This window comes from Clytia hemisphaerica, unplaced genomic scaffold, assembly GCF_902728285.1.
Source record: "Clytia hemisphaerica strain Z4C2 unplaced genomic scaffold, Clytia hemisphaerica genome assembly, whole genome shotgun sequence".
Lineage (NCBI taxonomy): Eukaryota > Metazoa > Cnidaria > Hydrozoa > Leptothecata > Clytiidae > Clytia > Clytia hemisphaerica.
Genome location: NW_027104383.1, coordinates 1,249,466 through 1,351,344, shown reverse-complemented (window position 1 = coordinate 1,351,344; position 101,879 = coordinate 1,249,466). Strand labels below are relative to the sequence as shown.

At 35.4% G+C, this 101,879-nt stretch overlaps 8 protein-coding genes across 9 annotated transcripts; 2 read left to right on the top strand and 6 right to left on the bottom strand.

Annotated features, from left to right (window-relative positions):
• Positions 1 to 21,027: 21,027 nt before the first annotated feature.
• LOC136819238 (uncharacterized) lies at positions 21,028 to 23,293 on the bottom strand. Its single transcript, XM_067075454.1, has 5 exons — positions 23,106 to 23,293; positions 22,814 to 22,972; positions 22,465 to 22,657; positions 22,099 to 22,322; positions 21,028 to 21,129 (listed from the first exon to the last, which is right to left on the bottom strand). The coding sequence occupies exons 2-5, from the start codon at positions 22,970 to 22,972 to the stop codon at positions 21,028 to 21,030; spliced, it is 678 nt and encodes a 225-aa protein (XP_066931555.1). The 5' UTR covers positions 23,106 to 23,293.
• A 2,072-nt stretch (positions 23,294 to 25,365) lies between these two features.
• LOC136819237 (uncharacterized) lies at positions 25,366 to 27,406 on the bottom strand. The gene is made up of 4 exons (XM_067075453.1): positions 27,074 to 27,406; positions 26,005 to 26,081; positions 25,659 to 25,864; positions 25,366 to 25,524 (listed from the first exon to the last, which is right to left on the bottom strand). Exons 1-4 carry the CDS (start codon positions 27,223 to 27,225, stop codon positions 25,366 to 25,368), a joined length of 594 nt encoding a protein of 197 aa, XP_066931554.1. The 5' UTR covers positions 27,226 to 27,406.
• LOC136819236 (uncharacterized) lies at positions 27,317 to 30,587 on the bottom strand. The gene is made up of 3 exons (XM_067075452.1): positions 30,487 to 30,587; positions 27,557 to 28,419; positions 27,317 to 27,360 (listed from the first exon to the last, which is right to left on the bottom strand). The coding sequence occupies exons 1-3, from the start codon at positions 30,585 to 30,587 to the stop codon at positions 27,317 to 27,319; spliced, it is 1,008 nt and encodes a 335-aa protein (XP_066931553.1).
• Positions 30,588 to 30,966: 379 nt separating this feature from the next.
• LOC136819235 (uncharacterized) lies at positions 30,967 to 33,824 on the bottom strand. Its single transcript, XM_067075451.1, has 3 exons — positions 33,776 to 33,824; positions 32,484 to 33,124; positions 30,967 to 32,130 (listed from the first exon to the last, which is right to left on the bottom strand). Exons 1-3 carry the CDS (start codon positions 33,822 to 33,824, stop codon positions 30,967 to 30,969), a joined length of 1,854 nt encoding a protein of 617 aa, XP_066931552.1.
• Positions 33,825 to 33,834: 10 nt separating this feature from the next.
• On the top strand, positions 33,835 to 45,976 carry LOC136819212 (staphylococcal nuclease domain-containing protein 1-like). The gene is given in 17 exon segments (XM_067075429.1): positions 33,835 to 33,981; positions 38,512 to 38,652; positions 38,772 to 38,977; positions 39,101 to 39,176; positions 39,296 to 39,374; positions 39,511 to 39,602; positions 40,499 to 40,773; positions 40,961 to 41,251; positions 41,253 to 41,799; positions 42,054 to 42,323; positions 42,534 to 42,591; positions 42,724 to 42,917; positions 43,189 to 43,241; positions 43,962 to 44,016; positions 44,313 to 44,360; positions 44,560 to 44,760; positions 45,308 to 45,976. Coding segments are annotated over 17 exon segments (2,688 nt in total). The 5' UTR covers positions 33,835 to 33,939; the 3' UTR covers positions 45,368 to 45,976.
• Positions 45,977 to 46,658: 682 nt separating this feature from the next.
• LOC136819213 (adhesion G protein-coupled receptor L3-like) lies at positions 46,659 to 55,673 on the bottom strand. 2 transcript variants are annotated; one of them, XM_067075432.1, is made up of 21 exons: positions 55,625 to 55,673; positions 54,770 to 55,066; positions 54,292 to 54,495; positions 53,890 to 54,077; positions 53,553 to 53,609; positions 52,762 to 52,954; positions 52,500 to 52,595; positions 52,235 to 52,322; positions 51,907 to 52,018; positions 51,675 to 51,721; positions 51,378 to 51,501; positions 51,164 to 51,267; positions 50,823 to 50,931; positions 50,367 to 50,587; positions 50,037 to 50,103; positions 49,369 to 49,448; positions 48,964 to 49,090; positions 48,700 to 48,741; positions 48,457 to 48,573; positions 48,150 to 48,219; positions 46,659 to 47,547 (listed from the first exon to the last, which is right to left on the bottom strand). In XM_067075432.1, the coding sequence occupies exons 1-20, from the start codon at positions 55,668 to 55,670 to the stop codon at positions 48,175 to 48,177; spliced, it is 2,364 nt and encodes a 787-aa protein (XP_066931533.1). In that variant the 5' UTR covers positions 55,671 to 55,673; the 3' UTR covers positions 46,659 to 47,547; positions 48,150 to 48,174. The 2 variants fall into 2 exon arrangements, with proteins under 2 accessions (XP_066931533.1, XP_066931531.1); XM_067075430.1 differs by lacking the exon at positions 48,150 to 48,219 and having other exon boundaries at positions 47,308 to 47,547.
• A 14,146-nt stretch (positions 55,674 to 69,819) lies between these two features.
• On the bottom strand, positions 69,820 to 75,179 carry LOC136819233 (uncharacterized). The gene is made up of 8 exons (XM_067075450.1): positions 75,003 to 75,179; positions 74,408 to 74,773; positions 73,910 to 74,270; positions 71,065 to 71,637; positions 70,876 to 70,950; positions 70,561 to 70,752; positions 70,339 to 70,401; positions 69,820 to 70,199 (listed from the first exon to the last, which is right to left on the bottom strand). The coding sequence occupies exons 1-8, from the start codon at positions 75,075 to 75,077 to the stop codon at positions 69,820 to 69,822; spliced, it is 2,085 nt and encodes a 694-aa protein (XP_066931551.1). The 5' UTR covers positions 75,078 to 75,179.
• Positions 75,180 to 92,855: 17,676 nt separating this feature from the next.
• LOC136819305 (PRKC apoptosis WT1 regulator protein-like) lies at positions 92,856 to 99,357 on the top strand. Its single transcript, XM_067075550.1, has 5 exons — positions 92,856 to 93,646; positions 98,204 to 98,275; positions 98,465 to 98,481; positions 98,690 to 98,774; positions 99,148 to 99,357. Exons 1-5 carry the CDS (start codon positions 93,209 to 93,211, stop codon positions 99,241 to 99,243), a joined length of 708 nt encoding a protein of 235 aa, XP_066931651.1. The 5' UTR covers positions 92,856 to 93,208; the 3' UTR covers positions 99,244 to 99,357.
• The last annotated feature ends 2,522 nt before the right edge of the window (positions 99,358 to 101,879 follow it).

Here is a 101,879-nt window from a genome sequence, read left to right as displayed (position 1 = left end):
TTAATAGTAAAATTGTCATAAAGTTCATTTATACAAAGTCTGTTCTATTTAAGACTTTTGATTAGGCGTATCGAATTTACGAAATTAAATTCACGCAAAAATTAATGCATTTATGTTTACTTTAAACCAGAATCAACTTACATTTATTTAACCAAGTCTGAAGAGTTGGCAAGGGTGAACTCGAACTACAAGATGAACCAGACATATCTTCTTTCGATGCATCCGTTCCCTTCAAAACTAAAATAAAAATTGATTTGAATGAATTTTGACCAGCCCATACGAATAGTCTAAGGATAAACGTGAAAAGGCAAACTCTGGGGATTTTCAGGGAACCATTTCATGGGTAATAAAGATATCTTGTGTACAGGATTTTTAAAAACTTATTATAAATTATACCATTCTTCGCCCCGGTATAACGTCAAACTGGGGTAAAACAGAACAGTTACAAGGATGAACTTGTCGTTTCAGTTACGAAGATCTTTTTGAAACCTTTAAAGGTAAATTTTCGCGTGAAATAATTTTCTCGCAATTTCGTGAGATTATTACCCAAATTATGTGCAGTCAAGTAGTGAGCGAAAATTAATTCCATATTATAAAATGTTTTTGTTTTTGGAAAAAAATGGCATTTATCTTTAAAAGTTTCGTCATTTTTATTTGTTTAACTGGAAAAAAATATATAGGAGGCCTTTATTAATACCGATTATTTCAAGACAATTGACAGGTGCGCAAAGATTAGTACCTTTAAAGTTTGTCACACGATTTTCCTTGGTGAAGAATCACCATAAAAACCGGTAATACAAACCTATTAGGTATGAATTCTTTATATTATATATTTCGAAACAGACTATATTAACATCGATATTTGACCTATAAGATAAAATTAAATCAAAATCAAAATTTAAATTGTCAGGTTAAATATGCTTATTTTCTGGTGCATTAATATAATAGAAGTAAAATAAGATAAAAAATGTCAGGTTGAGAATAACACCTTTGATTTAGAACAAAATGTCTAAACGAGAAAATAGAGGTCCTATTCAGAACACAGCACGTGACTTAATTGACTCACTTTTCGTTGTTGAGGTTATCTTTAGTAGATTCGTTCGATTCAGTTGGACCATCGTTGCGTTCCACGTTTCTGCTGAGGAAGAAATTAGATGATTCAATTATTTATAACAAAGACTCAAAGCTTGAAGTTTTTCGAAAATAAAGGTCCTATCCAGAACACAGCACGTGACTTAACTTAAGTCAAAGATAAATTGACTCACTTTTCGTTGCTGAGGTTATCTTTAGTAGACTTTTCGTTCGATTCAGTTGGGTCATCGTTGCGTTCCACGTTTCTGCTGAGGAAGAAATTAGACAATTCAATTATTTATAACAAAAACTCAAATTGAAGTTTTTCGAAAATAAAGGTCCTATCCAGAACACAGCACGTGACTTAACTTAAGTCAAAGATAAATTGACTCGCTTTTCGTTGTTGAGGTTATCTTTAGTAGACTTTTCGTTCGATTCATTTGGGTCATCGTTGCGTTTCACGTTTCTGCTGAGGAAGAAATTGGATTATTCAATTATTTATAACAAAGACTCAAAGCTTGAAGTTTTTCGAAAATAAAGGTTCCTATTTTTTGGCTGGTGTAGAACCAGTGGGGGGGGTGTTTTGCACCACGCTCCGATATTTTTCGATTTACAGGCGTGCAATGATCATGAAACTTGGCAGATATATTCACTATCATGATAGCAACTTTGTGGAACAAAAAATAATTGATGACGTCATCTGAAAATTGGTGACGTCATCATAATTTTCTCACCTTTTTGCATTTTCGATCAATTAAGCAAAAAAGTATACTCTGCGATAATATCATCCCAGAGCAAACGAAGTAAGCTTTTTTAATTCTGTTTTCAGATTCTAAAAGCTAAAACGGATCTATCACATATCCGCTGGTTTTTAACATGGCTGAAATTGTTAAGTCAAAATTAAATGCTGAAGATGAGTAAAATAATTACATTATTTTTCTAATTAATGACGTCATTAATTTGGGAAAATTTTAATGATGCTTTTTGAAAGCCCTTAATAAAAGACAATCGCTGTAAAAATCTCAAGCAAGTATCATTACTCCTTAAAAAGTTATTAGCATTTCAAATTTACACAATTTTAGTTGATTTTGGTTAGTTTTTAAGACGTGGTTTCAGAATATGACCAGAAAACCTTAAGTAGGGAGTTTATAATGTTAAAATTTTACACGCTTTCGTCTTATACATGTTTTTTTTTATAAGCATAACGCTTATAAGCATATGAAGGCTCAGATTTGCAGAATTCCTAAGCGTAACATGAGCATATATGTCAGCCTAAAATATTTTTCAAGTGGTAATTTTTATCTGTTTTTGTTTCATTTTTAACTGCTTTGATAGAGGTCAAGTAAAAAATAAGACATTCCGCGGCTAGCTTCATTCGACTGCTCCCAAAATCTGAACAAATTTTTACAAAATTTCTGAAATTTCATTAAAATACTTGGCTCGGGGTGAATCATAAGCATAATTCTTAAGCATATAATAAGCATAAACTATGACTGGATGCTTTGAGAACTTAAGCATACACGAGCCTGACCAAGGGGCATACACTTGCTTATATAAAAAAAAACATGTATATTTTTACTAAAACTCAGAAAGTTCATAACGTTTATCCCGTTTCATTAATTTTTCGTTGAGTTATAAGGCAAAAACCAACGGCGTGATGCGAGAAACCTCCCACTAAGACTTTTGATTAGGCGTATTCGAATTTACGAAATTAAATTCACGCAAAAATTAATGCATTTATGTTTACTTTAACCAGAATCAACTTACATTTATTTAACCATTCTGAAGAGTTGGCAAGGGTGAACTCGAACTACAAGATGAACCAGACATATCTTCTTTCGATGCATCCGTTCCCTTGCCAAAACTAAAATAAAAATTGATTTGAATGAAATTTTGACCAGCCCATACGAATAGTCTAAGGATAAACGTGAAAAGGCAAACTCTGGGGATTTTCAGGGAACCATTTCATGGGTAATAAAGATATCTTGTGTACAGGATTTTTAAAAACTGATTATAATATTATACCATTCTTCGCCACGGTATAACGTCAGAACTGGGGTAAAACAGAACAGTTACTAAGGATGAACTTATGTCTTTTCAGTTACGAAGATCTTTTTGAAACCTTTAAAGGTACTAATTTTCGCGTGAAATAATTTTCTCGCAATTTCGTGAGATTTATTACCCAAATTATGTGCAGTCAAGTAGTGAGCGAAAATTAATTCCATATTATAAAATGTTTTTGTTTTTGGAAAAAAATGGCATTTATCTTTAAAAGTTTCGTCATTTTTATTTGTATAACTGGAAAAAAATATATAGGAGGCCTTTATGCGCGAAAATTAATACTGATTATTTCAAGACAATTGACAGGTGCGGAAAAATTAGTACCTTTAAAGTTTGTCACACGATTTTCCTTGGTGAAGAATCACCATAAAAACCGGTAATACAAACCTATTAGGTATGAATTCTTTATATTATATATTTCGAAACAGACTATATTAACATCGATATTTGACCTATAAGATAAAATTAAATCAAAATCAAAATTTAAATTGTCAGGTTAAATATGCTTATTTTCTGGTGCATTAATATAATAGAAGTAAAAATAAAATAAATAAAAATGTCAGGTTGAGATAACACCTTTGATTTAGAACAAAATGTCTAAACGAGAAAATAGAGGTCCTATTCAGAACACAGCACGTGACTTAATTGACTCACTTTTCGTTGTTGAGGTTATCTTTAGTAGATTCGTTCGATTCAGTTGGACCATCGTTGCGTTCCACGTTTCTGCTGAGGAAGAAATTAGATGATTCAATTATTTATAACAAAGACTCAAAGCTTGAAGTTTTTCGAAAATAAAGGTCCTATCCAGAACACAGCACGTGACTTAACTTAAGTCAAAGATAAATTGACTCACTTTTCGTTGCTGAGGTTATCTTTAGTAGACTTTTCGTTCGATTCAGTTGGGTCATCGTTGCGTTCCACGTTTCTGCTGAGGAAGAAATTAGACAATTCAATTATTTATAACAAAAACTCAAATTGAAGTTTTTCGAAAATAAAGGTCCTATCCAGAACACAGCACGTGACTTAACTTAAGTCAAAGATAAATTGACTCGCTTTTCGTTGTTGAGGTTATCTTTAGTAGACTTTTCGTTCGATTCATTTGGGTCATCGTTGCGTTCCACGTTTCTGCTGAGGAAGAAATTGGATTATTCAATTATTTATAACAAAGACTCAAAGCTTGAAGTTTTTCGAAAATAAAGGTTCCTATTTTTTGGCTGGTGTAGAACCAGTGGGGGGGGGGGGGTGTTTTGCACCACGCTCCGATATTTTTCGATTTACAGGCGTGCTATGATCATGAAACTTGGCAGATATATTCACTATCATGATAGCAACTTTGTGGAACAAAAAATAATTGATGACGTCATCTGAAAATTGGTGACGTCATCATAATTTTCTCACCTTTTTGCATTTTCGATCAATTAAGCAAAAAAGTATACTCTGCGATAATATCATCCCAGAGCAAACGAAGTAAGCTTTTTTAATTCTGTTTTCAGATTCTAAAAGCTAAAACGGATCTATCACATATCCGCTGGTTTTTAACGTGGCTGAAATTGTTAAGTCAAAATTAAATGCTGAAGATGAGTAAAATAATTACATTATTTTTCTAATTAATGACGTCATTAATTTGGGAAAATTTTAATGATGCTTTTTGAAAGACAATCGCTGTAAAAATCTCAAGCAAGTATCATTACTCCTTAAAAAGTTATTAGCATTTCAAATTTACACAATTTTAGTTGATTTTGGTTAGTTTTTAAGACGTGGTTTCAGAATATGACCAGAAAACCTTAAGTAGGGAGTTTATAATGTTAAAATTTTACACGCTTTCGTCTTATACATGTTTTTTTTATAAGCATAACGCTTATAAGCATATGAAGGCTCAGATTTGCAGAATTCCTAAGCGTAACATGAGCATATATGTCAGCCTAAAATATTTTTCAAGTGGTAATTTTTATCTGTTTTTGTTTCATTTTTAACTGGTTTGGTAGAGGTCAAGTAAAAAATAAGACATTCCGCGGCTAGCTTCATTCGACTGCTCCCAAAATCTGAACAAATTTTTTACAAAATTTCTGAAATTTCATTAAAATACTTGGCTCGGGTTGAATCATAAGCATAATTCTTAAGCATATAATAAGCATAAACTATGACTGGATGCTTTGAGAACTTAAGCATACACGAGCCTGACCAAGGGGCATACACTTGCTTATATAAAAAAAAACATGTATATTTTTACTAAAACTCAGAAAGTTTCATAACGTTATCCCGTTTCATTAATTTTTCGTTGAGTTATAAGGCAAAAACCAACGGCGTGATGCGAGAAACCTCCCACTAAGACTTTTGATTAGGCGTATTCGAATTTACGAAATTAAATTCACGCAAAAATTAATGCATTTATGTTACTTTAAACCAGAATCAACTTACATTTATTTAACCAATTCTGAAGAGTTGGCAAGGGTGAACTCGAACTACAAGATGAACCAGACATATCTTCTTTCGATGCATCCGTTCCCTTGCCAAAACTAAAATAAAAATTGATTTGAATGAAATTTTGACCAGCCCATACGAATAGTCTAAGGATAAACGTGAAAAGGCAAACTCTGGGGATTTTCAGGGAACCATTTCATGGGTAATAAAGATATCTTGTGTACAGGATTTTTAAAAACTGATTATAATATTATACCATTCTTCGCCACGGTATAACGTCAGAACTGGGGTAAAACAGAACAGTTACTAAGGATGAACTTATGTCTTTTCAGTTACGAAGATCTTTTTGAAACCTTTAAAGGTACTAATTTTCGCGTGAAATAATTTTCTCGCAATTTCGTGAGATTTATTACCCAAATTATGTGCAGTCAAGTAGTGAGCGAAAATTAATTCCATATTTTAACATTGTTTTTTGTTTTTGGAAAAAAATGGCATTTATCTTTAAAAGTTTCGTCATTTTTATTTGTATAACTGGAAAAAAATATATAGGAGGCCTTTATGCGCGAAAATTAATACTGATTATTTCAAGACAATTGACAGGTGCGGAAAAATTAGTACCTTTAAAGTTTGTCACACGATTTTCCTTGGTGAAGAATCACCATAAAAACCGGTAATACAAACCTATTAGGTATGAATTCTTTATCTATTTCGAAACAGACTATATCAACATCGATATTTGACCTATAAGATAAAATTAAATGAAAATCAAAATTTAAATTGTCAGGTTGAATATGCTTATTTTCTGGTGCATTAATATAATAGAAGTAAAATAAGATAAGAAATGTCAGGTTGAGAATAACACCTTTGATTTAGAACAAAATGTCTAAACGAGAAAATAGAGGTCCTATTCAGAACACAGCACGTGACTTAATTGACTCACTTTTCGTTGTTGAGGTTATCTTTAGTAGACTTTTCGTTCGATTCAGTTGGGTCATCGTTGCGTTCCACGTTTCTGCTGAGGAAGAAATTAGATGATTCAATTATTTATAACAAAGACTCAAAGCTTGAAGTTTTTGGAAAATAAAGGTCCTATTCAGAACACAGCACGTGACTTAACTTAAGTCAAAGATAAATTGACTCACTTTTCGTTGCTGAGGTTATCTTTAGTAGACTTTTCGTTCGATTCAGTTGGGTCATCGTTGCGTTCCACGTTTCTGCTGAGGAAGAAATTAGACAATTCAATTATTTATAACAAAAACTCAAAGCTTGAAGTTTTTCGAAAATAAAGGTCCTATCCAGAACACAGCACGTGACTTAACTTAAGTCAAAGATAAATTGACTCACTTTTCGTTGTTGAGGTTATCTTTAGTAGACTTTTCGTTCGATTCATTTGGGTCATCGTTGCGTTCCACGTTTCTGCTGAGGAAGAAATTGGATTATTCAATTATTTATAACAAAGACTCAAAGCTTGAAGTTTTTCGAAAATAAAGGTCCTATTCAGAACACAGCACGCGACTTAATTGACTTACTTTTCGTTGTAGAGGTTATCTTTAGTAGACTTTTAGTTCGATTCAGTTGGGTCATCGTTGCGTTCCACGTTTCTGCTGAGGTAGAAATTAGATGATTCAATTATTTATAACAAAGACTCAAAGCTTGAAGTTTTTCGAAAATAAAGGTCCTATCCAGAACACAGCACGTGACTTAACTTAAGTCAAAGATAAATTGACTCACTTTTCGTTGTTGAGGTTATCTTTAGTAGACTTTTCGTTCGATTCATTTGGGTCATCGTTGCGTTCCACGTTTCTGCTGAGGAAGAAATTGGATTATTCAATTATTTATAACAAGGACTCAAAGCTTGAAGTTTTTCGAAAATAAAGGTTCCTATCTTTTGGCTGGTATAGAACCAGTGGGGGGGGGTGTTTTGCACCACGCTCCGATATTTTTCGATTTACAGGCGTGCTATGATCATGAAACTTGGCAGATATATTCACTATCATGATAGCAACTTTGTGGAACAAAAAATAATTGATGACGTCATCTGAAAATTGGTGACGTCATCATAATTTTCTCACCTTTTTGCATTTTCGATCAATTAAGCAAAAAAGTATACTCTGCGATAATATCATCCCAGAGCGAACGAAGTAAGCTTTTTTAATTCTGTTTTCAGATTCTAAAAGCTAAAACGGATCTATCACATATCCGCTGGTTTTTAACGTGGTTGAAATTGTTAAGTCAAAATTAAATGCTGAAGATGAGTAAAATAATTACATTATTTTTCTAATTAATGACGTCATTAATTTGGGAAAATTTTAATGATGCTTTTTGAAAGCCCTTAATAAAAGACAATCGCTGTAAAAATCTCAAGCAAGTATCATTACTCCTTAAAAAGTTATTAGCATTTCAAATTTACACAATTTTAGTTGATTTTTGTTAGGTTTTAAGACGTGGTTTCAGAATATGGCCAGAAAACCTTAAGTAGGGAGTTTATAATGTTAAAATTTTACACGCTTTCGTCTTATATATGTTTTTTTTATAAGCATAACGCTTATAAGCATATGAAGGCTCAGATTTGCAGAATTCCTAAGCGTAACATGAGCATATATGTCAGCCTAAAATATTTTTCAAGTGGTAATTTTTATCTGTTTTTGTTTCATCTTTAACTGGTTTGGTAGAGGTCAAGTAAAAATAAGACATTCCGCGGCTAGCTACATTCCACTGCTCCCAAAATCTGAACAAATTTTTTACAAAATCTCTGAAATTTCATTAAAAAACTTGGCTCGGGGTGAATCATAAGCATGATTCTTAAGCATATAATAAGCATAAACTATGACTGGATGCTTTGAGAACTTAAGCATACACGAGCCTGACCAAGGGGCATACACTTGCTTATAAAAAAAAAACATGTATATTTTTACTAAAACTCAGAACGTTATCCCGTTTCATTAATTTTTCGTTGAGTTATAAGGCAAAAACCAACGGCGTGATGCAAGAAACCTCCCCCTGGGGCAAATAGGGTTATCTATTGCAAAGTAATAACGTTTGTGACTGCTTAAAAAATTCCAAGTTTAACTGATCAGACTTTTTTTTTAATTTTCGCAGAGATTTATTTTTACGGCTATTTTAAAACGGAAATGTCTTCCGACAAATGTATCGCGTATTTTGATAACAATAAAGACAAATGTAACGTTTATGTATACAGACGCTAGTCCGTTTGGCGTCTCAGCTATTGTTCTACAAAAATCACCAGGAGAAGAATCCGGAAAAATCGCGCGCACTGTCAAAAACTGAAATGAGGTATGCGCAGATCGAGCGAGAATGCCTAGCTCTAGTTTACGGCTGCGAGAGAAATAGACTTTATTTACTGGGTCGACATTTTACTGCAAACACAGATCACAAATCGTTAGTAAACATTTTAACAAATCCACGATCGAACATTCCGTTGCGAATAGAAAGACTAGCTCTACGTTTGCAACACTACGACTTCACTCTGAATTACGTCAAAAGTGAAGACAACATTTCTGACTACCCGAGTCGACACCCACACGACACACCCGACAATGAACTTGCAGACACGGTTGAAGAATACGTCAACGAAATCACCGTCCAATCATGCCCAAACGCTCTTACTCTAGAGGACATCAAAGAAGCAACCAAAGCTGACTCAACCTTACAAGAAGTGATCAAATTCGTAAACGATCGTAAATGGTACAGACTCGACGAGAAAAACGATTACGACCAGACATTATCAAATGAACTCAAAGCATTCCGAAAGTTTAAAGACGAACTTACAGTACCAGTACTGGTATTTTATTGAAAGGTAGACGAATCGTTTTACCAAAAGTATTACAGAATTTCGCTATAAACATTGCCTATGTTGGATATCAAGGAATTCACAAAACAAAAGCTCTGCTCCGAACAAAAGTGTATTTCCGAAACATGGACAAACTAGTAGAAAGCAAAATCGCCAACTGCCTCGCCTGTCAAGCCGTCGAGCGCCAAACTCGATCAACTCCACTGAAACCAACCGAAATTCCAGAAAACGTTTGGGATACTGTCAACGTCGATTACCTTGGTCCGTTACCCAATGGTAAATACTTGTTCGTCCTTATCGACCAACGCTCACGATATCCCGTAGTTGACTTTACCAAGACAACCGACGCAACAACAGCAATTTCATCACTATCTCGCACCTTCAACTTGTTCGGAAATCCGATATACATTGTATCCGATAATGGCCCTCCATTCACATCGCAAAGATTGAAAGAGTTTCTCCAATCCAGAGGAGTCAGCCATCGAAAAATCACACCGCTTTGGCCGCAAGCGAACGGAGAAGCCGAACGTTTCATGCGACCACTTAACAAAACAATCCGTACCGCTCATCTCGAAGGTAAAGACATTGAAACTGAAGTTCAAAAGTATTTGTTCGCCTACCGCAACACACCACACTCATCGACCAAAGTCTCACCTTCCGAAGTTATGTTCAATCGAAAAATAAACTTTAACCTTCCACAAATTGATAACACCGCCGAGACGAATCTCCAAGCCAACACCAACGAAAACGATAGAAAAAGTAAAAGTTATAATAAGAACTATATAGACACTAAGAAGCGAGCGCAAGACATCCTTTTTAAGCGCGGCGATAGGGTTTTAGTCCGTCAGCCTAAAGAGAATAAGCTCACACCATATTCCAATGCAACACCTTTGCGCGTCACTAACGTCAAAGGAACTATGATAACTGCACAATTCGAAAACCAAGAGAACGGTATTACAAGACATGCTACACATTTCAAACGAATAGCCCCTTCTACAGGCCTTCCTACAACACAGCGAAACAAAAATGAGCAAAACACAGAACGCAAACAATACTCCTTGAGAGAGAGAAAAGAGATAATTCAAAAACTTGTATATAAAACAACAAACTCGAGACTTGTATAAAGCGAGCAGACATATCCACAACGACATTTATTTGCATTTATCAAGACATCCTTCTGCTCGTTTCTCCCTTCCTTTCTAGTTTTAGCACACCAAACAAGACGGTACTGCTGACAACATCAAGAACAGAGATCATTGGTAGGCAACGAGCCACCAACAATTATCAGGGAATATTCGGTAGACCAATAGGGTCACCAGAGTCGAGCATAAGCCACTCCCCTGACTCATCAATATGACAAGGAGGAAGATGTAGTATTTTGAATATAAAGTCTCTACAATGGAGACCACCCTGTATATAAACGCCCTTAAGGCCATGTGATCAGTTAGTTTATGAATAGATATGAAAGAGATAACACAACATTAAAATGGCTCGTGTCTTGTGTCGTGTATGTCATTTCTGTAAAATTTCTTCTTTTGTTAATTTTTAACTAAAGTAAATTCCTTCAACCTCGTGTTTATCTAAAAATATTTCCTTTACTTTGATAGTTTCTTTATCATATACAGTTTAAAATACAAAGTGCACAACATTTTTTTTATGAATAGAAATTTTCTTAAAGTTAAAGAAGTGAACGAAAAAATTCACCTACCTAAATATGTTGTGTACAAAAACACGAAAAAATCATTTTATCCGTCTTTCTTCTTTTCTTCAAATTCTTTTTTGTTCTTGATCTTGATGATGTTTAAATTTTACGCGAAAAAAATGCTTAAATGCAATGCATAAAATTTTTATTTACCAAAACCCACGAATTTTTTTCATGGACCCACGATTTTTTTTTGTGAACCCACGATTTTTTTTTTTGGACCCACGAATTTTTTTTGTGAACCCACGAATTTTTTTTTTGGACCAACGAATTTTTTTCATGGACCCACGAATTTTTTTTGTGAACCCACGAATTTTTTTTTGGACCAACGAATTTTTTTCATGGACCCACGAATTTTTTTTGTGAACCCACGAATTTTTTTTTGGACCCACGAATCTTTTTCATGGACCCACGAATTTTTTTTGTGGACCCACGAATTTTTTTCCGACCAACGAAGGCACGCAACCCACGCAATTTATCACACTCAAAAAACGAAAAAAATCTGCTTTGATTTCGATTTTTCAACGGCGTTTTAAATGTTGTGAAACTAAAATTTCGGCTGCCGTAAGAATATATTGTTTTGATATTTTCATTTTACAAAATGGTACCTCTACATGCGTGCTATATTTCGCTATATGCACAGACCGCAAAGAGTTCATTTTCCCCGATTTTCCCGATTTCCCGGTTTTCCCGATTATCCCGATTGTCTGGGGTACTAGGAGAATGAAAGTGAAAGTGCAACTCCCGTGTCTAATAACAAGACTGCAAGACAGTAGAAGGAAAAAGCAAGCCCTTTCTTTATGTTTTTTCCTTGGTTGATGGCTAATGGCACAATAGGCAGTTGGCCTTGGCACTTAAATTGTATGTACTAGGTAGGTCACAGTTAGACAGGAGAACCGTCCTGCATTTTTTATAATCTGATGTATACATTATATTTCGCCATCAGTGTATAGCATAGACATATTAATAGAAAAAGAAATCATACCATTGATTTGATTGATTGATTTTGATGTCTTTCCTTTTTATGAACTATTTACATTCAAAAAATCCTAAACGAAAACAACCCTATGAGTCTTTCGAGTTCGAAAGGATGTACAGTAATGGAATAAAATGTACAAAGATAATTCACAACAAAATAAGAAGAAATGATATTATGATACAAGCGAATGACTACAAAAGGCTAGGATATAGTTCTCCAACATATAGATCTCCAGGCTAGGTCACAGTGTGACTGAAACGACCGCCGCCAACGCTTCACCATCTACTTACTACACGCTTTTTCTCTTTTTAATAAGAACACCAGGCTGATAAAGTTTGGCCAAAACCTAAGAACAAATTAAGAACGAAACAGTGTTTTGTGTGTATGGTGGTAACAAAAAGTAACACTTGTGAAATAAAGTTTGCCTTGTTTGACACGGTATATTGTAAATATAAATATGTATATAAAACAAAACACTAAAAACGATATTGTTCACTGATTAAACATAGTATGACTATGAAAAATGAAAAACTTTATTTAAGGGTAAAGGGCAGGTACAAAACGCCTATTATCGTCAACTACTCCAACCTGGTCTGTAAAATATCCAAACGAAGTAGGTACCAGCAATAGGTAGTAGGCGTTTTGTACCTGCCCTTAAGGTAAACGAGAGATACATCGATTCACAATTCATCATCAAGTATATTTGTTTAAGGGTTGTGTGTGTTTCAATACACTGAAAGATTCTTTTCATTTGCACCTTGACTATAAAATGTCATTGACTAGTCTTCAGTCTTACTTTCGGTTTTTTCTTTTTGTTCTTTTACAACAGATCCAATTAGCATCAGTTGTTGGTGTGTTTTTCGGCCATTTTTTTCTATGCAAGGATCATGATACCATATCAGGCATTTGTTGCACTTGGTCCATCCGACTTGATCACCAAGTAGATCTTGGTTTTCCTCTGGGTCGTAATCAATTTCATTACCTATAAAAACACACTCAGGAAGATTGATGAAAGTTGTATAACCTTGATCACCAGTGATCACAGTCACTAGTATTACATTTACACAAGTTACAAGACATATGACGAATACCAACGAATACTAACAAAGCACAAAAAAGTTGAACATGCTTATAAAGTGGAATGGAATGAGTACTTTTTTCTTATGTCATATCTTGAAAATAGATTACCTTATTGACAGACTGTGAAAACACTCTAAAATGGTAATGATGACGAATGCTTTCCCAAATAGAGTAATAAATATTATATCTTTTGAAAAATATCTGCAATGTGAAATCTGCTGGGGACGGCCAAATAAAAAAATGAGATTCAGCCCAAAGATTCCTTCCACAGTCCTTAGTAAAACCTTCAAATTTTATTGGATGTACTTATTTTATACTTGTTTTTCAAAGTCAAAATAAATATTTGCAAAAGTAATTCTAATGCAAAGAAATATATAGAAATAGAAATAGGATTGTAATTTTTAATTTCAACAAGAACTACGTGTAAGAGATTTCAAGTCATATCTTCATGGCTTCCGGATTGGTTCTTGATAATTTTTGTTGTTGTCTCAATCAGAACTATTGAAGGAATCTTTGAGTCAAGTTTTATTTTTTATCTAGTTACATTTAAAAAATAATCAACATAAAAATTATCTTACAGATATCACAAGCCAAATCATCATCTGTAACACTTTCTATTTTGTTGGAATTTTCATCATGTTTTGGGGTATCTGAATAAGCAATAATTGTTGAATGATTTAAAATTATACATCTTTTTAAGAAATAAGAATTTAAGCCTACATCCGCTGATGTCTGAATAAGGTTGTACTTGTAACAAAAATTCCTGAGTTGTTCAAATAAAATTGAGACATAGTATTTTAGTTCCCAATTATGAACTTATTTAGTCTGCAAATGAGGATTGGTCAATATATTGCATCTCATAAACTAAATATTTTTCTTACCCTCACTTTTGGATTTTTTAGTTGCACAATCTTTACAATGCCAACTTTCAGGTTTATCATCATCCAAAATTCCATTGCAGGCCCTGTGTGATTCAAGGAAAGAAGGCATGTGAAATATTTACTCAATCATATATCGTGTGTTACCACAATTTGTAAATATATCCTTGATAATGCCTCAAAATGCTTAAAAGTGCACTTTTACATTAGATTGAGAGTTTTACTTACATATGAAATACTTCCATACATTGAACACATTCAAACATTTTGATCAATTGAGGCCTTTTGCAGATAGAACACGTCAATGAAAGTTTTGTTTCGTCCACTGAAATTGAATATGATGGTTAAATAGTATCAATTATTACAATTATTTTCCAAAGTCATAATACATTAGAGAATTTAAAAAGAAGATATTTTAGAAATTTGATAAACAAGAAAATTTACCTTTTTGCCCCGCAGGGGCTTTTGTTGCTTCACGTAGCGGACCTGCTCGCCAGAAAAATATTCATATTCATATTCATGTTTCGTCCGATTCTGAGCGGGCCGCGCGCGGTTAAAAAATGTTCGCGCGCGATATCTCTTTTGCTGCTACTTGTATTGATTTCCTAGCTATGCACGGACAGAGAAGGTAGCTTCCCGTCTGCACTGCCAGTCCACACAGCTAATAAAAGCTTTCACAAACAACAAACAGCACACAAGATTTTATTTTTGCTTGGTTAATATCTTTTTAACGTAGTTGCTCAACTGGATTTACTTGAGGGACATTGTTTGCTACTGAATGAATAACTATCAAACTACTGATATTAGATCAAACCTTATACAATTGTCAGAATGGACGATGGACATCTTCAATGACAGTTTGTTACACACACACACACACACACAGACAGAGTGTTATGCGCTGCTCTAACGAAACCCTGCTGATATTATAAAGGCATAGACAAAAGGGAAATTGACCGTTAATTCATATTGTTTACCTATATAGTGATTTCATTTTGAAGGAAATTAAATTGAAATTTTTGGTGGAAAGACAAAACCCAGAGTACCCTATAATTATATGGATATTGCATGCGCCGAAAGTAATTTTTCAAAGAGTAAGCCTTGCGCCAAAACGTGCCAAAAACTGGTACCAACATCGAGTTTCTTACAAAAGGTTTAGTGAGTGAGACATGCCAATGAAAATATACTATGACTAACATGAACTGATTCATTCTCGTGGACATTTGAAGCACAGTGTTACAGCAAAGAAAATGGTTGTGCATGGGAAGCAGCGAGCAGAAAAATGTAAACAGAAGCGGAAAAAAAGCCGAAAACGATGGATTATGAAGTATTTGATGCTATTTTGTGAATAATTCTTTACGCCAATATTGAAGCTTAAAAAGCAAACTTTGAAAATGCTGTTTATGTCACTGTGTCAGAACGGTACTTCGATATGTAATGTACGCCGAAGATTTTCAGCCTCATATTATGAACAGACTCGAACACTCTCTCTACTAATACCCCCACTGCACATTGTACCGTATTGATGTTGAACGCAGGAGTATACTTTGCTCAAATCAAATCTCAACAAACTTTTTGACTTTTTAGAACCAGACGTCCAATAAAATACAAACACAATGTTGTAACTACCTGTGAAGTGAAAAGTTTTTAACCATGTTGACGGTGGTTACAACAGGACACGGTATCTGAAAATTCCCCTGGCAATTTTGAGAGCAACTATCAAATTCATATCTTTAGTAACCATGAAGAAATTTTATTCTAACTGAAAACATTTTGCAGAAACACGTTTAAAGATTGTTAAAGTTTTTCAGATAATTTTCAGTAACCTTTGATACAAATAAATTATATCTACAGTATGCCACCAGTCCAAAGTTACTTACTTTTTAAATTTCAAATGAAATGACTGAAATTATATTCAATTTCATTTTCAAATTCACCTTTTAATCTGCATTATGTATATTCTTTATGAAAGGGAAGCACTTTCAGTTTCACAGTACACATTCTTATGTTTGGGTTTTCAAAAGGGATTTTTATTAGATTTTTATCTTGTGATTGAAGAAAATCAACTTTGATATCATTCTAGTTCTTAATATGTTGCGAAAGCTGTAATGGTTTTAATTTAAGTCACTTTGCATCAGAAAGGGTAGATTAAATTTTTTTGGATTGACACTTTCGTTATGTATGGATCTTACTGGGAAAATTTTAACCGCATCGGCTCGTGCTTCTTAACTTTAAACAGCTCTAGTAACATTGAGCACTTTTTATGAAGACTCATTTCACCAATTTATAGTCTGATTATGATTCCCTTGCTCTCTTCATGACTAAGTTCCTCTGGGCTAATATCTGCTATCGGCGGGGTATTCATAGCGACAGCTACTTGCTAGTCAATAAGGATTTTCCATGCTTCATTCGTGAACAAGAATCTGAATTCATCCAAATCAATGTTCATGATATCTCCTGGAAGCTTGAGGTTTGGAGAAAGCTGATCAGAATCAATGACCTTGTTCTCATCTGACAGTTGTACATCAATCCAACCAAGTAGATTCTTAAGTTGCTCTAGATAACATATACAATGAATTATTTTGATACACTGTTAAGCCTGGGAAATGGAAAGATATGATAAGAATCAAATCGTATATAATAATTTTGTATTAAATTCAGATCAGCTATCCGTCTTTGAAACAATACTTTTGTTTGTGGTAATTTTCTTTGTCTTTGTTATCGAAAGCCTCGACTTTTCAGTTCTTTGAACATCTTTTGCTGGTCATGAAAGAATTTTTTTTTGAAATTAAAAGTTTTGATTTACTTTGATTTTATTGAAAAGTAAAGATTCAATTTTCAGCTCCATTCTAGTTTTTTTCGTTTTTCTCCTTTTCCTGTTTTTTTTAGTAGGCCAAAAGCTTTGCATTTAGGTCTTTGTACAATGTTCAAATTTAAGATAAAGAATATTGTTTATTATAACAATCAAATAATTGATTGTTGTAAATAGAAGTAAATGCGATCAGTTTCTTTGTTTGACTTACATTTCTCCAAACATTCTGGAAGTTCCATATCTTTAAAGTTGCCTTTTTCTTCAACGGAAGGCTTTGGAAACCTTGGTTTGGTTGGTTTTCTTTTCTTTTTTGTGGAAACAAAACGTGTCTGGCGTGTGGTGTTAGCATTTGGATGCTGGTTGACCACTGGAATAATTGTAGGGAGTCTATGCTCTCTCACTGACTCGAATGTGACCCTTGCAGCTTTGATCTTGGTTGTGAGCATCTTCACCGCATCTTGATCTGCTAATGTGCATTCTCTCAATGCCTGTTGCATCAATTCGAACTCGGAAGTTAGAGTTTTTTGTGCATCTTCGATAGGGTTGTTGTTGTCGTTACGCTGACACACAAGTCTCTCCAACTCTTGTATTTCATTTACTACAAGAAGAGTATAGAAATTTAATAAAAATAATTGAATGTCGACCCTCTAGATTGGCTAAAACAGCCACCTTTTTATGCCCAATGTACCATGAACCAGAGATAAAGAATTAAAATTCATTTCATTTAAACACAAAATGAAGCTGGTAAAACTAAGATAGTTTTTTGGGTTAAATTGTTTTAAGAACCAAAAAAAAGAGTGGCCTCTAAAATATGGAATAAATGAAGGAAAGAGAAAGGAGGTGTAAAAAAAATAAATAACTATCATGAATTTTTTAAAGACCTTTTTGAACTTTATATACAGAAAAAAGTGAAAAATGATAGCAAAATAATACAAAAACACACAAAAGATTATAAATTATACAAAAATCTTTATCTGATCGTGATGATAGCAATAACAATAATAATAATATTTACCAAACTGTCTAAAAATTTTTGATATAATTTTGATTCTTATTGTGTCAAATTTATTTATCTTATTGCTGCCAAAAGGTGACTTAAATAATTTCAAGGAGATTAATAATAAAAGCCTTTTGCCATTTCAAATGAAAATTTAGAGAAAAAGAGCAAAACTATTTTATTCAGACTGGTCAAGAAAAGAGTATTTCATTAGAAAATTGATTAATGTGATGCATTAAAGTATCCAAAACTAGAATTTGTACTGAAGCTGAAATCTCTATAGTTGGTTCATCTTTAAATTGTAGTCTAGCCCCATTCTTGTGTCTCGTTTGGAACTGTTTACCAAATCAAGCAGAGAATCCTGTACCAGGGGTAAAAAGCCCCAATCCGAATTGAAAACAAACCATATGTCATCAGAAACTCATTTATTCATTATGTACATAATGCAGCATGTTTTATGTTTGGTATCAAAATTCAGTTGTTGTGTTATAAATTTATCTGTATGCATCCAAATTCATTTGCATTGGCAATTACATATCAAAATCAATTCAAGATGTACTTTCCATTGCATGACAAATATTGATATCCAGTTTACAGGGAAAATTTTGAATCCAAAAACTTCCAAGAAACTAAATGTTAGGTACACATCATCATTTTGATTGAATTATTCCATTCTGTTGTTACCTTTAAGTTAAATATGGTTTCACTCATCTTATTAGCAGACTTTGTCAGTGTTTACAAAGATTTCGTACCAACCACGTGAAGGTGCAAAATAATCCATTGATCTAGGGGCTACTGGACAGTATGATGGCAACGGCAACTAACCTGAAAGTATATAATGAAGAGGGAATTAGGATCTTTGCAAGCTACACCTACATATTTAACAAACACAAAACAACAAAATTTAAGTCAAACAACAACTGGACAGCCAATGAAATTAATCTTATATAATAACCAGCTCACTGTGGGTAACCACCAACCGCAATGCTTCATGACTGAGCCAATCTACTAAACTTATTGGATGGGTTTTTTTGGTTCTGAGAATAATACTTACAATTCAGGAAAAGTTCTGCACACGTGCAAGGCATTGAAGTGTATCCATCAAAGAATTGTTGCCCACAAGATGGAGAGAAATGGAACTGTACAGGCAATTTCCATTTGGAAGAGAACTAAAACAAAATAGAGAAATCATTTTTAAGATTGTCGTGCAGTTTTTATGACCAGTACTTGACTGGCAGGTGCTGGCCCGCAAACTAAACATAGTCAAATACAATATGTTTGTGTTCCTCAAAATAGTGTGCAAAAAACCCACACAGATCTTTTTCTCTCCCCAGAAAAATTTTTTAACCGGCCAAAACATATTAAAAACATTAGGGTGTCAAGGTCAGAATCACAAAATTTTCAATGTTATTTTTTTTCTCTATTTCAAAATAAAACCACAATATAGGTTGGTTGTCCCTTTGCCTCTTAAATTGCCACAAATTCATCTCCTGTCGTCAACCTTTTCTTAGCCAGAGTGATTGGCCAAACAAACAGTAAGTACGTACCCCGATTGATCAAATATCTTATAAATATTTCATGATTGGCCACTCACTCACCACTCACTCACCACACACAACAAGTGGTTTTGTTGATTACCAAAAATTATGACAAGTCATAGGCCATAGGCAGATAAGTAGAGAAAGAGGGGGAAGGGAAGCAGTTTTTCCTGCTCTTATGCTTATCAGATTATAATTGATAACATGCAGGCATGAAAAATAATAGAAAAAAATACCACATACCTTACAGACTTGACTTTCCTTGTTGCAATGGATTTCAGAAGATAACCATAAGAAGAAAAACAAACATTGAGATGACCTTGATGGCAGCCCTCAGATGACGAATTTGGAGAAGATCGAAAATGTGCAGGCTTCAAATTCTTCAGAATTTGCGACAAAATAGATAAAATCAGGACTGTCTATTCTGTTTTTTCTTCTCCAAGCATCTAAAGCCATTTGACGAGTCTTGACTTTTAACGTTTTGACACTAACAGCCATCAAATCCCGGGCAAACCGTGCATTTTGACCTCATCCAGGTCTTTCTGCAAGGGTGCAGGCCTGCAAAACGCTTTTGTACACAAAATCTAAAATACAGACTCGAATTCACGCTTCCTGTAACGCGACTTGATAAACAGTTTTCTTATATTTACCGCGGACTTTAAGTCAGTAAAATAAATCTAATGACACTAACGAATGATCCGGAAAAAAAACTCCGGGTAGGCTAAAAACAAGCTGCGACAAAAAAGACTCCGGAGCATACCCTGCGAGTGCATGTTTTGCAGGGGTGTCGCACCGCCCCTGCAGATATGTAGTACTTTTTACGAAATTGTTTAGCCAAAATGATGTCCAAAGCTCTGTCAGACTATAATCCTTTGATGACTTTTGTTAATCTAAGACACTTTTTGTTTAATTAGGGCCAAATGGAAAGCCAATAGAACCGCGGGTGGAGGGTTACTAGGGTTACAAGCTGACAGGGGACCACCCGACTTTCGACCCTCGGACCCTTACAGGGACTAAAAATAAGAAAACGAAGAAACATTTTGTGAATTTTACGACCCTTATTGGGACAAATTTGACCAATTTTGGGGGTAAAAAATTTAAATGGTCCTATTCATCCGACCCTTCGTGGGACTGGAATTTGATTTTCTGATTTTTCAGAACCCTTAGCGGGACTTTGGAAATCCAAAAAAGGTACCCTTAAGGGCAGCACATACCGTACCCTCTATTTGCCTAAGTACACCCCCCCGGAATAGAACTCGTTAAAGCACCCTATGTTGATAGTAGAACCTACTTTTATGGTTTTGACAGACTGAGGTGAATTAAATTGGATGTGCAGTGGAGTGTGGTGACATAATCAGGATTATTTTTTGGAATATCAAATCAAGCGATGGATCTCATTATTTTCAAGCTTTGTTAGCTATTTAACAAACTTTCTATTGTCATAGATTGACATGTAGTTTTTTGAAATCATACTACAATCAGTCTCAGTGCCATAATATATTGGCACTTTTGCTTTGGCTAATTTACCATTTTTCGAAAATGAAGGACATCACTTGGAAAACGAAAAGAGAAAATATATTTTTTCCTTTTATTTTTTAATTTCTTTTTGTTTCACTTTCATTTTGCATTTCATTTCACGTTTTCAAGATTTAAAAATCTTTAAAAAACGGCTTGGCTCTAATCGGCCACCATACTTCTGGGCGTTTCACGTTTTAGTAAGTACGCTTCTTTGTTATCTGGCACCCAGATGGTGAAATTTTCTTCCAACACGCTAAAGCTCTGAAGGTCGGGAAGATTTTCAACATCTGGAAGGTTTACATTACGGTATTTTGCGGGACCACGTCAAGAATTTTGCAGCGGGTCTGGTAACCCAGCCCTTGTTTGGGGATTGGCGGGTCCAACCGAAATATTTCTAGGTTTACGGGCAAAGAAATTTGAACCCGACTGAGGGTGCGGCACATCAAAGGCCGACTATCATTCCTCTCCGATGGGAAATTGGCCGGCTCCCTTTAGAGCTTTAGCGTGGGCGGCCGCCAATACGCCATCGGAATATCAGATAAATTCCCTTTGTCACCGCCTTTTACGCTAGGAAATTAAGTCTGCGCATGCGTGCGCGATTTTTTGATTCTAACGAATTCATGATGGCGGCCGCCCACTTTCGATTTCAGATGGCGTTTTTGTGTCATGTGACCTATTTTCAGAAGCTTCTAGAAAATACCTTCCGCATTTTTAAAGCAGGGAAACTTCTCTGGTTGACCACAGTCACCTTCGAGGAATTACTTCCTGAAAAATTGACTGTTCTTGAAAAAATACTCTTGTAGAAAATGAAGTAAAGAAAGTTAATGGTATCTGGAGTTAGGATTTTGTCAAAATTTGATCCTGACAGAAACAAGGATATCAACAAGATATGAATTTTTGGTGACATAATTTTTTTTTCTCATGAAAGTACAAACAATATGGCTTCCAAAAACACCAAACTTAAATTCCTGTCAATTCTAGAGAAACAAGAAATGGAATGTTAAAGTAGGTCAACTTGTACAAATTTTCGCAAACATATCATGGGAACAGCTGGACATCTGGAACATTGTTCAGTGGAAAATACAACTTGAATCATCTCATAAACTGTTCTAATTGGATACCTCAAAACAAAGGTGAGTTTTTATTCTTCTCTTGGCACTTTAAAATTTCTTTTTTCGATTTCAGGGGCCAAGATTTTTGCTTGCGGTCGAACTTTTGTATGATGCTCACCAAAAAAACTGCGAATTCGTTCCTCGTCAGAGCAAATCTTTTTATTAGAGCATTAAATTCAGGATGTATACTTTCTGCCCCTTGCTCAGCAGACATTCCAAGCCCAATCCTCCATCTCTTGATAAAGTCCAAAACATGATGTTCCAACATGTGCAATTTTGGTGTTATTGTCTCTTCGGGAAATCCTGTACGATAGTACGTCATTAAGTCTTTGATGGCTTCATCTATGAAACACACAAACGACAAAGAGATTACATACTGATTCAAATAATGTAAGTATCTACCTAATACCTAATGTAGATTTTGTCATTCTCAGGTATATTTTCGTCCTCAAGTAGTCTTTCGTAAGTTTTGAAATATACTCACCTAGTTTACCAATCTTTTCGTCGCTAAAATAATCTGACGAGTTCATATAGTTGTGACACACAGCATACTTTTTGAAAAGTAATTTGAAATGTTCTGCAATTTCAATTGACTCTCTGTGAAGGTAGGTGCCAGCAAACCCCATTTTGTGCACGAGAATTGGAATGGAGTTGCACAATTTCACCAGGCTCTTATCCTATGTAGAGAAAATAAGTTAAGAAATGTATATATAGTACAATTTTTGTACGTATAATTGATTTTTTTATTTTTAGGTTTCAAGTATCGTAACTAAAACAATGATTATTCTTGAAAGATACATAAGTGATCAGGTTAGAATCATTCATATACCCACCTTCAAAAGAGTGTTTACATGATTTCCTACAAAGGACCTTCCATGAAAGCTACTACGGTGAACATGGAGTTGTTTGAGCGTGTCATCCAAATTTTGCACCAAGGGTCCATCGTTTTTCTTAAGTTTGTTTTCTTTCTCCAAGCTGTCAATCTCATCCATCTGGCAAATATAGTAAAATAAATTAAATCTTTAAATAATCAGGCACTTGAAAACTGAGCAAGTTTCAAGTCTTCCATTTATGTACAAGAAAATGTCTCAAGGTTAAAATTTAATTATGTCAAATGTGTTTTACCTTTTCCTTCAGTCTTTCAGTGTAGTGTTTGGCTCAAATATTTTATTTATCTCTTCCGTTTTTTCAGGATTCTTCAAAAGATAACTGTGGTATGCAAGTGTCATCTGTTCAATGGTTTCCTCACAATCTGCTAATTGCTGTTCAAGTAACTTGATTCTAGATTGAGACTCCACAAATGCATCAAATTCCTCGAGGAAATCAATGAGGTGGATTTTGCGAGTCTGTAGTTTTTTCCGTGTTTAAGTCTAAACAGAGCTTTACGCCGAAAATACATTCGAATTTTCAAATGTAAACAGCGCTTTGAAAATCGAATGTTTTTGAGTGTTCACACGAGCGCGCAAATGTTTTCGAATGTTTTGAAACAATTTATTTTAGTAAGTACGTTCAATCTGGACAGTCTGGAAAATGTTGTTTGTCACTCGATCTTTCGAAATCATTGAAATCTTTTTTTCTGAGAGGGGAAGGACTCTGATATTTTCTTTTTCTAAATGTTGCATACCGGTATTATTTTCATTTAACAGAGTCAAAATGTATTTTCTTTCAAAGAATTATGATTTATAATCAGGAAACACTTCTTAGTAATTTTAACTGTATTTTGGATGCACAAGTTTATTGGAAGGGCATTATTTTTGCCCAGAGTTATAGCTTCAGTTTTCATTTTTATTCACTTCTTTGTTGTTTACAATTCTTTATTTTATTCTCCAAAAAGCTTTAGATTTTTTTTGTTGTTGTCAATGATGATGATGTTAGTGCAATTTAAGAACGAAGAAGATGGGAAGAAGAAAAAACCGAGCTTTCTTCAGTTTTGAGATGTTTTTGAATTTGAAATGCGTGCTGGAGCTCGACTGCAATAAAACAAAGGTTAGTTAACTTTTATTAATTGTGGATTCTTGATATAAGAGAATTCTCTCACTGTCAACTGAAGAAGGAGTTGTGGTACCACCTCAAAATTGGTCGAAATTCATGGAGAATCCAGCCTGACTCAGCTCATTATTATTTGCTGGCAAATGCTAAACCCCCTTCACTCTCCTCACTTTAGATATTTAATTTCCCTACATAAGAGCTAAGGCTCTTTCATTTTCTAATATCCCTGTTCTGGCAGAATGTAGATTAAAATGCTATGTTATGCTATTATGGTCTTTATAAAGAGAATGGAAGTAAAAGATGGGTATTTTATGCTAACCATCCCTGTCTCACTGAAAGTTTTATCTCTAAGGTTATGGATTGATGACACAAATCTTGATTTATATTAGATTTATTTATATTCTTTCTTTTTCTTCAGGATGTAGAAAAAATGGATTTCAGATGGTTTTGGAGTCATTTTTTTCTGGATTTTTATGTCTGAGCTACAGAAAGTTTAAAATATATTGTGCATTGTGTATCAAAAAGTCACCTTGTCTCGTTCTTCTAAATCTGATGTCTAGTCCTTCTAGTTTAGATACATCCCCGTCCTATGAATGAGCTATAAAATATTTCACAAGAAGAATAAAATTCATTTCTTTCCTTTCAATTTTTGCAAGTTTCTTGATTTTTGAAGTTCATTTTGAGACATTTCGCCTCTTTTTCTTCCCCGCCTCCTTCTTAAAAAAAATTCACTTTTTTCTACGCCAATCAGATCTCACGTCTTTTTCCCGATCAGCCAATCACAATGGCTTGTAGAGGGCATTGCGTAATTTTTTGTCTGGTCTGTAATTTTGATGTTTTCTCGAATCCAATGAATTTTCTTTAGCAGAGTAATGGGGCCCACTAAACCTGCAAATGCAGCGATTTTATTGGCTATCAAAAAGCCATTTTAGATTTTCTTGAAAGCCAGATAAATTGCGGACCGAACCGTGGGTCGGGGCTATTTTTTCATGGTCCCTATCTCGAATAACAGGAGATCAAAGTCTGGACTTCGAAGATTCCTTTGACAAAATAACTTCCTGAAGAAAATATTTAAGCCATAAAATTAGCCCCGACCCTAGATCAGGTGCCCCTATGTGCAAGCCACCCTAAACAGTTGTTTTTGACCCTTAACTCTCGGCCGAGTCGTTGCTTTTTTTGATAAACAGCAATTTTGGGACCTTACTTCAGTGGTCGTTTACTCGCGGTTTTTGACAGTTTTAACAAAAGAGTTTGCCCTAAACTTCAGTTAAAAGGTTATATTTTCACAATAAATCAATTACACAATATTCTGAACTTGTTTATACGTTTAAATTTGAGCTCAATACTCTTCATTATGAAAATCGCAAAATTTGATAAATTTTACAGACCAGAAAATTCACCTCATTGACACACTCGAGTCTGCCCTGTTTATGGTCTTGTTTTGAAGTCCAAGCTCACCAGCCATTTTAACACCCAGAAGATGACATTTGAATTCCATAATTTTGAAAAACTTGAGGTAAGAACCGAGGGAAATGTGGAGCGATGGTATGGCCACCTGAAAGAGAATTGCAATGGTTAAATAAAACGTGAAGAAGGTATTTTGATGATGTTTATGAAAGCATATCATGTTGATTGGTTTAATTGGAATATTTATGTTATGGTACTGTAAGATCCAATATCATTTTATACCTGATCAAGTTCAACATTAAACATGGCATCGTCAATGACATTATCATACTCTTTGGCGTTCTTGATATCATTTCCACCTGCAGTTCGAAATTTGTTAAGTTTCTCTCGAAGAGTTTTTAACGAACGTGGTGTATTTGCTGCTTGGTCTTTCTTCTGAGGTTGCATGTTGGCATATGTCGTGTTGCAGTAAAGACAGCAATGACGTCCTATAGAAATAAGACAACAAAAATGATTTTTTTCAAAGATGTTCTACAATTATCAAATAAGTTATAACTGCTCATGTTTCTGTATGTTATTTGCATTTATTTGCATAAATTTACTTTTTAAAGAAAATTCAAGGACTTACCACTTGCTCCTGTAAGACCATAAATTGGACATAAAAATTCATAATCTCCAAACACAAATACTCTGATACTTCTATCTCTATAAAAAAATAAAATTATTTTGAGAAACTATCTTGTTGGGAAATGTTAGGGTACTTTTGTTGCAATTATCAGAATGGTGCATGACAAGTTGTTATTTTATGTTTATCCAGCACACTACCTTCATGATTTTGTATAATTATTTGTATAAGTATAATTTGAATTTTATATATATTATTTTGCTTAAAAATAAAAAACTTACTGCCATTTCATTGTTTGTAATACATCAATTTGAGATTTGAACCGACCAAGCCCTATTTGCAAATCGATTCGATAATCCTTTGCCTCGAAGAAACTGAAAACTACTGTGTTCTTTTTACTATTCGGGTGCAACGTATTGCAACATTGATAACTCATCTTGAAGGCTCTACCCCCATGATCTCCCCCAATCTTTACATGAATTTCTTTGTTGCTTATTGGCTTTTCTTGAAATAATGACGTTCTGAAAATATAGTTTTAGATAAAACTTTTAGAATATTCATAAAAATTATGTTTTTGGGTTATTTTTTCATATAAAAACATAATATTTTTCAGAGATGGTCATGGTTTTAGTAGAATTTAACCCATATTATCACTTACTCTTCAAGAGCATTCAGATAACCCAGTACATGATTTGTCAGATCAGCAACATATGCCCAATATATTTCTTCAAATTTTGTCTTCTTGTCAGTGTCAAAACGAAAGTTGGTCTTTTCAACCACAAGGTCTTCACCACGCCAATTCAATGCTACCGTTCTTTGCTTTTTTTCAGAGGCATGACTGATATCCCAAGAACGTAACCACCTATGAAAAAATATTATTATTTTTTTTAAGCATACTCTTAAGTTATTTTTAAAGTATCATTTTTTATTAAATGTATCATTATCTTGTTGAAACTTTCTGAAAGTTGCCACGGAATAGTTTCTTTCGAAATATTACTTCTAAAGGACAGGATTTCTTATCGGTTTCATGTTATGACTTTCAACTTGTATGGCACATATTCAGAAGTCTTACCTAGATATTCTTCTCATGGTTTCTCCTGATAAATTATTGTCAATTTTCATGGCAGTCATTGCTTCAGCCGAGATCTGTGGAACTGCAATTCTTGCTCTTTTGGAAATGACTTCTTTTTCCTCCTCATCAAAGCTGTTCACCAATTTAACCATCTGCTCAACATGATGACTTCGTGCCCCAGCTGACTGCTCCAATTGGTTTTTCAAAAATTCGTTTCTCTTCCTCTTAGTTCTTTCACATACTTTAGTCTTTGATGACGCTTGTGGCGTGTTTGTGACAACAAATGGCTATTTGAGAAAATTTCATTGAATTTTATGTATTTTTTTCTTAAGGATTCTTGGGGTACTGGGTATTCAATTTATCAGACTGTTTTTTTAAATATTATTTGAAAGATGTTAGTATAATTTTTGATTTACCCACCAAAGTATGAATTGAATCGAATCGAAAAACAATCTTCTAATTTAGATTTAATCCTTATCTTACCCTTCCTCCTGTCATTCAATGCAGCACCCTTATTTGGTAGACATGACTTGGCCATTTTTGTTTTGATGATATGAAGTGCAACATCTTCATAGACCTGTGGAATATCTTCCGAGGGTCCAAGTTCAAAAACATCTTCAATAGGGTGCATCTTTCTTTCTTTGTAGAAACAATAATCTTCGTGTTCTTCCTTTTGACAAAGCTCATTTATGCCAAATACCTGTCCACGTCCCTTTTCACATGTGACCTTAAGGCTTTCAATGATTTGCATTGTTATTATTGCTGGTACAAATGAATTCTTTCCAAGTGGTATGTCTTTCAAAAATTCCCACTCCTTGACTGTTGGACACAAGGGGCATTTTATCTCACATAGTTTTAAACCCTCTATCCTCATCAGCAAACATTTGGAGCACACCACATGTTGGCAATGAATATTTAGCACTGGCTGGTCTAAAAGTTTAAAACATAGCAAACAAATGCACAAGTTCAAGTTAGGGTTCATTTTTTCATCAAACAGTGATGGGGATGGAAGTTCGGTTGAGATCAATGATGGGGGATACATATTCAACAATTCCTTTGAAAATTCTCTTATCCACGCTGAGACAATTGACGGTTTTCCTGTAGCTTTCTTCTTCTCTGGTCTTCCAACTGGTTTGACTCTTTCCCCATTCGTATTTAGAAGACAAGTCATACATTTTGATGTGTGAATGGGCCACTCAATGAATTTATTTGGAACAGTACTGTCTCGTTTGAGCACATTGTTCAAATCAGATTTGCACTTATGACAAAGGCTTCTTGGATGGATTTCTTCAGAATCTTCAGACACATCGATACTCGAGGGAATCAATGAGGTGAATTTTGCGAGTCTGTAGTTTTTTCCGTGTTTAAGTCTAAACAGAGCTTTACGCCGAAAATACATTCGAATTTTCAAATGTAAACAGCGCTTTGAAAATCGAATGTTTTTGAGTGTTCACACGAGCGCGCAAATGTTTTTGAATGTTTTGAAACAATTTATTTCAGTAAGTACGTTCAATCTGGACAGTCTGGAAAATGTTGTTTGTCACTCGATCTTTCGAAATCATTGAAATCTTTTTTTTCTGAGAGGGGAAGGACTCTGATATTTTCTTTTTCTAAATGTTGCATACCGGTATTATTTTCATTTAACAGAGTCAAAATGTATTTTCTTTCAAAGAATTATGATTTATAATCAGGAAACACTTCTTAGTAATTTTAACTGTATCTTGGATGCACAAGTTTATTGGAAGGGCATTATTTTTGCCCAGAGTTATAGCTTCAGTTTTCATTTTTATTCACTTCTTTGTTGTTTACAATTCTTTATTTTATTCTCCAAAAAGCTTTAGATTTTTTTTGGTGTTGTCAATGATGATGATGTTAGTGCAATTTAAGAACGAAGAAGATGGGAAGAAGAAAAAACCGAGCTTTCTTCAGTTTTGAGATGTTTTTGAATTTGAAATGCGTGCTGGAGCTCAACTGCAATAAAACAAAGGTTAGTTAACTTTTATTGATTGTGGATTCTTGATATTATTCAAGTCGCAGATGACAAGAGCAAGAGAATTCTCTCACTGTCAACTGAAGAAGGAGTTGTGGTACCACCTCAAAATTGGTCGAAATTCATGGAGAATCCAGCCTGACTCAGCTCATTATTATTTGCTGGCAAATGCTAAACCCCCTTCACTCTCCTCACTTTAGATATTTAATTTCCCTACATAAGAGCTAAGGCTCTTTCATTTTCTAATATCCCTGTTCTGGCAGAATGTAGATTAAAATGCTATGTTATGCTATTATGGTCTTTATAAAGAGAATAGTAAAAGATGGGTATTTTATGCTAACCATCCCTGTCTCACTGAAAGTTTTATCTCTGAGGTTATGGATTGATGACACAAATCTTGATTTATATTAGATTTATTTATATTCTTTCTTTTTCTTCAGGATGTAGAAAAAATGGATTTCAGATGGTTTTGGAGTCATTTTTTTCTGGATTTTTTATGTCTGAGCTACAGAAAGTTTAAAATATATTGTGCATTGTGTATCAAAAAGTCACCTTGTCTCGTTCTTCTAAATCTGATGTCTAGTCCTTCTAGTTGAGATACATCCCCGTCCTATGAATGAGCTATAAAATATTTAACAAGAAGAATAAAATTCATTTCTTTCCTTTCATTTTTTGCAAGTTTCTTGATTTTTGAAGTTCATTTTGAGACATTTCGCCTCTTTTTCTTCCCCGCCTCCTTCTTAAAAAAAAATCACTTTTTTCTACGCCAATCAGATCTCACGTCTTTTTCCCGATCAGCCAATCACAATGGCTTGTAGAGGGCATTGCGTAATTTTTTGTCTGGTCTGTAATTTTGATGTTTTTTCGAATCCAATGAATTTTCTTTAGCAGAGTAATGGGGCCCACTAAACCTGCAAATGCAGCGATTGTATTGGCTATCAAAAAGCCATTTTAGATTTTCTTGAAAGCCAGATAAATTGCGGACCGAACCGTGGGTCGGGGCTATTTTTTCATGGTCCCTATCTCGAATAACAGGAGATCAAAGTCTGGACTTCGAAGATTCCTTTGACAAAATAACTTCCTGAAGAAAATATTTAAGCCATAAAATTAGCCCCGACCCTATATCAGGTGCCCCTATGCGCAGGCCACCCTAAACAGTTGTTTTTGACCCTTAACTCTCGGCCGAGTCGTTGCTTTTTTTGATAAACAGCAATTTTGGGACCTTACTTCAGTGGTCGTTTACTCGCGGTTTTTGACAGTTTTAACAAAAGAGTTTGCCTTAAACTTCAGTTAAAAGGTTATGTTTTCACAATAAATCAATTACACAATATTCTGAACTTGTTTATACGTTTAAATTTGAGCTCAATACTCTTCATTATGAAAATCGCAAAATTTGATAAATTTTACAGACCAGAAAATTTACCTCATTGACACACTCGAGTATAAAAACATTGCTTGATCGGTCAAGTGATAGCCACAAAATCTGCATAATTTTGCAAGGGACATGCGAAGATAATCGTCCATTTTCTTGTAAAAAGGTAGAAAAGTGCCCGGTGGGCTAATGTCAAGTACAATTCTCACAGAGGTGACAGGAAATTAAATGATTGGCTTTGAAAGCTCTGATGATTGTAGAAACGTGTAAAAAAAATTTGAGTTCCATAAAAATTCATATAAAAAAGTTATAAAGGGGTCCAAATACACTTTCGTTTTCCATTTCCAAGAAATTTGCTCTGCTCTGATTTCTCAAATTTATTTTTGTTTACATTCGATTATTCAGAAAAAATCTTTTGTGTACGATCTGTGGACACACTAGCTTTTTTACTATAGAAAATATTTTTGCCAGGACCCCAGTTAACTGGCTATCATGAATAAAAAAAAACAAATAATAATACAAAGTTTTTAATTAAATAATCATGTTAGATTTCATGAATACTTCAGAGAAATCATCAATTTTTGTTTCCTTTGATCCTTTGGTACGGCTTCCCCTTACACAGAGGAGTGCCGCCCTCAGGATCAAGAAAGAGAGTCTACATCTAATAACACCAATCACTTTGCTATATTGTTCTTCAGTTTTTCTTGCGATCTTGTCTGCAAGATGCTTGTAATAAATTGAACATTCTTTGGCCATCACACCCGTCACTGAAAAAATTAATGGGGTGAAAGTACCATGCTCAATGTTCATCACTCTGTGGTTGTACTGACGTTTCTTTTCTCGTTCGTGCTTTTCCAACGTTTTTTGTGTGGACACCTGAACCTGTGATTGACTGTTCGTATTTGTCACTCTCACATCAAAGTAAGCGTTTTGTCCAGGTCTCCACACCCCTCTAGCTCTCACGTCTGGTCTTGCATTGTCTCCATTCAGTCCTCCTACTCTCTCTCCATCGATGGGTTGCAGCGGAGGTTCAATCTCAACGTCTCGGTGTACTTCTGATAAAAGGCCAGCTTCGAAATCCCTTATATTGTTGTGTCTGATAATGACAAACCCTCCTTTTTTGCAGATGAGGGCGTGGTCGAGGTCGAACTTTTGACCACATGGACAGTTAGAGGGTAGTCCTTTCAGTTCTCTGTTATATCTCAGTCTGACTGCATCCCTGAATTCTCCTTTGTTTAAAGCGAAACTATATTCCTGTAATGGTAAAACTGTCAGCCATGATGATGCTCCTGGTAATCTTGTGTCGTCGACAGCTTTTCTCATGGATGGTGATAGGGTCTGGTCTATTGCTGTTGCTTTGTCCTTTATTAACTGTTCTTTCTCTCGCTTCTTTTCGTTTTTAATCCTTTTTACTGTCTCAGGGTTTGGTAGGTCAATACTCTGGTTTACAATGACTGCTTGGAGTGGGCCAGAAATGGCTCTCGAATGGTTAATGTGAAGATCGCAGGATTCAGCAAGGATAGGAATTCCTAGACCTCCATTTTTAACTGGTAACGAGAAAAGGTTTCGGTCTTGTTCCGTGATGATCGAGTCTAATAGGTTAGGAACAAACTTCTCTGCAATAATTTCGTCCAGAGGTTTGATGTATTCTGTCATTCCTGGTATTGTTCTCAAAAAGTATGTAAATTTGTGCAGCTCGACATGACATAGTGGGGGGGGGGGGTTTCAGGGGGTACCCGATTCCGTAATTCCGCCAATTTTTTCTCCAATTTCCGTCACACCGTCTTAAATTGAACCAAAATTCCGTCACCGAAAATTCCTTTGAAATTCAATATTTTTGTCGAAAATTCCGCAAATTTTGAAAATCTTTTACCAATTCCGAAATTCCGCAAATTTTTTTGCTAAATTCCGTTTTTCCGCACTAAAATTGTCAAATTTTCCGTCTCCGTCAGAGAACCCAATCTCCGTAATTCCGTCTAAATTTTCGCCAAATTCCGCCACTCCGTCCGAAAAAAGGGCCGATTCCGCTCCTCCGCCAACCATGAAACCCCCCCCCATAGTGCAGTGTATGCGGCATGCGGTTGGGTCTTAGCAAATTCACTCAGTTGTTCAAGCTCTTCACACCAACGTTTTACTTTCTCCTTTGCGTATGTTTCCCGAAACCCTTGACTTCCAAGTGCTGCTCCTAGGTGCCGCTTTCCTTCGGTTGTGTATTTGATTTCTGAGTTTTGAAATATCTCCTGGGCACTTTCCATCTTCTCTCTCTCCTTCACAATCAACCAACTTTTGCTCTCATTTACAAAGTATCCATATTTCTTGCCTTCCTCAATCAATGTCTCCCACCATACTTTTAAATCTGACAGTTTTCCAGCTCCTGTAATATCATCCGCAAGAGAAACATTTTTCACAGACTTTACTTTGTCTTTCAAAAAATCAATAATGGGAGTGATACCCAAGGCGTAAAAAGACATTGCAAGATTGTCACCTTGAGTAGTCCCCTCAACTGACAGAATATCTCTACTTCCATGCACGATCATACGAACTGGTATTCGATACATATTTGTTAATATAAATGAGAATTGGGGACACATTATCCTGATATTATGCAATGCTGCTTTCCTATTTAGTGAATTAAATGCATTACTGGCATCAACAAGGATTATAGCTTCGGTCTCATTTGAGTCGAAAACTCAGATTTGACCCCCGAGAATTCCCCACAATGCTTTGTGCGGAAAATATTTCACCGTGAACTTTTTTCCGCGCAAAGCATTGTGGGCAATATTCGGGGGTCAAATCTGAGTTTTCATGTGAAGCCGATATCGTCTATTTATGAAAAAGTCTATTGGGTTGAGGGCTATAACGTTTGCCATCGTTAGATTATCCAAAACAACTTTTGCTTTTACGAGAGGGTGAAAAAAGTGGCAAATTTGAGTTCTCTCGAGCCTTAGCAGAGGCCCCCGCCCCCCAGCGGCACCCCTAATCACGCCATCACGCAAGAAAAAAGACCCAATCACGCCATCACGCAAACCGCTGGGGGCCTCTTAGCAATATGGTTGCTTCTAAAACTATGTGTACATATGGGGTAACACCTAAAGACGCCTAAAAATCAGTTCTTGCCTGAAAAAATTGAATGAAAAGCGTTTGGCTTGAAAGCTTAAGCGTGGGCGGCCGCCAAGTCGCCATCAAAACGATTGAGCGGACGTGCGCAATAGGAATTAGAAATCAGGGAATCGTTCTTCAATCTCGAGCTCTCATAGGCTATTAATGCATTCGATCTCCTCAAAACTAAAAGCTATCGTTTAAAAACGCAAACAAATCTCGGGGAATCCTCATTTCATACTTACACGTAAACCTTTGATCTCGGCCCAGTATTCCCGGAACAGATCCATGTTTTTGCTTCTTTCTAAAACATTGTACAAGAACTGAAAGCCTGACAAGCAGCTGGCTACTTGAAATTTACTTTCTTTTCTTCCCTTTAAAGACCCCAGGACTTGATTATTGACAATGGCTCAACAACCATCAATGCAAAAAGGAATCGTTAAGCAGGTTTGTGATATTTATATAAACTTTAAAGTCTGTGATTCTTCGTGGTTTTAAAACAAAAAATCATACCGATCGTTTCGTCGTGAAAAATGATGCAACGTGTCATTTACTTTCTAGTTTGCCCTTTAGTTTTTAATACACATTTTCCATTTTTATTCTGCATTTAAGTCTCTCTAAGTTTGAGCTAAATAAACTTCTCCTTTTTATCAGCTAATTTTTAGTTAACTCTAGCTACACGGTGAAGGCTTCTTTGTAAAGACGAAAGACATGTATCTATTTTTCGGATCCGGCATGCAGGAATAGTGTCAGGACCTGCAGGCGACCTGGTAGGGTTGGGTATGGGTGTGGTTTGGGTGTGGTTACGTATCAGATAAGCTAGGAATTGGGTTATTATCAGTTAGGGTTAGGGTTGGAGCTCGAAACAAGCACTTTTTTGTGATTTTCTCTTAATACAGTCTGGTCTGCAGTTTTTACAATATAAATAGCCGTCAGAAACAGTTTCCTGGCATGAATCCGTGGCGCAGTGGATAAGGCATTGGGTTTCAATACATCGGAACTTTGCATTTAGATGGGTTCGAATCCCACCAGCGGCGATTTGTCGGTAAGTCATTCAGTAAGTTAGAAAACATAGAAGAAATTAACTCACAAAGAACCAGAAAGTCAGAAAAACTACGAACAAGAGACTGGAAAGTACGAAATAAGTCCAGATCTGTCTTTCGTCTTTACGAAGAAGCCATGACCTAGCTACACACCCTTCATAATCACAAGCAGTCTTTATTTTGTCTAAGAGTAGTGTATTTTGTTCTTTAGCAGTTCAGTTGAGTAGAGGACATGCAAGACTGTTTGTCACCCAGTTTGTACCCAACTTTTAGAGCCTCCCTCACTGAAAAGTCAAGATATGTTATATTTCTGCTTGTCAGAATTTGGCACTGATTTTTTCATTTGTTTTGTTCCCTGCTGACATTTGCCCAGTCTGGAATGAAAGAAGGGAAATGTTACGCCGGAGCTGCAGATCTCAAATCTCAAATCTACGCCGGAGATATCCGGCGCACAAGCCACAATTTCCAGACTGACTGGACATTTGCCCTGTATTGTCGGGGGGATTGGCAGGGTCGCAAATACACATTTTCCCTAAACTTCCCAAAACTATTTGGTCTTCCTTTGTTTTTTTTTGTATTACTTTTGGATTCAAGTAAGGACCCTCCTGGCGCTCCGGAGTTTTCCGGAGCAGCTAAAAAAGACACTATTTTTCTCTCCGGAAAGTTCCGAAGCTCTTCCGGAGCAAGTGATTCTTAACACAATTCCGGAGTTCCAGTGCAGACCAATCGCCGAAAATCGTGCTCCGGAATCATCCGGTGTTCCGGAGCACGAAAAAAACAGCACTTTTTGCTCCGGATGTTTCCAGAGCGCCGGGAGGGTCCTTTCAAGTAGCACTTATTGTTGCAAATGGTCAAACTTTTTAATTTTGACAAATGAGAGGCTAAAGCTTGCCTTATTGTGAGCAATTTTGATGAATCTTACGTATTTTTTTTGTAAAATGTAAAAAAAGCGAGTTTTGACCAGAACTTTAGCAAGTGAGAATCAAAATATATAATTTTAACAAGAACTAATTTTGCAAATTTTGTCAAACTCTCCAAAATTAGTTCTCGTAACTACATGTTTTTTCTTTTACAAGCATAACATTATAAGCATATGCAGGCTCAGTTTTTGGTACCTTAACAATTACTCTATTGTTTGAGAACAATAGAATGCTAAGCTTAATGCGAGCCAGATATAGGGACAGACACTTGCTTATAAAAAAAAACATGTTTATATTTTCCCTTAATTTCTACCGTAAGTTGGTCTAATATCGACATCCCTCATCTAATTCCGACATCCTTCTTTAGAGAAAAAGATAATATGAAAGCTTGAATCACTGATTGAAAAAGGATTATTCCTCTCTGAAAGAAAATCAGTTTCAACCTTTCTATAAATTTCAGCTGATAAAAAGGGTGTCGGAATTAGAGGAGGGGTGTCGACATTAGACCAAGTTAGGGTATAGGTTTAAAATATTCAATGGCAATGTCCGACCGAGGCAAATTTTAAAAATCAACCTTATGAGAGACTGAATTTTGAAAATTTTGCCCTACTTTGATGTTTTTAAAATCTTCCCTATGAAAGCCTATATTATCAATACACCTTCCCTGTAATTCCAACTTCTCAGAAATGACACACTCCACCTTTGTGTAAAAAATTGTTTTGACAAATTTTCAGGGTGGTATAATATCATAAATAGAAAGAACACATCAAAATTTGAGAAGATTCTGTTTGACAGAACTTGAGAAACGCTCAAAAAATCAACTTTCTTTTGGGAAACGCAGGCAAAAACAGGTTTGTTTACCTCTCAGAGACGAAACAGGGGAGAGCAAGAAAACATGCGCGTGCAACTAAGGGAAAGATATATTTTCCTGTCGAGATTTTCAATTTGGTCCAATACAAAAATTTACCTGCAAAACCCTGTTTTTCGGGACCCTTAGTGCTGAAAGGGGTCTGATCCCCCCTCCCTTCTTAAATGATCCCCCCAGGGGTTATGGGCTAAATTAGCTAACCCCTATAAGTGAAATATCTTTAGAGAGAAAGAGAAATAAAAAACTTCTTTCTTCTCTTTGACTCAGACTACTGAAACAATAAACTTTCTTTCATGCAGACCAAATTTCATTACAGTGCTTGAAATTAATCTACAATATACACGTGTAAGCCCCCTTCTTAAACAACCCTCCTCCACGCTAATCCCTTTTTCATGAAAATTTCTGATTGCCCCTTCGTTTTTTTGGAAGGTACCATCTCCCCCCTTAATAAGAAAGGGAGGTTCAAACTATGAGGCCGTCAGAGATTCAATTTCAATTTCAATTCTTTCAAGACCATCCCCTGGTCCAGATATTCAAACTGGGTGTCCACTGGGAAAAATAAGTTAATAGCAAATTTGTTTGTCCCAAAAAAATAAACACAGACCTAAATAAGCCTGTAGTTAAGAAATCTATTGTTTTATTTGCAATATAGCAAATAGAAAATGAAAAAAGAAAATATTTTCATTCTCCATCACTATTATTTTTTCTTCTTTCGCAAAAAGAACAACAGGTTTTTAATTCCAGACATATCTCTCGACAGGTCTGCCTGTCAACAGGTATTTGCAACAAACTAATTTCTTTCAGTGGACACCCAGCTTTCAAGAGCTTTACCCTACTTTATAGATATATTATCTAGATAGGAAATGAATACCTTAAAGGAAGAAATTTTGGCGGGAAGAAAATTCGGCGGATTTGGCGGATTTGGCGGATTTGCCCAGAATCCGCCAAATTAAGTTCCCGTCAAAATTTCTTTTTTTCGCCATCCGCCAAATTAAATTCCCGCCAAATTAAACTTTTTGAAATATGACCTCTTTAAAGGTGCTTTTGTATTTTTTTTGCTGTTTTTACGCCATTTTAAGGATATATTTTTCAGCAAACGCCAAATTAAATTCCCGCCAAATTTAGTTTCTTCGTCCATCTGCCAAATTAAATTCCCTCTAAAAAACTTTTTCTCCCATCCGCCAAATTAAATTCCCGCCAAAATTTCTTCCTTTAAGGTACACGTTTTTTTTTATATATAAGGAACACGTTTATAAGGAACTCAAGGCTGAAAATGGTCCAAAAAATAAGGAATTGTTTAGGAACTGCTCAGGCTGAGAATAAGAAAACAAGTTTTAAGGGACAGTAAGAGATGGTTATCCAAACTCGATAAGGAACTTTGAGGCTGAAATTCTCTGTAAAAATAAGGAACTCCAGGCTCAGAGCAAAGTTTTAAGGTTCCTTATAAAAAAAAACGTGTATTTTCTTTGATTCCCTTTTTGCTTGCAATTTAAGATTAAGTTCTATATTCAGGGTCTAGAAATATATGACAGAATTGTAAATTCACTTAATTAATTAAAGTAAATCAGGCAGGTTGACCTTTATTTAGTATTTACCAATTTTCTGGATGGATTTTTGGTTGAAAGGGTGCAAATCTAAATTTTGTCTGACCGACCCTACCTGGAAACCTGCCCACCCAAAAAATCCATTTTAAAGAAGTTTTTTTTTTAACTTCAAACAATGAAACCAAAACTTGTTTTTTTGTCTGTCTCAAGCATAAGAATTGTGAATTCCTTGCTAGCACTCTTTCCATTTAAAATTACCTAAATGTAAACAGACTGTTGATTTTCATTTTTAGATATAGCCTTCATAAATCGTCAAAATAAAAAAAATTTCAAACCAACCCACCCACCACCAAAATCCATGGTCGGGTGACAGCAGCCTCACCAAAAGTAAATCCAGAAATAAATCTGAAATTTAAGGAATTATAAGATCTATTGTTTTTTTTAGGCAAAGTGAAATATATTAAACAATAGGGAAAGAAAATGTTTTCATTTTTTATTGTATAGTTGATTATGCTTTGTCGCAAATAAAACAGTAGATTTTTAATTCCAGAAGGGACTGTCTTGAATTATTTGCCTCAGACTGCTTGTAATTTTCATTCTAGATCTTATCTGGTGATAATGTGATTATCAGAGGACAACCAAAAGGAGGACCACCACCAGAACGTCAACTTGCTCTTTCAAACATTGTCGCTCCAAGACTTGCAAGAAGAGCTGCTGGTGAAAGCCCTGAAACAAAAGATGAGGTACTGATTGCTTTATTCTTAGTTTGTAGATAACTTGCTTTTACAGAAACTTCATATTTTTGTTAACATTGACTAGAATATCATCTAATTGAACAGTCCCTTATTTATCTTTTTTCCAGCCATGTGCATGGGAATGCAGAGAATACTTGAGAACAAGACTCATTGGAAAGGAAGTCCAATTCTGCATTGAATACAAAGTTCCTGGATCAGGAAAAGAATATGGATGTATCTTTTACAAAAGAGATGGTGAATGGAAGAACATCACTGAAGAGCTTGTTGCAGAAGGATTGGTTGAGGTCAGACGTGGTGGAATCAAACCATCTGAGTAAGTTGAAACATTGCAGACCTGTATAGGCTACATTAACACAAATCTTGGCCAAAAAAAAACATTTCAAATTTAAAAGATTGGATACAAAGATATATGTTTTAATTTTCTTTGTTTGTTCAGTGATCAAAACAACTTGAACCAACTTGAAGATGCTGCCAAAGCTGCTAAGAAGGGAAAGTGGGCTGATGATACCAAGGTATAATCTCCTTTCATTGTTCTACACAGTGGAAAATATCACAGCCTTTTTGTTGATTTTATTCTGAGAAAAAATCTTATGATGTTTAATTATCTTTATTTACCGGGATTTCATTTTAGGACCGTGTCAGAAATGTTCAATGGACTTTTGAAAGTCCAAGAAACTTTGTCGATCAAAAGAAAGGGAAACCAATCAATGGTAATTATAATTGTAGTCATTCTTTTACTTTTTCGCCAATTAAAAAAAAAAGAACTGTGGAATTCCTAGAATTTAATGATCAATTTTGCTTTGACTTTAATAGAAAATATTTTGAATTTTAAAATCTTCATTTCAGCTATTATTGAGATGGTTAGAGATGGAAGCACAGTACGAGCATTCCTCTTGCCAAACTTTGAATACGTCACTGTCATGCTCACTGGTATTAAGGTAATCAATCATTTGGGATATTTTTTAATAATAAAGATGATTATATACTATGACATTAACTAAGGACATCTTTTGGAAATTTCACCTATTCTCAACTTCAGTTGAGCTAGAATCTGACAATGTCTGTATGTATGTATGTCTGTCTGTATATTCGTCCAAAAACTTTGGGGCAGCCTGGGAGACTTTAAAACTTGCTCGATTTGACTGAAATTTTGCACACTTGTTCCTTGGGTGAATATCTGGGGGTGCTTTTTGCATTTTTCAAAAATTTTGATTTTTGGGGCCTGATCACTTCAAAAATGGTTGGATTTTGCGCCAAAACGAGGCTGAAAATTGAATCAAATGAGTTTTTTTACAACTTTTTCATTATTTTTTATTTTTGCTGAATTCTTTGTGATTTTCTAGCGAATATTTGTGAACCCAAGAAAACTTTAATATCTTGATTAATTTTAAATCAATTTTTGTATATGATAAATTGTGGGAAATTAATTTTGCAGAGCAACGTGTAAACAAAAACCACAAAAGGTTTTCTTTTCTCTGAAGTTATTTTTTTTTAAAGGCTCATTTTTTTATATACGTTAAAATAGTGTCTTTAGAAAAGTGTCGCCTCTAAAGACACTATTTTAACGTATATAAAAAAATGAAAAAATGACCAGGTATGACCCCAGGTATTCACCCAAGGAACAAGTGTACTAAATTTCAGCCAAAACGGACAAAGTTATAATATTTGCTACCTAATACTAAATATTTGAAATGTTACAATTGGGCTTTCGAATAACAAAATATCTGAAGTTGAGCCCAGTGCGGTGTGCACGTTCGACTATTGATTAAAATAATTTTAGGAATTTTAACACAGACAGGGTATTTGAAATTATTCTTGTCTTTAAATTTTTTAGTGTCCAACATCCCGCAGAGATGAAAACAACAAAGAAACATTTGAACCGTTCGCCCAAGAAGCCAAATACTTCACTGACTGCAGATTACTCCAACGTGAAATTCAAATCATCCTTGAAGGAGTTTCTTCATCAGCAACTCAAAACTTCTTGGGATCCATCATTCACCCTGCTGGAAACATTGCTGAACTTCTTTTGAAGGAGGGGTTTGCAAAATGTGTTGACTGGAGTATGGGTGTATTGACATCAGGACATGAAAAGTATCGTCAATCTGAAAGGTAAATCCATTTATCATGCCTTAAATTTATTTCGAAAAAGCCATGTACTTAAATTATTGAAAAGCCTTATTTTCAAAAAGAGCAATTTGTGCATTTTGACAATGTTGGTAGGTTGAGGTCTGTTGGTATAGAGCAAATGCCAATCGACTTCATACAATGCAAATGGTTCTCTCATTGTCTATTTCAGATCAGCCAAAGAAAAGAAGATGAGAATGTGGAAAGACTTTGTCGCCTCTTCCCAACCTGTTTTGTCAATAAAAGAAAAAGATTTCAATGGAAAAGTCGTCGAGGTTGTCAATGGTGATGCCATTATGGTCAAAGTTGGACAAGATGTTAAGAAAATCTTTTTCAGCAGTTTGAGACCACCACGTGCACAACCAAAGGATGATGGAGTTGTCGAGAACGGACCATCCAGAGATGCTAAACGTGGACGTCCACTCTATGATATCCCCTACATGTTTGAAGCCAGGAATTTCTTCGAAAGAAATGATTGGTAAGAAAGTTCATGTGAGAATTGATTACATCAAGCCTGCCAGTGATGGATATCCTGAACGACAATGCGCTACCGTCACCATCTCTGATATCAACATTGCCGAAGCTTTGATCAGCAAAGGTCTTGCAACTTGTCTTCGACACAGACAAGATGATGACCAACGTTCCTCAGCTTATGATGAGTTACTAGCTGCCGAGAACCGAGCCCAAAAGAATGCTAAAGGTCTCCATAGCAACAAAGAAGCACCCGTTCACCGAATCGCTGATTTATCTGGCGACGTCAGCAAATCACGACAATTCTTACCTTTCCTTCAACGTGCTGGTCGTTCAACTGCTGTTGTTGAGTTCTGTGCCAGTGGATCGCGATTCCGTCTCTACTTACCAAAAGAAACATGTTTGTTGACTTTCTTACTGGCTGGTATCAGTTGCCCAAGAATGAAGGCCTTCACTCCCTCTGGAACACAAATCTCCGAAGATGAACCCATGGGATCAGAAGCTTTCAGATTCAGCAAAGAAATGGCTTTACAAAGAGAAGTAAGTCAAATCCACTCTTGTCTTTTAGCAAATACATGCGTTTTTTGCATGTTTTATTGTTAGGTTACTTACCTAAAAGTTTGTTGTTGACGTTAATTTGGTAGAACATTCGCCTTACAACCCAAGGGTTGTGGGTTCTATCCCCGGTCACCGCCAACTCAGCAAATGAGTAGCTTAGATTATAGACTCCTTCACTCCTGTCTCCGCCGACAGCCACCCACCAGATGAATATACTTACTTTTACTTAATTTCAGGTCGAAGTTCAAGTTGATAGCATTGACAAGGGAGGAAACTTCATTGGATGGGTATTTGTTGACAATGTGAACGTCTCTTTAGCTCTCGTCGAAAATGGTCTTGCCAAAATGCACTTCACTGCTGAACGCTCTGCTTACTTCAAAGAATTGGAAATGGCTGAAAACAAAGCCAAAGCTAAGAAAATTGGTGTATGGAAAGATTTTGTTGAAGAAGTCAAGGAAACAACTGTTGTCATTGAGGATACTGAACGAAAAACGAACTACAAAAAAGTAAGAACCAGTAAGAACAATGCATTTAAGGTGCAACTTATAAAGCGTCGATAGAAATTCGGAATTATGAGGAATACACGAGGTCTTGTTTAATTGCACAAAATTTTAAAAAGTGTCAATATCATTGAGTACTCGATCGCTTTATTTCACAACGAAAAAAAATGACTCCCTTTTTGATAACATAATTTATTCTCATATTTCACTTTATAGGTTATTGTCACTGAGATCACAAGCGGTGCCACATTCTGGGCTCAGACACTTGATAATGGTGAGTTGATAAAATGAAAAAATGTTTTAAATTATCTTCTCAGCCTCTCAACTACTCAAAAGTTCTTTAGATCTCTTCGGGGACTGCCTGTAACATCTGAAACATAAGTCTAATATTCTTTATTCTGTCTAGCTTCACAATTCGAACAAATGCAACAACAATTACGACAAGATTTGACAGACAACCCACCACTACCTGGATCGTTGACACCACGCAGAGGAGATCTTGTTGCTGCCGTATTTGACGTTGACAATTTGTGGTATCGTGCTCGCATTGAGAAAATCGAAAAAGACAAAGTTCATGCTCTGTTTGTTGATTATGGAAACGTAAGACTGCGAGTCTTTTGTTTTACGACATGTAACTCTCGGAAATACCTTGCTACACAAAATTTACTAGTCATGTTACTAACTTGTCGTGTTAATTATAACCGCCTAACAAAATTTGAGCCATGGTAATTTTTCAAAAACTTTTCCTTTCGCTTTTAAGATAACAGAATTTTCCAGAAAAAAAGCCATTCTTACTTAATCTCGAGCACTTGAAATCTATTAAATTTCCGTGCGAGGAATTTACAACGCCATTCTTCTATTTGTTTTTTAGAGAGACGTTGTCAATGCAACCAAATTAGCTTCATTACCAGCCCAATTTGTCACGTAAGTTTCCAAAACTAATATCCATGAATTTCGATTGGTTCTAACAAACGCTGGCTTATCTTTCACGGTTTTGTTTTAGAAAATTTTAAGTAATTAGTATATGTAATCACATGATAACGAGTGCAATTCGAGAATAATTGCACGAGTGATTTTTTTTGTTATTAATTTTCCGAGTCCGGAAGGACGAGGAAAATTCGAAACAAAAAAATCACGAGTGCAATTTTCGAATTGTACGAGTTATTATGTGATTACGAGCTAATCGCACAATGAGTTTCACTACTTTTTCCCCGTTAGGAAAGCAAATTACAATTCATTATTTCTCTTTTGTTTTTCTTTTATTGTTGTTTATAGATTTTTTTCTCACAAAATGAATTTCGAATGCAATTAAAACGTTCGATGAAAAAAAATAGTAAGAAAAAACATTAGAATCAATTTTGTAAACATCGGCGCCGCATCGAAGAGTGTGATTAACGATTAATTGCTCTCTACAGGATGCAATTAACGATTAATTGCTCTCTTTGAAGGAGCGCCAAATAAGAAAAAATAACTCATCGTGCGATTAAGGTGGTAATTTTCAGATGATTCGACACAGCTTTAACAAAATCAAAAATTTAAGTGTTACCGTATAAACTCTTGACTATTATTTTTATAATGATTCTGGCTGATTTCACCACGAGAGTTGCCTGACATGAGCACCAATTATTGTGTTTTTACTTTTAGCTACCCAGCCCAAGCACGTGAATATACTCTGGCTTGCGTGAAAGTTCCTAATGACGTAAGAAATAAATAAAATTTAAGAAAAGTAAACGTGCATTGATTCATGTGGTAAATTTTCGTAACGATAATAAAAGGTTTTGTTTTCAAATAAGATTGATAAGCTTACTCGTCAATTTTACAAGATTATTCACATTGAATTTACACAAATGTGGAGCAAGATCGGTCAGAAAGAGGAAAATTAAAAGAATTTTCTGTTTATTCAGCACAAGGGAGACACTGTCCTGATATGAGACATGTGTCTGATATGAATCTTATATAAAAATCTAACCTTTAACAACTTAATTCAATTTTTAGGAAGAACATGTTTACGAATTGATGCAATCCTTTGCTAAAGAAGCCATTGTAAGTACCTCTTCTTTGACTGCTTTTGAAAATCACTATCGCATAGTGTTCGTAATCACTCCTTATCGGTATTGGCCTCTATCAAATAATATGAAAAAGGCTCACTGTTTTCTACTAACTTTGTCTGGAATAACAATGCGAGCAACAACACTTGATATGACTTGCATAACACCAATATATTTTCCTCGACTTTTTTTAGAATCGTGAATTTTCTTTAAATACGGAATACAAAATCGGAGGTCAAGAATTCGTCACTTTGAGCAACCCAGAAAGTAAACAAGATATCGGTTCGGTTCTTATTTCTAATGGTGTTTTATTGGCTGAGAAACGAAGAGAAAAACGTCTCCAGAAGTTGATCAGTGAATATAACCAAGCACAAGAACGAGCACGAAAGAACCGAGTAAGTTCATGTCTTGCTCTTTCCTTGATACTTACCCAACTGAGAGTATTACTAGAAGGCTTTAGGCTGAGTGAGACATGGGTCTCTAACATAGATTTATAAAAACCCGAATGGCTAGATAGAGTGCTTTTGCTGAAAAGGTGTGCTGAGGTTAGGAAGTCACGTGACATTACAATAGAATTTCAGCGCTTGACCGATCAGAAGCATCGCGGGTTTTCGAAAACAATAGCAGCGATATTTTTTGTTTTGGAAGAGCTTAAAGCACGCCATCTAGCCCTTCGGGCTTTATAAATCTATGGTCTCTAATGCTAAACTAGACTGTGGGCTATCCCTCATTATAACTTCTATTATTCGAATTTTCTATAACTTCTCAGTCCCCGTCATATGAAAGCCTCAAAACAGTCTTTTTTAAATAAATTTCGCTATTCTCAAAAAAGTAAGAACTGTATAATAAAGTTAATTCTTGAAGGAAAAAAAAGTGATAAGTTCTAATCAATCTAGGTTGTATAAATAGTAGATTTATTTTCCATCTTCTCGTTCTCTTCAGGTCAACTTGTGGCGTTACGGTGACTTCACAGAGGACGACGCTCCAGAATTCGGTGCTTAAGTATTTCAAAAGTGAAAAAAGTAAAAATTGGACTCAGTTTAAGAAAAATGAATTAGTAATACAATAATAATACAAAAATCCAAATGAGACTTGGAAAGAATCGATATTTTTGAACTCAGTTAACTTGCCTGGAATTTAGGAATATTTTTTTGGTATGCATAAATAGTTTCCTTATTTTTTGGGGAAAATTTTAATAATTATTTAAGATATAGAAATTAGTCATAAGAACAAGAAAGCAGGATCATATTTTTCCACTTATAAGTTTATCATATAATATAATTTTGAGGTTTTTATTTTTTATTATGTTTTTTTTTTTTCGGTTTGGTTTATGTCTTTTAAAGTCGTCCTGAAAAATTCTTTTTAGAATTTTAACTTTTTTAACTTTTCCAAACTTTGAATTTTACCGACTCAAAATAGCTGATAATATTTTATACGCGTGATAGAGTGACAGTAACTGCACACTAGCTTATAGTTTCAGTTTTTTAAAGCTATTTCTCTACATTATAATATTTGAATGAATTTTTTGCAACTAAATGTCATTTTTTTGGAATTACTAATTTATTTCCTTTGAATGCCAGGCAAGAGAATTTGTCAAAATGGCGATACGAATCGAACCTTGTTTTAAGTTGTTATGGTTTAGCCTTTAAGCGTGTTTTACTCAATCCAACGTTGTCAACTTTCAAAAAGACCTGACATATCGCTCTAAATACCTTTTCTGTCCATCTTCTCAAATGGTTTCAAAATTGGCTTGTTTAATTCATCCTTAGCCCTTTCAACCCGAGAGACGTGTATACGCCAATATACCAAGTGCCAGACCACTTTATTTAAACCAAATTCTTTTTTGAAAGAGTATAAAAATACTTTTCCGATGGTACCAAAACCACTCTCTAACTCTCATGCTTTTATGCCAGAAATTTTAGATTTCAAAGGAAAATCGGAAATTTTCACATTTTTCAAAAATGTTGCGCGCTAGAAAGGTTGATAATAGATAAAACTATCCTCCCTATAGGTAAGGTGACATTTTCGAACTGGGCAATCTAGATAGAATTTGGAAACTTCTTCCCCTCGATGATAACCATGGGTAAAGTAATCTAGCAAGCTAGACGACTAAATCAGACATAGTAGAAATAAAGCAAAAAGTAATGGAGGGAACAATTTTAGTCCAAACAAAAGAAAAGTGTTAATATTGCAATTATAATTTTTTCCCGCTCAAAAAAAATCTTGAGAAAAAAAAATTAACGCATTATAAACGACTCCAGTCTACGGGGAAAGTAAATAAACAGCATAAAACTCGAGTTAAAATACCTTTTTTGTCTAATTTTGTTACTAATGCCTTTCTTCACGGCATAAATAATTTAATTCCAGAAATAATTTTCAAAAATGTTCAATAAATCTGCTTCTTTTACAAAAATTTATAGATTTATACATTGCACCAGCATGGAATGAAGGTTGTTCTCTTCGATTAAGTTCTTTTCCACAGCAGAAAAAAAGGGTTTAATAGTAAAATTGTCATAAAGTTCATTTATACAAAGTCTGTTCTATAGACCAAATTTGTGCTTAACATGTCTATGTCAAAATTATAGTTGACCTCGTCTTCAAACAGATTTGATTGGTTCAATGGAAAATAATCTTCTAAAACAGAAATTGCAAAGCCTTAGTGTTTCTGTTTTGTCAAGTAACATCTCTTTGGAGAATGGGCAACAAATATTTTGTTCAAAGTTTTTAGAGAGCTTTACATAGAAATGAGTCAATTATTCTAACAAAAATAAGAGCTTTCCTTTCATTAATGTCCTTTATGTCTTTTGTAGTTCGTTTTACATGCAGGTTTGCCATAAATTACTTGAAAGTAGTCTTGCAACATATTATCCATCATCCATTAATCAAGCATCCTGCATCGTCTAGGTAGTACTCCATTTCAGTACCAATGTCATCTTGCAGGGAGAGAGTAATGGACTATGTTTCCTTCATCTTAATTCTTTTCGCCATAAAAACAACTTTCATTGGTTGAACAATATCACGTGATCAATTTGAGGACGTTAAATATCTGTTGAGCGTGATTGTTCTTGGTCACTGCAACTTTTCTTTTTTGTATATCGTCCTACATTTATAACATCTTGATTGTACATATCGTATTGATTATTATTTAATTTATTGAAGATGCTCCATTTGAAATTGGAATGCTAGCAAGAAAGAAGGCAAGGATCATTTAATCACAAGTAGAGTAGATCGTATTCACCTTTTCGACCGTAGTCGCCAATTGCCGCGCGGGCATTTTTTGTCCGTTTTACCACCCTAAAAACCGTCCCAGTCTTTTTTTGCACCTAAAGACAATAAAATAAGGATTGGATCGAGTTTAGGGTGGTAAATTAAATAATAAAGTGACACGCGCCTGATCGTGCGACTACGGTCGAGAAGATATCATTTCAATCAGTTGTGCTTCTTTTGAAGATAGTGCTAGAGCTGCTAGTCCTGGAATCGCTAAATAAGATTTTTTAAGAAATCTAAGACAAACAATCTCTCACCCAGAGCCATTTGCACCACTTTTTGATTTTATTGTTGGACGTTGGCGCTATCAGTCAGAATTATAAAAAAGCGAACTAAGGGACTGGGTTCGAGTTTGAAGACAAACTTGAAGAAATTTCCCCCAAGATTGTTTATTTCTCTTCGATCTAAATTTACTTTTAGTTTACAGTGTCTGTCTATGTGTTGTAAAAGTGAAGAAGTTTAGTGTTAGTGTTAGGTAGAGGGTATTTGTTTGTTGTGTGTATATGGATATGCGTACCTCTCGTTTCGTCTACGTTCGTCCGTTAGCTCATAAGCATTGCAAAAGATCGTTTGCGACTGGGTGTACTCTGTAAGAAAGGTCATTGTTTATGTCAACGTTTGTAAAACTTTTGTAGTGTAGGTCTGTTTGTGAGTTTGTGTTCTTAGGATATTGTGAGTCAAAACTGTTTAAAGTATGTTCAAAATTTCTTCCTAAGGCAATGCTTTTTAGATTCTCTATTTCAGATAGCATAAATGTTTGCAGATTTCAGCCAATTACTTATCAAAATTTCTCTGAAAGGTAGACTTATAAAGTTGGTACTTACAGAGGCGGTTGACGAAGCAGTCTCATAACGTGATGATCTTCGGCTGCCGTAAATACTTTTGCCAACTGTTGTCGTGTGTTTCCATACCAACGTTTTACGACGGATTGCATTTCTCACCTACCAGAAGAAAATTTCAAGTGCCCTTTTTATTGTGAAGGAAGAATGTAAGGGATGACGTCATCTCCACTGTTGAAGTATCCATAGCTGGTAATTTCTTACAATATAACAAATTGAACTTCTTACCTCGGAATTCAAGAAGACGTGGAATAGAGTAACCAAGAAGCCCTGCAAAAAGAAGGTGAAAGTTATTAGGTGACTCAAGCCAATGAATTCCTTTGTCTATAGACGGGGTGTATCATGCAAAATTTTCTTAGAGAAAAAGAAGGTTTAGTGCAAATCAAAATGCCTTGATAACGTATTTGCAACAGTTGTTGTGTTTACAATTTCAAAGTTTCATTTTTAAGAATTTTATTTTGTGTCGCACATTCAAAGCAACATCACACATACTTGCAACGAATTGGAGATAGCGAAGATGTATTGGAAAGCAATGGTGTGAGTGTTGAAACTCAAGAATCCGAAAATCCATGTCACACCAAGAATGGGAAGCAAGATCAAGGATGAACGAAAGCCAGTCCTGCAATTGAATGATACGTGATTACTAACAGCTATGTTTTCTAACTATTTTAACTGTGATGGCTCTATTCAGTTTTTCGTGATGCTAAAATTCGTTCGGTATCGTATCGGACAAATGGACATATTTATTATTTGTACATCGAAGATTGATCATTTTCATGTTTTAACTTTGTAGATGAACTAAGATTAGACATAAAGCCGTAGCTCAAAGGCCTCAAGAGATTTGGACCTTTGAAATCTTATGTTGAACTAAGTCTTCAAGCTCAATCAATAACTTACTTTACATCGTCCGCAATACCGGTACTTTTAGCGAGAGCCACAATCTGCCGAATAATCAACACCAATATCCACGTGTTCACCTAAATGAGAGAAATATAATTACTGTTGAGCTACATTCAGCTAGGCTACTCAAGAAATTCCTAGGTCTATTGTACGACTACATGTTTTTTTTTTATAAGCAAGTATATGCCCCTTGGTCAGGCTCGTGTATGCTTAAGTTCTCAAAGCATCCAGGGATAGTTTATGCTTATTATATGCTTAAGAATCATGCTCATGATTCACCCCGAGCCAAGTTTTTAATGAAATTTCAGAAATTTCGTAAAAATTTGTTCAGATTTTTGGAGCAGTGGAATGTCTTATTTTTACTTGACCTCTACCAAACCTTTTTAAACAGATAAAAATGACCACTTGAAAAATATTTTAGGCTGACATATATGCTCATGTTATGCTTAGGAATTCTGCAAATCTGAGCCTTCATATGCTTATAAGCGTTATGCTTATAAAAAAAAACATGTATTATTTGTTAACGTCAACCACATTTGAAGATTCGACAGTAAAGGTGCATTTCTAGGCTCCTAGGTATCCAATACTGCGTTTGGTGAAACGTAAATTTGTGTGACTAGCTCTGAGATACTTTGTTCTGACACTGAGTAAAATTTTATACTCACAATAATGATAGCAGCAACAGGACCAAGGAATCCCCAAATCGCATGCCCTTCCGTCGATAACCAACAACTGGAAACATAAAATAGAAAATCTCATTCAATGAAAGGTGTGTGAAACTCTTGCCTTATAATGAGAGATTCATTAAAAAGTTGAATCAAGTGCTTGGTATCACCCTTGTCTCGCTGGATTTGGAAAATAAACTTATTTTCAGTAGTTTGGCCATCCATGTACAGCAGAAAAATTGTTTCAGGAAAAAGGAACGTTTAGGACGTATATATCCTACCGTAAAGAATACATCCAAACCTTCATCAATAAAAAATGTGAATACTTACTATTCGGGTGTTCCGTACCAATGATGTCTTAAACCACCGGTAATTCCAACCACAACAGCGGGAGCACCCCAAGCAAAGATGATGTACCACGACAAATAAATCTTTCCATCACTGAACACTTTAATGATGGCGTAATACAAATACAAGCCTTCAACCAACATCCATGTGAAGCTTGCCATTAAGAAGAAGTGGAGAAGGTACGCCACTGTTTGACATACAATCTGAAATGGGAATCGTTTTCTTGGGTCATTTAAAGAAGTTGAAAGATTTTGAGTTTTGATAATATCAAAGAAAATTTAGACCCTCTTTTAACATTGATATGAAATGCGAAATTGCTCGTGATGACATGCCCAAAGAAGTTGACATTATGTCAATTTGAATCCTGTCAAGTTATCCATGACGGTACAACGGTTTATGTTTGATGTCAACAATATTAAAACTGTTCAGTAACCTTACCTTATTTTCTGTAGCTTCGATACCGAAAACGAAGATGAGTTGTGAAGCACAGAGAGCAGCCATCAAATTGGTGTGAATAATATGACGTGTATGTCTCTTACCACCCATACTAAAATAGAAGAAAAAGTGAATATAAAGTTTTAATACAGGGACATCGGTCCGGTAAACAGTAAGTACTGACTTTGGATTAATTTCATCATATCACATCATTCGAAGCTAACATCGAAAAGGTCAAAACCTTTAACTTTAAGTCCATTTGTCGTCCCGCTAAGTTTAAATTGTTGATTTTCTTTCTACAAGAGTACCAAAAAAAATCCTTAAATCAACATGAGAAAACTTACAAAAGCATTGAGAACAAGAGGATTCCAATTAGCAAAAAGACGATAGAGATCCAACAGCACACCAATGACATCATACTCAAGATGGTGCGGTGAATGACTGGAATCTAAAGAAAAAGGGAAAGGACTGCATTCCCAACAAAAAACCGATTCGTACACTTTGAAATCTAATTGAAAACCCTTAACATAAACAATGAGTCGTAAAATATATTCCTACCTCAAATTCTCTGATATTAGTTAATAAAGCAAAATTGGTGAGATGGCTACATGAACATTGCGTTGCATCTTGGGTAGATTTGATTTTGACACACCCTTGCGTATCCCATCGTCCTTCAGTGTCACTAGAATTAGAAAGGGAAAAATAAAATTAATCAGTGTAGCTACTAAACGAGTTCTTGATTACAATAGAAGCACTGTACGAGAGTTTTGTAAATCTGGAATAGCTGCTCTGTATTGTTTTGTTACATGTACGTTCAATCTTAGAAGTGTCAAATAGTAATCAAAGTTTACTTACCTGCTTTCCAACCAAAATGCACAAATGGTACTATTGAAATCTTTGATCTAATGAGAAATGTAGAAGAAAGTTAAACATATGATATGAAGAAAACAGTTAGTTCAAAGCAAGAATACCTCCCGATTGAGCAGAGATCATAGGATTGAGAAGAGATTATATGGTTCTGCTCATCCTCTAGCGGAAACAGTTTCTTATAGAAGGGATGAGAGGCCTGTGGGTCATAAGATCGTACCTTTTTCAAATGGTCCAGTGTAACCAAGACATTTGAGATCAGAGTTCCATTTCCAACAGATGCGCTGATCAACTGACTGTTCACTGTGTATTCTTCTTCATCTCCCTTTGATCTGATGGAACAAGGAGAAGAAAATAAAGACCAAAGAATGGAGAAGAAATATCTTTTTTTTCTTAACTCGTAGCTTTTTTTCAAATGCCAACACCTCTATCTCATTTGAAATAGAATGGAGGGACTTAATTTACAAAAAAAATATATATCGGATAGTCGGATACAGACTGGATCTTTAGTACCAGCACACAAATAGAAAACGAGTAAACTTTCTTACTCTTCATCAAGGTCGATTTGAAGCTGAACATTTGTCTGAAGGTTTTCATGGATATCGCGATGCAGAACACCAACTACTGGCACTTTCTCTGAAAAAATTCAATTAAAAAAATGAATATTAATAAATAATTTCCATAAAATTGCTATATTGAACGGAGGATCGAGATATAAAGACACTTTTTGAAAGTTCATTTAGGCTCATTTGAAAGCTCTTCAAAAGTGAAATCGAATGAAGCTGCATTGCCGGGGAAGTGACGAAACCTTACCGTCATCGCCGGATAAAGATTGCACTTCGATGAAAGATGTGGCATTGTCATTCTCGGGAAATTTGAAAGGTAGTCGCTGTTGTTTTGCTAGAAGCTCTGAAAATTGAAAACAGAATTGGAAATGTAGATCAGAGCTTGATCATCATTGACTGATTTTGTGAGTTTAAATCACTTTTGAAGAAATATAATCGAATGGCAGGTTTTTATTTTGTTGACTTTCCTTCTCTCATGTCAATTTTTGGAGAGAGAGGTTGAAGCTCACCTAGATTGCCTGTGGTGATTGAGACAGAGTCATTGGTGTTTAACTTCTTAGCAATGGCCATTCCAATACTTTCGACATCTACCGCATATTGGAGAGACATTTGTGTGATCTCTTTCGCCTGTTCTTCTTTGACTGTTTCATTATTTACTTGTTTAAATGCTTCCACTTTTGATTTGACAATCTCCAGTTGATTCTATACGTGAAGAAATTTCTACTATATAGTTTGACTAAAACGAGCCAAACAAATGGTAAAATAGCATTAGGAAGGAGTTGTTTTTTATCATTTCAATCGTATTCTTCTCCTCTGTAAATCATATTTTCCGTTTTCCTTCTCACTAACCCATTGGGGACCATTCCCACTGGAAAAATTGTCCAAAATATCGTCCCCGGTGTAAAGTTATCCTCCAATTTTTTCCCCACTGAAAATAATCAAATAAATCAATCCTCACTGCAAAATATTATACTATTCTTCCCATACTCACTGACTTTTCTGAATTAAAAACAAAAGAATTGAAATCCCCACCCATAAAAAATATAGGAGTATCAATCCCCATCGAGTTTCAGCCCGTTATTTTTATCCCCACTGGCTGGAAAAATCCTACTGGGTCTGTGAGAATGGGGTGTTTCAGTATTTACCCTCTGATTTTTTTACGTCCTATTATACGTGAAACGATCTAATTCAAATGACGATGATAAACTAAATACACGATCCAATGTGCGTGTTCTCAGTAAATTCTTCTTTGAGAGAAGCAACGTATGAGAGTGTGTTTTTTGAGAAAAGAAAAACCTACCTCAATAATGATCTGGGCATCAGATGCTGATTTTGGAAGGAAACATTCAGAATGATTCTAAATATAATCAAGAGATAGTGGTATGATTTTATAATCAAGCAACTTTACGTTTCTGTTTTAATTGAAAAACTTGCAATAACGCAAAAATATTAAAGAAGGTTAAAATGCATAGGCAATGATTTTCAAGTAGGGTTTCAATCCTTCAAAATAGCAATTGCGTAGTGTTTCATTTTACTTTAGATTTTGAACAAACCTAGCGTCTAGAAAGAGGGATATGAAAAAAGACAAGAATTTCTTAAAAAATCCAACCTTCCCTCAGCGGACAGTTAGTGATTACCTTGACATCAACGATTTCACCAACGCAGACCTGGCTCTCTGTAGTGGTGGTGGTTGTTGTAGTTGTCGTCGTTGTTGTGGTGGTTGTGGGAGGTGGTGTTGGTTCAGTTGTTGATTGCTCAGTTGTCGTAGGTGGTTGTGTGGTGGTTGGTTCCTCTGTCGTGGGCGGTGTTGTTGACGTTGTCGTGTCTAAACATGACGATTAACAAAAATAAGTGGTTCGACTATCAATAAGAAGTTGCTTGATAGTGAGTTTTCTTTTTAGGGTCTTTTCAAGTGTTTAAATGTTTGGTTTCCATTCGGTTGTTTCGTACTACAATGGAGTGTCAAAGCAAAGCAATGAGCTTAAAAGTGTATGTTGAGACAGGGGTATGGGGCGCAAGTGATTTTCTTTGAAATTTACCTCTCAGTATGCCATAACATCCTTGAGCCACTTCGACTTCCCAGCGAACACCTTGGTCAGCGGTGACTTCTTTCAGATCGAACCGATACTGAACCACAGAGGAGTAATATTCCACGTGGAGTTTTGGATCGTTTGCCCCTGGTAACAATGCCATCAACTCAAATGTTGTTCCATTTCGATTGACTACTTTGAATGCTCGCTTCCCTGGAACGAACAAAAGAGACAAAATGCACTATCTTGTCTCGGTGACCCAAGAATCTGTGATAAAGTGCATTTAGTTTTGGCTTTAAGTGCGTGACGAAAAATTATTATTCACCTTGGAGATAATGATTAGAAGGATGCACAAGATGTACCAGTCACATATACTAAGATCAACGAGAACACTAAATTATAAGCCTAGAATTCCATTAGGTGTAGAAGATTGAAATCAATGAGACTATCACATACTTAAAATTGAATTACGTAATCCTCAACTTACACGGGTCGTCTGTAGGTTTGCAGAGTCGGATCAACTGGTCTTTGAAGATGCAAAGAAATTGACCAATGGCGTTTGTGTCTGACGTATTATGGACCCTGAATGCTACAGCTTCATCCCTATTCTCTATAAAGTCTTGATCCACTGTCCATAAGGTTTTTGAGATTTCAGAAAGGATAGGTAATGTTTCGTGGTAAGCATACCAAAACTGTCGTGGGTAGTCAACTGATTTGATGTAAACTAGACACGAAGATGACGTCACCAAGGGAACGATTTCTGATTGCAATTGAGCAGTTCCAACTGAAATGAAATGATTTCGGTGTCACTGCATTTATTTTCCGGGGGGGTACTAGGGTCGGCGAATGAGGGGTATGTGCGGACGGGACCTCCGAAAACCGACCCTTAGAGAGACTGATTTTTGCTGAAAAGGTGACCCTTAGAGAGACTTTTTGAATTTTTTTTTTCGATTTTTGAAAAAAGTCATACCCTTAGAGAGCTTTTATTACATTTTTTTCTCTGGAAATTAAAAAAATTCCTAAAAATCCTGATTTTTCCGACCCTTAGAGAGACTTTGAAAGGTGAAAAAACCGACCCTTACCGTCTGCACATACCCATCATTCATTTTTGCCTAAGTACCCCCCCCCGGGATTTATTTCAAAAGAAATTTTTAATGATAATTTAGATCTTAGTGAGAATAGTCTTTTTCTTAACTCGACACTTTCAAATTTTATCCTCCATTCCTAATACTCTAGTGAGTGGTAAACAATATCCCATCATTGAAATTGGAGGATGAAACAGTGAGGTACTAGAAGTACTACTTCTCGTGGCGGGGAACGATAAAAGGACAATCATACATACCTTGTAATGCCAGCAACAGTAAAACATTCGAAGGCCAAATATACATTTTCTCACTAAAACAAGAAATAGCAGATAATAAAGTTAGCTAAGTTTACTAACACAATTAAAAACTGTCGAGTTATGCCTATTCAGAAAATCCATATTTCATCAAAAATGAGTTCCCACGGTTCCTTCTCTTGAGATCCAATAAAACTTTTATCCAATATGTATTTTTCACAGAAGTTTACTGGATGGGGAACAAAGAGTGAAGAAATTTCTCGCTTGTCTTCGAAACCAAAGACAGGTGCCTTCCTCTCTTCATCTAAAGTTCCCCCTTGGTTTTAGAATGTTGATAAATTTTCGATTTGTCTACAAATTAGTTTCCACGAACGGAGATTGTTATCGAATTTCTTAAAGAAATTTCCAAGAGAGACGATTTAAAATTGACTTCGAAAATCTTTACCAGATAAAAGCCAGACTGTAAACATTAAGATTGACATATTAACACAATAGAAGTCAAAGTCAACGAGACTCCCTAGCAGCTCAATACTCGTCTTTATCACCGGCGTATTAAGTTAAGCATTTCTATAAAAACACGATGGCATTTAACGAGTCCCTTCGCACTAAGTGTGCACTCTTTCTTGCCACTATGGGGAAACTCTTAACGGAATTAGTTTGATTACGCTTAAATTGTTTCCACATGGAGGTAAAAAAGAAAACAGACTTCAACACCAAAACTTGAGACATCGTTTCCACTAGAAAAAAACTTCTTTTTCTCTCTGTCAAAAACTGAAACTTTCTGGAAAATCAAGAGATGGGACCAGACAATCTGTTGTCTTGACATTTTTCTTTGATATTGACATTCGGACTAACTCAAGATTAAGGAGTTGCTTGGACTCAAAACACTGGAGATGTTTTTGCCGGAGGAGTCATCATATTTTGATTGAAGAGAGAATCATCGAATCAAAAAGTTGTGTAGGCAAAATAAACAAATTGTTTGAATTCCAAACCAAAAAAACTGTTTAATGATGAAACCAGTCGTTAATGATGGAGAATCGAAAAATTATGGTTTGGTTTCACAACCTTCAACAAAAATATCCTGATCGATTCTTCTGTACTTGAGTCATTGAAACCTTCAAAATGTCCACTTACAGTAAATAGTGATCAAGTACTGTATAACGCTGCGATACATGGTTTATTATCTCCCTACATGATCTGTATATTAAACCCTCAGCCGGGAAGCCTTTTTTTTCTAGTGTTAACAACTTAAAATTCACTGATGATTGCTATCCTGTATGGCATGAAACTTTGAATTTTTGAAATTAACTTAAATCTCGTTTTCTTTACTCAGACTAGTATTGTTAACAACTTGAATTTTGAACCAATTCTCGGTTGAGCATTCGGCAACTTGATCAAAAACACCGAGCAAATCAATGTTTGTTTTATGTTATTAACAAAGGAAAGAGTTAACGAAAAAGTTACAACAAAAGGCTCCCAGACTAGGGTTTTTTATACGGACTGCTCCCTGCTAATCAAAATTTGTCCTTGAAATAACTTTAAGCCAGCGAAATTTGTCAAAGTCAAACTCGACTCTAGTCTCACATTTAAGTCTTAAGTAAGAAAATCAATTTGTGAATTTTTGATATGAGAACATGAATTTGTGGTTGGAGTATTTTGAAACGTCACTTACCTTCAAAAGAGCATCGAGATAATAAGAATTATTGATAAACGAAAGCAAGGTATAGTTAAAGAAAGAAAGTTTATAGGTTTGCGGTTGACTAAAAAACCCTACATACTGTGAGAGACGTGCCTTGAAATTTTTTTAGTATCATCATGAGAGAACGCCCTTGTTCAACCCGCCCGGTTGATAACCCGCTGAAAAATATTGCCAAAAAATGGCTTAATTTTAAGCCCTCGTAAGATAACGAATAGTCTAGGTTCAAATTAATTGAAATTCTCTACCCCGATCAAAACTAGCAAATTCATGGTTTTTGCCCGGTCAATAATCGTATATCACACAAGTCAACCCGGTCAAAATTAAAAACAAACAAACAAACAACACTTTATAAAATTCTAGGAAAACAAGATTCGCTAGTATGCTTATTGCTTGAAAGGGAATGTTTTTCCTTCCCCGGTGAAAATTTAGTTAAAAATTCTCACCCCAATGAGTTTATAAGATCTCAGATTCAAACACAGTGAAATTTTACTCCTCTCATAGCCACCCCGGAGGATTTCCAAACTCAGCCCAAGACAGGGGTGTTAGAGGTTAAACCGGGATGTGAGGGGGTAAACTCGTGTTATTATGGGTTGAATGGATTTAATTGTTGGGACATCATTTTCATTAGTTTGTTCATTGCTCTCAAATTGCACTCACGTATGAGACCCGTTCACTGCTGGAAAATCAACCAAAAATTCTTCCCAGTTGAATTGAGAAATATCCGAATGAATTTTTGAATCGTCAACAATAGATTTTGTCACCTCCTTCGCTGCCCCTTCACTGGTCACTGAAACAGGCGGCCATTGCATTGTAGAAGAATTCTAGTGGAAATGTTATCCTCCTGTGCGAGGTCAACATAGTGGACGATTAGATCTTTCATACTTGTCCGAGAGAAGCTTTACAACTATATACATACACTACCCAGCTGAAAATCAACAGAAAATTGATGGCTTCACTACGAGATGTACCGGAAAGTTGACATTCTAAACACTACTTTTACCATTTCTTTCCATTTCACTTGATCAGCCTAATTTTTCTCTTAACAAGAAGTAAATGTATGCACTCATGATCCACATAGAGACATAAGAAAAGATAAAAATCAATGAAAAAACAGGTAGATTAGAAATTCGAAATAGAGAGATTATTGTTGCTCTTATCACCGACGAGACGGATCAATCACGGTAAATATAAATTTTTCAACCCTTTCCATTTCTCTGCTTGAAGAGTCATATGTGATGTGACTGTACCTAGGATACTGTTGTTGGTTATCCGGTCCGAATAAGTAATCGGGATAAAGCCACTTAAAGTCCTAAAGGGGCTAGATTTAAATTTCTATGATTAAATCACTCCCTTTCTTGGCCCCTTTCTTTGGAAGGAGATTCGAGCCATGTATCAAGATGCTGCGCAAAGGTCAATCCTAAATCTACTTGATGAAAGATCCTTGATGGATATAGACGTCACTCGCTTTTGAAACAGAAATAAATCTCGTACAAAACCTCCTCGAAACCCTCAACCCGGACCTAAACGATCCATCCTTATAGCGTTCATTATCCGTTCACATGTAATAAGAGGGGTCCCAAAAACACTTCGAGATTTTCAGTTCTCAGCATGAAAGCATTTGAGAACTTCATTAGGAGTGTAGTAATATGTCTGAAATCTAGCCTGAAACATCTGTTTAACACTTCTTTGATGAAAAGTTATCTCAATATTAGTCCAAAATATTAGCAGAGGAAAGAAAAATATAAATAGCACCAGATTAAAGTTTTGAAATAAAATATCTTGAAAATTAAATTAATGTATTAAATTTCAATCCATTCAATGAAACATCAATATGGCGTTGTACAAATAATACCAAACATTTTCCATCTTTCGAAATTCTTGTTCAGAATCCCTTAAAAGCCTGAAAAGTAAAAAACGCGAAACATTAAACCGATGATGTTTCGAAAAAACTCAATTCTTACAATTTCTTTTTAATGTCTCACAAATCAAACATGAAAATCCGAAACGAAAATCGCATAAGACCCAAAGAGATTTAGTCACTGTTTTGGCTATCTCAAAGCAACAAAAGAAGTGACAACGAATGAAAACATGAAACATTTTTTGTACAAATAAACTGGTTTAAATCACTTTTCAGAAGTGTACATTCTTATTTAGAACTAAACGCAGGCTATTAAAATGGTCGCCTATGATGCTGCAGCTAACGCTAGCATCAAACCTAGTTTTTTTACATGAATATGGGCCATTTCCCGTCCTCTTTTCTCAAACCCTACGCTAGCCTGACGCTCCCTATTTCGACTAAACGTAGAGTAATAAAAAACCAGGTATTGGAGCGAAACCTTTCCATAGCCTGCCGATATTCCCACCTATTTGAACAATTTTGACCTTTATCTCGGAAAGTTATCAAGAATTTTTGGTCGACGCTAAGTTACCATCTCAAACTTGACTTCTTTTACTTTAAACATAGAATTTGAAATCCCCAGCATAAAATAATGATACGGTTTTCCTACCCTTTTCACATCCAGACTGTTCATTCTATCACGCTGGTAAGAAAGTGGCCACCAGCTTTGTGAGACAGGGGTGTACTATTGCGTTTTACTATGCGGGACGAAGGACAAGTTATCCGCCCTTCGGGTGATACTTGTGTTGCAGACAGCTTTGTTTGGGACTTAAATATTCAAACTAATTAAGAAAATAGCATAGTGTATTTAGTCACGAAGAAACATCAAAATAAGGGAAGACGGTACCACATCTGTTATCCAAAGTTGACAAAGAGCAGAACCCTCGTGCAAAACACGCAGCTCTGATTAACCACACGAAATATCTCTGATATCTTCTATTCTTATACATCCAAAACAATCCACCATACCAGCAATATCGCTGTACCATACTGGTTAATCACGTCGACTAACAACTACAACCGAAAACTGGTAAACAATTGAACTGCAAAGATATTGTCTCAAGACTGATCCCAGTTACTTGAGAGGTGCTACAATACAATTTAGGAAATATAATGTCTTCTGACTCAACGCAAGAACAGCTTACTGACGTATCGGGTGGGAAAGCGAGCAAGATTATACATAATTTTGTGAATTAGTTTGAGGCGAGAGATATAATTGAAGAAGTAAAAGGGCATCTAATGGATATTACATCGATAATGTTAAACTTACAATGGTGCATATTATGAATTATCAAATGGTATTCCTTAACTTCAATAATTTCCTAATTTTTTTTTTCATCGACTGCCATCTGGTTTGAAGATCAAGTGTTTAATTCTCCTTTCATAGTTTCTAGCCCCCCTACATTTAGGAGGTCTCGGATTTTGATGAAACCCAAGCAAGGCGGATGTTGAAAATTTGAATTGCTCCTCAAATATGAGTAAAAATTGAAATTTTCACCTCAATAAAACAAGCAGCATGTTGAATGGACCTACCTGATATAGGTAGTTGGAAACATGCTAAATGAAAATAAAAATGTTCGAACAAAAAATGCGTAAGCTTGAAGACATGATGCAACTTGTTTCACGTTGGCTTTCCGATGTTTTAGAGCTAAGGAGCCCCAAGGGGTTTTGCGCTTAAACAAAAACAATCCTTTCTTTCCTGTAAAGATAACTCTATTACATTAAAGATAAAACTGAATGAAACAGCTTCCACAAATACGAAATTTGGCCCAAATTTGACTAAAAATTTGTCTTTTAAAAATCTTGAAGTCGCACCTTTTAAGGATTACCATTTTGCATAACTATGTAAAAAATAGAAATAAAATAATGAATCAATTTTGCACAAAGTCTAGAAAACCCTAAACGAACAAACGAACGAAGGTTAAACTAGACATAGCTTACACTAAATGCCGTACCGTATTAATTTTATAGCCTGGAAAAAGAAAATAAAACATTTAGCGAAAATGCATAACACATTAAATTTCATCATTGATTGTTGATGGGGGAAGAGGGAAAAAAGAAATAGAAAGTTTCGATTGCAAATATCAGTTTTATTGATAATCAAATCATGCTTGATGGTGGGCATTGTTATCAACAATATTTTTGTGTGAGAAAAACAAAGAAATATTAGGAAAAAGTCCAATAAAAATCTGCAAAAACGGCGATTTCCGGAATATTTCCGGCATTTTCGGCCGCAAAAAGAATTTTCTCACAACTCGAACTCGGTCGTGTTTTGGGCATTGCTAATACGCATCTTTAAATCAGAAATCAGAAAAAACTAACGAGCCAATCCCGAGAAAAGCTGGTAACAGATGGACGGACGAATTTAAAGGACCTCCGAGGTAGGTCCAACAAGCTGTTAACTTTTCATTAAATTTTAATCATATAGACCTTTTCATAAATTACGTCACGAACATCACTTGCCTCGTATTCAAACAATTACCATGGTGATTATGTTTCTTGAGAAATTAAATAATTTTTCTATAAATAGAAAGTAGTTTTAATAAAATCCACTGGGAGTTAACTACCATGGCAATAATTTCAAAACGAGGCAAGTGATGTTCGTGACGAAATTTATAAGAAATTCTAATGTTTTATAAAATAACGATTTTAAGATCTTTCAGGATCTTTTTTCTTTGTTCCCACCTAGGAAGAAAGATTTGAAAATAGCCAACATTTATAAGACTCTCACATATTTACTGAGAAATTTCAATGTTGACTCACAAAACTCACAAAAAAGTATGGTATTCTAATTTTGTTTAAGATTAATAGTATATTAAGAAAGTTAGTCAAAAAATTCCCCATAAATGTAAACCATCGATGTGTAAACTTTCGCAGATTGATCTGTATGTGTTAGAACAAACTGTTCATCTAATGAAAACTCGAGAAAAAAAAACATGATTGGCAGGCATTAGAGGACTGCAAGTGAACTCAAAAGTTGTCTCGTAAAAAAGTGTAAACGTGTTTACAGTTCTGGGATATACTAGGCTAGCCACTTACCAATAAGTTTTTACTGGTAAACTTTTTACCAATGTATATACCGGTAAATTTCCATTGGAAAAACAATTATGGATAGAGATTTCTACGACATAAACCAATCTATTGGTAAACAAATCTACTGTTATCAGTAAAATCTACAAAGTCATCGGTAATCGAATGAATCGCTACATGGAAGATATCAATTTCGTTTAACTGTATATCAATACGTATTTACATACTGTATCATATAATAAGTCCAATAAGTTTCATGGGGCATGGCACAATTAAAGATAATAGTCGTTTGAAATTGTCTCCAAATTGTCTTGCTACTTGTGGCAAGAAACTTCTATCCACGTTAAGCATCAGAAACTTATCATGTGCTCTGTTAAAGACCTGTCAAGTCATCTGGTGACCAAGCCAAAACTACTCTTCGAGAAACTGTCAATGTCTATCGTCAACAACAACTAGAAGTCAACAGAGTCATCCTTGAACAAAGTAGCCCTTTTTGAGCAGAAAAAGTACCCTCATGTCAAGGATGATGGAGGAACATCCCTGCGAAGGAAATTAAAATCCTACAGAGAAAAGTTTGCTGTTGTATTGTTCTACAAATTGCACGTGATTTTGAAACCCCATTCTTGGTTCGAAGGCAAGAGTTGCAAAATTGCGGAATTTTGCAGCTTTACTGTTCTATGCAATTTTCCGAATTGAATGTGGCCAGCTTGAGAGCATGAACTTCGATTAATTTGCTACAATCAAAACACCCCCTGGCCGAATTTATTTCCCAGAGGTTTTGGCTAAATCTTTAAGGGTGTTTGACCACTTATGATGAATTTTCATTGAAGATCGACATGAGGAAAAAGAAATGTAATGTAATGCGGCAATGATTCTGCAATCCTGGCATTCAATATTTGTCCCGAAATTACATGATTTTCATTTCATTTCAACATTATAGTAGTATAGAAGAGAGATATCTCCAAGTGGATTTAAAACTCTATGGTCACCGAGACAAGGCCTAGCTAGATTTTATTAAAACTAAGGCTGAAAGGTCAAACTCAAAATGATATTAGTCTAGCAAGCTAGACGACTAATTCATACATATTAGAAATAAAACAAAAAGTAATGAAGGGAACAATTTTAGTCGTTTAGAAACCTTTGTGCACTAACTCCAAACAAAAGAAAAGTGTCAATATTGCAATTATATATAATTTTTTCCCGATCAAAATAATTCTTGAGAAAAAAAATGTGAGTGGATTTGTGTATTGAAAGTTTTTCATTTTGAGTTGATTTCGTTTTGAGAGTTTTTTGTTGCTTGATAAATTGTTTTCTCGCTACGCAAGTTTCTGCGTAGCTAGCCGGGGTATCTATAAGGCTGGAACACCGGATTCTTCCAGTCGTTTTATACGTTTCATAATAATTCTGTTCCCTTTGTTCAAGTCGAAATCAACTGTATTTTTTAATTTCCCAAATGTATATCTGCCATTTTTAAGGATGGGAACACATTTAAAGGTACAAGGCGTCTCAAAGGAGATTGTAGTATATTCGCTTAGGTATTCAATTAAATTGTTACAAACGTTCCTTTCTGTGTTTCAATTAAGGACTTTTTTATTCCTTTTTCACTAGAAATCGAAAGAAAATAAAAGGTCCTTTGAGAGCATCTAATGAGGTCGTTTTCGTTCCTGTCGAAATTATTGTCATTTATAAGAAAATCTTTGAATAAGCGTATTTTACCTAACGTTAAAAACCATTACCAGCTGATAACTTCAAATAAAAGAGTACGAAAGAGATTCCGAATAGTGAATTCATTATCATAATCTTGATCAGAAAATTGACAACGAATTGATGTTTGATAAAATATCTATATTTCGAGCATAACTTCACTCATCTTTCAGGATTGTAAAATGTAAAATTACAAAGTTGCTACTTATGTGAAAAATTGGAAAAAAATTGGAAAAAAAAAAAAAATGTGCTAATTGAAGGCTATTAAAATTGTAAAATGGTTAAAAGACAAGGTCGTAATAAAAAGTAGTTAAAAAAGGTATAATTCTCTAGAGGCTTTTAGGCCATTGTTTAAAATAGGTTTCAGTCAATTAGCACATTTTTTTTTTTTTTCCAATTTTTCACATAAGTAGCAACTTTGTAATTTTACATTTTACAATCCTGAAAGATGAGTGAAGTTATGCTCGAAATATAGATATTTTATCAAACATCAATTCGTTGTCAATTTTCTGATCAAGATTATGATAATGAATTCACTATTCGGAATCTCTTTCGTACTCTTTTACCTAACGTTACTCCGTTTATTTTGGATGAGCATTTTACTGACCAAAAAGGGGACGAATTAGGACTGTTTTGAAATATGTTCTTCAAATAAACTGTATTACATCTCTTCACACCCTGGATATTGTCAGAGTCTCGTTTTAAAAGCTTGATTGCTTGAGAAAATTAGGGGGTTTTAGTGGGCTTTGTAGTTCCCATTTATTTATAAGAAATTTCCCATCGAGTACCTCCGTTTTAAAGAGCTGAGATTAGTAATTTCAGCTGCATTTTTTGAAGTTTCAAGGGGGTGTCTATATTGAGAGAGTCTTTTCGTTCTTATGATTTCATTTTGAAGAAAGACTGGGGGTACAAACGACTGACCCGTTTACTGGATAGAGATTGGTTAATATGTAAGTTTTGTTAAATTATGCTAATTCATATTCAGAATTTATAAGTGATAGGATGTCCCCGGATTTTCTTTGTTTTGAATACAAATCGGGGTGCTTTTGCTACTTTTTACAAGTTTATGCAATTTTTTTTCTTCGAATGAGTGAATTCGGTCGAGATTGGTTTTATTTGTATATTGTGCGTGGAAAAGGAATGCCAAAGAAACTTTTATCAAAGAAAATTTGGAAAGACGCTGTAGGAGCTGCTTCTAAACCAAAACGCTTGAGTTTGGTTCCAGATAGAGATGGGTTATTTAATTGCCCTGTAAAGAGTTGTGACAGTGAATCGTACCAATCAAAACGAGGTTGCAGGAAGCATGTTTATCAGAGGCATGGGTGGTATTATTTTTTTGACGAAAAGCCAAATGTAGAGGATGTTTTACCGAAGCAGGTTGTGACATCTACAACCCTAAAAAGAACGAAGCGGAGTAGGACTAAGGATATACCATCTTTCAATCGAGACTGTTCATTTGACATTTCTTTTAAATCATGGCTGTGTAGTGCCGTCGGTGGCTCTAAAAGCTATAAACAGTCAAGCCAAGTTAGTTGCAGAGTTTTAAAGTTTTTAAAATTTTGCTGTCAAGATTGCTACCCTGAGTGGGACATACCACTAACCATCGTAGATTATTGTGTCGGTTCAATTTCTTCTATCTCAGACTTTATTGAATACTTAAAAAAGGATTGGTGTGTTGGCTATGCTGGTTTAATAGGATATATGAACTCCTTGTCGCATGTTCTAGATTTTAGGAGAATGAACAGCACAGCACTTAACGAAACATATGTGGTATCAGAGATTTATATTGACCGTGTTAAAAAAACGCTTGCTCGAAAAATGCGATGTGAGTGGAACATTTTGCTCAGTGTTGATTACTTGTCTAAGATAGATTGCTGGGCAAGCCTAGAAGATATGCAATCAGTTATTCCTCATCATGCCGAAAGATTTACACAAATTTTACTTAGTACCTCAACTAAGGACTTTCGTCCATCGTCACACGATTTATCATTTTGTACTGGGTTTCTCACTGCAGTTCTGTTCCTTATGGTAAAAGCTACTAGACCTATGACTTTTCAATATCTGACTGTAGAAATGATCGAAAATGTTGACCAAAATGGAATGATCGACCAAAACTATGGAAAAGTACGGTTTCGACACCTTAATTTTTACAAAACAAGTCTTAGATATTGTCAATGGATACATCAAATGTATTAGATCAAGAATGAATCCGACATGTGACTATCTTCTAATTACTAGGAACGGAACGCAACTTTCACGTCTAAGTGACGTCTTTGGAAGGTTAGTTTTTCAAGCTATTGGAAAGTACATCAATCCAACTAGATATCGACAGATCATTGAAACGGAAAGCGCAGCGAAATTGACAGTCGAAGAGCAGCATGTTCTCTCTCAAGACCAAAAACATACCTCGTTTGTCGCGCGAGTCCACTACCAAAAACTTCAATCTAGAGATGTTGCATCGAAAGGGAAACAAGTAATGGAAAAATTAACCGATGAGACTCCATCAAGAAATGCTCTATCAAAAATTACAGAAATTCTGGATACATCGACTCTTCAAGCCCCGCACTTTAATATCACACAATCAGACTCTGTTACACAAAGCAATCGAATCAAAACAAAAGGTCAACGCCAGAAAAAAGTAGCATTTTCTTCAACAGAAGATAAATTTTTGAAATTAGGAATTCAGAAATATGGGTGTGCATGGTCAAAGATTCTGGCTGATCCTGAATTCTCATTTCATTCGTCAAGACAGGGTGCAACATTATGTCGTAGGGCACAGACTTGTAAATTTACTTAAAATATATATTTTTTAAAATTTTTTAAATCGTGTTTTTCATTTTGAAAATTTCATTGATAATGCTTGAAATAATTTTGAATGTTTCAATTTTAAATCTTCCCTTCTATGCCAGTTTATTAAATATTTTGATATGTTTAGTTGGAAAAATTTAAAATCTCTTATTCAGAGACCGTCAAAATTGCAAAATTAGAGCTGTAAAAAAATTTCAAACTAATTTAAGTATTTCCAATAGAGGTCAATACCATTTTTTTTTAAAGTGAAGACCGTTCTATAGACCATTACACCATTTTACTTCCTCTCTCTATAAGGTAAGAGTACCATAACTTTCCCCGATTTCTTGTGTACCGGTAGTTTTCCAATTCGGGTTATATTTCTGGACCTGTTAAAAGGACCACTGAAGATGGAAATATTACACACTTTACTTGTCCTTTCCGAGAAAATGGCAGATGCACAAAAGAGGAAAGAGGAGGAAATGCTAAAGCAAAATTGTACCTGTTTTAGCCAATCAACTATGGTCAGGCTATATGGACCAAAGCCAAAAGGTGACCCTTTTGATTTTTTCTTACAAGCTCGTTTTCAATTTCGTCCTTTTTTATGTCTTAAAGGTTAAGTTTTGGACATAACATGACTCGTGTTTTATCTTTTTATTTTCAGAGCCCGACGTTATTGTGATATCTTCGGATGAAGAACGAAAAAGTGGAGAAGAGGAGAAATTATTGAAAAGGAAAACCAAAAGGACTAGTGTGACAGTGGAGGTGGAAGATTTTATAGTAAGGAAAAAGAAAAAGAAAAAGTCAAAATAAAAAGAATGTTTCTTGATTATTTAAACCCAATCCGAAATGTTTCAAAAACCGAAGACCATTCTGTAGTCCAGCACCACGAGTAGACCGGTGATTTTGACGTAATACCGTCAAATTTAAGATTTCAAAGTCAAAGAGAAAGTAAAAAAGCATTAAAATTTCACTGTCCTAACTCAAATTCAATTTATATTCTTATTAAAATGAAGACCATTCTGTAGACCAGTAGGCCAGGGGTAGCCCGGTTGATTTATGAGAGTTTCTATGGGGAGACCATCAGACCGACAATTTTGAGATTCTAAATTCAAATAAGTGGCAAAAAGCATCAAATTTTCAAAGTGTTAACCTAAATTGAATTGACACTCTTTTAAAAACGAAGACCATTCTGTAGACCAGTAGGCCAGGAGTAGCCCGGTGGATTTATGAGAGTTTCTATAGGAAGACCATCAGACCGTCGAATTTGAGATTCTAGAGTCAAAGGGAAGGTAAAAAATCATCAAAAGTTTCAAAGTCCTAACTCAAATTCCATTTATACTCTTTTGAAAACGAAGACCATTCTGTAGACCAGTAGACCAGGGGTAGCCCGGTGATTTTATGAGAGTTTCTATAGGAAGACCGTAAGACCGTCAAATTTGAGATTCCAAAGTCAAAGGGAAGGTAAAAAATCATCAAATTTTCAAAGTGTTAACCTAAATTGAATTGACACTCTTTTAAAAACGAAGACCATTCTGTAGACCAGTAGGCCAGGAGTAGCCCGGTGGATTTATGAGAGTTTCTATAGGAAGACCATCAGACCGTCGAATTTGAGATTCTAGAGTCAAAGGGAAGGTAAAAAATCATCAAAAGTTTCAAAGTCCTAACTCAAATTCCATTTATACTCTTTTAAAAACGAAGACCATTCTGTAGACCAGTAGGCCAGGGGTAGCCCGGTGATTTTATGAGAGTTTCAATTAGAAGACCGTAAGACCGTCAAATTTGAGATTACAGAGTCAAAGGGAAGATGAAAAATCATCAAAAGTTTCAAAGTCTTAACTCAAATTCCATTTATACTCTTTTGAAAATGAAGACCATTCTGTAGACCAGTAGACCAGGGGTAGCCCGGTGATTTTATGAGAGTTTCTATTGGAAGACCGTAAGACCGTCAAATTTGAGATTACAGAGTCAAAGGGAAGATGAAAAATCATCAAAAGTTTCAAAGTCCTAACTCAAATTCCATTTATACTCTTTTGAAAATGAAGACCATTCTGTAGACCAGTAGACCAGGGGTAGCCCGGTGATTTTATGAGAGTTTCTATAGGAAGACCGTAAGACCGTCGAATTTAAGATTCCAGAGTCGAAGGGAAGGTAAAAAAGCATCAAAAGTTTCAAAGTCCTAACTCAAATTCCATTTATACTCTTTTGAAAATGGAGACCATTCTGTAGACCAGTAGACCAGGGGTAGCCCGGTGATTTTATGAGAGTTTCTATTGGAAGACCGTAAGACCGTCAAATTTGAGATTACAGAGTCAAAGGGAAGATAAAAAATCATCAAAAGTTTCAAAGTCCTAACTCAAATTCCATTTATACTCTTTTGAAAATGGAGACCATTCTGTAGACCAGTAGACCAGGGGTAGCCCGGTGATTTTATGAGAGGTTCTATTGGAAGACCGTAAGACCGTCAAATTTGAGATTACAGAGTCAAAGGGAAGATAAAAAATCATCAAAAATCTCAAAGTCCTATCTCAAATTCCATTTATACTCTTTTGAAAATGAAGACCATTCTGTAGACCAGTAGACCAGGGGTAGCCCGGTGATTTTATGACAGTTTCTATTAGAAGACCGTAAGACCGTCAAATTTGAGATTACAGAGTCAAAGGGAAGATGAAAAATCATCAAAAGTTTCAAAGTCTTAACTCAAATTCCATTTATACTCTTTTGAAAATGAAGACCATTCTGTAGACCAGTAGACCAGGGGTAGCCCGGTGATTTTATGAGAGTTTCTATTGGAAGACCGTAAGACCGTCAAATTTGAGATTACAGAGTCAAAGGGAAGATGAAAAATCATCAAAAGTTTCAAAGTCCTAACTCAAATTCCATTTATACTCTTTTGAAAATGAAGACCATTCTGTAGACCAGTAGACCAGGGGTAGCCCGGTGATTTTATGAGAGTTTCTATAGGAAGACCGTAAGACCGTCGAATTTAAGATTCCAGAGTTGAAGGGAAGGTAAAAAAGCATCAAAAGACAAGAAAAGCTTTTTTTTTCTAGCACTATTTTAGTAAAAATTACTTAAATTTCAAAACTTTTGAGCATTTGGTGTGGTGATCCGAATGTTGAGTTCATCTCTAATCTCCTTTATTTTTCTCATACACGATGGATATCTCCGGAAAAACCCCGGGAAATCAAAACTCATTCTCGGCTTACTTAGAACCAGAAAGGCTGCATCTTCAAATGGATTTGCTATGATTGGTGGTCTTGGTGATTTTAAGGATGCAACGTACTTTTCATTTGTACGGAACAAAGAATGTGCGACAGGATCATGCAAACGTTTGAACCCAAGATTGTTGAACAGATAGTGCTTTACGCATTGCCAGTATTCGAGCTGGTTGACGGCCTCGATCTTGAAGCGTTTACACGATTTGATGAAATCTTTACGCTTGATGGGGCTTTCGACCACTGAAAAAGGGAAAAACCTTTTGTCACTTATTTAAACCACAAGTTGTTATGCTTTGATTTTAGGCTGATAAAAGATCTTTCGCTGGCTCAGGCAACTGGTAAAGAAAATGCAAAAAAAATAGAACAAGTATTCTCTTACCATTCAATGTAGTACCCATATTGTTTGCTTTTTCAGACGTACTTGGTGATGCCATGACGTCACCTGATCAAAATGAAGAAGAAGAGAACCTTTAAATCAAAACTCATGCACAATAAAAATGAGTTGATTCTTTAGCCAAATAAACAAAATCACCATAAACCTGGTAGTTAAGGGTAAAAATGTTGGTATTAATGACCGTACAAGAAAAATTAATGTGCTCACCATTTTGAAGATCTGAAACACGTTCAACAAGGCTGTTCAGAAGATCTTTGATTGTAGCCGTCTCTGGTTCTTCTGTTGGAACTGGACTTCCGATCCATCTGTGACGGGCTCGTTTCCGAGGAGGTTCTATATCGGAGTCTTGTTCGGTAGATGACGAAATGAAACCAATGAGTGCGTCACTGTCAACTTTATCTAAGAAGAGGAAAGAATAGACGCTATTAAATTTGGCAAGGCTAAAATATGCAAAACCATTCGCGGATCAATGGTCAATTAGATACTTAGAAACTTGATAAATAAAAGGGAGCCAATCCTTACCATTCGTTTTCAAAGTGATAGACTTTGACATGTCCACATCACTTTCATTATCCACGTCAGGTTGTTTTGATTGATCTGAAGAAGAAAAAAAGTACTTTAAGTTTCATCTTATAGCTTTAGTAGTTCCCTTTGCGAATAGAATCTTCTCCCAGGATATTGAAAGTTTGAAAAGGTAGAAAATGTAATTACCGTCATCGCATGGTTTTTCAATTCGAAAGATGTCATATCCAGTCAATGGTTGGGCAAGTTCAACGGACTTATCTTTGTCGACAACGCACTTTTGAATAGCATCAAGTTTCTTTTCGTCTATCTTGTCCATTAGCATGGTGTTTGCACATCTTACGTCTTTAGGTAAAGTGTAAGAAAGATCATCTTCGTCCAAGACGTCGAGGTTTGAATTGATTAGGTTTACTAAGTATGTTAGGCAGTTCATCGCATTAGACTTAATCCAAGATGGTGCAGAGGGGTCTATATTTTCAAGTGGTCGGGTATGAAACATTGCCAATCTCCTTTCCACAGCCTCTTGTTCTTTACCAAATTTTGGCATCGCATTACATGTCAAGAAGACACCAGCTTCCATCTTTCTCATCTTTGGTGACTTGAACTTGATGGCTTGAGGAAACCGGCCATTTTGGAACAGCATTTTTGCAATGTCTGGGGGTGTCATCTCACGCGTCCATTCATCAACATAAAGCAGCTCTGTATCATCGGTTATCATGGACAGACCAAACGTGGTTTCCTTTGTCAAAATGGAGATCTTTTCTTCGGGTATTAATGCGGAAAAGAAGTTCATAATTGACGTTTTGCCTGAGTCGATTTTTCCAATTAGTGTTAGCTTTCTTGTCTTGTCTGGTAGCTGAAAGCAAAGTAGGCATTGGTAAATTCTGTGGGCCAATTTGACTTGGTCTTCTAACATTGGAAACCAATGCTCGATTGCTGAAGCCATGAAACCTCCGTGGCAATTCGTCCGATAGGGATCAAAATCGTGAAAGCTGCGTGGACTTATGACGCCAAACTCGTCATCGGTAAAGGGGCAACTGACGTATGCTCGACTTGAAAGTTTTAGATATGTATTGTTCTTCACCTCGATGAAATCGTAGTCAATCTTGATTTTAGGAAAGAGCTAAAAAAGAAAATTGGAAAAATTAGTATGTTTTCAATCCGTCTCAAGTCCATGAAAAGTCTAGAATTGACGGCCTACGGTCTTCCAGTACAAGTGCTCATAAATGAGACGGCCTACCGGCGGTCTAACGGTCTATGAAATGGACTACCACAGTTGGGCTACTTTTCAAAGAATTCTAAAAACAGTCATAGATGAAAATAACCAAAAGAACACCTTTTGAAAGTCTAAAATTGACGGCCTACGGTCTTTCAGTTCAAATGCTCATAAATGAGACGGCCTACTGGCGGTCTAACGGTCTATGAAATGGACTACCACAGTTGAGCTACTTTTGAAAGAGTTCTAAAAACAGTCATAGATGAAAATAACGAAAAGAACACCTTTTGAAAGTCTAAAATTGACGGCCTACGGTCTTCCAGTACAAATGCTCATAAATGAGACGGCCTACTGGCGGTCTAACGGTCTATGAAATGGACTACCACAGTTGAGCTACTTTTCAAAGAATTCTAAAAACAGTCATAGATGAAAATAACGAAAAGAACACCTTTTGAAAGTCTAAAATTGACGGCCTACGGTCTGCCAGTACAAATGCTCATAAATGAGACGGCCTACTGGCGGTCTAACGGTCTATGAAATGGACTACCACAGTTGAGCTACTTTTCAAAGAATTCTAAAAACAGTCATAGATGAAAATAACGAAAAGAACACCTTTTGAAAGTCTAAAATTGACGGCCTACGGTCTGCCAGTACAAATGCTCATAAATGAGACGGCTTACTGGCGGTCTAACGGTCTATGAAATGGACTACTACAGTTGAGCTACTTTTCAAAGAATTCTAAAAACAGCCATAGATGAAAATAACGAAAAGAACACCTTTTCAAAGTCTAAAATTGACGGCCTACGGTCTTCCAGTACAAATGCTCATAAATGAGACGGCCTACTGGCGGTCTAACGGTGTATGAAATGGACTACTACAGTTGAGCTACTTTTCAAAGAATTCTAAAAACAGTCATAGATGAAAATAACGAAAAGAACACCTTTTGAAAGTCTAAAATTGACGGCCTACGGTCTTTCAGTACAAATGCTCATAAATGAGACGGCCTACTGGCGGTCTAACGGTCTATGAAATGGACTACCACAGTTGAACTACTTTTCAAAGAATTCTAAAAGCAGTCATAGATGAAAATAACCAAAAGAACACCTTTTGAAAGTCTAAAATTGACGGCCTACGGTCTTTCAGTACAAATGCTCATAAATGAGACGGCCTACTGGCGGTCTAACGGTCTATGAAATGGACTACCACAGTTGAGCTACTTTTCAAAGAATTCTAAAAACAGTCATAGATGAAAATAACGAAAAGAACACCTTTTGAAAGTCTAAAATTGACGGCCTACGGTCTTCCAGTACAAATGCTCATAAATGAGACGGCCTACTGGCGGTCTAACGGTCTATGAAATGGACTACCACAGTTGAGCTACTTTTCAAAGAATTCTAAAAACAGTCATAGATGAAAATAACGAAAAGAACACCTTTTGAAAGTCTAAAATTGACGGCCTACGGTCTGCCAGTACAAATGCTCATAAATGAGACGGCCTACTGGCGGTCTAACGGTCTATGAAATGGACTACTAACAGTTGAGCTACTTTTCAAAGAATTCTAAAAACAGTCATAGATGAAAATAACCAAAAGAACACCTTTTGAAAGTCTAAAATTAACGGCCTACGGTCTGCCAGTACAAATGCTCATAAATGAGACGGCCTACTGGCGGTCTAACGGTCTATGAAATGGACTACTAACAGTTGAGCTACTTTTTAATATCAAGAAAAACGTTATGTTGAAATTATTCAATTACTCCTAAAAATTTACGAAATTCACAGCCATGAAACAATTTCAAAGTGCCTAATAATTAAGTTACCTTCTTCAGGTTTGAAATAAACCATGCCACGGTACAATCGATAGTTAAGCTTCTTCATCAATTCAGATATTTTGTCTGCCGCCTTCGATAGGTTTGATGATGGCGGTGCCTCAGGAAGATCCTCGTCTAATGTCCCCATACCGTCATAAATATGGACAAGTTTAGATTTTGTCAGATTTTTGCTGGCGTTGGAAAATGATTCTGCAATCCGGATATCACAGCAGTGAAGACGACACACTTCCTGACGTTGGGCACGAACAGTCTCGTCAACCATATCACAAGGCATTGTAGGATTAGCTTTTTCAAAGCAGTGGAACAGGCTGTCATGTATGAGTGTTTGGATGCATTTGCTATTGTGATCCTAAAACAAAGGCAAAAAAATGATTAAAAATATCAAAAATTCGGTTCTAATTCCTTGCTAAAAGTTTTAGGTCTGCCGCTGAAATATAAAATTTGTAAATTTGAGTTAACGGAAATAATAGATGAAATTTTTCTCACTTTAACAGTTTGTTGCAGCATTCTGAATATTGACTCTCTATCATTGGTAGAAGATTTGGTCACCATCGGCTTATTTTCAAATTTGGTGTCGGTAGCGTTATGAAATCCCTGAAAAATTTCATGTTCCTGGATGATAGATTTTTCATAACAGATGAAAAAATTGATACAAGCACGGAAGGGATCTTGTGGTCTTGTTTCTCCACGCTTTTTCGGGTTGGATTGAGTTCCAGAGACGCACGAAATGAAGAATTTTATTTTCATATTTGCTAGCAGTTCATCAAGAATGAAACGGACATTACAAATGGATAGTTTATCCTCGTCTGCGAAAATGGCACGACGTGCTAGAACACCATCGGTTTTTTTTATCTAAATTAAAAAAAGTAAGAAGTTATTGCAAAGTTAAGTTTAAATTTGTAGAAGAGAACTTAGCATAAAAAGCGCAGCATAATTTGTTTTAAATTTTGAAACATTCCTTCACGTCAACCCAATTTCTTGCACAGAAATCACTTGGAAGTCTACCATTTAAGACAAAAAGTTTTTCCATAAGTTACATTTCTCGGAATTTTAATTGAAATATAAAATATTCATTTCTTACCAAAGGCATGATGTTGCTCTGTAAGGAATCAATAATTGCCCTAGAATTCAGCTGTCTTGACGGGTGTGATGACATCTTGAAAATTGCAAAAAATTCTTCTGCACATAAAAATCCAATCTGTATTCTACACTGTTTAATACAAATTGTGTATCTCTTGCGGAACACAAAAAATTGCTACCGTTTATATAGACTGGCACGCCAGTCGGGCTGGAACGGTATCACGCGGGAAAAGTGAGCGTAGGAGTTAGGTAAGCGTAGGAAGAAATTTTGTCGGCGGCGAGGGCTGAAAGCCCGACTGGAGCGAAACCCCAGGAAGGAAAAAACGGCTAAGCTGAAGCCCCAATCTTACAACGCCAGATTTCGGCGTTGTAGAAATGAATGAACTTTGAGAAATTCGTGAAATGAGAAATGAAAACTTCCGTCAAAGTCGCAGATCGTGTTGTTTTGATTTTTGAGGAGGGAGTGATTGGAAAAAATAATGGCTGACTTCTGCTAGTGGAAATTTTTATTTGAAAAGATTTTGTTTTGTTTCTTGTTTCTTATTGATGAGTCTCTTCTTTGTGTATATGTGGCTTTTCTTCATGGTTCTCTGCATGCAAAATTCTTTGGCTCATTTTTGATTGTTTTTTGTTTTGATTTGAGAGGCAAGAGAAGATGGAAAATCTTGTAACATCAGTTATCAGAACTTGTTGACTTGTTATCTTTTCCTATTCATAACTCATTCAATTTTAGGAATGGAGTATTCAGATTGCAAACACTATGGACTGTGAGTTTTTTTTTTCATTTCAGCTTTCTTTTTCCTAGGTTTGCAGGTGGTAATCAAAGGGATAACCCAGGTACAGTAGCTAACTTATTTACTGACATTCAAACATAAGACTTTTTAATTTTCCAGGACTCACAAGTCAAAGGTTCTTTATCAAAAATATATGGTTGTTGGACTACCAGAGACTACTACACGACACTGACACAATGTCGTGTGTATTGGAAGTGCTACAAACTTTTGTGAATATCTACCTGGTTATCCCTTTGTTTTGAGTTTAATACGTACTGTATCTATCCCTATGATAAAATTACACAGTTTTGAGTAGAAATAAAGTTATGGTAAAGCGGCACTGACAAATTTCTCCAAAAAATATTTTCTTTCAAATTATGAAATATTAAAAGTCTTCTTACATCTAAAAATGATTAAATTTTTTCGCCATGCTTATGTTTTACTCAATTCTAGTATTTTTTCCAAAACTTATATATACTTACGTAGAGGGAAATTTAGCAGAATTTATGGAGAAAATTAAGAATTCTCAGTTTGGCAACAAAAATTTCTCAAACGTACTGTACACATAGTACCTACTATATATATAACTTTAAACATTTACATATTTTTAAATTGCCAGATTAGTGTGGCAAGAAAACTCATTTTTTTCATTCAGCCATAAATCTTCAAGTGTGAAGTTAATTTTATAGTACACATACTTACAATTTACAGAAAAATGGGTGATAAGTATATGTCACATGTTCAACAACCCATTTTTTCCACAGCTTACTTGTTCAACAAATTCTTGTCAAATTGAATGTCGAACAAGTGGGTTGTGGAACAAATGGGTGCCATAATGATCGACAACCCAGTTGATTGACAATCCACTTGTTCGACAATCTATATAGTTGTTCAACAGACCAGTTGTTTGAGAGAAGAGTGTCGAACAAGTGGTCGTCGAACAACCATGCAGTCGAGCAAATGGGTGTCGAACTAATAACTGTCAAACAACCGGTCTAACAAATGTACCATCGGACAAGTATACTGTCGAACAAGTGGGATTTCCCCAAAATTATAGTTGTACGTAGATGAAAATTTGTCAGAATTTATATTACGGTGAAAATTCAGAATTCTCAGTTTGACAACAAAAATTTCTCAAATAGGTAACTTTAATTTAAATAATTATATTAAATTGTAAAATTAGTGTGGCAAGAAAACTCCCAAAAAAATTTAGCCATAAATCTTAAAGTGTAAGGTTAATATTTCAGCATTTTTGGTGTGACAAGAAAATTCTTCAGCACATAGCCACAGTCTATAGAAAAAGGTCAGAATTTACAATAATTCTCTTCTCATGACAAAAATACTGCATTTTTCTAAAATCATGAATACGTGTACCCAAAAACTTTGGATTTTCTATCGGAGCTATCTTATCACAGCACTAAATTCTGCAAATTTCAATTTTTCACAAATTAAATTTGTACATGACAGATGTTACATTTTTCATTCGACAGACTGAAATACTTAATTATAATAATACACTTATAATAATAATTATGCACCAATGTGTCATTGTTTTGAGGTTGGAGTTTTAGTTATTCAACACACAACATATGACATCTTAACTATTAAAAGTAAGTACTTTTCTGTAAGTTTTCCATTTAATTTTCTATGTGTACGTGTAATTTTCCTGTGCTTGGCTGGTACGTTACATGCTGACAGTCAGGACAGGTTGTTTTTTGTAGCAGTGAGTCTGTTGAAGAGGGTCGGACTGTCAGACAGCAGCCTGGCAGTAATGACATTGAGAGTGATGAGAGGGATAATCTTGGAGTTTCTTTAAACTAACCAGGAAACGCTGTTTATTCTCACGATAACCTAAAAATAGTTTTCAAACCGTACCAAAAAATTTTTTGGTACGGCTTGAAAACCTGTGTTAGGTTATCGTGAGATATGAGTGTCAGAATTATTGATTATTATGATATGTTATTATTCTTAAAATAGTGTCAAAATTTTTTCAAAAAGGTTATTTTGTTGGGTACTCTTGAGCAGAGTTCCTGCCTGGTTAGTGTTACTGTTGTATTCATAGAAAAGAGTGTTGGAGGGGTTCACTTAGCCACAATGAGACTAGAGTAATCAAGTTCCTTAACAAGTAGTCTGTAAGTACTAATATAAAAAGCAAAAAGTATTTAGGTGGAACCAAATTAGACTGTTAGAAAAAATATTACTTACCTTGAATGAAAGAGGCTAGCAAAAAGCCCCAAAAGCACGTAACATATACCACCAACCTGCATAAGTAAAACTGAATAATCCTTGTACACTTTTGATGATTGTAGAAAACTGAAGCTAAATTGCAAATACTTACCTTTCTAAGAATGTATGAATAACAAAAACAACTAAAGATGTAAAAGTTTCAAAACTTGAAAGGTGGCTCCTCCACCACCCAAAATTCAAAACAAAGTGGTCTGTCGGCTTTTCTCCCTCCAAAATTTAGGAAAGCACTCCTCCGTTCTCACAACCTCCAAAATGAAGCCGTGGCAGAATGTTCTAGTCTGTATATCAGCAGCCTCTCACCAACTTTTGCTCGCTCTCCTACGCAGCTCCTATTCTAGCAAACGCCCGCCGCCTTTATGTTCCCGCCCTCTGACATGATTAATTTACAGACTAGTTTGCTAGTCTACCGTTTATACAAACTGAATCCCGTATTATTATTAGTATTGGTATTATTAGTATTACACGCATTATAAACGACTCCAGTCTAAAATGATATCAGTTTTGTATGCTATTTCGTATTGAAGATTCACTTACAAAAAAATAAATTTAGGCTATTGCCAGGTGCTTCAGTTTGAAGGTATTCTTAGAGCGTCATTGGGACCGAAAGAAGCTCTCAAAACCTGAAGTACATTTGGGGGATTTTTTATTTGACTAGTTTCGAAAGTAAATTACCTAAGATTTTAATGCAATTTATATATAATAAGCTTTTAAATTCTACTTATTAATAGTGATCTTAATCAAAACATGGAAGGGAAACCACCTATTTTTCAAAGGGTATTACTAAACTAAACTCTTTTCAAGTTATTTAAATGCGGATTGGGGTATTGTGTATCACAAAGAAAGTCTTACTAAATTTGGAAATTTTGTACTCCATCCTTGCTGAAAAAATGTTGCACTAATTCCAAATTTGTAGTGAACTTTGAACACGGTAACTAGCTCCATTGTAGAGAAGGAAGTATAAAATCGGCCTGGAAATCTTATAAAAGAGCAAAATGATTCGATAAACTCAAACAAACTCAAGGACCAGGTAACAAAGCACAGGAGCAAGGAAGGAAGAAGTAAGAAAGTCAAAGCAGAATAAAACACTTTCCATCACAACAACGATGGGTGAAAGTGAAAAGAAACCAACAGAAGATGTGGAGATGAAAATACCTCAAGGGAAATTGAAAGGATTTCTAAATAACCCTTGGATCTATTGGTCATTGATTATTTTGCTGCTTGGAGGAATTGCTGCACTGACAGCTCTTGTAGTGGTCCGTGACAATGAGAACCAAGGAATCAAACAAGTCCTGGTGCCAACCGAAAAACAGAGCAGTAATGAGACAACAAAGAAAGATGAGAGCGACATAGAAGTGGATTTCGAATCATTGAATGGGACACATTTCGGACGAATGAAGGCTGCCCATAATGGTAGCGAAGCAGTGATCACATACAAGTTGTCATGTCAACACAATGAAACACATTATCATTCTATTATGGACTGCAGAATGACGTCTGGCTGAAATAGGATTTGACCTTGAAAAAATTTCCACACTAGGTTTCTTGGTACCGTTAGAAGCGCAATTTTATGTAGATTAACATACTCAGAGCCTCACGATGAGGCCCTTGGGCAAAAAAAATTATGAAATCAAACCTGAGGGGTACTTTTTTGCCCAAAATGTCCGGAATTCGAATTTTCGTAACAAAGTTGACCTAAACGTCATGAACTTTTAAGACCTAAAAAACTGCTTTGATTAAATCTTAATTAGAATTTATGAATTGCATTGAAATAAGGATTTTTTTAAAAAATCGGGTTTTTCGGGAAAAACGGGCCATAAAAATCGGAAAATCGGGAAAAACTGCTTAGAAAACCTCAATGAATATTGAAAATATGACAAACTAACGCTTATTAATAACATGACAGGTTGACAAATTTAATTCTAAACTTCTGAAAGCCAAAATAATGGTAAGGATCTAGCTCTTCTGGAAAATCGGATTTTTAAAATCGGAAAATCGGGAAAATGTTACAAAACTTAACTTCTCTTTTAGAATTTCACAAAAGTATTTCAAAAAGTGTTAGATATAAAATGGTCACAACTTTTCAACCTCTGTTAAGTAAAGTAACGTTAAAAAGTTATGAAATAGGTTTTCGGGGAAAAACGGGCTCACATAATCGGGAAATTGAGAAATGTAAGATATTGTTAAATTATGCTTTAAAATTTCATGAGATTTCTCAATGTTTAAGTTTGTGAACTTTGCTCTTTGAAGGCCAGGGATTAAAAAAGCATTGCGAATCTAGTCGGTAAGTTCGGGCAGTGGTCCGATGATAATGTCGATCACGATTTTTTTACAATTGACGGAAAGAGAACATTCATGAGGTGGGACTCGTTTTTTCATCTACACCATAAAACAATGCTACACGATTAAAGTTCAACGTTCTCCCCGAAGGGATCATATATGATAGTATATTTCACGTCCTTCACTTTCATCCGATGCTCCAACCAAGCTGGCCCGGGTATATGAACAAAGTCTGCACTGGCACCTACCCTGGTCTATCTTCAGTATTGCTGCTCCCGATCATCGACTTTAACTCGAATGATATGACATGTGCCTACTCAACGCTCATGTTTGTAAAATCTCAATCGGAATTCTCAGGCATCAACACCCCTGTGATTACGTTTGATCAACCCTTGTGGATTAAAGCGTATGAAATAATCAAAGAAAAGTCGTTAAACATGGTATGTATGCTTGGTGGTTTCCATTTGCTAATGAGCTTTATGGGTAGTATCGGATCGTTAATGAAAGCAAGTGGCTTGGAGGAATCGATGGAGCAGATTTATGCAAAGAACACTGTTCCACACATCACAAGTGAGCACTGAGGGCACATTTTCTAGTTGAATCTGCTCTTGTTTGCAAATTGGTGTCACCACTTGTTGGTTCTGATGATGAGGCTGTAGAAATCGAAGATCTGACAACCGATCTGAACGTGATTGCCAATGCTGTTGATCCCACCATTGATTTGGACATGAGCAGATATCCAAACTTCTGGAACTTCTAGAAGATTACAAAGATGATCTGAAAACATGCTCACGTACCGCGAAATGATGGTTGCAATATCTAGATTACAAGGAAGTTGTCAAGGATTTCATTAGATCAGAAAAGACAGGAGATTGGAAGCTTTACCTTTTCTCGGATGATCGACCTGTTTGCAGCAACCGCTCACATCCACTACGCTAAGAACGCCAGGCTACACCTCCAAAATATACTCAAGCTCAAGACAATTCACCCTTTGGTTTACAAGCAGTTTTCAAATGGTTACCACACTGTGAGACGAAGCGATAGATTTTGGGCTGGTTTATGGTCGGATTTGATCATCAAGCAGGTAATGATGCAATTCATCAAAAGCACTGGAGGCCTCACTTGTAGTAGGGGAATCGCCGCATCAACACGTCAACTTTGGATTGGAAGCATTCATTGATCTGCCGACATCCACAACGCTATGTCAAAACGAGCCAGCAACATGTCAATCTTTCGTTGAGCAGAATAAAGTGTGACAATAAAGATTTCGCTACCGTGAAGGAATGGTTTGGCAACCACAAACCGTTCGACAAAACAGAGCCTGAATTGAAGAGTCTCTCGAGTGAACTGATCGCTGAGCCAGAGATTAACTGTGATGTCGCCGAAGACGTTGAAGCAAGACGACGTTGTGTTCGAGGAGGTCAGGATTCGACAGAAGGAGAAAGCAAAAACCTTCGAAGACATGCTTTCAGCAATCAAGATTGGAGACAGCAAAAAGTCCAACAATATTTTTTAGTCGACTAACTGCTCTTATCAACTTCACTGAGGATGTTGGTGAAAATTTCTGTCCTGCCTAACCCCCGAACCTATATCATTATTCAAGCTTAAAACCTCAAAAGTCCTTCGTAACCACTTCATCACAAAGCAAACGCATGCAAGCAAACGCTTGTCAGCTAGAATCTCACCGATGGTGGTGCATAGCTACACAAAGTCTCGTGGCCGAAAACAACATATTCAGCGGTGATCGACGAGTATGTCAACTTCCTCAAGAATAGCTTCAAGTGTTTTTTCTACTGTCGTCATTGTTTTCGATGGAAATGAGGATGAAATGTCAACAAAAGGACAAGAACACGATCGACGAACGGGGAAAACATCAGCTTCTGTATCCATCTCACTAGATGTTAAAGTGACTACCAACAGAGAATTGTTCTTATCTAACCATCTAACAAAGTTCAGTTGATCAAAATACTTTCGTCTGCTTTCAAAAAGCAAGGATTCCTGACAGACCAAATTGACGGTGATGCAGATGTGTTGATTGTGCAAAAAAGACTACACGTTGTTGTTTTTTTAAGAAACTAGTTTTATCAAGCAGCCTCAATGTTTCTTAAGAAATCGGCCTTTTGAGCCTTAAATGTTTCATACATGTTTCTAAACTTTTTGACATAATCAGCCTCGTGGAAAGCTGAATTGGAAGGTTCTTAAAAGAAACCGAATTTAAAAATGTTATTTTCTCATTCTCAGCCTCTCAGCATGTTTCTTAGATGTTTCTTAGATTTTAGGCATTCTGAGCCTCATGTTTCTTAAAAGTGTGTTTCTTAAAATAAAATAAAACGTGTATCCTATGCCAAAGCAGGAAGAAACATTGTAATAACAGCAGGCGACACCGATATTTTCATCCTGATGTTGTATCATTGGAAGGTGGGGATGGGAGAAATGTTCTTCAGCACTGACAAGATAGGCGACCAGAAGAATAAAGAGAATGTAAAGCCCAAGCTGTTTTACTGGAAAATCAGTCAAATTTCAGCTATTTACGAACATTTGTGATATGTTGTTATTTACTCATGCATATATGGTCTGGATGTGATACAACTTCTGCCATACATCAAAAAGGTATAAAGTTCTTTTCAATAAAATTACATTCTGATTATTTTAGAATGAATTTTTTGCAGCTGATGATGGTGGTTCTATAACATAACTTTTGCCAGGAAGTGTACCTTCACCGTTAAGCACTTCTAAAAAACAACAGGTTTTTGTTTCTTTAGGGAAAACAAAGATTTTGACAACTTTGAAGTCGGAACCCGTCCGTGAATTAACTCAAACTTATGTTCGTACCGTCGCAATGGGCTTTATTGTGTTGCTGCATGTGGTGGGTGTCATGGTGAAGGGTGTAAAAACTCAGAAGCTCCACCACCCAATTCAGATACTGTTATGAAACTGAGGAGCCCTTGATGAGTGAGAGGAATATCTTTAACATTCTGGAAACACTTGTTTAGATTTTCTAATATATTTTATCATCTTATGAATTTTTAAAGCATAATTTAACAATATCTTACATTTCTCAATTTCCCGATTCTGTGTGCCCGATTTCCCGATTATGTGAGCCCGTTTTCCCCGAAAACCTATTTCATAACTTTTTAACGTTACTTTACTTAACAGAAGTTGAAAAGTTGTGACCATTTTATATCTAACACTTTCTGAAATACTTTTGTGAAATTCTAAAAGAGAAGTTAAGTTTTGTAACATTTTCCCGATTTTCCGATTTTAAAAATCCGATTTTCCAGAAGAGCTAGATCCTTACCATTAATTTGGCTTTCAGAAGTTTAGAATTAGATTTGTCAACCTGTCATGTTATTAAAAAGCGTTAGTTTGTCATATTTTCAATATTCATTGAGGTTTTCTAAGCAGTTTTCCCCGATTTTCCGATTTTTATAGCCTGTTTTTCCCGAAAAACCCGATTTTTTTATTTTTAGGAAGTCCTTATTTCAATGCAATTCATAAATTCTAATTAAGATTTAATCAAAGCAGTTTTTTAGGTCTTAAAAGTTCATGACGTATAGGTCAACTTTGTTACGAAAATTCGAATTCCGGGCATTTTGGGCAAAAAAGTACCCCTCAGGTTTGTTTTCACAAAATTTTTTGCCCAAAGGCCTCATCGTGAGGCTCTGAGTATGTTAATCTACATAAAATTGCGCTTCTAACGGTACCAAGAAACCTAGTGCGGAAATTTTTTCAAGGTTGACCCCTTTTATTTCATAAATCAGCCAGACCAGTTAGGTTGTGCAGAGCTTAAAAAGGTAAAAGATATATTTCTTCTAGATGAAAATTCTAATGGGATGGTAAAACAGTACACAGTAACACGTGACTGTAATACCCTTTATCCTTTCTTTTAAGTGCTGACCAGACCATAGCTCACATGGTGAGAAAATCAATATTTGAAGATAAAGCCTTTCTTACAGCCCCGATGGGAATTCTTTCCTACATTGGGGATGAAACGTTCTATCGAAATCCTAAATGGGAATATAGATTCTACTTTTCTTAAGACAAAAAATCTAATGGGGATGGTTTTGGAGTGCAATATTCTGCCTTGAAGTTCAAATGGGAATGAAATCAAAGTAAATTTCCCAGTGGAACTGAACATGTAGGCTAATTTTCCCACCAGAAAATGATGCTATAATTTTGGTCAGAATGTGTTGGCATTTCTGGGTATTTTAGCGTTTTGCCGAATTTAAAGTTCAGAATGACATTTTCAGGATTTAGGATCCTTGAGATCGTAAGTCTTCAGATTTAAACTTAGAGTTAAAACTCAACTTTCCAAGTTAATTTAAGACACTTAAAATCTACTTGCAGTTTCTAAATTTTTGCTGGGAAATTCCCCTCGTACCAAATATTGTGACAATAGTTGTAGCTAGACATCCTTGTAAAACAAACCACTGGAACCACAGCCCCACTGGAAAATTTGGCAAAAATTTCGTCCCCAGTGGGAAAAAGCCCTAGTATTTCAGCCCCACTAGGAAATTGACTCTCATTTCATTCCCATTCGAAAATCAATGTTTGAAAAAATTGCACTACTTCAAGACCATCCCCACTGGACTCTTTAACATTGGAACAATTTCTTTCCCCATCTGGATTTCAATAGGAATTTTTAACCCCGCTGTGGGAAAAAGTTCCGCTGGGGCTGTGAGACAGGGGTGTAGCTAATCATGAAATTATCTATTCTAGATGAATGTGAGTCAAGAAGAAGAAGAAAAAGAAAAAGAAGATGATGACGAATGCTTAATGGAGAATATGACCTTCATTTTCTCGATCGATATCGATGGCAATTTCTACACCACTGAATCAGAGTTATTCGATTCAGTTCGATTAGCTGTTGCTCTTTACACAAGACATCAGAAGCTTCCCAGCGGTGAGAGTGAAGGTGTGGGAAACGAGAATGTCCACAAAACCAATTCAACCTTCGCTTTTGTTTCATCACATGGCATAACTTTTGAAGTCTTGGAGCTATCCGAAGATGAATTGCGACCGCTTGTAAAACATAGACGGAAAAAGAGGGACACGATCGTTTTTGTACAGGCTTCTGGTTCTTTGGCGAAAGAAAAAGGCATCTACCGTCAGCGACGTTCTACAAATAATCCAGATTTAGGAGGAGCTTTTGAAAATGGTTGAGAAATATGTGGCAAGGTGGTCCCCACTTGAAGATCCCAAATTTAGGTGGAGATTCTGGAAGTGCATTATGGGGGATTGCCAGGTATAGATACACTCTAACAAACTTTAAACTATTGTTCACTACTTTACCAAACATTGAGTTATCTTCAAATTCTAAAACCCCCGATTCTTGCAATCTCGACTTGAAGATAGATCTTTCGCAGGACAAAAAATGTAACAAAGTGATAAAGGGACATATAAAAGTAAATGCAATTGGTCGTCTCTGTATCTGGTTCTTTTGCTTTGCGAGCGTTAGGAAAGCCGATTATGTGTCATTTGACTTTACACCTGTGATCGAGATCGGCTTAAAGCTCAAACTTTCCGTTGGAAATAAATTGGATTATGTGTACGAACTTAAAAGATCACATTCAGGCAAGAGTGTAGGCTGCTGGCATCCACTAACGGATTCGTGCTCCTTATAGAGGATGCTTAATAAGCTATATTTCCTTTGTCCAGAGATTTGCCGCCTTTAGCCGATATACGGCTAAAGACATTTTTAGCTGGCGAGTGTCTACAAATATAACATTACGTAATGTTTAAATTTTCTGTGAGGCACCAAATCATAGATTGGAAAATATATTTGGATTTCGAAAAAAAAGTAGGCGGAAGGAAGTTTGCTTGTTTTTCTTCCTTCTTTCTTGTTTAATGTGGAGATTTTGTAAAAGATGAGAAATTAGATTTATTGAATTTAAGTGCCCTGATGTATCTTCTGTGTGCACCAACAAAATTTTGCTTCATAAAACTACATTTTGATGCTTGAATTTGGACTTGTATGAGTGTATAATTTTTTACCACACTGGATTCGTTGATCACTTTGGCTCCAGATAATTGTTTTGTCAGTTCTACAGATATGTTGCAGATTATTTCAAGGTATTCTAGTTATGTATATACAGTACATTTTGGGGGTCATATTGGATATTTCTGACATTAGTTCTAATGATTCTACAAAAGGAAGTTTTGTTGTTCCTTCAACAAGGGCCTTTAAATGTTAAAACAAATAAAGAACTTTTCTTCAGCTTTGGCATTTCACTTTTTAATACTGTGTGGCCTTTGTATTTTTCAGGTACTTAGCTTCAATTCTTTGAAGAGATTGGAGTGTTTATGGTTGTTTTCTATCACTTTTGTGTTCATATTTGTATTTTTTGAGCTTCGACCGAAGATCTGATGGAAAAGTTTTGATAAATTTACAGACCAGATATCTTATAAAAGCAAAAGTCAAAAATAAATCTACAGACTGTACATAATGCGCGCATCAGATTGTTTTTTATCTTTTTTCTGTTTTGTTTTTCTGGTCTGGGATTCGAAATTCGAACGTAAACATTCCATTGAAAACGTTCGAAACGATCGTTTTTGCGTACACATCAATGTCAATCAAATTATTAACTCGCCAAGATTTCCTTTGCGAACCGGAAAGCGGTTGGTAGATTATTAAGCAGACCTATACTACCTGGGGTTTTGTAGAGGTCTGCGATTCAGACTAGCAAGAGTGTCGATCTAGGTCGTTTAGATGTCAATGTCTTGCTAATTGGTTTTCTGGCTAATAAACATATCGAAAGATGGATTCTCAAGGAACTTTACAAGCGCCTTGATACAATAGTTGAACCACAGCTAGAAAATCAGATCAAAAAGCTTTTACCTAAACCAGGTCAAATTCAAGTTTCCAGTGCAGTGATGGGTCCATTGTCAAGCTCCTTGAATCAATGTAATAACCTCAATACAATCAGCGTTCAATTATCGAAAATCGGCAATGTGCTTCAGGCTGTACCTCCACCCTTCGGCCCAAAAAAAATCGCATGTTCAGGGAATGGATTAATCCAAAGAGTTCACGATGGCTGTTTGCACGATTACGGGATGAGTCGAAGCAGTGATCACTTAGAAGTGTATTGCTATAAGGGTGCAAAGCGATTCTGTCTATCTGGCGAGTTGTGTCCTTGGAGAGGCTCTCAACCAGCTCAATGTTCAGCAATGTTTGCGCTTGCAACATGTTCCGTTGGAGGTTTGAGTAGCTCTGCCATGGCAGTGACCTGGGGCCAAACAAGATCATGTTGGAGAAGTTGCAGTGGATGGTGGATTTTTCGTCGCTGTAGATGGAATTGCAGATGTAGCGGACCCAGATTTCGTGTCAATTGCAATACTGGTTCTGCTACTGTGAGTTATTATTGAGAATGAACTCTCCGTGAAATTTCATTATGTTATGATTCGATCTTTAAATATTTCAATCATTTTACTTCGTTTAATTTGCTAGGGTTTGATGAGTTTTTTTTTATTTTATTAATGAAGTTTGTTGAATGTTTTGAATACCTCTTCAGAAGATCAACGCAGTGTTATCGGGTTCACGAACCTAGAAAAATGAAGAGAGATTTTCAACAATTTATCAACAAGTTATAAACTATTGTAAAGTATTATTAAATGACCAAGAATGTATTAGTGGAACCTCCAACTGTTCGAATTATACGAAGACTGTTTTAAAAGGGTTTATTGACTTCAGGGAAGAAAAGAGGTATATTCGGCTATTGGAAATTCCACTGTAGTAAATTTTTGCCTTGTATTTTAAGTTTTTCTTAGGGTTGCATATGAATGCAGAAAACATTATTATTTTAAGAAAATTAAATTGTAAATATTACGTATGTCAAACACTCGTTAGGAGCAGAGACCTTGAATCTTTGGTGAAAAGCACCAAAATTCGACTTAAAAACTACCCAAGGCTCTTTATTGTTCTTGACAGCTTTATTGAGACAGATTATTTGTCACATGTTGTTTAACCACTTGATTGTCTAATTTATCATGTAATACTTAAATTTATTTTGACAATAAAATTTCATACACTTGACAATCAACTTCTTAATTTTTTTTTGAGACTGTGGCATCTAAAATATTTCACGCTCGAATATTTTGCGTAATAGCTCAATTTGAAATATTTTTTTCTGGTACGTCAATTTTTTGACACGTCAAGCCTCTATTTTTAACTTCTCCCTCCCAGGTAGTTGAAACACAAAGTTAAAAACTGGGGTCCTCGAAGAGAAAAAATGGATAATTTTGGTAATTTCAATCCTATTTAAGGTCACCTGTTTCGCAAATTTTGCAACGTCAAAGCGTCAAAGGAGTTTGTGCAAAAAAGACAAGATAGAGGATTTCTAAAAAGTGGATGATTATTCAGAATTTTTTTTAGCCGTAAAAATTGGATTTTCTTTTTTGAAGAAATTCCCTTCAGTCATTTTTAGCGAAAATGAGCATTTCTCACGATTAGTTTGGTATTTTTTCTGATTCTTTGCTTTACATAATGATGCAAAAATGACAATAATCAAAAAGTGATCCCTCGATTTTAGAGAAAAATTTTTTTGGGTAAATATGGGCCGAAAACTGCCGAAAATTGGGGTTTTTTGGACTGTGAAATTGTTTCTTAAAGACTGAGGAAAAGGCTCTCTAAAAAGTGACTGGAACTGTTTTTGGCCGTAAAAATCGGAGAGGGAGAAATTCCCTAAAAAAATAAACATTTTTCGCGTTTGCCTTGGTATAGTTTTTTAGTTTGGATTTTCTACTAAAATTACCATTTTTTCTATTTTCTTATTACAGGTAGGTCCATTCATCATGCATCTTGTTAATATCTGCTTTCGAATCTTTATCTCTACGCCGAAATTGATTTACTAGAATTACAATTACCACGACTAATGTATCTTCGATGAAATAACAACGAGAGGAAGTTAGTATTCTACAGTCACTTAAAGGCAAATAGAATCAGTGGTTAATCACGGTGAGAGAACACATCTTTACATCCCTTTTTTTACCGTGAAAAACTGTAAGACACAACATCGTGTATATTTTCAATTCTTCTCTTTGCTTTTACGGACGTTTTCTCAGATTACACAGATATTTTTCACCATGAGAGATTTATAAAACACAAGAATAGTTTTCACGGTTGACTTTTGAAATCGTATGGATAGCTTTCACTAAATAAAATCAAATTGCCAGGACTAATTATGAAGGATGAAATTAAGGCAAAATTTAAGATTAACGGCAGTTATTTCACGTCATCACACACGGCCCTAATTGGCGTAAGCCCAAAATCAGGCTGCTGCGTAATAAGGGCTCGCGTAAAAGGGGCCGGCGTTAAATTAGGGTCGGCGTAAAAAGGGCCGATAAGGTAATGATGGATTTGGGGATTGTGTCCAGTGTTGTTTGCATTACTGGAGAACCTGGGCACCACTTTATCCTCGTCCTTTATCGTATCTTCTCCGCCTTATCTTTGCCGTCTTTGACATTCATGCCCCAGTTTTGTATTATCCGGTGTCAGACCGTCGATTATTATTACCCACTAGCCGTCCCGCCGGCGTCGTCCGAGACGACTCTTTATCATGATAATCAAGCTCGCTTCGCTCGCTGTTATTTTTGAAAAATTAAATGTATTTTTTACTTTTATGATAAATAGGTAAACGGTTTCAAAAATATTTTCTTTGATATTGAAAATTTCTAACATATTCGAGGGAGATCAATAAATAAAACAAATTTGTTGTATTTTCAAAGGAAAATTACCTAAAATAATTTCTTGTATTTGGCAAGGAAAACAACCATCGACCTAAAGCAAATCCATGTACTTAGTATTACAGTTTCTTGTATTTTCTAAGGAAAATTACATTAGACAATTTATACGAATCTAGGACAATTGCCTCACGTGACAATTCCCCCGGATAATTGCCCCCGGACAATTGCCCCCAGGACCATTGCCCCTGAGACAATTGCCCCCCCCCCCCCTAAAAAATAAATTCCCAAACAATTACCTTCGAGACAATTCTTGATCGTTACAGTTAGTCCTTTTTACCATTTCTGGGGGCAATTGTCTGTGGGGGTAATTGTCCTGGGGGCAATTGTCCAGGGGCAATTGTCCGGGGGCAATTACCAGGGGGCAATTGTCACGGGGGCAATTGTCCTGTCAATTTTTATATGTTTTATATGTTTTAAAGGGACAATCGGATAGTTTGAGATAGTTGACGGTAGTAACCTTCTACGGACCTGAGTAAAACCTCCCAAGTATTTTCGTGTTACAACTTACCAAAGTCGAGATATCAAAATTTGAAATTTTTAAAAATGGATGAACAAAAACTTGTAACTTAAATATCTCGACTTTGGGAAATAGTTAGGCAACAATATTTTGAGATTTTGCTCAGGGAAATAGAGGATCCCACATGCAAATATTACAAACCATCTGATTATCCCTTTAAGAACATACTAAATTTATTTTTTGCTACTTTCATCAAGTTGGTTTTTCAAATGAAATCGCTCCATGTCTTAAAAAAGATAAAGAATATATAGTTATTTGAAAGCTAATCGGATCAAAACTGTCATTTGTAATCTATTTGCAAGGGAAGAAAATCTCCCACAATCAAGAGTATCGTTAAAACTTCTCTTACTTGCTTGGAGTACATTTAGCCATCGTGGCTAGCCATTGGGTGTAGACATTCGAGGGTGACTTTGAAAAACTTTGAATAGCTTTGAAAATTTGAAAATTAGATATTTCAAAATGAAAAGGAAACAGGTAATCTCAGTGTTCAATTTCAAAACGCTCTTAAAAATGTTCAAAAAATAAGATTAGGAAAACAAAGGAAAAATTATACTTTCACGGCTTTTATGTTAAGGCTAAAAATTGACCAATTATCAATACAAAAAATGCACGGAAAAGAAATTGCTAGCGAAAATGCTTCATGCGAGAATTGGAGAGTTCGGATTTAAACGTACTTTAATGGGATAAACTTTCGCAGGGATTAAATTTCGCGGATTTAGGTGTCATCTGCGAAAATCCGCGAAATTAAGTCCCAATGGAAATTTGGGAGGGCCTCATCCGCGAAATATTTCTAAGCAAAACTCAAAATATGTAAAATTAATACTATTTGAATGGTTACTTGCGTCAAAGAGGCGCAAATAACCCGTTATTTCAACAACCAATGTGCATAATTTGACAATAAAAGTCGCAAAATCGTGAAAATATTACCACCCAATAGTGCCACCCGCGAAATTAAGTCCCCGCGAAATTTTTGAATTTCGCGGATAGGCCCAACCGCGAAATTTAATCCCCGCGAAATTTTATCCCATTAAAGTATTATAATATACACTAGCCGGTACCCGGTGTCGCACGCCGGTTTAGCTGATGCTGAACGCATTAAAGTCTTTTGGATGGTTGGGAAGGTTGGCTTAAAACACGATGAAATCAAATTAAAGGGAAGAATTCACTTCAAAGTTTGACTTTATCCCTCCTGGGTGATGTATCTTTTATTAGATTTTTTAGATTTTTTTCTCGCTTCGCTCGCTTTGCATTTGCCGTAGTTCTTGATGTTTAGGAAAACTTTAATGTCAAGATAAGCGGAGTGAAATAATAGACATGACACGAGGTTCGTCGAAAAAAGGCAGCCCAGGGGGGGGTACTTAGGCAAGAGAAGGGTACGGGTAGTACCGTTCCTTTTTCTGTTTCTCTATTGTTGGAAATTTTGGCTGAAAATTGGAAAAAAAGTCTCAGTCTCTCAAAGGGTCGATTTTCGAACTTTGGCTCAGACATACCCGTCACCTTAAGCAAACTTAAGTAGGTTTTTTAAAAACCTATTTGATCTTATCTTTCTAAGGGTTACAAAGAAAAAAAATTCTCAGTCGGAATTTCTCCCTTTTGCAGCCTTTTGGTCTTTCTCAGGGTACAAAGACCATGAAAAGTTTAAAAAATAATCTAAGGTTAACTGCACTCTTCTGAACAAGGAAAATAATCGAATTTTCAGCATTATATATATAAGAATCGTTGACCCATTTCAGCCATTTCAAACTGTTTTATCAATCACTTTTGAAAAAAACTAGGAAAAAAAATAGATTCCTAAACTGTTTTTTTACCTTATTCCAGAAATTCTTTATGTTGACCGTCGTGTTTTGTTTAGCAGTGTGTAGGCGCCATGATTTCGAATGTTTTCATCGCATACGTCATAGAACCGTTCGAAATTCGAATTCTTGAGATGATTCGAAATTCGAAAATGAAAAAGTAGCACATGGGAAATTGCGCGCGAAACTAAAAAGACACGTGTTTTTTTGTGGGTGCATTTTCCAATAAAAAACGACTTCAGTTTGAAGGAGAAGGTATATAATCATCAATGCACGAAGATGCAAAGTGGGAAATGGGGGAAAATGTCACAAAAAAGATCTTTGTCCGCGCGATCTCAAATAACACTGTCGTCAGGGAGTACTCATTTGTTTACAAAATTCTTTGACATGACGAATTGGTCAGTAAAGTTAACGAGGAATCTCCTTCCAGCTACGCTGTTTATTGTTTTGGTTTGACCAATCAGAGGTGGACTGGGCAAAGGGTGAGCCGTGAGCAATGCGCATGTCTATTATGCTAAAGCGAAATGGTAAAGATACGAAGATAAACTGTTGATGGAATGTGACTAGAAGAAATAATGTATTTATAACCATAATTTTGACTAAAACTTGTCAATGTTTCATGCCAATATACTGATGGATTATACGTTTATTAATATTGGGTTGTAATTTTGGATGATTCGCTGCAATAGCTAGGTTTAACGACTTGCAGCGATTCCATAGAAGAAGCCAGTATTTTTATACACATAAACAACAAGTGGAGGCTCTCCTGGTCATTGGTCATAACAGTTCAGTTTGTTTTGAACATATAGTTGAGTTGAATTTTCAAATTTTGGTATTTATCTAGAACTCTTATACGACAATGTCAACAGACACAGCAGATCGCTTTACCTCTAAATTTCGACAACAACGCCAGACAGGTGCTGGTGGTGGAACACGAGATAGGAGACGCGTCTTTGAAAGTGGAAACGATGATACAACTAAGAACAGTGTAAGCTCATCTGGTGTAGCTGGTAGATATAGAAGTACTGGTGATAGGGGTGAAAAGACTGAAACCTCATCGGTATCCTCACGACTTAGTAAACTAAATACAAATGATGATAAAGAGGATGATACTGAGAAAAGTTCAACAGAAAATAAACATCAAGATGAAGAAGATGCGGAAGAACAAGCATCTTCTCGCAAGTCACATCGAAAGGCTGGAGGTGCAAGCGCTAAATCGGGACAAAAACGACGAGATAGAAAAAATTTAAGGGAAAAACGACGATCAACTGGTGTTGTTATAATGCCTGGGCAACCGGTATAAATTGTTTTGTTTTGTTTTTCTCCAGACACTCTAAACAGGTTTTCCAAACTTTGCAGGAAAGAAGCTTACAGGCTCATTTCAGATTATTCAGTTAGGAATGGACAATTTGTTGCAAAGGTTTTCCTCATATAACAACATTATGATGGATAATAAAGTCAAGTAGAATAGAAGGTTATTCAGATTATTGCAGGTTGGCCTTCATAGTGTCCTCCCCCCCCTTTATAAAGGGGGGGGATTCTGATTTTGGCCCTTTTTTTAAAGTATGGGGGAAAATGAAAAATTTGAAATTTGCTGGGGGAAAATAAAGAGGGGGGAAAACTATAAATTTAGGAGATTTTGACTGGGGGAACTTCACTGATCTCAAGGTGATCTTGTTGCCAAACCTGTTTAAGCAATAAAATCAGCAAATCTTTTGGGATAAACCAACTTTTCAATACAATTTCATTTTTCCAGCACTTTCAAGGCTATTTTTTCAAGCTTTCCAAAATTTCAAACTTGATTTAAGGCATTTTTATGTTAACCATATGGGGGAACCACAAAATCTTCAAATAGCTGGGGGAATTCAAAAAAGAGGGGGGAACCGAAAAATTTTGAAATATGGTGGGGGAAATAAAAGAGGGGGGAATGGAGAAAAATTTTGATTTTTAGTGGGGGGAACCAACCCAGGAGGACACTATGGCCTTATTCTTAGGTTTTTGTAAATCAAACATGATCAGTCAAACAATCGTTAGAAATATTTGGTTATTTACCAAACCAATTTGAGAATTTTAGCAGGCTGAAAAATTCAACTTATGTTTCATTGTCTGATATTAGATCTTTTGCTAAACATTGCTAAAGTTGGTTTAATGTCAGCAACCCCCATTCCATTCTGTCAACCATTTTTGGGGAGGAATAATAGGAAGGTAAGAATATCACTGATTGAATCTATATTTCTTTGGTTTTAGCAAAAGGATGACTGTATTTGTAAGGGGGTTGTCAACATAAGACCAGCTTATAGTTCCATCAGAGCATATAGTAATATTATAGTTTGGAAGGTGAGAAAGTTTTATGGCTAATATGACAGTTGATAGTACCGTCAACTGCTCTAACTTGGGACTATCTGACAAAACATGGGACGGCAATTCGGCCACCGAACCTCCAAAGTCATTTGATTTGAGTTAATGAACAGCGTATTAAAAAATACACGATTTCTCTTTCTCACCAAGTAGGCTTTTAAATCGAAATATGAAAAAAAACCCGTAGTCGAACACACGCGAGTGTTGTGCTCTCTAAGAGGAACGAAGAAGTATGATTGATAAACTTGGTGGAGTTATCAAAACAAATTTGTTGTCAAAGAGATTTAACAGTAAGTGAAAATACAGGCCAGATATCAACCAGTCCCATGTTTCGACCAATGGTCCCAAGTTAGAGCAGTTGACGGTACCATTATAGATAGTTTAGCTATAAACAATTTTATCCATTTATCTCAGTCTTTGTGTATGCATACCACAAGTTAATATAATATTAACATGCCCCATCTTATTCTGTCACCCATTTAAAAAAAGGAAAATTACGAAGTTTGGAATCTGACGCTTATTGAAACTATATTTCTTTGCTTAGCGGTCAGAGAGTAAAATATATTTTCTCTCAGTAAACATTGACTTGGACCTTGAGGAAATCCCATAGTTGTTTGGGAGAACACGACCGTCTTTTGGATAACTAGCTTAAACTCCAGCATAAAAGTTTGTAATGATAACGTCATATACCTTAAGGGAAAAAATTGTCGCAGAATTTAATTTTGCGGTTCACACAGGTTCACAGCTCAAAATTCTGAAGTTTCGCAGAATTCAATTTTGCGGTTTGTTTAAAATATGGCTTATTTTGCCCTAAAAAGATAAATCTTATAGGTGATTTTTTAAATCATGAAAATATATTAAATTCCAAAAATATATTAAATTGTTCCTGCAAAAGTTTCTTCCTTTAAGGTAATTGATTACCTGTCTATTACCACAGCTGTTACCTAGGGACAAGATAATTTATCCTGTTTTTACTGACTGGTGAAAAGAAATGTACACTGAAGTAGTTTGTTAGTCTTAAACGACTATTATTCCCATCTCTAAAGAAGGTTGACTGAGTTGAATGAAGGATGTCAACATTAGACCAATTTATAGAAATATAAACTGAGCTAGTAATGTTTTGATTGTCACAAGTGCCTTAAAAGTTTTTAGATTTTTGACTAAGCTTGTGTATTATGAGAATAGAAATTGTCAACTCTGGTTTTATCCCAATGCTCTCACATATTGTATTTTGGTCTAATACTGACATCCCTCATCTAACTTCCTTATCCTTCTCTATAGATAAAGCCATTCTAATTTGCATCAGTCGACAAAAAAGTGCCTTTTTTGGCCACCAACGGACACTGCCCTGCCTTTCTAAAATATGGCCTGACCATTTTAAGCAAATAGAAATAGATTCAGCCTTTCTATTTTTTTCAGCTCTAAAAAAGGATGTTGGAATCAGATGAGGGAATTTGACATTAGACCAAGTTAGTTATGGTAGTTTTTTCAATTGGAGTCAAATTAATCATACAGGAAAGTAGAAAAACAATTGAATGTTCATGAAAGTTTAAATGAAGCAAACAAATCTTCTTCTCCTGATCTGTTGATCTTAACTGATCTGTTGAACATTGCCTTGCAGGGCTTAGTTTTATAACCCATGCAAAAATGTTCTAAACACTGACATTCGTGATTTTTTCTGGCTCACAAAATCCATGAAATTAAGATTTTTTGATTCAAAAAGGGAACCAGAAAATATTCAACATATTAGAAAATAATTGATTGTCTAATACTTGCATGATCCTATGGTATTATTAATTCCACTGAGAAAGTGATCTTATGACCATCTTCCTTAACTTCAGTGCAAGAGGCCAGGATTCAATTCCCACTCTGTTTCACTTGGTCCTACAGGGTCCTACCCATGACATACGTCATGGCATGTGATGGGAGTTGGGCACAATCACTCTGATACAAGAGAGTAGGGAAGTTTGCCGGAAATCTGTTTGGTGACATTATTCGAATGTTTAAGGGAGAGCTGTTGTTATCCCAAGCTTGATCAAGTAGCATGTAGAAGATTTCGTAAATGACCCCTTTGTGAAATGAAATGATTTTTATTAAAATTTATTTTGGTTTATTCATGAATATCAGTTACCATCAAGAAGTTTTTTAATTTTCTTTGTATCTTTTTTCCTCATCAAATAGAAAAACCTGTGGCCTAAAATGGCTAAAATGGCTAACAAACTACCCAAACTTGACTCTCTTTTTCCAGTACTTCTAAAAATGCTGCATATTGACTCAATTGTTCCTATCAGTTTAGCCAGGTTTAATAGATAAAGTGTAATTTTAAAACATTTAGTGGTATTAGTTGTTGTTCTTCCATTCTTATTAAATTTTGAGGTCATTGATTAGTCAAAGTAGAAATTAAAACTTCTGTCTATAACAATATTTTGCGAAGGAAATTTGTAAACAATAATTCTCAGTTGAACAGTGTCGAACAAAGTTGTTTTGCTGGTTATAAAAAGAAATTATTCATCTTTTAAGGAATTTATTTTATTTTGATTAAATTCCTTCTTCATCGTGTTTTTATTCAGCCTACAAAGTAAACTCTAGTAAATTCATATTTGGATTCTGTTTACTTTGTATTATGGAATCACATACTACTGCTACAGTTGATGCCATATTTGATGCCAAAATGCAGACCCTTGTTTTAAAGATGCATTCTAAAGAAGCAGCTTCTCTTAAAAATACTCAGTCTATGTATAACTGCAAAGCGTTTCTGTAAGTATAAGCATTGAAAGACGGATTTTAAATAATGCCAATGCGGATAATTCTTTTTAAATGCTATCTACTTTACGTAACAAATAAAGCTGAATAAAGTGATAGATTGTTTTTCTATGGATGAATTAAAAAGAAAAGCCATACTTTATGTTTGCTGGCATGAATGAATAGGAGGTCCTCCATCTGTTGAATATTACTCATGGACCACCTTTTTGCAAGCTGGAGTTCAGAATAGCTGCAACTGTTTTTATCCTCTTTTACATAATAGACGTATAAAGTTTTATCTCTAAGAGTTTGTAGATTCCTTATTAAGGGTGGTTTTTATCAATTAGAATGTCAGAGAGTCATTTTAGGATTTGATGTCAGATAATATCGAGATTTGAGATTTATTTGTAGATTCTGTGTGGAGTTTAAAAAAAAGCTTTTCATTTAAGTCTATATCATTCTTTTCATAAGGTCTTATCAGAGATGTGATAAGAGTTTTTTGCATTCAAATTTTGCATTCACATTTTGTGAAAGTTTGTTTGAACTGATGACTTTCTAAGGACAAAGAATTTTTCAGTTTGACCTCTTTTTGTAAAGGTGTTAATCTATGCCTTGTATAATAAGTAAAGAATAAGAGTCTAATTTGTGAGAACATTAAAGCTTTTTATCTATTTCTGATGTAACTGAATCTCTATAAAGGTTACTTGTCTTTCTTTTTGGTGGTGTAAATTCAATTGACGGATTATCTTTGTAGGGTGCAGCTCCCGCTGACGACGAAGAAAAACAACTCCAAGAAAACACAGTGATGAATACCGAACCTACTAATGTAAGTCTAAGCCATAATTTACTCTTTCATGAATTTCTTTATGAAATCGATATGTCAGAATTTTAAGAATCTTTTCTTCTTTTGTTGACAGTGATGACTTGAAATGATTTTAAAATACTAACGATGGCATAGAGCCCATATTCAATTTATTTATTTCTTTACAATGATGTTCTGTTCTTTCTTTTACAGAGTCAAGGCTCAGATAGGTAAGATTCAATTTTTTCAAATATCAATAAACAGGTGCTAAACAAACAAACTTTTTACTGTACCATTGACAGCACAATTTTCATTCCTAATTTGGTTCTTCTTCCCTTATTATATCTTTTCTATTGTATTGATTTAAAGATGGTCATCTCTTCTAACCTGAAAAGTTTTTGCTGTTCAAATGGTTTAAACCTTTAATTACATTTTCAGGACGGATAGCGACTTGACAAAGCAGATCGAAGCATACGAATCTTCAATCGAAGAATGGAAAGACGAACTCGCCAAAGCTAAACGAGTAAGAAGCTCATTTTTTGTGCTTTTTCTTGTACTACGTCAAGCAACAATTTGTTTAGCTTTAGTATGTTTTTGAAGGGATAATTTTTGGTATGTTTTTGAAGGGGTAATTTTTGGTTTCATTTTTTGCTGAGGACTCTATTTTTATACTGCAAAAAGCAGTAATATACAGTCGCTTCGAAGGGAAGAGCTCTTAAGGCCAGATACGATAATTGCTTTCTTATTAAATTCCTTCATCGTTGACTTAAGTATGTCATTACACGATCGTGTAATAAGCTTCACAAGCTAAAACCTTTTCTATGTCAGATCTTTATCAGAATTTAATCTGAACATTTTGTCGATCAATGCTAATTTTTAATTTCTTTTCTTTATAGGAAATCGAAGCTCTACAAAAAGATAACCAACGATTGAAAGACGAGAATAGCGCCCTGTTACGTGTGGTCGGCAGTCTATCTGGACCTCGTAAATAGTAGAAAAGAAAATTATTTTTTTTACAATTGATACAAGTACACATCACGGTTTTTTAAAAAAAACAGAACGAAAAAAAACAAACATTATGGAATACTGAAGAAGAAGAATGAGAAGAGATATAACCAGCGAAACGGTGAGACCGACTGCAGTGCTTGTTTACTTGGTCGTTAAAAATACTCTTTAATGATAAGGAATGAAAGAAGAAAATGTTGCAGTTGGTATTTGAAGAAACCATGTTCATAATTGCAACCTGAACTTCCTCCTTGAATCAATACGGCTGCAGAGTCGTTCCCTCTACATCTCATCTCTCACCCCGAGCCTCTCTCGCTCGCCCTCCAGTATTATCGTCGTAAATAATTGTACAGCGTGTTTTTTTGTTGCCTTTTGCACGCTGGGAATTTTGTATGTAGGTTTTATCAGTATTAATTTATATTTTTCTACTCATCCCCCATCAAGATATTATAATATTTGTTCTGTCTGAAGAATTTTTTCTAATGCTATTTTTTATTGTGATTTGGTCGATCTTTAATAATATCGGGACTATAATTTTTAGTGTTATGGTGCTTGCCCTCCCCCTTTTTCTTTCCAGTTCTTTTTTACGTTTTAGTTGCCATTTTTATGAAAAACAGTCTCGTAGTTACGTATTGACTATGCTCGAACACCTTTAACTGACACCTTAGCTAGTGAAAAGAAATAGTAACTTTTCCTGTTCTCTTACTCTTTCTAAATGCACTTTTTTCCGATAGAAGCAGAGGTTACCACCCTTTTTTAGAACTTTTTTTGAAATTAGTTCGCTTACTTTGTGCACACAGTCATGTTGATTTAAGAGAAACAAAGTTTTAAAAGAAACTCAAATATTTTGTTGTGCATTTGTTCGTTCGTTGATCAGCATTTGTCAAAGTTACACACAGTGAGACATTCGTTATTCATTTTGTGATCCCTTTTTGATCTGTCTAAGCCAACAAGGGATTTACGGATGTATTAAGAAATAATTACAAAGTTATCATAAGAAAATTTTTTCCTCCTTTCCTTTTAATATCGACCACGTATGTCGCTAATAACTGATGACTTTTGTTTTCTTAATTATTTTGATATTTTCTTTTTAACTCAATTTTTAATCGCCTTTTCGGCTCTCCTTCTTTGGGAGCTTGTGACGGATTAAAATTAGGAAACACTTTGACTTTTATGTAGAGATAATACTCATGACAACGCCTTTTTATCCCTTATAAGGATTTTGTGTTTTTGATGATCAAGTCTAGCCTTCATATAAAAACAAACTGTAGAAGGGATGATTTCGCGTTTTTATGCAACAATAAAAAATCTCCATTTGACAACAAGAAATCATCCTTATAAGCGACCAAATCTAAACAAAGAAAGCTTTCCTAATATTCTGATGTAATTTTCCGACTTGAAAACAGGTCAATGGACGATTTTTTTAGAGTCGGTTTAACAAAAACCGCAAAATTCATTTTAAATTGTCTTAGCCATATAACAGTTTGTTTTCAATCCTTTTAGAGCTGTTGCTATGAGTGTTATTCTGATAATTCTATAGCTGATTGACAAACATGCCCTTTAAAACCATAACTAGATAAAGTTGCCATCGCTATTCTTGCATAAAAGATTTGATCTAACCATTATAGATTCCGCAAATTCAATTTGCGGTTTTAGTCCTGTGTATGATTTTGCAGAACCTTTCTTTCTTTTATAACACTAGGCACAGAATCGGGTTTTTAGAACAATGCATCTTTAGCATATGTGAGCGTTACTACTTTAAGGAAGAATCCGGTGTTCCAGCCTTATAGATACCCCGGCTAGCTACGCAGAAACTTGCGTAGCGAGAAAACAATTTACCAAGCAACAACAAACTCTCAAAACAAAATCAACTCAAAATGAAAAACTTTTAACACACAAATCCACACACATTTTTTTTCTCAAGAATTTTTTTGAGCGGGAAAAAATTATATATAATTGCAATATTGACACTCTTCTTTTGTTTGGAGTTAGTGAAAAAAGGTTTCTAGACGACTAAAATCGTTCCCTCCATTACTTTTTGCTTTATTTCCACTATGTCTGAATTAGTTGTCTAGCTTGCTAGACTACGAATTTGGCGGATTTGGATGTCAAATTAAGTCAAAAACCAATATGCATGATTTGGGAGTAATAGTCCTAGCCTGGATATCCAGACCGTAAACTATTTCACGCCCTTTTAATTAAAGTCAAACAACAACCATTTTTATCAGATTCAAGGAACATTTGTCACTTTTTAGCCATAATTTTGGTTTAAAAATTCTCATTTTTATCCAATGATTCGCGAAAGTTTCTGCTCGCGAAAGTTTGTACGCCTAAAGTATTTGAAATTTATTAAACGATATATCAACTACTTCTTGCATGTCTTTTCCAAGTTGAACTTGAACTTGAAAAAGATGACACGCAAGAGGTCGAAATATCGTTTAAAATAAAAATGTGTTAGGTTTCCTAATTTTTTGTTACACAGTTTTCATGTTTCACGCATTTGAAATCTATGTATTTTTAAAGGAAAATCAATTGATAAACATTCAAATGGAAGGCATTTAGACTGTATTTTAGAAGGAGATTCTTTTTAGCTACTCAAATGCACGGTGTTTGAAATTGGTGT

Coding starts and splice junctions, on each gene's coding strand:
- LOC136819238 (XM_067075454.1), bottom strand. CDS start 22,972: ATGGATGAGATTGACAGCTTGGAGAAAGAAAACAAACTTAAGAAAAAC. Junction 22,323..22,464: donor CGAAAAGATTGGTAAACTAG/GTGAGTATATTT, acceptor TGTGTTTCATAG/ATGAAGCCATCAAAGACTTA. Junction 21,130..22,098: donor ACGAATTCGCAGTTTTTTTG/GTGAGCATCATA, acceptor CCCGACCTTCAG/AGCTTTAGCGTGTTGGAAGA.
- LOC136819237 (XM_067075453.1), bottom strand. CDS start 27,225: ATGGTTAAATTGGTGAACAGCTTTGATGAGGAGGAAAAAGAAGTCATT. Junction 26,082..27,073: donor ACCATGAGAAGAATATCTAG/GTAAGACTTCTG, acceptor ATTTTTTTATAG/AGATAGAAGTATCAGAGTAT. Junction 25,525..25,658: donor TTAATGTTGAACTTGATCAG/GTATAAAATGAT, acceptor ATTCTCTTTCAG/GTGGCCATACCATCGCTCCA.
- LOC136819236 (XM_067075452.1), bottom strand. CDS start 30,587: ATGGACGATTATCTTCGCATGTCCCTTGCAAAATTATGCAGATTTTGT. Junction 28,420..30,486: donor TACTCGAGTGTGTCAATGAG/GTAAATTTTCTG, acceptor AAAAAACTACAG/ACTCGCAAAATTCACCTCAT. Junction 27,361..27,556: donor ATTGAATGACAGGAGGAAGG/GTAAGATAAGGA, acceptor TTTCTCAAATAG/CCATTTGTTGTCACAAACAC.
- LOC136819235 (XM_067075451.1), bottom strand. CDS start 33,824: ATGGATCTGTTCCGGGAATACTGGGCCGAGATCAAAGGTTTACGTGTA. Junction 33,125..33,775: donor GATCAAAGGTTTACGTGTAA/GTATGAAATGAG, acceptor GTCAAATCTGAG/TTTTCGACTCAAATGAGACC. Junction 32,131..32,483: donor ACACTGCACTATGGGGGGGG/GTTTCATGGTTG, acceptor TGTCATGTCGAG/CTGCACAAATTTACATACTT.
- LOC136819213 (XM_067075430.1), bottom strand. CDS start 55,670: ATGTATATTTGGCCTTCGAATGTTTTACTGTTGCTGGCATTACAAG. Junction 52,019..52,234: donor CAAATCGACCTTGATGAAGA/GTAAGAAAGTTT, acceptor TTGTTCCATCAG/ATCAAAGGGAGATGAAGAAG. Junction 51,722..51,906: donor CACTGGACCATTTGAAAAAG/GTACGATCTTAT, acceptor ATTTCTCATTAG/ATCAAAGATTTCAATAGTAC.
- LOC136819233 (XM_067075450.1), bottom strand. CDS start 75,077: ATGTCATCACACCCGTCAAGACAGCTGAATTCTAGGGCAATTATTGAT. Junction 74,271..74,407: donor TGCTGCAACAAACTGTTAAA/GTGAGAAAAATT, acceptor CCTTTGTTTTAG/GATCACAATAGCAAATGCAT. Junction 70,951..71,064: donor TGAAAAACCATGCGATGACG/GTAATTACATTT, acceptor TTTCTTCTTCAG/ATCAATCAAAACAACCTGAC.
- LOC136819305 (XM_067075550.1), top strand. CDS start 93,209: ATGTCAACAGACACAGCAGATCGCTTTACCTCTAAATTTCGACAACAA. Junction 93,647..98,203: donor TTATAATGCCTGGGCAACCG/GTATAAATTGTT, acceptor TTATCTTTGTAG/GGTGCAGCTCCCGCTGACGA. Junction 98,775..99,147: donor AACTCGCCAAAGCTAAACGA/GTAAGAAGCTCA, acceptor TTTTCTTTATAG/GAAATCGAAGCTCTACAAAA.